The following is a 144,179-nucleotide window of genomic DNA, read 5'->3' on the forward strand; positions in this document are numbered from 1 at the left end:
GCGACAATAGTCATGAACATGCATTAAAATTAATCAACACCGAATGCAAGCATGAGTAGGATATAATCCACCATGAACATAAATATCGTGAAGGCTATGTTGATTTTGTTTCAACTACATGTGTGAACATGCGCAATGTCAAGTCACTTAAATCATTCAAAGGAGGATACCACCCTATCATACCACATCATAACTATCTCAATAGCATGTTGGCACGCAAGGTAAACCATTATAACTCATAGCTAATCAAGCATGGCACAAGAAACTATGATCTCTAATTTTCATTGCAAACATGTTTATTCCTAATAGGCTGAATCAGGAACGATGAACTAATCATATTTACAAAAAACAAAAGAGGTCGAGTTCATACCAACTTTTCTGATCTCAGCCAGTCCATCATATATCATCATAATTGCCTTTCACTTGCACGATCGAATGATGTGAATAATAATAATAGTGCATGTGCATTGGACTAAGCTGGAATCTGTAGGCATTCAATAAACAGGAGAAGACAAGGCAATATGGGCTCTTTTGTCAGATAAACAATAATGCATATAAGAGCCACTTCAACAATTTAATTATGGTCTTCTCCTATCGACCCCAAAGAAAAGAAAAGAAATAAAACTATTTACACGGGAAAGCTCCCAACAAGCAAAAGAAGAACAAGAGATATTTTTGGGTTTTCTTTTTAATTACTACTACAAGCAAGGAAAGTAAACTAACTAAAAGCTATAACTAATTTTTTTTGGTTTTTTCTTAAGGTTTATTAAACACACAAGAAGAAAGCATAGAAAAGGGAAATAAACTAGCATGGATGATACAATGAAAAAGTATGAGCACCGACATCTAGCAATGAGTGTGTGGACATAAATGTAATGTCGGTGGGAAATATGTACTCCCCCAAGCTTAGGCTTTTGGCCTAAGTTGGTCTATGGCCACGGCTGGCCTGGCGGATATCCATAATAGTAGCTGGGGTCATACTGCGATGCAGCGGCTATCGCCTGCTGCGCTGTAGCATGGAGACGAGCGGCCTCCTCTCTCCTCTCATACTCATCTGCCTCCTCTCTGTTAATAGTATATCTTCCTCTTGCCTGATAATCAAAGAAGGCAGGAGAAGGGAGAGTAATACAGACAACCCGGCGTCTATCAAAGATTAGTCGATACTGGAGAGGTGATTCGTTCCTCACGACAAACTGGTGGTGAACCATACCATTAAAATCTAGATAAGCAGGAGGTAATTCAATATCATCTTCGCGTATGGCTATACCAAGAAAATTATCTATGCGGGTTGCATAAATTCCTCCAAAGAAATCTCCATTAAATCTATTAAGATGCAACCTACGTGCAACAATGGCTCCCAAATTATAGGATTTATCTCCTAACACAGCACTCCTAAGAATATGAGGTCAGGGACACACATGTGACATGCCTCATCTTTACCATTAATGCATCTACCTATGAAGAGAGCAAAGTAAAGTATAGCAGGAAAGTGAATGCTCCCTATGGTAGCTTGTGTAATATCTCTAGATTCTCCCACAGTTATGCTAGCAAGAAAATACCTAAATTCAGATTTGCGAGGATCCCTTATACTACCCCATTGTGGAAGTTTGCAAGCAGTGGTAAAATCCTCTAAGTCCATAGTGTAAGAATTATCATAAAGATCAAACAGGACAGTTGAAGAATTACGTGAAGTTGAAAATTCAAACCTCATCACAAAGGTATTGGTGAGGTTATGATACTGGCTGCACTTCTCTTCCTCGAAGCTCACGAGATCAGCATTACGCAAATATGCGTTGAATTCTTAATTCCTGCTTGATCCATAAAGTTCTCGGAAGGGCATTCACAAGGATGCACTGGAGCGTCTCTTGGTGGCTCGTCATCAGCATCATGCATTGCAAGCCTGGGTCCTTGCTTCCTTGAAGAACCACCTTGGAACATTTTCCTAAGCATATCTCTTCCTCTGAAAAATTCTGAAATTTTTTAGTAACTCCAAAATAAAAGTAAACCAAACTCAATAATATTGATAGCGACCACTCCTACAATTGCCTATAGCCTACATCATGCATCAAAACTACTTTTGACCATATAAATTTGACATGCAAGCTCAAGAACAGGGTCACCTAAGGAGCAAAAATTTGCAATGAATAAAGCACTAGAACAAAAACTAATTGGACCAATGGAGGAGTCACATACCAAGGAACAATCTCCCCAAGCAGTTTCGTGAGAGGTGCTTTGAGCAAGGAGATCGAAAATGGCAGCAAAACGAGCTTGGACTCGGGTTTGAGCTGGTTATTCATGTTTGGGGGAGGAAGAAGGAGTGTATGGGTGAAAGGATAAGTGGATGAGGGCCACCGTGGGCCCACGAGGCAGGAGGGCACATCCAGGGGGGTAGGGCGCGCCCTCCACCCTCGTGGGTAGGTGGTTGACCCCCTGTTGTGTTCTGAGTGCCAAATATTCTCAAATATTCTAGAAAAAATCATATTTAAATTTTAGGGCATTTGGAGAACTTTTATTTCCAGGGTATTTTCATATTGCACAGACAATCAGATAACAGACAGAAAAATATTTATTTTTATTTTATTTAATATAAATAACATAAAGTAAAAGTGGGGTACAGAAGGTTGTGCCTTCTAGTTTCATCCATCTTATGATCATCAAAAGGAATCCACTAACAAGGTTGATCAAGTCTTGTTAACGAACTCATTCCGAATAACATGGAACTGGAGAAATTTTGAATAACACTATGTTACCTCAACGGGGATATGCACATCCCCAATAATAAGAATATCATATTTCTTCTTGTCAGTAGGAAGAGGAAATTCAAAACCTCCAAATATAATGGATGGAATTTTTCCAATAGAATTGTTACTGTGAACTTGTGGTTGTTTCCTCGGAAAGTGTACCGTATGCTCATTACCATTAACATGAAAAGTGACATTGCCTTTAGTGCAATCAATAACAGCCCCTGTAGTATTCAAAAAGGGTCTTCCAAGAACAATAGACATACTATCGTCCTCGGGAATATCAAGAATAACAAAGTCCTTTAAAATAGTAACGTTTGCAACTACAACAGGCACATCCTCACAAATATCGACAGGTATAGCAGTTGATTTATCAGCCATTTGCAAAGATATTTCAGTAGGTGTCAACTTATTCAAATCAAGTCTATGATATAAAGAGAGAGGCACAACACTAACACTAGCTCCAAGATCACATAAAGAAGTTTTAACATAATTTCTTTTAATAGAGGATGGTATAGTGGGTAGTCCTGGATCTCCAAGTTTCTTTTGTATTCCACCCTTAAAGTATAATTAGCAAGCATGGTGGAAATTTCAGCTTCCGGTATCTTTCTTTTATTTGTAATAATATCTTTCATGTACTTAGCATAATGATTGGTTTTGAGCATATCAGTTAATCGCATACACAAAAAGATAGGTCTAATCATTTCAGCAAAGCGCTCAAAATCCTCATCATCCTTTTTCTTGGATGGTTTGGGAGGAAAAGGCATGGGTTTCTGAACCCATGGTTCTCTTTCTTTACCATGTTTCCTAGCAACAAAGTCTTTCTTATCATAACGTTGATTCTTTGATTGTGGGCTATCAAGATCAACAACAGGTTCAATTTCTATGTCATTATCATTACTAGGTTGAGCATCATCATGAACATTATTATTAACATCATCACTAGTTTCAGGTTAATTACCAGATTGAGTTTCAGCATCAGAAATAGAAATATCATTTGGATTCTTAGGTGTTTCAGTAATAGGATCACTAGAACCATGCAAAGTCCTATCATTTTTCTTTCTCTTCTTTTTATAAGAATTAGGTACATCTATATTATTTCACTGAGAATCTTGCTCAATTCTCTTAGGATGGCCTTCAGGATACAAAGGTTCCTGAGTCATTCTACCAGTTCTAGTAGCCACTCTAAAAGCATTATCATTATCTTTACTATTCAATTCATTGAGCAAATCATTTTGAGCTTTAAGTACTTGTTCTACTTGAGTGGTAACCATAAAAGCATGTTTACTAATAAGTTTATGTTCACCTTCAACGTTAGCCATGTAATCACCCAAGTGTTCAAGCATATTTGAATTGTATTTCAATTGTCTACCAAAATAAGCATTAAAGTCTTCTTGCTTAGCCATAAATTTATCAAACTCATCTAAGCATGGGCTAGCAAATATAGTAAATGGGATTTCAGCTTTATCATATCTGTAGAGAGAATTTACCTTTACTACCTGTGTCAGGTTATCAAGACCATGAGTTTCTTAAATAGATAATGGATTAAGATTATATGTTTCTTCAACAGGCGGTAAATTAAGACCACATATTTCTTCAATAGGAGGTAAATTCTTAACATCTTTAGCTTTAATACCTTTTTCTTTCATAGATTTCTTTGCCTCTTGCATATCTTCAGGACTAAGAAATAGAATACCCCTCTTCTTCGGAGTTGGTTTAGGAATAGGCTCAGGAATTGGCTCCGGAGGTGTCCAATTATTTTCATTTGTCAACATATTATTCAATAGAATTTCAGCTTCATCCGGTGTTCTTTCCCTGAAAACAGAACCAACACAACTATCCAGGTCATCTCTGGAGGCATCTGTTAGTCCATTATAAAAGGTATCAAGTATTTCATTTTTCTTAAGAGGATGATCAGGCAAACCATTAAGTAATTGGAGAAGCCTCCCCCAAGCTTGTGGGAGACTCTCTTCTTCAATTTGCACAAAATTATATATATATATATATATCCCTTAAAGCAGCTTTTTCTTATGAGCAGGGAAATATTTAGCAGAGAAGTAATAAATCATATCCTGGGGACTACGCACACAACCAGGATCAAGAGAATTAAACCATGTCTTAGCATCAGTGCATCACCCTTTAATGAGAACAGAAATATTTTAAGGACATAAAAGTAGGGAGTTCTCTCATCTTTGGTGAACATGGTGGCTATATAATTCAATTTAGTAAGATGTGCCACAACAGTTTCAGATTCATAACCATGAAAAGGATCAGATTCAACCAAAGTAATTATATCAGGATCAACAGATAATTCATAATCCTTATCAGTAACAAAGATAGGTGAAGTAGCAAAAGCAAGGTCAGGTTTCATTCTAGCATTTAGAGATTGCTCACTCCATTTAGCTAATAACCTTTTGAGTTCATTTCTATTTTTGCAAGCTAAAATAGCTAAAGAAGCATCTTGATGAAAAACATAACCCTTAGGAATAACAAGTGATTCTTCATCATCACTTTCATCAGTATCATCAGATTCAATATTTTCAATCTAACTAGCTCTAGCAAGTTGTTCATCAAGAAATTTACCAAGTGGCACAGTAGTATCAAACATAGAAGTAGTTTCATCATAAGTATCATGCATAGCAGAAGTGGCATCATCAATAACATGCAACATATCAGAATGAATAGCAAAAGCAGGTGTAGATGTTGCAAGCTTACTCAAAACAGAAGGTGAATCAAGTGCAGAGCTAGATGGCAGTTCCTTACCTCCCCTCGTAGTTGAGGGATAGATCTTTGTTTTTGGATCTCTCAAGTTCTTCATAATGATAATTAGATATATATCCCAAGTGACTCAAAGAATAGAGCTATGCTCCCCGGCAACGGCGCCAGAAAATAGTCTTGATAACCCACAAGTATAGGGGATCACAACAGTTTTCGAGGGTAAAGTATTCAACCCAAATTTATTGATTCGACATAAGGGGAGCCAAAGAATACACTCAAGTATTAGCAGCTGAGTTGTCAATTCAACCACACCTGGAAACTTAATATCAGCACCAAAGTATTTAGTAGCAAAGTAATATGCTAGTAGTGGTAATGGTAGCAAAAGGTAACAGTAGTAAAAGTAAAGCTTTTTGTATTTTGTAGTGATGATAGCAATAGAAACGGGAAAGTAAATAAGCGAAGAACAATATATGGAAAGCTCGTAGGCAATGGATCAGTGATGGAGAATTATGCCGGATGCGGTTCAGCATGTAACAATCATAACCTAGGGTGACACAGAACTAGCTCCAGTCCGTCAATGTAATGTAGGCATGTATTCCGAATATAGTCATACGTGCTTATGGAAAAGAACTTGCATGACATCTTTTGTCCTACCCTCCCGTGGCAGCGGGGTCCTTACGGAAACTAAGGGATATTAAGGCCTCCTTTCAATAGAGTACCGGAACAAAGCATTAAAACATAGTGAATACATGAACTCCTCAAACTATGGTCATCACCGGTAAGTATCCCGATTATTGTCACTTCGAGGATAACGGATCATAACACATAATAGGTTACTATAGACTTGCAAGATAGGATCAAGAACACTCATATATTGATGAAAACATAATAGGTTCAGATCTGAAATCATGGCACTCGGGCCCTAGTGACAAGCATTAAGCATAGCAAAGTCATAGCAACATCCATCTCAGAATATAGTGAACACTAGGGATCAAACCCTAACAAAACTAACTCGATTACATGATAGATCCCATCCAACCCATCACCGTCCAGCAAGCCTACAATGGAATTACTCACGCACGGTGGTGAGCATCATGAAATTGGTGATGGAGGATGGTTGGTGATGACGATGGCGACGGATTCCCCTCTTCGGATCCCCGAATAGACTCCAGATCAGCCCTCCCGAGAGGTTTTAGGGCTTGGCGGCAGCTCCGTATCGTAAAACGCGATGATTTCTTCTCTCTGATTTTGTTCTCCCCGAAACTCAATATATGGAGTTGGAGTTGGAGTCGGAGAGGCAATAGGGGGCCCATGAGGTAGGGGGCGCCCTAGGGGGCAGGCGCGCCCCCACCCTCGTGGAGAGGTGGTGGGCCCCCTGGCCTTCATCTTTTGCAGGTATTTTTCATATTTTTTGAAAAGTCGCTCTGTGAAGTTTCAGGTCATTTCGAGAACGTTTGTTCCTGCACTTAAATAACACCATGGTAATTCTACTGAAAACAGCGTCAGTCCAGGTTAGTTCCATTCAAATCATGCAAGTTAGAGTCCAAAACAAGGGCAAAGGTGTTTGGAAAAGTAGATACGTTGGAGACGTATCATCCATCGAGAGGTACTAGATACTTTACTGGAAGCTCTGTAAAGTGCTTCCATTGTTGAGGAACACCGTATCCTCATGGGTACGGTGGTTTTGAGGGTTCAGTCCGCTAAGAGCGGACTGACCGAAGCCTGCACCAACCTTCTAACAGGCTTTGAGGTATGCGATGTAATTATGCAAAAAGCATGTCATAGTATAGACAGTAGCCACTGAGACTCTGTCCGGTGCTCGAAAAGAGAAGCTGGACAAAGGATCAAATAATTTTTGCAGGAGACTAACCATACATGTTTATGTGAATAAGCAGGCGTCGATGCTGGCTGTGACCTCCCATTCTGCTAAAGTCTCCAAACTGAAGCAAAGTTTGGAGCGGGCCGAGGAAGAGCTCGGCCATGTGAAAAAACAACTAGAGGACAAGCAAGGTATGCAATGGCCTATTCAGATCTAGAAAGATATGAATTGTTTGTGTTGATCATGTTATCATGATATTTCATAGGAGCTGCGACCGAGGTGGAGACCCTCAAGATTGCGCTAGCCGAGGGCCAGAAGAGAGCGGCAAAGGAACAAGCCACCCACGAAAAACATGAGGCAAGGGTCGGGGAGGTCCAACAGGAGCACCAGGATGCCGTAAAGAAATGCGAGTCCTTGGAGCACAAGATTGCGGTCCAAGAGTCCGAACTTGCTAAGGCCCACCAAAGTGCACAAGAGGCCCGGGTTGAAGCCCAAGGCGCCCTCCAGGAAATCCAGGAGGCTAGGAAAATCACGGGAGGTAAGGCCTTTATTATGCAGAGCAAATATGTGAAGAAAAGGTACCTCTTACTGACCCGGATTTGGTGTTCTCCAGGAGCATTTGCGGATCTGCCGCATAGTGTTACTGATGCTGCAGAGTTCTTCTGAGCCGAAGAGGGGAGCTCAACGGAGAAGCTATTCTGGTCGCAATACCTTGCGCCAGAGCATCCGGTGCCCTTTAGCGATAAGCTAAAACAGCTGACCGAACTGCATAGGGTGGCCGAATCGGCCATGAAGGATTTGATAATCCGTCCGTGGCCTGCCGAAGCCATACCCAGCAGCTATTTCGGGCTCATGAAGTGGCTAGTCGATGCCTGCCCTCGGCTTGAGGCCATCAAGTGGTCGGTCTGCATCGAAGGTGTGCAGATGGCCTTCGCCCATGTCAAGGTGTAGTTGGCGAAGATGGACGCCGTCAAGCTCGCGACCGAGGGACCGCTTGCGGGAAAGGAGCACTGCACGCCCGAGCGGTATTTTAATGATGTCCTGAAGGGACCCCGCATTGTAGAGGGCTAGTGTCCAAAATATATTATCTTTGAATGAAGACATTCATGTTATCTCTTCTTGTATTATGAAACAAAGCTGATATGTAATATAATGCTTGGTGTTTGTTTAAAATTTTGCCTCCTGTGCGGCCGTTTTATTAAATCTGAGAGTTGGCCAGTCATCGGCTTCAGCCCCACATAGGTATTACGGGGGTGTTCGGGTTGGAACCTAAACACTCTTGATCCAAGAGATTGGTCCTTGAAGGAGGTGTTTAGCGCAACGAACCAGGCAATTAGACTATGTGGCTTTATCACCCTCACTTAGCCATAGGATTTTGATAATAGAAATGTAGGTGCAACCCCTAGATGGTATTTGTGAATCCGGACTAGGGTGCTGTAGACACATGATTGGGTGGGGGCCGATCCGTCGCATAATGCAGGAAAAAATCACAAGAGATTTTAACCTCCGAATAGTTGACCAGCTCTTACCGCATCATGATAGTCAGTTTTCGGCTTTCTCTACTGAGGTGTTTACCCGGATGAACCAGAAACCCAATCGCAGTGGTTATCCCTTTACTACCCTAGCCGATAGGACGGAACGTAAGGTAGTAAGCACAGGAGCTGGGAAACCCAACTATTTACCAAAGACATGATTCGGAGCCGATGCATATAATGCTAATTCGGGGTGCTGAACTATAATGTAGAAAGTGTTCGGACTTTGTTGCCGTAGTATGGCGTGCAATGAAGCCCTTGGTGAATTAAAGCGTACCAAAGTGTACAGGTGCAATCGATAAGAAGAGCGAAATAAAATGAAGTAGTAAGCCAGTGGCACATAAGTTGGGCCGCAAACTATTTCCATTATAATTTCATTAATACATCGAAGCGTATTTGTACAAATAGTGCGAAAAGCAACAGGGCTATTTAACATGCCGAGACCAAGGGGGAGCTGCGTGCGGGTCCTGAAGACAGGTAGAGTGATCGTCAAGAAGACCACCTATGGATTCCCCCACCCGTCTATGCTTCTTGCCGCCTTGGTATATCCATCCTTTGAAAGAATCGATGATCAGGCCGTCGTGAGGGGCTTGTGGAAAAGAAAAGGAAAAAAAGAGAAGGGAAAGTATGTGTGTCGAGGGAAGGTCTAGCCATATTATGGACCATAATCGATTTATGCCTCCGTCTATTCCCATGGTATTTTGAGTGCGTAGTTATGTATGCGCGTTATGTACATCGCCATTTGGTCGGGACTGAGATGGAGGCCAAATTGCTAGTCGTACTCCTGACAAGCTGGACTGTCAAGCTGCGGAGTAGTCCGGACTCGTTTGATAGTGTCCTAGAGCTTGGCCGCTGAATTAAAATTCTGCTTGATAAGGCCGCTCTGTACTTCCGCTGCCAGGGCCGCGGTGTGCTCCTCGATACGGAGGGAGCGTTCAGTGTTTCCATTGACTGTTATGACACCACGTGGTCCGGGCATCTTGAGTTTGAGATAAGCATAGTGTGGCACCACATTGAATCAAGCAAATGCAGTTCGTCCGAGCAGTGCATGATAGCCACTACGAAAGGGGATGATATCAAAGATCAAGTCTTCTCTTCGGAAGTTGTCCGGGGATCCGAAGACAACTTCCAATGTGATTGAGCCCGTGCAGCGGGCCTGTACACCTGGTATTACTCGTTTAAAGGTAGTTTTTGTGGGCTTGATCCTTGATGGATCGATGCCCATCTTGCGGACTGTATCCTGATAGAGTAGTTTGAGGCTGCTACCGTCGTCCATGAGGACTCGTGTGAGGTGGAATCGATCAATGATTGGGTCGAGGACCAGTGCGGTTGAGCCGCCATGATGGATACATGTCGGATGGTCCCTACGATCCAAGGTGATCGGGCAGGACAACCATCGGTTGAATTTTTGGGCGACTGGCACTATCGAGTAGACGTCCCTGAGTGCGCGTTTGCGCTCCTTCTTGGGGATATGGGTAACGTATATCATGCTCACCGTTTTAACCTGGGGGGGACTTCTTCTGTCCCCCTATGTTCGGCGGACGGGGCTCCTCATCGTCGTCCTCACTTTGCGACCCCTTTTCCTTGTTCTCGGTATTTAACTTACCGGCCTATTTTAAGACCCAACAGCTTCTGTTGGTATGATTGGCTAGTTTATCGGGGGTGTCGTGGATCTGACATGGACGATCGAGTATGCGGTCCAAGCTGGATGAGTCGGGATTGCTTCTTTTAAATGGCTTCTTCCGCTGGCCGGACTTGGAGCCACTGAATCCGGCGTTGACCGCTGTGTCATCGGCATTGTCACCATTGTTTCGGCGCTTGTGTCTGTTGCGTTGGGGCTTGCCGTTGCTATTTCTGGCTTCGGAGGTGCCAGGTTCGCTTGGTTATTATTGCTATGGGCTAGCCAGCTATCTTCGCCCGCGCAAAAGCGGGTCATAAGTGCTGTGAGGGCTGCCATGGACTTTGGTTTTTCTTGGCCAAGGTGTCGGGTGAGCCATTCGTCGCGGATGCTATGCTTAAAGATCGCTAAGGCTTCGGCATCCGGACAGTCGAAGATCTGGTTCTTTTTAGTTAGGAACCTAGTCCAGAATTTCTTGGCTGACTCTCCGGGCTGTTGAACTATGTGACTTAAGTCATCGGCATCTGGAGGTCAAACGTATGTACCTTGGAAGTTGTTGCGGAAGGCGTCTTCCAAGTCCTCCCAGCTGCCAATGGAGTTTTCTAGCAGGATGTTTAAGCAGTGCCGAGCTGGTCCCTTGAGTTTTAGCGGGAGGTATTTGATGGCATGAAGATCATCGCCGTGGGCCATATCAATATGGAGAATAAAGTCCTCAATCCATACTGCGGGATCTGTTGTTCCATCATATGATTCGATATTCACGGGTTTAAACCCTTCTGGGAATTCATGATCGATTACTTCATCAGTGAAGCAGAGGGGGTGTGCGGTGCCTCTATATCGGGCCAAGTCATGACGTAGCTCGGATGGAGTCCATTTGCGGTTTTCAACCCGGATGTGGTTATGCTTGTCACGTCCGGCTAGATAGCCATCAACGCTCGTCAGGGCATGCCCCCGTGATCCGTAGATCGATCTGGTCTGTCCTGCTCTATTTTCTAGGTCCTGCCACAAGTCATATGTATATCCCCGGGCTGTTGTGTCCCTACCTTTACGGCGAGGTAGTATAGGCTGGTATTCGGCTTGAGTTGTCATTTTGTCCCGGCCACGTGGTGATCGGTCAGCCACGGTATGCGCTGATGGTACGAGCCCAAGTGCCTCGTCGTCGAATTGAGGTAGAAGTTTGCGCTTCGGGTAACTTTTGATTGGGCGCTCGAGGCCGTATTCTTCGGCTGCCAGGACATTAGTCCACCTGTCATTGAGTAGGTCTTGATCAGCTTGAAGCTGCTGCCGCTAGTTTTTTAGGCTCCTTGAAGTGGCAATTAGCCAGCGCTTATAGCGCTCCTGCTCGAGGGGTTCCTCAGGCACGATAAAGTCTTCGTCGCCGAGGCTCACCTTATCCTCGGGGAGTGGAAGATAATTACTGTCCTCCGAGTCTTTGTTTACGGCCTGTTCATCAGGGCTAACTTGCCCATCTTCCCGATCGTCCTGTTCAGAGGTTGACTTGACGGGGTCTTCTTGGTCTTCGGCGTCGTCCGGAATATTGTTGTCTCTCGTGCCGGTATCGCTGTCTTTTCCACGACATGATTTATAGCGGCGCCGCTGACATCAGCGCTTTGGCTGTATCTCTGGAGGTTTTATCCTCAACTGGATCTTTATCGTTATCGCCATTACCCTCCTTGGTTGTATCCTCCATGTACACATCATACGAAGAGGTACCCGTCCAGCGTCCGGTAAACGACGGGTTTTGGGTCTGCTCTTCTCCGCATCTTCGTCCATATTGTCGATGTCTTTGGAGCCGTAATCAAGCATGTCAGTTAAGTCCTTGACAGTGGGTATGAAGTGGGTGGTGGGTGGGACGTAAAATTCCCCGCTCTCAGCCCCTAGTCCGGGTTGGGCATAGTTCGGACGTTGCTCCTCTATAATGATGAGGGATCGCATCAAGTACAGAGCCTCGCTTAAAGGCGAGGTTTGGCCGGGCAGAAGAGAGTTCGTGGAGTACAGCAGGAAGGAGACTCCTTGGCCGAGCTCACACGATGCTGCCTCCGAGGGTTCGGAGCTAGTGTCTGGAGAAGAGTCCGGCTTCATGATGGTTGCCAGCGACACTACTTCCTCCAGCACTGCCGTACCAGACTTAGTGGCCGCAGATAGTCCGGCGGGCTCAAGAATCCCATCTTCGGACCTGGAGATGCACTCCGGATCTAAGGCCAAAGCGGAGGTTGGGGTCGTGAACCCTTGAAAGATCAAGTCTCCTCGGATATCAGCGACATAGTCCAGATTTCCAAAACTAATCTGGTGACCTGGGGCATAGCTGTCAATCTACTCTAGATGGCCAAACGAGTTGGCCCGCAGTGCGAAGCTGCCGAAGACGAAGATCTGGCCGGGGAGAAAAACCTCCCCCAGGGCGGCATGGTTGTAGATGACTAATGGAGCAATCGAACCTTCCGATGACAACACAGCGGAACACTCAATGCAAGCACCAATGTCGGTGTCAAAACCGGCGGACCTCGGGTAGGGGGTCCCAAACTGTGCATCTAAGGTCGATGGTAACATGAGACGGGGGACACGATATTTACCCAGGTTCGGGCCCTCTTGATGGAGGTAATACCCTACTTCCTGCTTGATTGATCTTGATGAATATGATGATTACAAGAGTTGATCTACCACGAGATCGTAAAGGTTAAACCCTAGATGTCTAGCCTGTATGATTGTGATTGCCTCTACGGACTAAACCCTCCGGTTTATATAGACATCGGAGGGGCCTAGGATTGTACAGAGTCGATTTACAGAGGAAGGAATATTCATATACGAAGGCCAAGCTTGCCTTCCGCGCAAAGGAGAGTCACATCCGGACATGGGAGGAAGTCTTCTGTCTTGTATCTTCATGGCCCATCTATCCAGCCCACGTCACATAGCTCGGACGCCCGAGGACCCCTTAATCCAGGACTCCCTCAGCTGTGGCGCGGGAGGACATCTTTGCTGCATTCGAGGTGCGGCGGGACATCTCTTATGCTTCCGCAGCGCAGCCGGACCAGTCTGCTGCATCGACGGCGCGACGGGACCTTTGTGCTTCTTCGGCGGTGCGGCGGGACCTCTCTGCTTCTATGGCCGTGCGTGGGGACATATTGGCTACTTTCGCAGTGAGGCGGGACATGTCTCGTGCTTCCGCTTCTAGGCTCGCATCTCCCTGGTGGCAATCTCTCGACCCAGAATTCATGCTAATCATGGCGGACTCAAGGGAACGATGATGAATTACTTGTTTGTTTTTGTGGATGAGGAGTTGAGGTGGAATTTGTAGTCATCTTGGAGTACTAGTATTTATAACCAAGTAGTAAGATTCTCCTAAGTGGGAAACCGTTTAGGTTTTGATCGGTGTGAACAGGTTTGCAATTTGGAATGTGACAGGACGCGGCCTCCCAATTCTTCTAAAAAAATTGTGATGGGATGCATGCTCAAAATTTACTGACGGTTATAAGTACGGCAGTATTCCTAGAAGGCGTAACGTGGACACGTATGCCTTCTCGGCTGCGTACGGTCGCATATGTGGCGTTTGCACCATAGGGTGCACCGCAATAGGTAATGTCAGCACACGTCTTGTTCCAACAATTGTGTGTGCTCGTTATTACCATCGCGCACACTTCTTTTATTTAGAATGTGTGTGCCTGTCTAGCGCACACACGCTGATTTATCTAACTGTTTTAGTTTGTTGTGGCTAATCACAAACGGTTCATCCATGTGAGGTGTATGCCATCAATCGCAGACACTTTGATCTGGCTAACCCGTTTCTGTTCTATTTCCTAATCGCAAACATTTAATCCTTCTAAAGCGTATGCACTCAATCACACACACCTTGATCTAGCTGACCGTTTCTTTTCTATTTCCTAATCACAAACAGTTCATCCGAGTGAACCGTATCCTCTATATCGCACATGCCTTCATTAGGCTGCCCGTTTCTTTTGTTCCACCTCATCGCAAATAGTTCATTGGACTGAACCGTATGCCCTGGATCGCACACACAACTTAAATCTGATCCATGTTTGATGGCTCCCCCATCGCAAATGTTTTGCACCTTTTTTGATAGTTCTTTTACACCAGTGTTTGCGATTATTGCATCGCACACAGTTTTGTCGAAGGGTCTTTGATCATAGTGTCGCGTTAGCATCATCCTGCAGTAGTGAGTGTGTGGGTTCGTGAGTGTTTTTTGGGGGGGGGGTCAATCAAAAAAATGTAACATATGTAATGTGTGTGAAATAGAGTCCTGGATATATCATATATATAGAGGGGGCGATCCACGAGAAGAGAGTGGAGGTATCATCGGCTTGAGGTATCCATAGAATCGAAGAGAGGGATGATGGTGCGTGTGTGTGTGTGCGCACGCAACCGATAAAGAGTGCCATCGAATTTGTGTGTGCCCACGTCAAAGATATAGAGTGGCTGGCCTACTGGAACATGAGAGGGGACATATGCAGTTTGTTTCTGTGGCATGGATACCTACCTACAGTGCTCGACTGTTGGTGTGTGGTGGGGGGAGACATAATTAACTATAGAGGTTCAATGGCAGGTATATGTGTGGAGGAGGACAGAGGCCTACCTTATGTATTAAGGGAGATCAATCGGGATCCATCCATATGTGTAGGAGAGGAATAAGGTTGGGAGAGAGAGAAATCTAGAGTGTTGGAGGGGGTGGTAGTGGAGTTGCTTCTAACAAATGGTGGGAGAAGCTTGCTAGACAAACGGAGGGCACACCTGCAATATCAATAAGAGAGGGGATGGTTGCCTGTCTGTGCACGTGCGTGTGAGAGACGGTTCAGGAGGCATGCACGAATGATAAGGGGGGCGATATGGCTGGGGTAAGCATACGTAACTACATAGGAAGATCAATCGTCCTTTGTCAGAGAAACGAGAGACATAACTTGTGAGGTACGTTGATCGATGGGTGGGGGGTAAATAGTTAAAGTCGACCTAGGTATATGTAGGGAGATCGATCGGTATACATGCATGTATGTGTCAGAAGCAAATAAGGCCTCGGGAGAAGGATAGAGAGAGAGAGGGATGCATCTAGGAGGTGGTGCGAGAGGCATACTATATCGAGGGGGAAGGAGCGGGTGAGTACGAGATCGATGAAAAGAGTGGTGGGAGTGAGGCATGGACTATGATAAGAGAAGAGGGGAAGCTTGTGTTTGTGGTAGGCACACCTGGCTAGAGAGGCATATCGATCGATGTGTGCCGTCAAGAAGGAGCTGGGGGGGGCTAAACACAGTGGGTGAACGACCTAAAGTGAAAAGACGAATTTGCGCGATGGAGCTAGAGAATGCTGAGGGAAGGTGAGAGATGCCTAGAACGACTCTGACACTGTATCTGATGACTCCAGCTCTAATCGCTCTGCTTTGGCCTTGCTGATTGTCGAAGATCTCATCTCTGACCAAGCTGTTCTACCTGCTGCCAGTGAGATGCTGATGGTCACTGTAGAGGTTCATAATCAGGGTATGAGCTTTGGTCTGTCAAATCACGGTAATCATCTCGTGAACCTCCTTCTTACTGATCCCAACCCCAGAGGAAGTATGGGCAAGGGAAATACAACTCAGGAGCTCAGCAGAAACCCCGTCTCACCCCGAACCCAAGAGAATTTACCCATAACCATGGATTCCATAACCATAATGGGGGAATTCCGCGTAACCACAATGGCCCTAGGAATGGAAATGGGAATGGAGCATGCAGCAATCAGAACCTCTCTAATCAAGCAATGCCCGCCAAGAAGGACTTGAGTCACATTACTTGTTTCAAGTGCGGGAAGATTGGACACTACGCCACCGAGTGTTCTGAAGCAAAGAATGGGAATGGCAATGGAAACTCTGGGAAGAAGCCCAACCCATTCAACAAGGGACAAGTGAACCACGTGAACATGGAGGAGGTTGAAGAGCATCCTGATGCAGTTATCGGTAAGTTTTTGGTTAAATCATTTACTGCAATAGTTCTTTTTGATACTGGTGCATCGCATTCATACATTTCAAGGGGATTCGTGGATAAATATAAGTTGCCCACCAAGGTACTTAGGACACCCATGTTAGTAAGCTCACCACGAGCGGAGTATATGGCTAGTCAGGGATGTCTTTTGATGCCATTAACCATAGGTAGGCATGTTTTCCCCTCAGATTTGATAATTTTGGAATCCCAAGGATTGGATGTGATACTTGGTATGGATTGGCTATTGATGTATGGAGGAAACATCGATTGCTCCAGTAAGTCAATTTTACTCACCACCCCAGAGGGAAAAGGATCAAGTATGTATCCGGGCATACTCCTAAGAGTACCAACGTAATTCTCTCATGGGAATTGCTCAAGAAGAAGTGCCTGTAGTGAAGATCGAGACATTGAGTTTATGATAGAGTTATTGCCAGGCACCGGACCGATATCGAAGAGACCATACCGGATGCCCGCAAATGATCTGGAGGAGATTAAGAAGCAGATCAAGGAGTTGTTGCAGAAAGGTTACGTTCGACGAAGTTGATCACCATGGGGAGCCCCAGTGCTCTTGGTTGAGAAGAAGTATAAGTCTCTGAGAATGGTTGTTGATTATCGGGCATTGAATGAACTAACAATCAAGAACAAGTACCCACTATCGATGATCAATGATTTGTTTGACCAGCTGCAAGGAGCTAAAGTGTTTTCAAAGATCGACCTATGACTAGGATTCCACCAGCTGAAAATTTGAGAAAAGGATATACCTAAGACAGCTTTCACCACAAGGTATGGGCTATATGAGTATACAGTTATGTCATTTGGATTGACTAACTCCCCTGCCTATTTCATGAGTATGATGAATAAGGTGTTCATGGAATTCATGGATAAGTTTGTTGTGGTGTTCATTGATGATATCTTGGTATACTCGAACGATGAAGAGGAACACAAGGAGCATTTGCGTTTGGTTCTTGAGAAGCTCAGGGAACATCAATTATATGCCAAGTTTAGCAAATGTGAGTTTTGGTTGAAGGAAGTTGGATTTCTTGGACATGTTATGTCAGGAAGGTATAGCAGTGGATCCTACCAAGGTTCAATCAGTCACTGAGTGGTTGGCACCCACCTCAGTTGGAGAGATCCGTAGTTTTCTTGGACTCACGGGATACTATCGGAGATTCATTGCGAATTTTTCCAAGATTGTGAAGCCCATGACGGCCTTGCTAAAGAAGGACACCAAGTTCCATTGGACTGAAGAATGTGAAGCAAGTTTCCAGGAGTTGAAGAAACGGTTGACTACGGCCCCAGTGCTGATTCTGCCGGATATACGCAAGGATTTCCAAGTGTATTACGACGCCTCTCGCTTAGGACTTGGAGGAGTACTTATGCAAGACGAAAGAGTTGTTTCATATGCCTCACGACAACTTCGACCGCATGAGTTAAATTATGCCACACACGATTTGGAGTTAGCAGTGGTAGTGCATGCACTCAAGACCTGGAGACATTTTCTTATTGAGAACCATTGTGATGTGTACACGAATCATAAGAGTTTGAAGTACATTTTCACATAGAAGGAGTTGAATCTCAGGCAAAGGAGATGGTTCGAGCTTATCACGGATTATGATATGAAATTGCATTATCATCCAGGAAAGGCCAATGTCATAGCAGACGCTTTGAGCCAGAAGAGTTATGCCAATACCTTCTTAAGTAAAGGATTGCCAAAGGAGTTAGCAGAAGATCTCAGGGAGCTTCGTTTGGAGATTGTTCGTAGAGGTTTTGTTACAACCATGGATGTTCAGTCGACATTGTTGGGAAAGATTCAGGAAGCTCAGAAGGATGACAAAGAAATGGCCGAGATAAAGGAGAAGATGGCTGAAGGCAAAGCCAAAGGTTTTCGTGAGGATGAGCACGACACCCTGTGGTTTGAGGACCGTATATCTGTGCCCAACAATGCAGAGATCAGGAAGTTGATATTACATGAAGCTCATGACTCACTATATTCGATACACCCCAGAAACACCAAGATGTATTTGGATTTGAAGGAGCATTTCTGGTGGACTGGAATGAAGAAGGATATTGCCGAGTATGTAGCCGTATGTGATGTATGTCAGAGAGTCAAGGCAGAACATCAGAAGCCAACAGGATTACTGCAGCCTATGCCGATACCCGAATGGAAGTGGGATAAGCTTGGCATGGATTTTATCACCGGATTACCAAGGACATGATCGGGATATGATTCTATCTGGGTAGTAGTGGATCGTTTGACCAAAGTCGCTCACTTTATCCCCGTGAAGACCACCTATACAAGCACGAAGTTGGCCAAGATATATATGACTAGGATTGTATGTCTGCATGGAGTTCCAAGGACCATAGTATCAGATAGAGGGACGAAGTTAACCTCAAAATTTTGGCACCAGCTGTACCAGACTTTGGGAACCAGGGTAGAGTTTAGTACAACATTTCATTCGCAGACAGATGGACAGACTGAGAGAGTAAATCAGATTCTGGAGGACATGTTGAGAGCTTGTGCGCTAGACTATGGGTCTAGTTGGGATGACAACTTTCCCTACGCGGAGTTCTCATACAACAATAGCTACCAGGCCAGTTTGAAGATGGCACCGTTCGAAGCCCATTATGGACGAAGGTGCAGAACACTGTTAATGTGGGATGAAGTTGGAGACCGTCAGTTGTTTGGACCAGATTTGATTAAGGAGTCCGAAGAGAAGGTTAAACTGATACGAGATAGACTGAAGGCAGCACAGTCCCGGCAGAAGAGTTATGCAGATTCAAAATGCAAGGAGGTAGTCTTTGAAATCGGAGACACAGCATATCTGCGAGTATCACCTCTATGAGGAGTTAATCGTTTTGGAGTTAAGGGAAAGTTAGCCCCGAGATTTGTAGGACCGTACCGTGTCTTGGAACGCATGGGAGAGGTTGCCTGCAAGTTGGAATTACCCGAAGGATTGTCAGGAGTTCATGATGTGTTTCACATTTCCCAGTTGAAGAAGTGCCATGCAGAGATGGACAATATCCCTCTGAGAGATACGGTGCCCCTGTAAGCAATTCAGTTGGATGGTGATTTCACATATGAGGACAAACCTGTAAAGATTCTTGACTTTGCCAACCGAGTTACTCGCAGCAAGGTTATCAAGTTTTGCAAAGTTCAGTGGAGTCACCATACCAAGGATGAAGCCACCTGGGAACGAGAGGATGATCTACGCAAGGACAACCCACACCTATTTTCTAGCCAACCCGAATCTCGAGGACGAGATTCATCTTAAGGGGGGGTAGGTTTGTAACATCCCAAATTTTCAATTTGGAATGTTATACATAGGTCATTCATGCATATCATATTTTTTGAATTTTTGCTTTGCGATCCTGAAAATTCTAAGCAACTCAAGGACCCACGGAGAGAGTTGGGAATTTCGTTATTTTCATATTTGAGTTTTCTCAAATTTTGAAAAGAGGATCATTTGGTTTTAATTATTTTTCCGCAAAAATATTTCATATTAAAAAAAATATAAGAGGAGATGATATGACTTCTCCAAAATAAATGAAATATTAGAGGAAAAATATTAAAATCAAATAAGTTATTTTATTTGAGTTTTATAGCAATTTTATTAGAATAAGGAAAATTACGTGTTTTTCAAAATTGCATTAGAGGTCTAAAAAATGTTCACTTTGTCCGCAATATTATTAGAGGATCGTGAAAATTTATTTTAGGAATTTTGGATTCCATTAGTATTTGTTTTATTTGTTTTTCTGCGTTAGGATTTTTTTTATTTTTTTAAGGTAAGCGACCTACCGGGTTGTGTCCGGCCTGAACACTTGAACCGGCCCGCCTTATAAGCCACGCCCCCGCGACCCCGAGGCCCAGCAAGCCACGCCCCTGCCCTAACCCTAAGCCGCCTTGTCGCCGCGCCTTCCTGCCTCCGCCGCGTCGCCGCGTCGCCGTTTCGCCATCCCGCCGCCTCCGCACCCCGCCGACCTCGCCGAGGTAGCCGCCGCCATCAGTTTTCGCAAGAAAATCGTTCAGTTTTTTCGAAACCCTAGTTTGTTTTTTTAGATCGGTTTCTTTTCGGTTTCTCTCGGTTTAGTTAAATCTTGGACTTTCGTCCATACGTTCGTTTTAACGAACGTTGTTCATCCGTTAGTTGCAGACAGCGAACGTTCGTTCGTTAGCCTGTTTGTAAGTTTTCATTTTTTTCCAGGGTTTTTCTGCGCTTATTTTCGATCGCAATTTCTGCCCTAATCTTCTTTCTAGTATATCTTTTCGCTCGTTTATCTGAATCAGGTGAAACAAGCTCCTAGATCTTCGTCTTGAAGCCCTCTTTCCATTTAACCAACTTGAACAAGATTTTGGTACTGTAAAATTTGACTTTAGTCCAGATTAGTAATTGGATCTTGTTTCTTTTGTTGTTTGAGTTTCGTTGCTCCGTTTGATTTGATTCTTTTTGCAAACCGGAGTTCTTCAGTTGAACTTTCTGGTTAGATATTCTTATTTGAGTTTTACCCATGCATATTTGCTTGATTGCTTATGTATGTTATTGTTTGTTTGCGATAGAACACCCGGAGTGCGAAGCGTGCTACTACGAGTCTTTAGGATTTGCAGATCGTCAGCAACGCAAGTAACACTTTGATCATACCCCTTTATCACCCAGTTTTTATGCATTAGTTTCAACCCTCACACATTGCATGAGTAGGACATTTTAACATGTGGGTCTGGGAAGTAGACGATGAGGTAGAACCTATTACCTGTTTTATTATCAAACCCTGGGAGTAACTTCTACATTATGCTTATATTGGCATGCTATGCTTGTAGACGTGGTTTGGGTTTGAGTTTATCCATGACATATGTGAGTTGTTAATTAATGGTTCAACTTAAGGTGGCAACTTTAATACACATCTGGGTGGATTGTTTGTGGGCACCTGGAGAATCCAGTGTTCTCCAATGATATCCCGGAGTACCCGTGTGATCATCCTACGGTCCCCACCCAGGCTCAAAGGGATCATAAGAATATTCATGCTAGAAACTTCCCTGTGCAGCCACAAGCCATTATGGGCTCTGGCATAGTTGAGTATGTTGTGTGACCTCTTTCAGTGGTGGGCTAGCAGATGTAGGGGAAAGTAGGTGTAACGGTCCACCCAGAGTAAAGAGTTAATGCTTCTAAAAGACCGTGTCTCTGTCATCCGTTTCTCAACCACCCTGTAGTGCGAGAAATCCAACGGAGGAGATCGAGTCTTGTGGGGAAAAGTGCGCAAACCTCTGCAGAGTGTATAAACTAATCATGGTTAGCCATGTGCCCTGTTATGGACATCTTGAGTATCTGGTACTTGAATTATTGATTTGATCTCTTCACTCTAAACTAATTTGTTGGAATGCTAATGACTACTTTAATTGGGATTGAGTTGGAGGAACCTTCTCAATGGTGTTTCAACTACCATGATAGTTACATAAAACCATAGAGCCTCCACCAGCCATATATGTAACACCCCGGATGTAACTTTCCCAATTTGTACTCCAACTCTTGCCGTTTCTGGCGTTAAGTTATTTTATTTTCTCGGGTTCGGGTTTTTGTCTCCGTGTGTTGTTATCGTTGTCATGCATCTCATATCATGTCATCATGTGCATTGCATTTGCATACGTGTTCATCTCATGCATTCGAGCTTTTTCCCCGTTGTCCGTTTTGCATTCCGGCATTTCGTTCTCCTCCGGTGGTCATTTCTACCTTTATTTCGTGTGTGGGGATTAAACATTTCCGGATTGGACCGAGACTTGCCAAGCGGCCTTGGTTTACTACCGGTAGACCGCCTGTCAAGTTTCGTATCATTTGGACTTCGTTTGATACTCCAACGGTTAACCGAGGGGCCGTAAAGGCCTCTGTGTGTTGCAGCCCAACACCCCTCCAATTTGGCCCAAAACCCACCTAAACCTGCTCCATCATCTAGAGCGTTCGATCACGATCGTGTGGCCGAAAACCGCACCTCATTTGGACTCTCCTAGCTCCCTCTAGGCCTATATAAAGGTCTCTCCCCGAAATTTCGGATCCCCTCCCCGAAACCCTAAAGATCGTCTCCGCGCGGCCGGACATTGTCCGCACCACGCTAGACACCGCCGCCAGCCATTCGCCGCCTGCCACGTCACCGCCACCAAACCCACCGCCGCCGAAGCCCGCCGCGGCCCGCGGAGGGCCCGCCCGAGCCGCCTACCGGGCCGCACGCCCCGCGCCCCTCCTCCGCAGACCCGCCGGCGCCGCCCAGCCGTCCGCCGCCGCCGTCCCGATTCACCGGCGCCGCCCCGCTGCCGCACCGGGCGCCACCGCAGCACCGCCGTCCGGGCCCGCGCCCCTCGGCGCCCTCGGTTCCCGTGCCTGGCCGCGCCTCCCCGGTTCTCCAAGTCCGGCCACCATGTCCGTCCACTCCGGCGAAGATCCGGCCACCATCCTCGCCATCTCCGGCGAGCAGCGCGGCCACCTCGGATTGCGTGCCGCGATCCAGATCTGGCCGTGAACAGTAAACCCTAGGTCAAATTTCTTCTATGTCCCCAAAATCCCAGATCGATGTGCCCATGTTCTTAGCCTCGTAACTTTGCATCCGTAGCTTCGATTCATGCATATAGCATATCAAAAATTTCATCTCAGAGAGTACATCATTTCATTCCATTGCATCATTTTGATTTGAGTTCATCTTGATGCCCGAAATGCTGTTAGAAGAGGGCTACTTGAGTTAATTGTCAGATCTGCTAATCCATTTAGCTTTTTGTCATTTTTGCCATGATTATGGTGTGCATTATATGCCCTGATGCTCTACATATGTTTTGTTAAGGGTTTTGCCATCTCTCCAGAGGTGCAACCCATGTATTTCTGTGATGTGTGTGGTGACTAGTGCAAGCTTGCCAAGTGAGGCACTTGGTAATTCTGATTTCAGGGACTTAGCAATTCCACAAAGTCCTTGAGCTGTTTATCTCATGTTGTCATATGTTCATGTTGTTTCCTAGTGATCCGTGCCTCTTTTGAGGATGATCAGTAAGGATGTTTTGTTAATCCTGTAGTGCTCTATCCATCCATGTCTTTGTTTGCAATTATGAAGCACCCTAGCTTGAGTCAATCGAGCTCTACTTTTGCTACTTTGTGAATCTGGGCAGATTGTCAACTTGTTTGCAATTTTGCCGATGATGTTGTAGTTGATCCGTGCATGCTATGCTTTTGTTCTTGCCATGTATGTCTTGAATTTTGTGTATTCTTGATGGGTGTATGCTTAGCTTATCATGACTAGCTTCGTAGTGAGTGCATCGAGCTTGTAAACATGCCTACTTGAGTTATGTTTCAGCATGTGTCAGTTTTCACTAAGTCTGAAAACTGATTATGTTTTTTGCTATGTTCACATGCTTGCAATTGTATTTTGTGATCCCTTTTGGCTCAAGGTCACTAAAGGACTTTTGTTAAGCTCTTTGAGTACCTCCATGCCATGCTTTACTTTGCCATGTTCAGGTCTTGTAGCATGTAGTTTTGTTGCCCCGAAGAGTGCTACCTGATCTGAAATTTCAGACAAGTGTTAATTTCACTAAGTCTGAGATCTGTTTACCATATGCATTTTTGCCATGCTTGTTTGAACCTGTTAATGGATGAATTGGCCATAGCTCAGTGCTAGAATTTTGTTAAGAATCTTGAGTGCATCCCTTCCATGTATTTTGTTGTCATGTTTGGGTGTTTTAGCATGTTCATCTCTTTGCATTTAGATGGCTACTCGCTATATATCGCAGACCGGTGTCATATTTGATTTGCTTGCCATTTCCAAACCGTAACTCCGATTCCGGCGTTCTTTATATCGTTTTCAAACGATTTCATCTCATCTTTCCAGTGGCACATTTGGATTTCCAAGTTGAGGCCAGGTTCATGCATTTCCTGTCAAATCTTTCATATGCATCCCGCATCGCATCCCGCGTAGCATATCATCATTGCATCATATTGTTTGATCCTTGCACGTGGTTGATTGTGCCCTTGTTGCTTGTTTGTCTTGTTTGGGTAGATCCGGGAGATGAGTTCGCTAACGAGGAGCCCGTTAAGTTTGCTTTCGAGGATCCAGTCAACTCTGACAACTTTGCAGGCAAGATGATCATACCCTCGAAATCACTACTATCTTTGCTATGCTAGATTGCTCGCTCTTTTGCTATGCCAATGCTACGATGGCTACCATTTGCTTTCAAGCCTCCCAAATTTCTATGTCAAACCTCTAACCCACCATGTCCTAGCAAACCGTTGATTGGCTATGTTACCGCTTTGCTCAGCCCCTCTTATAGCGTTGCTAGTTGCAGGTGAAGATTGGAGACTGTTCCTTGTTGGAACATTTATTTACTTGTTGGGATATAATTATATTATCTTGTTACCTTAATGCATCTATATACTTGGTAAAGGGTGGAAGGCTCGGCCTCTCGCCTAGTGTTTTGTTCCACTCTTGCCGCCTTAGTTTCCGTCATATCGGTGTTATGTTCCCGGTTTTTGCGTTCCTTACGCGGTTGGGTTATAATGGGAACCCCTTGAATGTTCGCCTTGATTAAAGCTTTTCCAGCAATGTCCAACCTTGGTTTTACCATTTGCCACCTAGCCCCTTTTCCCCTTGGGTTTCCGGAGCCCAAGGGTCATCTTATTTTAAACCCTCCCGGGCCAGTGCTCCTCTGAGTGTTGGTCCAACCTAGAGCCCCTTCCAGCGCCACCTCGGGGAAACTCGAGGGCTGGTTTTAGTTGTACGGATTGCTTATCTGAGTGTGCCCTGAGAACGAGATATGTGCAGCTCCTATCGGGATTTGTCGGCACATTCGGGCGGTGTTGCTAGTCTTGTTTTAACCCGTCGAAGTGTCTTGAAGAACCGAGGTACTGAGTCTGATCGGAACGTCTCGGGAGGAGGTCTATTCCTTCGTTGACCGTGAGAGCTTGTCATGGGCTAAGTTGGGACTCCCCTGCAGGGATTTGAACTATCGAAAGCCGTGCCCGCGGTTATGGGCAGATGGGAATTTGTTAATGTCCGGTTGTAGATATCTTGAACCTTAACTTAATTAAAATGAATCAACCGTGTGTGTTACCGTGATGGCCTCTTCTCGGCAGAGTCCGGGAAGTGGACACGGTGTTGGAGTAATGTTTGCGCAGGTTGTCCTCTAGTTTCTCGCTCACGCTTTGCCTCCTCTTCTCGCTCTCTTTTGTGAATAAGTTAGCCACCATATGTGCTAGTCGCTTGCTGCAGCTCCACATATATTTTTTACCTTGCCTTACCTATAAGCTTAAATAGTCTTGACCGCGAGGGTGTGAGATTGCTGAGTCCCTGTGGCTCACAGATTACTATTACACCAGATGCAGGGCCTGATGATTCCGCTCCAGGTGACGCGCTCGAGCTCAAGTGGGAGTTCGACGAGGACTCTCAACGTTACTATGTTTCCTTTCCTGATGATCAGTAGTGGTGCCCAGTTGGGGGTGGTCGGGACTGTGTCGCATGTTGGGTTATCTTTTATTTTGGCGCCGTAGTCGGGCCATGAGTGTTTGGATGATGTATGTTATTTATGTACTTGATTGACATGGCGAGTGTAAGCCAACTATGTTATCCCTTTTTTTATTATCTATATTACATGGGATGTTTGTGATGATTGCCTGACTTGCGACATATGCCTTCAATGCCATTATGCCTCTAAGTCGTGCCTCGACACGTGGGAGATATAGTCGCGTCGAGGGTGTTACAATATAAGCATGTAGTGATAGCATTTATCTGTTCATTGTTCTCTTATGTTACTTTGCCAGCATATTTCATGTGCTGACCCGTTTTCAGGCTGCAACGTATCATGTTGCAGACTTTTCAGACGACAAGTAAGATGCCCTACGTCGTTTGTCATGCACTCAGCGATGCCGTTGGAGTTGATGGACTCACTTTATCTTCCACGCCTTCCGCTGTTATCGTAATTAGATGGCCTTAGGCCATACTTATTATAGTAAGTTCTCTTTTGATACATTCGATGTAATAAGTGTGTGATTGCTACTCTGTTATAAATCCTTCGAAGTACTGTGTGTGTCAGCATTACCGATCCAGGGATGACATTGAAGCACAAAGACTTGACCATTTGAGGTCGGGTCGCTACAGAATGTGAGCAGGTGATGGCAGTATCAAGCGGAGTAAAAACACGGTCTTCAAAAAAAGAGTGCTACCTCTTGGTGGAGATAGCACCCCGGTTGTACATGCACGAGTACCAGCCCTACCACACATAACCAAGACTCTCGCAGACTTTACCCCTATTGCAATGGACAGAGAACCAGCTTCACCCAATCTAACCCCAACCACAGCAGATAGTAACCCAGTTCCTGTTGACACAACACCATCTCAACAACGGAGCTCCCAAACAAGAGAAGTTAGTAAGGCGGTTGCAGTGCCCAAAGCGCCAGTACTACCACGGCAAACCCCAACTCCACCAGTTAGTACACCTATAGTACACCTATTCCTGTGGAGGAAGCACAACCAACATCTATTGCATTTGATGTTGTTAAATCCTATGTGCGTATCTTCCCATCTTGGAAATATTATACTGAAGACGAAGGAAAATGCCAATTGCAGGTGTTTGTCCAGGAGTTATGTGTAAGTAATGTTATTCATGGCAATTACTTTGCTTTGTGCCATACATTCTACCTCCATGATGGTTATAATACAGCAAATTTTCCCACTTTACTCTATAGAGAAGGACCGATTTGGAAACTCAGGATGAGGTAACCTATGCCAATACCTCTGCTATCTTCAAGAATGCTTGGTGGCAGTATCAGAATTACCTGAAGAAAAGATACTTCACTAGCAAAGAAGCTCATCAAATTCCCTTACATTCTCCTAAGACACATTTACTGGACGATGACTGGGAACGCCTTGTTCTGTACTGGTCCGGAACAAAGAATGTGGTAAGGTCTATGAACTCATTTTATTTTAGGTACTATAAGCCTGCGTCTTACTATACTCTGTTCATGTAGAACAAGTGCTTTAACCTGAAGAACAATTGTTCTCATTTAAGATTTCATTGCTATCGTGCATACTACTTTGCTCTTGTATCACTATACTTACTCATACAAACTTATTTTTAAATTGAATGATCCAATCGAAACTCCAATGGCACAACAGGTATGTTTATGCATGTTCCTTTAACAGGTTTGCTCTTATAAATAGCTCTGTTGATTTCAATTTTAATTGTGTATACAGTTGACTTCTCATATCATGCACATTACTAGCATCACAACAGGGCCAATAGTGTTGTTGTACATGTAGACCCGTGGTACCCATCTAAAATCTTGTTGTGCCATGTAGTTTCCCATGCTTTGTATTCTTTCAGTGCTGCTTTCTCTTGAACTGATATGATTTCAACTGTGTCTCTATTTTGATTTGGCAAGACAATGCAGTGACCATAGGACATAGATATATGTTTGTTTCATGCTTTTATAATGTACTACTCCCTCCGTCCCAAAATAAGTGACTCAACTTTATACTAGCTTTATACAAAGTTAGTATAAACTTAAGTCACTTATTTTGGGACGGAAGGGGTACTTGGCAATAGAAGACTTGGTAGTTTAATCTTGTCCACCTTACTAATGAACTAGTTCACCGAAATGAGTTTCATATACTAGTACATGCTAAACCTGTTATGTGTTTTGTTGTTTCTTCTTTTAGAATGTTGACAGAATATTGGGGAACATTGCCTTATTAAGCAACGGTAGAGGAAGTAATGCAGATAAGGTTTAGGATAGTGAGACATCCTTGTTGGTCTCCAACAAAGCTGATAAAATAGCTAAGGAAAACAATCTTGAAGACAGTGATACAACCCCAAAGTCTTGTCTTGGTTTAGTGTTCGAGTTACTGGCCACTAGCACTCGCACATGCTATTCAAACTCACTGTCTGAATCAATTCGGTTTCTTGAGTCTCAACTACAAGATGAAAGACATCGATCAGCTGTGCTACGACAAGAAGCGGAAGGACTGCGGAAGTCCCTGGAGCATTCAGATGCAAACTTTCTGGTGCAACAGCAAGCGTTGGAGGATTTTAGCTCCAAACAAAACAAAGCTAATAAGCTTGCTAAGCTTATTGCCAACATGGTGGATACCAAGGATAACGTTTCTTGAACTCTTCTGAAGTTGTTTCAGTTATGGACTTGTTTTTCTGCCGCGTTTATTTGCACCGGTGGCCAATTTTGATGGCCAGTATATGTAATACGCTGCTTTGTTCCCTATATTTGCACTGGTGGCGAACTTTGATGCCCAGTGGATGTAATATGTGTAATAGCTGTAATAGGCTAGCGTTAGTTGCTTGCTTATTTATTTACTTATTGTCTTGTTTAGTTGCTTGCTTGTAGTCATTGCAGTTCTTTTTCCATGATTTTCTAGTGGCCACATTAACCTATTTTTGGTAACTAGGCCACAATAATCATGGCAACACACGGACTGTTGTAACCATGGGCCTCCTGTGGGACGTAGGATCCATGGGCCTTCTATGGGCCATACGATCCATGGGCCTTGTACGGGGTGTATGATCCATGGGCCTTCTACGGGCTGTATGATCTATGGGCTTTCTACGGGCCATAGGATCCGTGGGCCTTGTATGGGCCGTAGGATCCATGGGCCTTCTACGGGGCGTATAATCATTTCGACAAACATGTGCCTTACTATCCGTGGACCATAACGGGCCGTTAATAGGCCGTATTTGATAATGCTATGCAAACACCCCAATGTGTTAACGGGCCCCAAATGGCACGAATGTAACCACGCGCTGAATTTGGCCCACGAACGGAACATGCCAATAACGGACCGTAACTAACCGAATTCTAGAAATGAGTCCAAGAATAAATGGCCCTTAGAAGGCCAAAAGTTAACACGGGCTGGAAACGGCCGACAGAATAATGGGCCGTTAATGGGTATAAAGTGATACACTGTTCATTATGGGCCAGTTTCATCTTGGGCCTTTAATGGGCCCAGAGTTACAAAGGGCCTCATATGGGCCGAAATACCTCATGGGCCATACATGGGCCGGAAGTTACAACAGGCTGGAATCATATTGGACGGCCTAGATGTAGCTACTGGGCTTAATTCCGATAGGCCGTAATGGGCTGGGAGTTATCGGGCCATAAATGGGCTATATTCGAACATGCCGTTAATAGGCTTTCCATGGTCCGGCCCGTTACCTTTTGACCAAGTCAAATGGGCCGGCCTTTTTACCGGAATGGGCCTCTGTTGGGCCGTGCCACGTGTCGACATATCATAGGCGCCTCATCTCCAATGAGTGGATGACATCTATCCCAACGGTGAGGCAACACCTGTTTCCTCCGGCCAATGAGAATTTTACACGTGGAAAATCCCATCGGTCCGGGCTGTTAACGGGTTATCGGAACCAAAACCAGACCCGATAGTTTAACGGTGACCCGTTACGGTGGATGCCATGTGTCGGTCACCGTTGATGAAAACACTTCCATGACTCGCCATTTATCGTCATGGAAGTGGACACTTCCGTGATGATAATTTTGGTAATGTCATGGAACACTTCAACGACAGCACAAGTACGACTATCTTAATTCTATCATAAAATCATCATGGATGTACATACATGACAGAAAACGTGACCTACTGTGACAAACACGTATCATCACAGAAGTGTCTTTTTTTGTAGTGTCATCCTCATTGGTGCCTCTTTGTCAGTGCAACAAACCCTGGGTCCGTTGCCCAGACTGTGCACCGGCACGGGAGCAAGTTTACAGCACCAAGGACAGGCCAAAGTATAGGAAATCAAGATTCTCAGAAGGTCGACATGCAGATCAAGAGGACCAAGACCAAGCTAGAGAAGCAAGAAACCACCAGGAGAAAAGTCTCCCTTGCTGGGCAGGCGAGCCCGGCAAGGACGGTGTCGTGGTTTTGTCACGGCAGATGTCCTTGTAAAAGGACTTAGTCATGGAGCCATCGCTACGGGTTAGCTTAAAGGGGTTAAACCGGACAAGGGACACGAGAGTTTTATACTAGTTCGTCCTCTTACGATGAAGGTAAAAGCCTACATCTAGTTGTGATGGAATTGTTGGGGTTTCGATGACCAGGGAGCGAATCCACTTTGTCTGGCTCTCGAGTTGTTGTTGTGTGTTGTCCCTAAACCGCCGCCGGGTCGCCCCTTTATATACATAGGTCGACACCCGTCGGTTTACAGAGTCCCGAGGCCGGATCGTTAACGTATCCAACTCGGTCTCTATCCTTCCTATCTTACAATGCAAGTTACATGAGAAAGTCGGTTTACATCTACAGGCCTTAACCCGCCTTTGGGCCTCGGGCCTTCATAAAGCGCCACCATCCTCACATCTTCATGGGCTTCTAATCTTCATGGAGTTAGCCCGGCTACTCCTGGCCGGTTTACATCCAGTAGTAATATCCCCAACATTAGGCCCCAGATTGATTTGAACTTGTTCATGTCAATCTTCAACACTTAGAAGAATTCCTCCTTTGCATCTTCACCTTGATATTGTAAACTGCCGTGACGTCATCCTCCAGGATCATGATAAATCGCCAGGACGTCACTTGTTATATAAAAATTATACATCTCACCTTCTGTTAATGAGCGTCCGACAATCGAGGCGACCGCTCCGTTATATATCCAATTTTTGGCTCCTTGATTGTCGCGCCTATCACGTCTCCATTTAACTTATAAATAGGGCCAATAGTTATTTTCTTTTCCTCCCTTCGTATCCTCGCTTCTTCTTCCTCCTCACGACGTCCCTGCACCCGAGCACCGCTGCCGTCGTCGAGCTTCGCCTCTGCATCAAACTTGGCCGATGCATCGACCTGGTTGCATCAGAAAGACGCGGCACACCTCCGCTACCTCAACAGCTGTTGTAAGCCTTTCCTTCTTTCCTCTATAGATCCATTAGGGTTCATGCGGGTTCATGTCGCTCTTCACGTGTTCTTCGTCAACCCATAGATAACAGAGCTTGATCTTGATGTGTTCCGCACAGTAGCTATGGTACTCCTTGTCTTGGCCATTTAAACCAAACCTTAAAGACCTAATAACCTGATCTGGACCTTTTGTGAACTGCTTCGGTACCAAACATTTTTAAGTCTCAATATTTTCCCTTTTCCTGACTTACGGTAGATCCAAAATTTCAATGCAATCTTTCGAAACCTGTTTTACCTTACGTACTCATTCTTGCCTTAGATCTGTATCTTCCTTATCCGCATATGCGGTTTATCCTTGTAGAAAGTAATCTATCATATACCGTTAGTCCCCTTGTAAACCACCAATCCCTTTATCTCCGTTGTCATACTCCGGTTTAATAATATGTGTATACCTATGTTTCTGCTTATCGCTTTATCATTCATAATTGCATCAGCCTCCGGTTTACCAATTTCACATACTTGGATTCCTTTTCCCTGTTGTACCTTATGCATCACCATGAATGAATCGTAAACCAGCATTATTTTCTTCCCAGCTTTTCACTTGCAATGGCCAAGCAGTTTTATTCCTGCAACTAGGTCCCTTCCTAGATTACTGAGGAGCAACTGAATGGAATGGTTAAGATCGGTACCTTACCACAGAAAAATGAAATCCGATGGCGAGTTCCTGGGCCGAAAAATCCTCCTACCCCCAAAAACAGAATGAAGTGGTGGTGATTGTTGATCATATAGGTCGTGACTTTAAGCTGCCCGGATCAAAGTTTTTTCGAGATGTACTTGCTAGCTTTCAGCTACATCCTCAAGATATTGGACCCAACTCGGTATCCAATGATGAGGACATCAATACCATTGTTACACCCACAGCCCCTACTGTTACATATACTGGACCAATTATCAGGGCTCGCGCACGCCAATTAAATTACCAGGTACTTTCGTTTCTTGGTAATGATTCTAATGTTCATGAGATTATGATGCTGCCTAAATTGGATACATTTGTTTTGCTTACAAATGAAGGGCCTAGCTTGGAGAAGGATGAACATTGGAGCAAGAACACGCATGGAGTTGATGGCATGCGCAAGGGATCAAGAACGGAGTTACAAGTGATGATTTCAGGACTTTGAAGCCGCCATAAGGAGTGCATGAAGCCTTGGACGAAATATACAAGATGCCACTTCATAATATTCGTCCATAGGCTATTCTAGGTGCTGCGTCACCTTATTAATGGGCCAGGCCCATGTAATTTCGAAATACTTAAGTATAGGCTATTTTTAGAGTCCGGATGTGTAGGGAAACAAGAGTTAGGGTTGGGTTCGGACCCCACCCTCAAGGGCCACGAAATTCCCCCCTCTTCCTCCATATATACAGCCCTTAGGGCATCGTTTAGACTTTGGGTTTTGTTTAGATTAAAAGTTCGCCATAGCTGCAACTTCACGTACCTCGTTTGTGTCCAACGACCAGACCAAGACGTCACAGAACCCCACCTTGATCAATAAAGCTTTCATCTTATATTCGCAATATCCCGATTGCAATCTCAGTTTCTTGCTTGTTCTTCGTTTGTTCGCAGGAAACAGACCCTCGTGGTCAGGTTGATCGTGCTCCGGCGTGGTCAATAACCCTCAGAAGTTGGTTTAGCGATTGCTAAGGCGCGACGTCTCGCACGTTCGTAGTCGGATCGTCAAGGTCGACTCCCACAGAAAATGATAGCCACTATCTCATTGAAACATCGGGACACCTTAGCCTCTATCATCCAATATATGCAACTTTCATGTCGTTTGTGAAGCGTACCTTCAAGAAGAACCAACTGTTGAGCTGTTCCGTGATTTCTTCCATTTAAACCGTCACACTGAGTTTTTAGACGGACCCAATACGGAACTTGGGGGCGTCTCAATTCAGAAAAGGAAAGAGGTTGAATTTCCTCATGCGAAACTTCACAGTCACCCAAAAGAGTGGAATCAAACATGGTTCTACTACAGAGACACCTCTGCTGAAGATGAAAACCCTCTGCCAGGTTATCGTGCTCACCGGCTTGCTAATACTCATCTACTTCCGCAACGACCAAGTGCCCAGGAACGGGCCTCGTACGCACCTCAACTCGCCAAGCTGAGAGCCTTCCTGGCCAACGGTTTAACAGGCGTGGACTTCGTCCGTTGCTGGATATCCTGGAGCATTTTGCCGTTAAGTCGCCGCTCCGGCTTAATGTGTGAGTATACTGCTGACGTTCAAGACTCTCAACGTCATATCAATATACAGTTTTTCATAGATTAGATCGAGTCTGTTCTTCATACCTACAGTCCACGAAAAAGCCACAAAAAAATTAGGGTTAGTTCATCATATCCGAACCAATCTGAGCCTTTGCATAATCTTTTTAGGGTTTTTGCTTTGTTGAATTTGCGGTTGCATCGTCGTGTCAAGTTGCTGGTCTTAGAGTCTAGTCTTTTAGAGTTTCGAGTTCTGGTCATAAGTTGTCACGCCGCCGCCGCACCATCATCATCGCCCATCTACCACTTTTGCTTATCCGCCACCGCTGTGAATCCATATCCATATACCACCACCAATCTGTATCCATATACCACCACCAATCTCTATCCATATACCACCACCACTACCATATACCACCACCGCTGCCATATACCACAACCATATATCCACCACCAATCCGAGTTCTTCTCATATTAGGTTTGTTCTTGAGATCAATCTAAATTCCGATTCGTGTTTCCTTGCCTGCGTAGGTCAAGGAAAAAAAAGAGTCTGGAGACCCCCGAGCAGTTTTTAGGCCAAAATTTTCACGGGCAAATTTTTTTCCCTATCCTATTTTTAGGCTTTTCTGAGTCTTTTGAGCCACGTGCCATCATAGTGATTTTTAGTCGCACTTTTTCGTCGTCGCTTCGCTGATTTCCAAAAAAAAAGTGAAAAAAAAAATTTCGTGCCCATCCTATCAGTTTGACGAGAGAAGAGTTTTGAGACACTCGCCATTATAGTGATTTTTCGCAAAAAAAAAGAGGAGCGCAAAAAAAGGAGCGCAAAAAAAATAAAGAGCGAAAAAAAAGAGAGTTCCAGAGTGTGCTTTTCCCTTATTTACGTGCAGCGCCGTGATTTTGTTAGTGTTCTAGGCTCGCGTCTCTAGCACGGTCTAGCCTAGGACTAGCACAGTACCGTCGTTGAGCGTTTATTGAACTTTGCATCTCTGAATTGATTATTGCTGACCCTTTTTGCTACCATACTATAAGCCTTCCTAGCTCCACATACATCTACATCATGTGTTTGACTCTCCCTGGCAATCGCTCTATCCAAGCTTTTGAGAGTTTTGACTACAACGGTTGCCAATCACCGCCTACTGCTGGGTAAGAACTGGTAAGAATTTGAGATTTGCTTGACGGATTTGTGACACCTGCCACCACCACCACTTGTTAGTAGTCTGTAGGATCATATTCTTGTGTGTTTCTATTGCTGCTAACCATGCCAGGATCACAAGCCGACGAGACTGACTGGGAGAACTTGACGAACAACGAGCTTCATGATACGTTTCAGCAAATGATGAGTGGACAGGTGCAAGATGTGATAAACAGATTTGAAGAGGCCATGGAGAAGATAGATGGCATGGAGAAGACGTTTGAAACAAAGCTCGATAACAAGTTTGCCGAATTGCTTTCGCGTTTTCCACCACCACCACCGGCTGCTCCTGCCGCACCTCTACAACAAAAGCAACAACACCGACTACCTCCACGTCGGGAAACAGCCCTCCGCTGAGCGAGCCGTGTCCCTCTTCAGTCGGGCCAAACTGCTGGTGCTGCTGTTGATACTTCTGTGGCTCCTACTGCTGATCTGGAGGAGGATGATTATGTGGGAGATTATGAGGATGAGGTTGATCAAAATCAGAACTACGTGCCACCACCAGCACAGCAACCACCAGGTCGTCCACATGCAAATAATGGCAATGGTAGGGCTCACCCTCAGGTACGAGATCATGACCATCTCCCTAAACTAAAATTGAATATTCCACCATTTGAGGGTAGATATGTTCCTGATATATATCTTACTTGGGAGTTAGAAACTGAACAACAATTTACATGTTTACAATATCCCGAGGAGAGACGTGTTCCTGCTGCTGTTTGTGCTTTCACTAGTTTTGCATGTGTTTGGTGGTCTGAGCATTGTAGATTATATCCTATTCCGGCTACTTGGGCTGCTTTGAAAACTGCTATGCGTACTCGTTGGGTTCCACCATATTATCAACGTGAATTACTTCAAAAATTGCAGGGCTTAAGACAGGAAAAAAATTCTGTAGAAGAATATTATCAGGAATTACAAACTGGCATGATTAGATGTGGTATTTTTGAGGAGAATGAAGCTATGCTTGCACGTTTTATGGGTGGATTAAATAGAGAGATTCAGACGATTCTAGAGTATAAGGAGTATACTAATATCACTCGTTTATTCCATCTTGCTTGTAAAGCTGAATGTGAAGTGCAGGATCGACAGGCATTGGCGCGGACTAACTTTTCTGCAGGTCGACCTTCATCATGGACACCACGTGCATCATCTACTTCCACACGTTCTGCTACACCGGCGCCTCCGTCGGCTACCACCTCCAACCGTGATACAATAAAGCAGGCACAATCAACACTATCTGCCAAGAGCACACCTTCTGGGCCTGCAAAGAGCTCTTCTTCATCCATGGCATCAACAGGGCAAACACATGATATTATTTGTCAACGTTGCAAGGGTGGAGGTCATTATGCGAGAGAATGCCCATCTAAGCGTGTGATGATTGTTACTGAGGATGGTGGATATGAGTCCGCTAGTGACTATGATGAGGAGACTTTGGCTCTTATTACACGTGACGAACACGGTGGAGACGATTCTGATCATGAGACGCAATACATGGCTCCTGAAGATGCTGAAAAGTATGAATGTTTAGTTGCTCAACGTGTTTTGAGTGTGCAGGTTAGACAAGCTGAGAAAAATCAGAGGCATACTTTGTTCCATACAAAGGGAGTTGTGAAGGAACGTTCTGTTCGCGTGATAATAGATGGAGGGAGCTGCAATAACTTGGCTAGCATGGAGATGGTGGAGAAGCTATCTCTCACCACAAGACCACATCCACATCCTTACTACATCCAATGGTTCAACAACAGCGGCAAGATTAAGGTAACACGTACTGTACGTGTGCATTTTAGTATCTCTACATATGCTGATTATGTTGATTGTGATGTGGTACCTATGCAAGCATGTTCCTTATTACTTGGTAGACCATGGCAATTTGATAAAAATTCTGTACACCATGGTAGAAACAATCAGTATACTCTTGTTCATAACGATAAAAATATTACTTTGCTTCCTATGACTCCTGATTCCATTTTGAAATATGATATTAATAGAGATAATCAAGCAAAACGGGAGACAAATAAGAGTGAAAATCAGATTGTGGCAAAAGAATTTGAGCACCAAATGAAGCATAATAATAAATCATCTACTGTTGTTTCTGAAATTAAATTGAAAAGTGCATGTTTACTTGCCACCAAATCTAATATTGATGAGCTAGATTTTAGCAAATCTGTTTGCTATGCTTTTGTGTGCAAAGAGGCATTATTTTCATTCGAGGACGTGTCTTCCTCTTTGCCCCCTGCTGTCACTAACATTTTGCAGGAGTTCGCTGACGTCTTTCCACAAGACGTGCCACCGGGATTACCACCTATTCGAGGGATTGAGCATCAAATTGACTTAATTCCCGGTGCTTCGCTACCCATCCATGCACCATACCGTACCAATCCAGAGGAGACGAAGGAGATTATGCGTCAAGTACAAGAACTGCTCGACAAAGGTTATATATGCGAATCCCTTAGTCCTTGTGCTGTTCCTATCATTTTAGTGCCGAAAAAGGATGGTACGTCACGCATGTGCATTGATTGTAGAGGCATTAATAATATTACTATTCGTTATCGTCATCCTATTCCTAGGTTAGATGATATGCTTGATGAATTGAGTGGCTCTACAATATTCTCCAAAGTTGATTTGCGTAGTGGATACCATCAAATTCGTATGAAATTGGGAGATGAATGGAAAACAGCATTTAAAAGTAAGTTTGGATTATATGAGTGGTTAGTCATGCCTTTTGGGTTAACTAATGCACCTAGTACTTTCATGAGGTTAATGAACGAAGTTTTACGTGCTTTCATTGGACGATTTGTGGTAGTTTACTTTGATGACATATTGATTTATAGCAAATCTTTGGAGGAACATTTGGAACATTTACGTGCTGTTTTTATTGCTCTACGTGATGCACGTTTGTTTGGAAACCTTGGAAAGTGCACCTTTTGCACCGACCGAGTATCTTTTCTTGGCTATGTTGTTACTCCACGGGGAATTGAAGTTGATAAAGCCAAGATTGAAGCTATTGAGAGTTGGCCGCAGCCCAAAACGGTCAGACAAGTGAGGAGTTTCCTTGGCCTTGCTGGTTTCTATAGGCGTTTTGTGAGAGATTTCAGCACCATTGCTGCACCTCTCAACGAGCTTACAAAGAAGGATGTGCCTTTTGTTTGGGGTACCGCACAAGAAGAAGCCTTCATGGTATTGAAAGATAAGTTGACACATGCTCCTTTACTCCAACTTCCTAATTTCAATAAGACTTTTGAGCTTGAATGTGATGCTAGTGGAATTGGATTAGGAGGTGTGTTATTACAAGATGGAAAACCTGTTGCATACTTTTCTGAAAAATTGAGTGGGCCTAGTCTGAACTATTCTACTTATGATAAAGAATTATATGCTCTTGTTCAGACCTTTGAAACATGGCAACATTATTTATGGCCCAAGGAATTTGTTATACATTCTGATCATGAATCTTTGAAACACATTAAAAGTCAAGCAAAACTGAACCGTAGACATGCTAAATGGGTTGAATTCATTGAGACTTTCCCTCATGTCATTAAACACAAGAAGGGTAAAGAAAATGTTATTGCTGATGCCTTGTCTCGTCGTTATACTATGCTTTCACAACTTGACTTTAAAATATTTGGTTTGGAGACCATCAAAGATCAATATGTTTATGATGCTGAATTTAAAGATGTATTGCAGAATTGTAAGCAAGGGAGAACTTGGAACAAGTTCGTTCTTAACGATGGATTTGTGTTTCGTGCTAACAAGCCATGCATTCCAGCTAGCTCCGTTCGTCTTTTGTTGTTGCAGGAGGCGCATGGAGGAGGATTAATGGGACACTTTGGCGTCAAGAAGATGGAGGATATACTTGCTACACATTTCTTTTGGCCAAAGATGAGACGGGATGTTGAGCGTTTTGTTGCTCGCTGCACTACATGTCAAAGAGCTAAGTCACGACTCAATCCACATGGTTTATATATGCCTTTGCCTGTACCTAGTGTTCCTTGGGAGGATATATCTATGGACTTTCTTTTAGGTTTACCTCGAACAAAGAAGGGGAGGGATTGCATATTTGTTGTCATGGATAGGTTCTCGAAAATGGCACACTTTATATCATGTCATAAAAGCGATGATGCTGTTAATGTTGCTGATTTGTTCTTTCGTGAAATTATTCGCTTACATGGTGTGCCAAATACTATTGTTTCAGATCGTGATACTAAATTTCTTAGCCACTTTTGGAGATGTTTATGGGCTAAGTTGGGGACTAAGCTGCTTTTTAGTACTACTTGTCACCCCCAAACTGATGGACAAACTGAAGTAGTCAATAGAACATTGTCTACTATGCTTAGGGCTGTTTTGAAGAATAACAAGAAAATGTGGGAAGAATGCTTGCCTCATATTGAATTTGCTTATAATCGTTCATTGCATTCTACTACTAAGATGTGCCCTTTTGAAATTGTGTATGGTTTCCTACCTCGTGCACCTATTGATTTGTTGCCTCTTCCATCTTCAGAGAAGGTTAATTTTGATGCTAAAGAACGTTCTGAATTGATTTTAAAAATGCATGAGTTAACTAAGGAAAACATTGAGCGTATGAATGCTAAACATAAACTTGCTGGAGATAAGGGTAGAAAACATGTTGTGTTTGCGCCTGGAGATCTTGTTTGGTTACATTTGCGTAAAGATAGATTTCCTAATCTGCGCAAATCAAAGCTAATGCCACGTGCTGATGGTCCTTTTAAGGTGTTAGAGAAAATAAATGATAATGCATATAAACTTGAGCTACCTGTAGATTTTGGGGTTAGTCCCACTTTTAACATTGCAGATTTGAAGCCTTATTTGGGTGAGGAAGATGCGCTTCCGTCAAGGACGACTTCATTTCAAGAAGGGGAGGATGATGAGGACATTAATACCATTGTTAGACCCACAACCCCTACTGTTACATATACTGGACCAATTACTAGAGCTCGCGCACGCCAATTAAATTACCAGGTACTTTCGTTTCTTGGTAATGATTCTAATGTTCTTGAGATTATGATGCTGCCTAAATTGGATACATTTGTTTTGCTTACAAATGAAGGGCCTAGCTTGGAGAAGGATAAACATTGGAGCAAGAACACGCATGGAGTTGATGGCATGCGCAAGGGGATCAAGAACGGAGTTACAAGTGATGATTTCAGGACTTTGAAGCCGCCATAAGGAGTGCATGAAGCCTTGGACGAAATATACAAGATGCCACTTCATAATATTCGTCCATAGGCTATTCTAGGTGCTGCGTCACCTTATTAATGGGCCAGGCCCATGTAATTTCGAAATACTTAAGTATAGTCTACTTTTAGAGTCCGTATGTGTGGGGAAACAAGAGTTAGGGTTGGTTTCGGACCCCACCCTCAAGGGCCACGAAATTCCCCCCTCTTCCTCCATATATACAGCCCTTAGGGCATCGTTTAGACTTTGGGTTTTGTTTAGATTAAAAGTTCGCCATAGCTGCAACTTCGCGTACTTCGTTTGTGTCCAACGACCAGACCAAGACGTCACAGAACCCCACCTTGATCAATAAAGCTTTCATCTTATATTCGCAATATCCCGATTGCAATCTCAGTTTCTTGCTTGTTCTTCATTTGTTCGCAGGAAACAGACCCTCGTGGTCAGGTTGATCGTGCTCCGGCATGGTCAATAACCCTCGGAAGTTGGTTTAGCGATTGCTAAGGCGTGACGTCTCGCACGTTCGTAGTCGGATCGTCAAGGTGGACTCCCACAAAAAACGATAGCCACCATCTCATCGAAACATCGGGACACCTTAGCCTCTATCATCCAATATATGCAACTTTCAAGTCTTTTGTGAAGCGTACCTTCAAGAAGAACCAACTGTTGAGCTGTTCCGTGATTTCTTCCATTTAAACCGTCACACTGAGTTTTTAGACGGACCCAATACGGAACTTGGCGGCGTCTCAATTCAGAAAAGTAAAGAGGTTGAGTTTCCTCATGCGAAACTTCACAGTCACCCAAAAGAGTGGAATCAAACTTGGTTCTACTACAGAGACACCTCTGCTGAAGATGAAAACCCTCTGCCGGGTTATCGTGCTCACCGGCTTGCTAATACTCATCTACTTCCGCAACGACTAAGTGCCCAAGAACGGGCCTCGTACGCACCTCAACTCGCCAAGCTGAGAGCCTTCCTGGCCAACGGTTTAACAGGCGTGGACTTCGTCCGTTGCTGGATATCCTGGAGCATTTTGCCGTTAAGTCGCCGCTCCGGCTTAATGTGTGAGTATACTGGTGACGTTCAAGACTCTCAACGTCATATCAATATTCAGCTAACAGATGAAGAAGTCGCTGAGTCTGTGAAGAAAATGTTGAATGAACCGGAAGCTGTCTGCAGCAAGACCGGATTAAGTCCCTTTTATACGCAGAACAAACCGCCCGCTGTAAGTATTATCTGTGCTTCCGCTTTACACCTGATATTTTTAGACTGTGCAATCTTTGAATTCCCTCTGTCCATATTTAAACAGGGCGATGATCCGTTCTGGAAAAATAAACCTCAAGAGAAAGCGGCAAAGCCTTCCCGTCCTAAAAGAAAAGCCGTCAAGAAAACCACAGAGAGGAAGGCACCTGAACCCATCGGTTTAGAGCTTGATGATGACCCGGATGAAATGGAAGCAGAGGTAGAACTTGATTCACTTGGTTCACTTTTCATGCATCTCATTGACAATGATATTTATCAGGAGGACGTTGAGGGCAGCCAAGCTGATGATGCAGAGGTAATTATCCTTCCCTCCGATTCAGACTCTCTGCCAACACAAAAAATCCGTCAAGCAGTCCTGAAAGTAAGATTTTCTCACCCTCTTGCTCACTTGGATCCAACATTTATTTTGAAGAAGCAGCAGCACGAGGCTCGCCGCACAACCCGGCACAACGGTCAAACGGTCACTTCGACTGGTTTACCGAATACCCCGGTCCAGAAATGCCGAACTGAGGTCTCACCCACTTCTGACACTTCTTATCCCAAGGCTGGCTATTACCGACAACCTCTTAATCCGTATGATTCGAATTATCAGGTGACACCTCCTTCATCCTCTGGCGAGTCAACAGCAACACAACTCCCTCCCCTTAAGACCATTGCTGGGTAAGTTTTAACTGAATCTGTTGATGCTTTGTATTTGCATGTTGTTTTCATCCTTGCATCTTTTCCTTTTCAGAGCCAAGGCTAGACCCAGCAAGAAAACTCGGGTGAATAAACCGTCTGAAGAATTGGTTTTTGAACCGGAGCAAACAACTGAACCAGAAGGTCCTCATGTAGACACTGTTGTTCATGAACCACTCCCTCCGAATCATGATTTGAATGAGCAAACAGAAGTTGATACCGCTGTGCCAGATGATAAACTAGCCAGTCCAATTCGGGCTGATGACGGATCTTCTAGTCCAGTGAAGGCGATTGATACTCCATCAACTCCAGAAAAGGCTGTTGGAAATAAAGAAGATGAGGTTATTATTACTGGTACTAGCCACACCTCTCCTGGACAACCTGTTGTATTGGCGAAACATAGTGCCAAAGAAGAACGTGCTGCCATGGAGAAAGGCAAGTGGAGCACCGATTTATCAAGGTATGCCCACATCAGTTCTCAAGAACTCCACTCTGGCTTTCTAAACCGTCTGCTCACAAACCGTGATTATGAAGCAGATTTGGTGAATCTGATGAAGGAGCGCTATGAGGTAATGACATAACTTTTCTTTTCTTAAGTCCAATTGCAAATACCAACTCTAGTAGCCCCCAAGGGCTGGTTTATGATAGCAATCAAAAATCGGGACTTTGTAATATCTAAACCCTTGCATACTTATCCTCCATATGTCAGGTGATCCTTTGAAATAAACTAGTACGTTATCGTTGTATTCCTGTAGTTTTCATCTGTGTAGTCCCCAAGGGCCGGTTTATCTTTCCAAGATAAACCGGGTCTTTAATCAATGATTCACCTTTGGACAGATGTACATTAGCCCCCAAGTGTCAAGAATAATGTGTGCCTTGTACTAGGGACTTGCAAAAATTTCTGATGATAGAGCCAATAGGCATTAGCCCCCAAGTACAAAGTGCATAACTTGTTATACGCTTGGTACTTCAAATATACAAATCCCATTGATGATTTATCTTGCCCTTGTAGGCCGAGCTGAGTAAGAAGGACGCTCAAATCGCTGACCTTCAGGAAAACATTAAATCTCAGCAAGCAGAGGCTTCCAAGGCCAAGGAAGAACTAACGAATGCCTTAGCAGCCATGGAGAAGCTGAAGGAAACCTTTAATAAAGAGTGTGCAGACTGGGAGACAGAGAAGGCTGGTTTAACAAAGAAAGCCGAAGACGTAGAAGCAGCCCTGAAGCCGGTGGTGGAAGAACTGACCGGCCTAAAACGGCAGATTAATGCCATGACCTCTGCTGTATTTGGTGAGTATTCTCATATGAAGTTATTCTGATTCATAATATCTTATGAATAGCCGGTTTACTGATGCTTTACCATGACAGGGACCCACATCACTCATCTGGGTGCCGACATGTGGATGAAGCTTAAAGCGGCCTATACTTTGATAGAACAACTATATTCTGGATCCCAGCGAGCCATTTGCACTGCAGCTTATAACAAGCCTCCTCCAATGCTGATAAAAGAAACCATCGAAAAGCTGGCCATGCTGCCTGCCCGGTTGGATGAACTGAAGAGATCAGCCGCAAGGTCAGGTGCACTGACCACGCTAATCTGGGCCAAGGCATGGATTCCGGATCTTAATCCAGCAGATATCAGCAAAGGTTATCCTAGTGTGAAGGAAGACGGTTCAGATTTCAACAATGACGATCTCCGAAGGCTGACAAAGGAAATGCGGCCTATAGCAAGCAAATTGGCGGATGACACAGATCTATCCCATTATCAACCGGTTTACGATGTTGAGGGGAAAAGACAGCCCGCGCCGATTCATAATGTAGAAGGTTTTGTTCCACCAATCTGTAAGCACACTTATGCTCCTGACATTGACCCTTCCAACCTTATTCATGAAGAAGCCGTTTTTCAAGCCTTAACTGGAATTGATTGGTCAACGATTGATTTCTAGCGACTGGGTAGGGATGAGGAGAATGCACCCGCTCAAGATGACCCTCAATCTTCAAGCCGTCCGGATGAAGAATCTTAATTCGGAAGTCGGTTTAATCATTTGCCAAAATTGTTGAAACAATTATCCTGTGTGGGCACTAAAGCGCCTTGTAATAGTCTAGTTCAAATACTTATCTGTTTATGCCATCGAGCATACTCATTTTGCTTGTCATTGATAACTGGCCATGCTTTTGGGATCTATTTTATGCATAATCCACAGTGGCTTTATTTGGCTTATTCCTGCAAAAAAATTGAAAGTGTCCTAGCGGTTTACCGCTGGACGGGTCATGGTGCCCAAACATATATATAACCTGGATACCGAACCAAGGTTGTAATATGTAGATATAAAATAGATGATACCTGTGGTGTATCTCGTTTGGCTTACCAACTGTTGTTATAACAAAAGGTGATAACACTAATCTGGAGTGTTGATGACTCCTTGCCTCCTTGCCGGTTCATACCGAAATCCTTCCGGGTGATGGTAAACACCGGTTTATGCATATAATTGTGGTGACCTGTAGTCAAACCAGTCCGGAGCAATATTATTGCCGGATTAAAACTGACCATGTACTGACAACTTAGCGTTGAAAGCCATGCCGGGTTGTAATAAACACCGGTATATCAGAAAATATTCATAAATCCCTTAGCAGAAAGATGTTTAAAATAGCAAATACAAAAGAAATATGCAAGGCTTTTCATGGGCTGCCAGGCCCTAAATCGAGGCTTTTCATTGGCTGCCAGGCCGCTGAGTTAAACCATTTTTCAAAGCCTTTTAAGATGGACCTCAATCTTTAACCAATCATCGTTTTAACTTTGACAAGTTCAGGGTGTATGAGATTGACTTGTCAAATGTTCGATGGGTCATACCAGGTTTACCTGGACGGAGTGGCTTACTTAAAAAGGCAGGATAACTCAGGGTTTTAGGTGAATACACCTAGCTTCCAAGCCTGGCTTGATAGCCTATTACATGGGTTCAAGCTCGTTGTTCTTTGAGAAGCAAGGAGCCCCCAAGTAATATTTGAGCTATGTTTAGTGGTTACCTATGTTTGAGTTGTGCTTGATGCAACAGACTCTCTTTGCTTCCACATAATTTCCTTTTGGCTTTAAGCCTATCAAGAGGTGTAGCTATGGTGTAAACCAAGCCCCTTAGTGATTTCCCTTTCTGGTCTTAAGCCGATCAAGAGGCGTAGCTATGGTTCGAGTATGACCAAGCCCCCTAGTGATTTCCTTTATATTTGTGTGGCTTTATAGGCCTGGTTAATAGAACTCCGCTTTGTAAGTAGAAGCCCCCATGTAACCACACATGATGTAAAAAAAGAACAGAGACCCCGCTTTAGCTGAGGCTCCGGTTTATTATATAATATATATACATTGTCATAAGTATGTACATAAGAAGAGCCTGTGGCTCAAGTATAGTAAGGCCGAAGAACAGCTATATTCCATGGCCGCTGGGTCTCCTCCTCTGATTTGCGTGAGTCTTTGTGCTCTCGAACATCGATAAGGTAGTATGACCCGTTGTGCAGATTTTTGCTGACCACAAAAGGTCCTTCCCAAGGTGGGCATAACTTGTGCATATCAGTTTGATCCTGGATGAGCCGGAGCACCAGATCGCCCTCTTGAAAAGTTCTGGTCTTAACCCGGTGGCTGTGATAACGTCGGAGATCTTGTTGATAAATCGCCGACCGCGCCGCTGCGAGATCACGCGTACAATCTAACAGGTCTAGTGAGTCCTGACGTGCCTTCTCATTTTCAGCTTCAACGTAAGCCGCCACACGGGGCGAGTCATGACGGATGTCACTAGGGAGAACCGCCTCTGCTCCGTAAACCATGAAGAAAGGCGTGTAACCCGTAGATCTGTCTGGTGTGGTGTTGATACTCCATAATACGGAAGGCAACTCCTCCACCCAACAACCCGATGTCCGCTTTAAAGGAACCATAAGCCGGTGTTTAATACCTCTCAAAATTTCTTGATTTGCCCTCTCTTCTTGACCATTAGATTGGGGGTGAGCTACTGACGACACATCAAGCCGGATGTGCTCACGTTGACAAAATTCTTCCATAGCACCCTTGGACAGATTAGTACCATTATCAGTTATAATGTTGTGTGGAAAACCAAACTGGAATACCACCTTTTTGATGAATTGAACCGCCGTGGCTGCATCACACTTACTGACTGGCTCTGCCTCTACCCACTTGGTAAACTTGTCAACCACCACCAACAGGTGGGTCTTTTTGTCCTTGGATCTCTTAAAGGGTCCAACCATATCCATCCCCCATGTTGCAAACGGCCAAGTGATTGGAATCATTATCAACTCCTGAGCCGGAACATGAGTGCGGCGTGCAAATTTCTGACAACCGTCACACCTTTTTACTAAATCCTCAGCATCAGCATGAGCTGTCAACCAATAGAAACCGTGACGAAAAGCCTTAGCCTCCAAGGACTTTGAACCGGCGTGGTGACCACAATCTCCTTCATGGATATCTCGCAAAATCTCACAACCTTCTTAAGGAGAAACACAATGCTGAATCGCCCCTGTCACGCTGTAACGATGTAACTCCCCATTGATAATGGTCATTGACTTGGATCGCCGGATTATCTGCCGGGCCAAGGTTTCATCGCCTGGTAACTCGCCCTGGTTCATATAGGCTAGGTATGGGACTGTCCAATCCATTATAACATGAAGTGCTGCAACCAACTGGGCCTCCGGGTCAGGAATAGCCAATTCCTCCTCTGTGGGAATCTTGACCGACGGATTATGAAGTACGTCGAGGAAGACATTAGGTGGCACCGGTTTATGCTGAGAGCCTAGACGACTTAAAGTGTCCGCCGCTTCATTCTTTCGCCGGTCTATATGGTTAACTTGATAACCCTTGAAATGACCAGCCACTATGTCCACCTCTCGTCGATATGCAGCCATGAGTGGATCCTTAGAATCCCAAGTGCCAGATACCTGCTGAGCCACTAGGTCCGAGTCACCGAAGCACTTAACTTAGCTTAAATTCATCTCTTTAGCCATCCGAAGGCCATGGAGTAAGGCCTCATATTCAGCTGCATTGTTAGTACAAGGGAACATTAAGCGGAGAACATAACAAAACTTACCACCTCGTGGGAAGTTAATATGACTCCAGCCCTCGAGCCCTCCAACTGTCTAGACCCATCAAAGTGAACGGTCCAATATGTGTTATCTGGCTTTTCCTCCGATGCCTGCAATTCTGTCCAATCATTGATCAAGTCCACAAGTGCTTGGGATTTTATTGCTGTGCGAGGCATATATTTTATCTCGTGAGGTCCAAGCTCAATAGCCCATTTAGCAATCCGGCTAGTTGCTTCTCTGTTTTGAATGATATCTCCCTGAGGGGCTGAACTGACCACTATGATAAGATGACCCTAAAAATAATGCTTGAGCTTTCGGCTTGCCATGAAAACCCCATACACCAGCTTCTGCCAATGCGGATACCTCTGCTTTGACTCGATAAGCACCTCACTGATATAATAAACCGGCCGTTGAACCGGATACTCCTTTCCAGCCTCCTTGCGCTCCACAACAATAGCCACACTAATAGCCAGAGCATTAGCAGCCACATATAGTAATAAGGGATCTTTATCGACCGGAGCCGCAAGGACTGGCGGTTCAGCTAACTGTCTCTTCAAATCCTCAAAGGCTTTATCAGCCGCGTCGCTCCAGACAAAGTCATCTGTTTTCTTTAGCATCTGATATAAAGGGATGGACTTCTCCCCAAGACGACTGATAAAACGGATCAAAGCCACAATCTGGCCTGCTAAACATTGAACGTCATTGATACATGCCGGTTTAGCTAGAGAGGTGATAGCTGTGATATTCTCCGGATTAGCCTCAATGCCCCTGTTGGACACCAGAAAACCCAAGAGCTTGCCTGCCAGAACACCAAAGACACATTTGGCCGGATTAAGCATCATCTTGTAAAACCGGAGGTTATCAAAGGTTTCCTTCAAGTCATCTATCAATGTTTCCTCCTTCCTAGATTTCAGCACAATGTCATCCACATAAGCATGAACATTGCGCCCAATCTGTTTATGAAGACAATTCTGAACACAGCGCTGATAAGTTGCCTGTGCACTCTTGAACCAAGGAATGGATAGATAGCAGAAGGCTCCAAAGGGAGTTATGAAGGTTGTCTTCTCCTGGTCCTTAACTGCCATTTTGATCTGATGATAACCAGAATAAGCATCCAGAAAACACAAATGGCCACAACCCGCCGTAGCATCAATAATCTGATTAATGCGCAGGAGAGCAAAGGGATCAGCTGGACATGCCTTGTTCAAGTCTGTGTAATCCACACACATATGCCAAGTGTCGTTTTTCTTAAGTACCAGCACCGGATTAGCTAGCCACTCAGGCTGAAAAACCTCCATGATAAACCCTGCTGCCAAAAGCCGGGCTACCTCCTCACCAATAGCCTTACGCCTCTCTTCGTTGAAGCGGCGGAGAAACTGCCTGCCCGGTTTAAACTTAGGATCTATGTTAAGGGTGTGCTCAGCGAGTTCCCTCGGTACAACTGGCATGTCAGAAGGCTTCCATGCAAAGATGTCCTGGTTCTCACGGATGAACTCGATGAGCACGCTTTCCTATTTGGGATCCAGGTTAGCGCTAATGTTGAACTGCTGAGATGAATCAACAGGAACAAAATCAACCGTTTATTGTCTGCAGGAGATTTAAATTTCAGCGCTGGATCATGCTCTGTAGTTGGCTTCTTCAGAGAAGTCATATCTGCCGGATCAACATTGTCCTTATAAAACTTCAGCTCCTCTGTGGCACAAACCAACTCAGCATAAGCCGCATCACCCTCTTCACATTCCAAAGCAATCTTCCTGCTCCCATGTACTGTGATGGTCCCCTTATGACCCGACATCTTAAGCTGCAGATAAACATAACACGACCTCGCCATGAACTTGGCATAAGCCGGTCGTCCGAACAGGGCATGATACGGACTCTTGATTTTCACCACCTCAAAAGTCAACGTTTCTGACCTTGAATCATGATCATCTCCAAAAGCCACCTCTAGGGCAATCTTGCCAACTGGATACACCGATTTGCCAAGCACCACACCATGAAAGATGGTGTTCGACGGTTTAAGACTCTTATCTATTAGTCCCATATGGTGGAAGGTATAATAGTAAAGAATATTGATACTGCTTCCCCCATCCATAAGCACCTTGGTGAAATTATACCCCCCCCCAACTTGAGGTGCCACCACTAAGGCCATATGACCCGGATTATCAACCCGGGGTGGGTGATCCTCTTGACTCCATAAAATTGGTTGTTCAGACCATCGCAAATACTGAGGCACTACCGGTTCAACAGAGTTCACGACCCTTTTATGAAGCTTCTAATCACGCTTACACAAGCTAGTAGTAAAGACATGATACTACCCACTATTCAACTGCTTCGGATTGCTCTGATAACCCGACTGCTGCTGCTCCTGATTCCCCTGATGGTTATAACCTCCCTGATTGCCCTGATTACCTTGATTGCCATGTCTGGTCTGATGGCCTTGGAATCCTGAACTGGAGCTGCCGCCTCCATAACCCGGCCCATAAAAACCGCTTCCTGAACCGCCGGGCGTGCCATTGTCGTACTGGAACATATTGGAACTTTTAAACTCTCGCATGATGAAGCAATCCTTCCAAAGATGTGAAGCTGGCTTCTCCTTCGATCCATGCTTCGGACAAGGTTGATTTAACAGGCGCTCCAGATTGGGGCCTGACCCTCCGCCCCTCTGGGGCGGTTTTCCCTTACGATGCTAACCGTTATCCTGAGCATTGGTGTTAGGCACAAAGTCCAAACTATTGTTTGCCTTGCGCTCACCATTGTTCCCATGACCTGCCAGATTGTCCTGCTGCCCCTTGGCATTGCCATTCTTTTTCCCCTTCCCCGATTTGTCATCCTCAGACTCAGGGTCTTTGGTACTATCTGAATCGGCATATTTCACCAAAGCAGCCATAAGGGTTGACATGTCATTGCAGTGACGTTTGAGCCTCCCTAACTTCAGTTTTAATGGCATAAACCGGCAATTTCCCTCCAACGTCAAAACTATTGTATCCGCCTTGATGCGGTCTGACGAATGCAGAATAGCTGAGACTCACTTCACCTGATGGGTTGTAGACTCCCCATCCTCTTGAACACAAGCGACTAGGTCCACAATCGACATAGGCTGCTTACACGTATCCTTAAAATTCTAAATAAACCGGTTTTCTAACTCGGCCCATGACCCAACGGAGTTAGCCGATAAGCTCTTTAACCAAGTACGAGTTGTCCCCTCCAACATCATGGTGAAATACTTAGCACACACCACTTCATCCACATCCAGCATCTCCATCGCCATCTCATAACTCTCAACCCATGACTCAGGGGGTAAATCGGTAGTGTAATTCGGCACCTTACGAGGGCCTTTAAAATCCTTGGGTAGTCGCACGTTACGCAAAGCGGGGGTGAGGCACGGTACCCCCAAAGAACGGAAGACCACACCTAGTTCCACTAAGGTGGTTGGCCGAACCGGAGTAGGCTGACGAGCTGCGTGCTGAGCTGCTAATTCGGCCTCTCGATGTGCTCGGCCATGATCCAGCACATCTTGTGGATTAGCACCACCACCCGTCGGGTTATGCCTTCGCGGTTAGTTACGGTGGCGTGCACTGCTTGACACAGCTGGTTCATCAATGTGCCTGCTGTAGCTCTGACTTGGACGGGGGGTGGAGTGAATCCTCTCGCTACTATGCGAATAAGCCTGCTGCTGGGTTAAAGCTGTCTGAAGGAGCTCTCTGGCCCGTCGTGTCTCAATCGCCACCGGTGACTCGCCGTTGATTGGGAGAGCGGTCAATCATGAAGTGGCGGCCATGATATTATCCAATGGGTTGGAGTAATGACCCGGGGGTGTTGGGACATGTTGTGACAAGATGTTGTTATGATGAGGCCGGTCCATCATGCGTGGCTGAACCGGCGCTCCTGTTACCATTGCCTCAGTCCGGTTTACCACTCGCTGGTTATTGGTTCCTACTCCTGGCGTGTTGAAGAGATTTCTTGGCTCATAACCCGGCGGGAGGTAAGACCGGTATCTCCAATGACATCATCTGAGGCACTCTGATCCAGCCTAAGCCGGTAGGCCTGACTTCTAACTTGGCCCGTTCTGTAGCCATCCTGGCGTTCTCTGCTGCCAGGTCCGCTTTAGCTTGAGTTATCTGATCCCTCACCTTCGCAATCTCCGCATTGTGTTGATCCCGGTTTGCCGCATCCACCGCCACTGCTAGTAATGTTGCCAAAGTGTCGAATAGGTCGGACAAAACCTGAGGCGGAGGCGGTACAGAGCCCCTGCTCCCACTGGTGTTGCTGTTGCTGAACCGGAGATCATTGCCGCGGCGGTGGAAGAGTGTTGCACTGGTTGTGTACCGGCCATGAAGACCGCGACCCGGCTTGGCAGATCGACAGGGTCCGGAATACTGTTGCCATCGGAACCTCCGCTAATCCGGCCGTCCTACAGCTGATACAGCGACTCGGTCTCTCCGGTTGAAGACTCATCGTCAGAACAGACAATGGTTTCTCCATCAGATGCTGGTCCATCCTCATATTCCGCTCCATGGATGACACCTATGAAGACATGCATTACGACGGGCTGAACCGGGGCAGACCTTGCACGCTGAGCCGTCTCGATGGTGTTAGTGCAGATGTCTAGCTCAGGGCCCGGTTCACCGATCTTGCCGATGAAGACGTAAATTCCACCAAAGGGGACCCGGTACCCGTATTCAATTGAGCCGGCCTCGGGACCCCATCCTGCGTCGTCAATGTAGAGCTTACCGCGATGAATTTTAGTCATCCGGCCCACAGCGTATCCCTTGAGTCCTTCGAAGCTGCCCTTCAAGAACTCGAAACCATCGTGCGATAGCCCCACGGTGGGCACTAACTGTCGTGGTCTTGTCACGGAAGATGTCCTTGTAAAAGGACTTAGTCATGGAGCAATCGCTAAGGGTTAGCTTATAGGGGTTAAACCGGACAAGGGACACGAGAGTTTTATACTAGTTCGGCCCCTTACGATGAAGGTAAAAGCCTATATCTAGTTGTGATGGAATTGCTGGGGTTTCGATGACTAGGGAGCGAATCCGCTTTGCCTGGCTCTCGAGTTGTTGTTGTGTGTTGTCCCTAAACCGCCGCCGGGTCGTCCCTTTATATACATAGGTCGACGCCCGTCAGTTTACAGAGTCCCGAGGCCGGATCGTTAACGTATCCAACTCGGTCTCTATCCTTCCTATCTTACAACGCAAGTTACATGAGAAAGTCAGTTTACATCTACAGGCCTTAACCCGCCTTTGGGCCTTGGGCCTTCATAAAGCGCCACGATACACACATCTTCATGGGCTTCTAATCTTCATGGAGTTAACCCGGCTACTCCTGGCCGGTTTATGTCCAGTAGTAATATCCCCAACAGACGGGGTTACCCCCGAAAGAAGAACCCCAAGACGCCACCGCAGGGCCTGCCGGGCTCATGGAGACGCCGCCACCTCACTAAACCACTTCACCACGACGCATGTCGTCGATGAGTGCAATGTCAAGCCACAAAGTGACTAAGTGGGAGTCATCTGCCACATGGAGGCCTCCTTCTAGAAGAAATACCTACAGACGACACCCGTCCTACGACGTGTCAAGCAAGAAGGTGGGAAGCTGACAAAACTGCCCAGCAAGGCTTGCCGGGAAAGCGATGTTGTGACGTCAAGTGGCACATTTAATGTGTTCTGTCGGCCTACAGCGTTAGGTATGATAGCACTGTTCTCTATCTTATCAGTGCATATTGACTGATTTGCAACTATGGCGACCCCTTAAACTATAAAAGGAGACCCGAGGTAACCTTAGAAAGGGTTGGACACTTGATTAGTAAATCCACCCCTCATCTTTCATACGGACTAGCCGTTTAGCCCTGGGGCGACTCTGCCAGGCAGACGAGCTCCGTCCACCACTATTTTTCCACCATCAATCCACCTAAGCAGGAGTAGGGTTTTAGGCCTCACGGCGGCCCGATCCTGGGTAAAAACTGCCTGTGTGATCCCTGCCGTGCTGCCTCACGCTCCTCTACTCTTTGTGCAATGTGCCATCCCCCCGTCGAACCAGCAAGGGGCCTTTGGTCCCATAGGTGACCATGGTTTCCCACGACATCTTTGGCCGGCCAGGTAGGGTGATCACTTGCGCGAACCCGAAAGCGTGATCAGCGCGTCATCTTCATCTTTGGCGGCTCAATCGACGATGGCGCTCAAGAAGAAATCCGGTGCTTCAGCTCACCCTCAACCTCGAAGGCTCCGCCGCCCACATCCACCAATGCTACGAGTAATGCAGAGGCGCACGAGGAGGGGAGCGCTGCTAGGGATGTGCTCGGAGCAAGCGGCGCCGTCACCACCTCCATTGTAGCCGGAGCGGGAGACACCAGAGGAGAGCAGCATCAGCAACATCCCGGTGGCCACGCTCCATGAGGTACGGGCAAAGGAGTTATTACATCCGCGCCCCTTCCTATCGCCGACAGGCACAACCACAACGATGGCGCTCGGTCCGGGGCAAATCGTCGCCCCCACCATGGGAGCAATCGTAGCGCGTGCACCTCCCCCGGGGCGAGTCGACCAGATCGTTGTGCCCAATGGAGCCGCTGGCCCTCAAGCGCCTTCACCTTGTCACCATGCAATACAAATCGCCGCCTGGCAACGGCAAGCATGTGGTGCTATCGTCGTCGGAACCATCAGAAGCCGAGCGACAATGCGGTCCACTTCATCATCACCTATGCCAAGCACCGCTACGGAAGCCATGGCGCGAGCCGAGCTGCTACTGAGTTTTCCACCGGAAGCCGAGAAGATGATCGAGTGGCGTGCAACCATCCAGAGTCTGCTCTACTTTGCCGAGGCTAGGGGCTCGCGGCGAGCTGGCCCACCACGGCCTCCCCACGAGACAACGACGGCTCGCGCTGCTGGTCATACGGAAGGGGACACCCCCACAATACAGTTCCCGCCGCGACAACTGGTGAGAGCGCGGCAGAACCAAGAACCTGACGACATCTCAATGGCCTCCTCTGACCCTTGAGGACACCCAGGCCAACAACAAGCTCCGGAGGATACGCGAAGGGGAGACGTGCGCGTTGTCATCAAGCAACGCCGCGACGACCCCCGTTGGGCCAATGGGTGCAATGGACCCGATGTTGACGAGCCCGCGCTTGAGGTTGGAGGGTGCCTACCTTTCGAGGTTGGGTGCCGTGCCTTTACTCATGAGTTGTGGCAAGTTCATTGGTCGTCCTTCCGCATGTTCAAGCCAGAGGTACCCGAGAAGTATGATGGGAGGCTGAACCCGGCAGAGTTCCTGAGCATCTACACCATTGTTGTTCAAGCTTCCAGGGGAATAAGATGAAAAGGTGTTCGCCAAATACTTCCCTTTGGCACTCAATCCAATGTGAGGTCTTGGCTAATGCACCTGCCATAGAACTCCATTTCCTCATGGGCTGACCTATGCCATGATTTCATTGGCGCCTTCACTGGTGGCCAGCAAGAACCAGGGCGGCCCAATGACTTCCAGCTCCTCCAGCCGAAAGAAGGAGAGACTCTCCGGAAGTACTTGCAGAGATTTAGTAGAGTCCACAGGAACATCCCAAATATCCATCCAGTAACTGTGATAGCTGCATTTCAGTCCAATGTGCGCAACCGCAAGATTCGTTCCAAGATGAATATGCGGTTTCCCAAGACTATGAAGGAGCTTTACACCTTGGTGGACAAGTGTGCTCGGATGGAGGAGGGTAGGAAACTCCTTGGAGAAGAGGATTGCATCAACGTCGACTTGGAAGATGACAACAAATCCACCATTCAGAAGAAGAGCAAGAAGCACAGTAAGAGGCGCAAGGATAAGGTGGTAATGACTGTCGAAGGTTCAGGAACTCTCAGTACCGGCAAGAAGGCCAGGGCCGAAGCCCCCAGCAAGGAAGCTGCCATGTGCGCTGACTGCTCGGAGGCTGCGGCTGTAGAGACGACTGGGAAAGGTGATGGGCCATACTGTCAGATTCATCGTACCAAGGGCCATGATCTTGAAGAGTGTCTTCAGGTTGAGCAGCTTGTCAAGAGGCAGAGAGCAGAGTATGAGAAGCATGATAATGAAAAATGTCAGAATGCCACTGGCGGTAAGGGCCGAGGCGGTGAAGCAAACCATCCTGGCAAACCCTTCTGGAACCAAGGAAAACCCGTCAAGGGTCGAGAGAAGGAAATTTGCAATGATGAGAGTGATGGAGTGGATGAAGAGGAAACCAGTGAGCAAGAGTTCCAGAAGGCCACTGACGTCCTATGCATTGATGGGTGTGCATCCCTGCACTCCTCTCACCGGCAACTCAAAAAGTGGGTGCGTGAGGTCTATGCCATGGAGCCAACAACAGAGGCTCAGAAGCCGCTCAAATGGTCATGCATGCCCATCATCTTCGACAAAGAGGACCATCCTGATCGTACCACTGCGGTAGGATGTTTGACATTGTTGGTATCTCCAATGATTCGCATCCTCAAAGTCATGAAGATGTTGGTTGATGGCGGGGCCAAGTTAAATCTGATTTCTCCAAAGGTCATCAGCAAACTTCAGATAGCAGAGGAAGAATTGAAGGACACAGACATGTTTCAAGGAGTTAATCCCGGCAGGAGTCATCCTAAGGGAAAGATCACGTTGCCCGTGTAATTTGGGGGAGAGCTGAACTACCGGAATGAGAAGATTATGTTTGATGTGGTCAACCTCCCCCTGCCATACAATGGGATCCTTGGACACCCAGCCCTGGCTAAATTCATGGCGGCATCTCACTAAGCCTAAAACACCTTGAAGATGCCTGGGCCAGTAGGAGTCATTTCCATCACATCAGATGAGAAGGACACAATTATTTGCGAGGGTAAGATGTACCGGGACACAATCACGGCAGAAGTAGTTCCCGCCAAGGAGAACAAAGGAAAGAAGAATGATATCAGGGACGCCATCAAGGAATCTGGGAAGCGTGCCTCTTTGGAGTGCGCCGAGCCTGTTGATGACTTGCCGGAGAGTTCCAACAGCAAGAGATCCAAGGTTGCTGCACCACAGGTGAAGAAGGTCCCAGCAGGGCAGGCTGGCGTTGATGGTACTTTCACTATCAGAGCCACCCTTGACGACAAATAAGAAACCACGCTCATTGCCTTCCTGCGGGTGAATATCGATGTGTTTGCTTGGCAACCATCTGATATCCACCTTGTTGTTTTCCCACATGCCCGACCTGTCAAGCAAAAAGTTCGGAAGCAGGCCTTGGAGAGGCATCAGTTCATTGCAGAAGAGATTAAGAAGCTTGAGGCAGCTGGTTTGGTCAGAGGAGTGCTACATCCAACATGGTTGGAAAATCCGGCGGTCGTTCGCAAAGCTAACGGGAAATGGAGGCCCTGCATAGATTTCAGAAATCTCAATAAGGCTTGCCCGAAGGATCCATTTCCCTTGACGTGCATTGATCAGATTGTGTTTTCCACTTCAGGATGCGATTTGCTCTCCTTTTTGGATGCATATTCTAGATATCACCAAATTTTCATGTCCAAAGAAGATGAAGAGAAGACTTCATTCATCACCCCATGTGGTATGTACTGCTTTGTCCGCATGCCATTCAGATTAAAGAGTGTCGGGTTTACTTTTGCAAGGGTGGTCCAGATTGGTTTTGAGCCACAGCTGCACAGAAACATTGAGGCGTATAGGGATGATACTATGGTCAAGACCAAGGACAGAGCAACCGTCATCCAATATTTGGAGGAGACATTTGCTAATTTACGCAAGATCAACTTGAAGATCAACCCGGAGAAGCACCTGTTTGGCGTTCCCTCCGGCAAGCTACTTGGGTTCTTTGTGTCCCATCGAGGGATCGAAGCTAACCCCGACAAGATCAAAGCCATCGAGCAAATCCAGGTGCCTCGGAAAGTTAAGGATGTGAGGCGTCTGATAGGGTGCATTCCCATGCTAAGTAGATTGATTTCCAAGTTTGCCAAGCATGGCCTACCGTTCTTCAAAATCCTAGAAAAGGCAGGGCCCATGAAGTGGACCCTAGAAGAAGATGTGGCTTCGCAAGAGTTGAAGGTCTGCTTGTCCTTTGTACCTACCTTGGTTTCCTGATGCCACAAGTTCCGTTGCTGCTATACTTGGCAGCAGCCAATCAAGTGGTTAGTGCAGGCTTGGTGGCATAGTGGGAAGTGGAAGAAGAAGAAAGTGAGCAAGGCCTGGCAAAGCTAGATAAGGATCGGGACAGAAGGAAGCACGGCAGTGAGGGCGACCCCAAGGAAACGACAAGGAAGAAAGTGATGTAACGCCTAGTGTACTTCATCAGTTCCTTCCTACAAGGAGCTAGATCGAGGTACTCTGGTGTGCAAAAGTTGATCTTTGGTCTCGTCACGGCCTCAAGGAAACTGCGCCACTACTTCCAAGCCCATGAGATCGCGGTTGTCACTCGCTTCCTGTTGCAAAGGATACTCTGAAACCCTGAGGCTACCGGCAGAATAGTGGAGTGGGCTTTAGAGTTATCCAATTTTGGCCCGAAGTTTGAGAGAACGTCTACAATTCAGAGCAGGGCATTGGCAGAGTTTATTGAAAAATGGGCGCCAACCCCTGATGAGGAAATACCAGAAACAATTATCCCCAGCAAGGAGCGCCCAAAGAATGGACCATGTATTTTGATGGTGCCTTTTCACTACAAGGTGCAGGAGCTGGCATGCTTCTTGTGGCCCCCTACAGGGAGCACCTGAAGTACGTCGTCCAGATGCACTTTTCCCGGGAAGAGGTGACCAACAATATAGCAGAACCTGAAGGGCTTCTTGTCAAGGTCATCATTGCTGCAGAATTGGGAATCAAGAAGCGGATCATTCGAGGAGATTCACAACTTGTGGTGAGACAAGTCAACAAGGAATACCAAAGTCCATTGATGGAGGCATACGTTGAGGAAGTGAGAACATTGGAGGAGCAGTTTGACGGATTGCAAATAGAGCACGTACCCCGTGCAGAAAACAACATAGCTGATCATGTGTCAAAGTGTGTTGCGCAGATGCTTCCTCTGGAACAAGGAACTTTTGTTCTCCATCTTACTGAGCCCTCCGTATCCCTAGCAACAATGGCCCGGAAAAGGAGAAATATGGACTCCGGTAAGCCTCTCTCGATAAAGCCCCCCGGGGCTCCTAATATGGACCCTGCCGAAAACAACTCCTCATCACTTGCCGGAACACACCCTCCAGCCGGGCCTATGGTCCCCGCGAACGAGCAACGTGCCCTCGTAGTTGAGGAGGTGCCACTAGTCCTTATTGCCGAGCCCTGGGCTCCAACTTGGGCGAGGCACTGATGACCAAGATGAGGCTGAAAGAGTAGCCCGGAGGGCTAGTATGTATTAGTTTGTCGATGACACTCTATATAGAAGGAGGCCCAACAGTGTGAAATTGAAGTGCATCCGTCGGGAAGAAGGAAAGGAACTGCTGGCTAAGATACACAAGGCATGTGCGGCTCCCACATTGGATCAAGGGCATTAGTTGGGAAAGTATCCCAGCAAGGATTCTATTGTCCCACAACCCTTCAAGATGCGGTTTAGCTAGTCACCAAGTGTGAAGCCTGCCAGTTCCATTACAAAAACATCCACCTGCATGCACAAGTTCTTCACACAATCCCTTTGTCATGGCCATTTTCAATCTGGGGGCTCGATATCCTTGGCCCTTTCCCTGAGCTACCGGGGGCTTTGAATTCTTGTTCGTTGCTATCGACAAGTTTACAAAGTGGTCGGGATTAGCTGCCGTGAGAAAGGTGACTACTCAGTCAGCTATCAAGTTCTTAAGGGAATTGGTGTGTCGTTTTGGAGTCTCGGCTAGGATCTTTACCGACAAAGGCTCCCAGTTCACGAGTCACGCCTTCATGCAATATGTTCATGCCCTCGAAAGAAAGATCTCATTCGCCTCTGCCGCACATCCCATAAGCAATGGACAAGCTGAGAGGGCGAACGCTGAAGTCCTACGAGGACTCAAAACAAGAACCTTTGATACGCTGTAGAAGCACGGCAGATAGTGGATCGACGAGCTGCCAGTAGTTCTCTGGTCCCTCAGAACGACACGAAACCGAGCTACCGGCAGACTCCGTTCTCCCTAGTCTCTGGGGCGGAAGCAGTTATCCCCATGAAACTCATTTATGGGTCCCCTTGAGTGCTTGCCTACCATGAAGTAGCGCAAGATCAGCACGAGCGTGACGACCCTATGCTACTCGAGGAGAACCGTCTCTGGGCCGCCACGCGTGCTGCATGCAATCAGCAAGCCATGCCTCGTTATCACATTTAGAGGCTTCATGCCAGGTGTTTTGAGGAAGGCGAGCTTATCCTTAGGCGCGTTTAGTCTGCCAAGGGTACAAACAAGTTGATGTCGAAGTGGGAAGGCCCTTACCCGGTAGTTCGAGTCACCAGACCTGACGCAGACCATCTGGAGACTGGAGATGGCATTCAATTGCAAAACTCATGGAATATTGAGCATCTCCGCAAGTTCTACCCGTAAGGCGAGACTATCGGGCCCTGCTCGGCAGCCACCCTTTTGTACAGGCATTGCCTCAATTGCATGTAACCCCTTGTACGAAGCGCTGGGGGCCCTCGACAACTTGCATGCATGCATGAGGATTTGCATATGCATATAAATAAGGTAACATCTTACATCATTCCCATCCGATGAGGCTTCAGGTTCCAACCGTGACCTTGGCCTCTACCGGGAGTTGGGAAGATGAACCAGCACTGCGGTCTCCGGCAAGCCAAACAGATAAGTTCTACCTCCTGACCCTAAGTGTTCTGTAAGCTAAAACTTGTGCATAAGGAAACCTCACCGCTCTTTGAAACTTAGGTGCTCCCATCCTTGGACTCGAATGTTGCTTCAGCCAGGATGGTCGCAGTGGCCTTTGGTGAAAAGAGATTGGCTGGGGGGCTGGTCCCTTTATTTGTGCCCGGTAGGCTTAGTCCTCCAGCAACAAAATAAAAGGGTACCGGCAGGATAGCCTGCCGGGGAAAACTCGTTTATTCAAATAAAGAGGCATTCCACCTCTACGTGGACATATACATGCACAACTTCCCAACAAGGTTCATCTTTTTCATTAATATGTTGATTATACAAGTACAAAATTTATGGAACATAGGAATGGACTCGAGAGATTACATTATTTGAACTAAAACTTGGCTAGTGCCTACAGATTTAAGATTGAAAAAAGATAAGTACCCCATGATGCCTTTGCCCTTGTCCATCTCCTTTACGAAGGGATCAAGGACGCCGAAGGCGGACCCGACTGGGATTCGGTGCCTCCCTAGGATAAGGATGGTGCCGCTTCTCGGCAAGGAGGAAGAAAACGGAAGGCAGGCATGGATGGTTACACTGCTGGAGGATCGGGCAGGAGGCATGGACTCACCGGCAAACACGACTCATCAGAACGGTCGTCCCCTTTCTTGACACGTCGTGGGTTGCCGCCACCGTCCACATGACTGTCACCCGAAGACGTCAGCACGACAGCTGCGCCGGGCATGATGCTCTTCATGTTATCCCACAAAGAGCATGGTCGTCCCCAACGACCCTGACATCAGAAACCACCGCACGTTCCAAAGACGTGTATGCGAGAAAAAAGCCCTCCTGCACGGCAAGAATATGATATCCAGGAAGAGTTAGGTTTGCCTTTGTCGGCGGTGAAGCCTTCCCGTGGCCCCTCCCGAGAACCATGAAGGAAAGAAGAATGGGGAGCGACCGACTACCACGCCCCGTACCTACTACAGGCCTCGGCATGGTGTTGTTCACGTCCCCTCTCACTAGAATCAACACCACGAGCGACCCGGCGACGAGCAAACTGAATTCGCCACCTCCGGTGTTATCACCGCGCCGCCCAAGTGCCCCTCTTGGGACCTTGCTAAGCTCTAAACCAGGCCCCGGGCTCTTCTCTTCAACATAACTAGCTGGAAGCAGAAGATGGAGGAGAAGAATTGCAAACATGGATGACTGCACTCTCTCCTCGCCCCTATTTATAGGCGAGCCGAGCAGAGGAGCCACTCCCTCAACAAGCGACCGCCGCCCTCCTGCACCAATCCGTGAAGACCGGGCCCCCGTCTTGATGCTCTCCCGCACCACGCGCCTCCGTTATCTACCCCACATGATGCATGCCACATATGTGGCTGAGGATAAGGACGTGGTGGGAAGAGTAAATTGGTAGTTTCCACCCCGTGCGTTAAAGTCATTCACGGGCCCTTGCTAGAGTGGCCCTACCACGATTGGCCTTACACGACGTGTGGGGAAACAGGAAACAGGCCCGATCTCAAGATTAATGAAGAAGCAAAGAAGACCTCAAGAGGCCAGCCTCTTCCGCACGTCTACCTGTGCACTTATTAGGACCTACCCCAATGACACTCGATAGCATGTTCGTGGCAGGCACGGGGGCTTCTGTTGGTGCAACAAACCTTGGGTCCGTTGCCTAGACTGTGCATAGGCACATGAGCAAGTTTACAGCACCAAGGACAGGGCAAAGTACAAGAAATCAAGATTCTCAGGAGGCCAACATGCAGATCAAGAGGACCAATACCAAGCTAGAGAAGCAAGAAACCACCAGGAGAAAAGCCTCCCTTGCCGGGCAGGAGAGCCCAGCAGGGCCTGGCGGGCTCACGGAGACGCGGCCACCTCGCTAAACCACTTCACCACAACGCACGTCGTCGATCAGTGCGGTGTCGAGCCGCAAAGTGACTAAGTGGCCGTCATCTGCCACATGGCATCCTCCTTCTACAGGAAATACCTACAGATGACACCCGTCATCCGACGTGTCAAGCAATTAGGCGCGAAGCAAGCAAAATTGCCCGGCAAGGCTTGTTGGGCAAGCGACAATGTGACATCGAGCGACGCATTTAATGTGCTCTGTCATCCTATAGAGTTAGTTATGATAGCACTATTTGCTATCTTATCAGTGCATAATGACTGATTTGCCACTTTGGTGACCCCTTAACCTATAAAAGGAGGCCCGAAGCAACCTTACAAAGGGTTGGACACTAGATTAGCAAATCCACCCCCTCATCTTGCATACGCATGTAGCAGTTTAGCCCTGAGGTGACCCTTCCGGGCAGACGAGCTCCGTCCACCACCATTTTTCCACCATCAATCCACCAAAGCAGGAGTAGGGTTTTACGCCTCACGGCGGCCTGAACCTGGGTAAAAACTACCTGTGTGATCCCGGCCTTGCTGCCTCATGCTCCTGTGTTGTTTGTGCAATGTGCGATCCCCCCGCCGAACCAGCAAGGGGCCTTTGGTCCTATATGTGGTCGTGGTTTCCCGCGACACTCTGCAATGATGTGTGAGTAGTTCATTGTAGACCTTCGGCTCCGTAGTTTGTAGCTAGATGGCTTCCTCTCTCTCTTTTGATTCTCAATACAATGGTATCTCTTTTGATTCTCAATACAATGAACTTTGAGTTTATGATCAGATCTATTTTATCCATGAAAGTTATTTGAGTTTTGATCTCTTATATGCATGATTGCTTATAGTGTCGCATTTCTTTTTCGAATCTTTGGTTTAGGCCAAACAGATCAATTTTTCTTGCCATGGGAAGAGGTGCTTTGTGATGGGTTCGAAATTACAGTGCTCAATACCAGTGACAGAAGGGGACATGACATGTATGTATCGTTTCTATTAACGATAACAAGATGGGGTCTATTCCTACATGAATAGATCTTATCTACATCATGTCATCGTTCTTATTGCATTACTCCATTTCTCGATGAACTTAATACACTAGATGCATGATGGATAGCGGTCGATTAGTGGAGTAATAGTAGTAGATGCAGGAAGGAGTTGGTCTACTAATCTTGGGTTTGATGCCTATGTAATGATCATTTCCAGGGTATAGTCATAATTGTTTGAAGTTCTATCAATTGCCCAACAGTAGTTTGTTTACCCGATGTATGCTATTTTTCTCGAGAGAAGCCACTAGTGAAATCTACGGCCCACGACTCTATTCCTTATCATATTTGCCTTTGAGATCTATTTTTATTCGCTTTTATTTTCAGATCTATTAATCCAAAACCCAAAATACCTTGCTGCACTTTTTTGTTATTTATTTTATTTCGCGTTTCTGTGAGATCTATTTATCCAATCTACTACAAATTTGTCTATCTTTTTACCCAGGAGGGATTGACAATCCCTCTTACACGTCGGGTTGCAAGTATTTGTTCTTTGTGTGCAGGTACCTTTTACATAGTGTTGCGTGGTTATCCTACTGGTTCGATAACCTTGGTATCATCACTAAGGGAAATACATACCAAAGCTATGTTGCATCATCCGTTACTCTTTGGGGAAATACTGACGTAGTTCAATCCGCATAAAAGGGTCATGTTCAACCCCCATCCGGATGGGCTGTGGCGGCCTCCTCAGGGTCCTATTCATCCAACCCCCTCTGGGTACTGTTCATCCACAACCAACCGGCTCGATCGATCGATGCATCTCGACTCTTGTCTATGTGTATGGTGCATGAGGCAGGAATAGTCACTATTTATCAAGAGGCAACCCAACCGGCTACATCTCGCATGTACAGGTGCTTTGGCCTTCAGTAAGCAGCGAGAAGGACCGATCAGTTTCAGTTAAGCAGCAAAGGAATCGCACGGGTTCTGTTAGGCAGTGAAGGATCAATCGGCTTTAGTGGTGCGAGTGAGAGATGAAAGTGCTAGTTATCGACTAGAGGGGGTGAATAGGCGATTTTTATGAAAGTCTTCAAAGCACGGTGGCTTTGAAACCAAATAGTAGAAATGAAGTCAAAGCACGAAGATTATCAGCAGCTAGGTAGAATGGATCATGATGGAAGATAGTATGAAGCCAAACAACAACAGTCTTCACAAAGTGAAGTCAAGCAGATCATGCAAGCAGGTAATGACTTCATGAAGACAACAGTAAGTAAAGAGAGGTAAAGGATAGAACCAATTGCTTGGTGAGTACAAGGATTTGTTGGACCAGTTCCAGTTGTTGTGACAACTATACGTCTGGTTAGGGAGGCTAAGATTCAACTCAGAAGACCGCGTCTTCACCTTATTCCCCTTGAACTAAGGACACATAGTCCTCGCCCAATCACTCTAGTAAGTCTTCAAGGTAGACTACCAAACCTTCACAGACTTCATTCACCAATGATCCACAATGACTCTTGGATGCTCAGAAAGTGACGCCTAACCGGCTGGAGGATTCACAGTCCTCAAGTGTAAAAAGTCTTTAGATCACACAGACAGAAAGACTTCAGTGGTGCCTAACACTCTTTGGCTCTGGATGTTTAGGGCTTTGTCCTCGCAAGGATTTCTCTCCCAAGCGCTTTGGAGGTAGGTTGCTCTGAAATGACAAAAGCCATGCACTAACTCTGTGCAGCCACCAATTTATGGTGTAGGGGGTGGGCTATGTATAGCCAGGAGGCAACCCGGCCTAATTTGTCCGAAATGACCCTGGGTCACTAGGGAACTGACACATGTCCAATAGTCAGATTTCAAACACACGCGACAGCTTGACTTGGGCTACAAGTAAAGCTGACTGATCCAGCACTAGATAAGATTTGCTCTCATTGTCTTTACCTGAAGACATAGGATTTGGTTGAGCATCACTTCAGTCACACTGACTTTGTTCACTTGGACCCCACTTAACAGTACAGTGGTTCCTATGACTCAACAAGGAAGAAAAGGAAACTACAAAACAACTATGTCTTTGCAATCCATAGTCTTCATGTGATGTCTTCTCATGTCATAGTCTTCAATGTGAATCTCTTCATAGACCACCATTGTCTTCAATGTCTTTACATATTTTTAGGGGTCATCTCTGGTAGGTAAACTGAATCAATGAGGGACTACTACCTGCTTATTCTACAATTCTCACAAACACAGTAGTCCCTCAACCAGGTTTGTCGTCAATACTCCAAAACCACTAGGGGTGGCACTAGATGCACTTACAATCTCGCCCTTTTTGGTGATTGATGACAAACTGGTTGAAGTTTTCAACGGGTATAAAAGTATGTGAAAGTTTAGAGATTTAAGGCATTGTCTTCATAAGGAGCAAAAGGCTCCCCCTGAAGATGTGCATATAAGTAGTTTTCTCTTTAATGCAAATGCACATGGCAGGTTTTACTTGTGGAGATCCTCTTCAACCTATAAAGATAATTCATTATGCATATAAAGATGTAACAAAGATAATGACATCCATAATGAAAAATGGACGTCTGCGGAATCACTTAATGCGGAATTTATCATCACATAACAAAGTGGCAGACAAAGTAGCAGACGACCATCAAGTTTAAGTGTTACAACCCAAAGAACCAAATGTATCAAAAACGAGAGTTGTAACCACTTAGAAAAAAAATAGCAACCACCCATATGGACCCGCTTGAAGACTATCAACTCATATGCTTCTGCCCCTTTTGTTAGTAAGGACCAAAAAGATTTGAAGACATAGAGCATCTACTCGTTCCCATCAGGAGTAGATGAAGGTGTAGTGTCGAGACGCAGTGAAGCCATGCCTGGTGAAGTGGCATCGTCTTCTTCTTCAATGACTCTCGCAACAACAGTTGCAGCCGAAGATGAATACTCAGAATCTTCAATGGGTGGAGTTCGACGCCAGCATGCATTGCGAGGAGGAGTGGAGTCAAATTTGAAACCCTCAGTGAAGCCATTTTCGCGAAGATCTTCTTCAGGGCATAGAAGTGTGAGACTCTTCCAGGACCTCCTATAGGCTTCATGGGCAACAAATGAGTTCTTGGGGGCCAAGTTTCTAATGTGATTGATGTCCACCAAGGTGCTCTGCATCTGACGCTTTAGCCAGTTATGGTGCCTATCTTGTTTCTGATGCAAGGCCACAAGAAGCTCTCGGTCATTGAGCACACGAGATCAGTTCTAAGGCCTTTGAGCAATGGTGCTTTCAGTGGCTTCAGTAGTTGCACGATGAGGTGCATGTGTATTGCCAGCCAGAGGATAGACACGAGTTTCAGCAAGAACTCCGTCAATTGGTTGCGAGAAGCTTTAGTGATCAACATTATAAAGATACATTGGGTCCTTGGCAGGCTCAGGGTAGATGGCTTCGACAGACATATCAACCTCAGGCAAGAAGATAAGATGGTTGCGCAGAGGGCTGATAGTTGACGGAAGTGTGAAGCTTGATTAAGCGCATCACCCATGGAGCACAAAACTTCATGCCAAATAGATAAATTCCATATGCAGCAAGTTGCCTGGTGAAGAAATCTTGATTAAGCACATCACCCATGGAGCCTCTAACCTTTTTCCACCATCCTAGCAAACTGTTGTTTGGCTATGTTGCGGCTTTGCTCAGCCCCTCTTATAGCATTGCTAGTTGCAGGTGCAGTTGTAGGTTGTTCCATGTTGGGACATGGATATCATGGGATATCACAATATCTCTTATTTAATCAATGCATCTATATACTTGGTAAAGGGTGGAAGGCTCGGCCTTATGCCTTGTCTTTTGTGCCACTCTTGCCGCCCTAGTTTCCGTCATACCGGTGTTATGTTCCTTGATTTTGCGTCCCTAACACGATGAGGGTCTATGGGCCTCTCTTGACAGTTCGCTTTGAATAAAACTCTTCTAGCAAGGCCCAACATTGGTTTTAACATTTGGCATAATAATACTTGAACCTAATAATTAATTGGCATAGGGCGTCATGAACCCGAGGATTTCTACATACAGGGGGGCCCAATGCTGATGGTGTTGGTCCCAAATAGAGCACTGCGCGGGACCGCCCCTAGGTAACTTGGGTATTTGGATCCTATACGCTTCGCTCATCCGGTGTACCCTGAGAATGAGATCGCGCAACTCCTATCAAGCTAGGTCAATGCATCGGGAGGCCTTGCTGGACTTGTTTTTACCATTGTCGAAATGTCATGTGCACCGGGATTCCGAGTCTGATCGGAGGGTCCTACGATGGAGGATCGTGAGCTTGTCATGGGATAAGTTGGGACACCCCTGCAGGGTTTAAACTTTCGATAGCCGTGCTCGCGGTTATGTGGCAGATGGGAATTTGTTGATATCTGGTTGTAGTGGAACAAAACACCAGGCATAAGTTCGAGCCTTCCGCCCTTTACCAAGTATATAGATGCATTAAAGTAAACAAGATATAATAATGATATCCCAACAATAACCCATGTTCCAACAAGGAACAAACTTCATCTTCACCTGCAACAAGCAACGCTATAAGAGGGGCTGAGCAAAGCGGTAACATGGCCAAACAACGGTTTGCTAGGAAAGGTGGGTTAGAGGCTTGACATGGCAATATGTGAGGCATGATATAGAAAGTGGTAGGTATCGCAGCATACAATAGAGCGAGCAACTAGCAAGCAAAGATAGAAGTGATTTCGAGGGTATGGTCATCTTGTCTGAAATCCCGCAAGGAAGAAGAACGAGTCCATGAAGAAGACAAACAAACGTAGTTGAACGGATCCTCACAACTCCGGAATGAAACCGAAGCTAACAAGAGAAGCAACCCGGAAAGAAGCAAGCAACATAGTAAACAACCATTACATAAACATGGCATGATGCACAACCAAGTATGATGCATGTCCAGTTTAATGCTTCATGGCATGGCAAAGTGCACAAAAAATACTACAAGTTAAGTGGAGCTCAATATGCAACGAGTTGCATATTGACGGAACACCACATCAATTATTTAGTTCACTCTCGTTTATGTACCCAAAAATATTAAATGTTATTAAGCATGGCAAGAGGTGAGGCATATGAAAACTACCTATCTAAGCAATTTAAATTGGACCGGAACCATCAACCAACAATTCCGGTAAATCCCCATATGCATTAGCAATTTAATGCAACAAAAATTTAAACATATTAAATGTTATTATCATGATGCGGATGACATGTGCAAGTTTATGAAAATGTAAACATGAGCATATTATGAAGCATTTCTCACCGTGGCGGAAACGAAAGGGGTGTCACGGCAACGACAACGGAAATGGTGACACGGAAACATTCCGGTTCCGGTAACTCGATTGATATGCCGGTGCAAAAGGAAGTGTGACAGGAGCGTTTCATGCAAGATGATGGGGTGATCCCGGTTACTGGGTTCCCATGGGTGGACGGCATGGCACCGAGGAGGACCATGCAAGCGACAGTTTCAGACATAGTGCAAACACGGGGTTCATCTCATTCAACACACATGCATTCAGTCCACGGGCAGTCGTCTCGATGGTATACCTTTGAAGCATGCATTATCGGAACGGATCAAGTTCATAGAGGGAAGTAGGCGTTCTCGCCACGTTCGTAATGGTAGTAGTTGTACTCATGTCATAGTGGAAGTAGTGGTTCACGTCAATGGTAGTGGTACATAGAAATCATGGACGAACTTGGAGGGTCATCGGGAGTCGTTCACGGGTCTTCGGCGATGGTTGTGGTACACATTCTGTAGAAGTTCGGGCGGCAGTAGTGGTACATAGTGTCGAAGAGGAACTTGACGAATCCGAGTCCTTCGGGGTCGACGGTAGTGGTACTCGTGACGGTAGTGGAACTTGTCGGTTCCGTTACATGGTTCTTCAGAGAAGGTAGTAGTACAAGGTCGTTACGAAGAGGTACTTGGCGTTTTTGCAGCCCGGATCTTCAGCGACGATAGTTGTTCACTTGACGGCGATAGACGAATTTGGCGGTCCAGAGTACTTGGCGTCCATGTAGTCGATCTTGCCGGTTTTGGTGGTCCAAAACTAAGAAACATAAGGGGCCTCGGGTGACAAGTGACGAAGAACAAAAGCCCACGGAGAAGCCGGGGTGCAGAGGTGTTCCTAGTTCGGTGGTCAATCATGTTCTTGGCAGCAAAACAGAGGCGATGTCCAAATGGCCGAAAGAAACCAACCGCAAACGAAGGCAACAGGGTTGCGGACCTGGAGCTTCGGGTGCTCATCATTGCGGAAGGAGGTACGAAGGCGCGGCGACGACCTGCTGCAAGGTCGCGGACGCGAGCTTCCAAGGCGTCGGGCTATGGGGCGACGAGGAGGAAGCGGGTCGATGCGTAGGTGTAAAGGAGAGGCAGAGGCACGAGGGCGCAGGAGGATGGCCGGGGTGCATGGAGTGGCGACGGTCGCCGGAGGCAAGGACGCGGGGTCGAGGCAGAGGCGACTGGCGGGGCAGGAGCAGAGTAGCAACCGCGGGGGGACTTGCGCCTCAATGAAGAGTAGCAGCAGCGAGCGGCTCCAGGAGAAGGCGTAGAGAAGGAGCTCCGGTGCGGTTCCCGTTCGTCTTGGTCGCCGGTCGGCACCACGTGGAGGAGCAGGGAAGTGGCAGTTAGGGACGGGGCAACAGCGCGGGGAGCTCCTCTCCCTGTGCGAAGCATGCGGCGGCGCTAGGAGAACGAGAGGGAGAGGGAGAGGGAAAGGCAGGAGAGACGGGGGAGATCGATGAGATGGGGGTCGAGCGTGGGGGCTTCTGGCGGCGCGAGGGAAGACGTGGGAGAGAGGAGAGATGCACTAGGGTTAGGAAGGGCTGGGCTGGGCCGGGAAGTAGATGGGCCGACGCGCGAGTTGGGAGGCCCAGCTGGGCTCTCTTCTTTGTCTAGAGAAAAAAAATAAAAAAACAGGGATAGGAAGAAAAGAAAGTGAGGTTGGGGGTGGAGCTTGTGCAAGAGGGTATTTTCTCGGTGTCACAAAAATGAGTTTGACCCAAGAAAATTAGTAGTGGCATAAACGAAAGGTATAAATTCAAACTCATTTGAATTTAATTCAAATGGGTTTGAACTCAGAGTTGGTAAAAGGAGGGTCCAAAAAATGTTTTGATTTTTAGAGGAGCCTCGATAAAAGAGATAAAGAATTGTTGCCAAGGTTTGGAGGTGAAACTTGAAGTAGAAAAGGCATGGGGTAATTTTTGCAAGTGTGTTGTGATAAATTCCAAATTAAAGGAATATTTGATATAGCTCCCTAATATTGGGAGGGTATGTTGTAAAGAGAATCACCATGTGACTTCCCTCGGTTTAAATGGACCAAAGATCCATGCAATTTATTTAGTTAAGTTTTAAACCGGGTTGCATGATGACATGATGCAATGCACATGATGCAATGACGAATGCAACAAGCAAATACAAATCACACAATGAATCTCGGAAACCCTGGAAGGCATCTGAAGCTCCGGTCTTGGGGCGTCACACAACAGTTGCAGGTACAGGTAATGCGATGATCATGACATGAGAGCGACATCTGCTTGTGTTGGAGTTCTTCTTCTGCTTCTTCTTCGTTCAGGGGATAGGTTCCTAGTCGGCAGCCTAGGCTAGCAGGGTGGATATTGTTTGAGCTTCTGTTTGTGTTTCATCCATAGTCGGATGTTGTTCTATGTATGATGTAATGATGTATTCTTGTGGCATTGTATGCCTTTTGTATGTATCACAAATATTATGTAATGGTATGATGTAATGATATCCACCTTGCAAAAGCGTGTCAATATGCGGTTCTATCCTTGGTGGGACCTTCGAGTCCCTTTAGGATAGTGTGGCATATTGGGCGTGACATTTCACCTAACTACCTACCTGCTCGATAGCTAATCGACAAGTGACAATCTGATTGATGAGGTGGATCAGTGGCAAGGTGTGGGATTCTTGCCAGGCTGAGCGCCTGTTGGGCTTGAGTCTTGGCGGCTTAGCAAAGCAAGGATCTTGTCGGGCTCTACAGCCATATCTTCAGCATTTCGGACCTCCATCTTCTGAGATCTTCATTGCTTCTTTATTAATCTGGTCTTGCATTTGTCTTTGTTTATCCTCTATCAAGCCTTGACATCGAGAAGGCTACTGCTTCCTATGCATAAGTCTGGGGTATCAAGGACCCCATTCTTAATTCACTGACACCTCATGGCACCTCTTGACCTAATTCTAGGTCTAAAATTTCCCAAATATTTCCAATACATCAGGGGCCACCCAAAATACTTTTTCCACTTCCACAAGTTTTTGTTCTTCGGAGATCCTATCTGGAGACATTTCTCGATACTCTATCGGAGGGCGAATCAATCATGGAGGGCCTCTACATCAAACTTGCTTTCCTGCCAATGATGTGGGAGTAGTTTACCATAGACCTACGGGTCCATAGCCAGTAACTAGATGGCATCTTCTCTCTCTTTGCCCTACAATACAATGTTCTCCTCGATGTTCTTGGAGATCTATTTGATGTAATCCTTTTTTATGGTGTGCTTGCTAGGATCCGATGAACTGTGTGTTTATGATCAGGTTATCCATGAATATTGTTTGAGTCTTGTCTGAACTCTTTTAGGCATGATTTTTATAGTTTTATATTTCTCTCCAATCTATCCATTTGGTTTGGCCAACTAGATTGATTTATCTTGCAGTTGGAGAGGTGCTTCGTGATGGGTTCTATCTTGCGTTTCTCAATCCCAGTGACAGAAAGGGACATGGCACGTACTTGTATCTTTGCCATTAAGGATAAAAAAGATGGTATTTATTCATATTAATTGGGTTTACTTTGTCCGCATCATGTCATCTTGCTTAAGGGTTACTCCGTTCTTTATGGAGTTAATACAATAAATGCATCCTGGATAGCGATCGCTGTGTGGAGTAATAGTAGTAGATGCAGGAAGGAGTCGGTCTACTTGTGATGCCTATATAGATGATCGTTGCCTTGGATTTTGTCATAACTATGCGCTTTTCTATCAATTTCCCAACAATAATTTGTTTACCCACTGGATGATATGTTCAAGAGAGAAGCCTCTATTGAAAACTATGACCCCCGGGTCTATCTTTATCATATATCACAATCCAAAAATACTTTGCAGCAATTTAGTTACTTTTATTTTATTTTGTGTTTTTGTTTATCTATCTATCACTACGAGATTTTATCCTTGCAATTAACCGCCAAGGGATTGACAACCTCTTGTTTGAGTTGGGTGCAAGTATTTGTTATTTTGTGTGTAGGTGTTGTTCATGATGTATTGTGTGGTTCTCCTAATTGATTAATAACCTTAGTTCTTAACTAAGGGAAATACTCATCTTCCACTGTATTGCATTATCCTCTTCTATTCGAGGAAATCCCAACGCAGCTCACAAGTAGCAACGACAATCTTGTCGCCAAACGAGGATGTGGTGATAATCAGCCCCCAGCATAGCCCAAGCGTGAGGTTGTCACCGGATGCGGACATGGTGATAATCAGCCCCCAGCATCTCCTTTCCTTTGGCAAGCACTAGCGTTGACGTTTCCATTGCTGACATCATCAAGGTAGCAGGGGAAAAGTGCCACAGAGAAGTGGAATGCCCGAAGGCAGATCTTGTCATGACACTGCCATCGACCACTGCTGTGGAACCTAACTCTCCTGCAAAGACCGCCACCGATGAGCCTATCCACATTGATGATGTGCCGGCAAGTGGGTCTGTCGGCAACCAGGTGACAACAACCTCGGTTGTCAGAGGGAAAGTTGTTACTCCTTGGCAAACTCAGTCTAGTAAGTCATTTCTGTCAAGTAGTCTGATTCCCCAATGATTTTTGTTTTCTTGAACTTGACCTGAATTTGATTCCTCCCCTTCTTCTCAGATCCGCCCTCAACTCATGACATGGACATAGAAACCACCATTGAGGGGATCGCGAAGGACACTGCTAACGAAGCTAGCAAAATTGCCGATGATGAGGCTACCAAAGCTGCTGACGAGGGAGACACCAAGGACACCACTAAGGATGGCAGCAACAAGAGTGTCGAGGCCACTGGCGCCATTTCTGCTCCAAGAGCACCAAGCACTGACTTGGCCATGAGGGCACTCACTGTCGGCAACGCAGTTGTTGACGACCACCCTTCGACATCTGAAGTGCCTATATCAAGCAGGTACTTGAAGGTTGGCGACAACCTTTTCGTCAGCATGCCCTGGACGTCAAGCGCTGATGCGCCCACTAAAGGGGAAGTTTTTTATGACGAGGTCATCACTACTACCGAGCTCGAAGTTGTCAATGAGCCGCGTGCTAGCAGCACTGGATCCAACGAGTACCAACTACTCATGACCATGAGGAAGAACCTCCAGAAGCTTCGAGCACACTACCGTAGCCGAACAAAGAACATGGACTCCAAAGTACTTGTTATCGGCAACGCAGAAGAAGAGCTCCAGAAGTGCGTGGAGGAGACACAAATCTGTTATGCTGAAAGCCTCCAAGAGCTGAAGGACCGCCAAAGGCAGCACACCATCGAGTGGGACATGCTCATCTTGGAGAAGGCCGAGGCCAACAAGGCACAAGAGGAAGCCTTGCAAAGTATAGTGGCAGAAGATGCCAAGCTAAAAGAGTGCAAGATTGGTTCCGACGCTCATGAAGATGAGCTTGCCGCTCATGAGGACGGTCTTGCTGCCAAACTCCATGGCGAGGATGAAGAGGTCCAAGCCCTCCTTGCGCAGAAGTCCTAGGAGCTCGAGCGGAAGCCCAAAGAGGCAATCAAAGTTCAAGCTGTATACCATTCTGGCAAGATCCAAGAAACCGTCAATGCTGCTGAAGTCCTCAATGCTACCGAAGCCGCTGAGGCCGCTAAGAATGAACTGGAGGGAAAGTTAAGGAAACTGGAGGAAGAGCATGATGCCACTAACAAGGAGATCCTAACGTTCAAATAGAATAGAGAAAAGATAGCACATGCCTTGGCGGAGCTGCAAACCTCAATATCCGGCAAGAACCAAGAGCTCACTAAGGCCAATGGCATCATTGATGACTATAAGCTGAGGCTGACCAACTTAGAAAAATCTCTTGAAGGTGCCAAGGAGCGTTAGAAGGTCTTGTCGATGGTTCTCTGTTGTGGGAAACCACGGCCAGCTATGGGACCAAGAGCCCCTTTTGGTTCGGTGGGGGGATGGGCACATTGCACAAAGAGTGGAGAAGCATAACCCAGCACGACAGATATCACGCGGGCAGTTTTACCCAGGTTCAGGACACCGCGAGGCATAAAAACCTACTCCCTCTTTGGTGGATTGATGGTGGAGAAGCGCATCGCTCTTGACCGACAAGGTTGCCTTTGGGCGAGAGGAGCTATGTGCGTATGAGTGTGAGGGGGTCCAAATCATTTCAACGGTTGCCATGGGCCTCCTTTTATAGATAAAGGGGTGACCACAGGGGAAAATAAGTCTTTACATACTGATTAGATAGCAAAAAATGCTATCATACCTAACTCTGCAGGCTGACAGATCGCATTAAATGCACCGCTCAATGTCACATGACGGCTCACCCTGCAGGCCCTGCCGGGCTATTTTGCCAGCTTCGCTCCTACTTGCTTGACACGTCTCAGGACGGGTGTTGCTTAGAGGTATTTCCATAGGAAGTGGCTTCCATGTGGCAAACAACAGCCACTTAGTCACTTTGCAGCTTGACACTGCACTGATCGATGACTTGTGTCGCTCGTGAGGTGGAGCGGTTGAGCAGTTTGTCCCCGTAAGCCCTGGCAGGCCTGCGGGATGATTTGGGTGCTTGCTTCCTGGGGTAATCACATCCTCACCACGCTCGGCTGCCCGGCAAGGGAGGTTCTTCTCATAGTTGTATCTTGCCTCTTTGGCTAGTCTTGGTCTTCTGGATCTACACTTTGATCCTTCAAAGAACTAAGTTCTCGTGCTCTGATCCTATCTTGGTGCTGAAATGTTGTTCTTGCGCCTATGCATAGTCTGGGCAATGGACCTTGGGTTTGTTGCACCTAATGCACTTTCGTGCGTCATCGGAGTAGGCCCTAACCAGTGCATAGGCAGGGGCATAGAAGTGGCTAGCCCCTTGAGATCTTCTTTGCTTCTTCCTTAACTTGAGCCCGGGCTAGTTTCGGGTTTCCCGCGCACGGTGCTGAGCGTTAAGAGAAAATCCAGATCGTGGCCCGTAGATCGCCCACGCCCCACGATCACGGGGCAAAAACTGTCACCCCACCTGCCTCCCGCTCCAGGTGCATCTACCATGTGTACTCCATGCATTGGGTAGGGTAGGTAGTGGATGCGGAGGGCGCGGGGACGGGCGCCATGGCAGAAATCCAAGCATCGTGCGTTGGTGTAGAGGGTCGGCCCTGATTCGCTGAGCTGTTGATGGTGCAAGGAGGCCATATTGGGGGAGTGGGGCGGTTGCTTCCTGAGTGAGAGGTCGTCCCCTGCCCCATTCCTCTATAAAAAGGGGGCAAGAGGGGTGTGTTTGCTCACACACTTTCCTTCAACCCTTCTTCAAACTTCCTTCACTCGCCATGGTGAGAGGACGATGACGCGATGGTGCTCCAGTGGCGGCGATGAGAGCTTCTGCTCGACAGCGTATCCCCCCTCCTCCAGAAAACGCGGGGAGGGACCCGCTGCGAGTGGAGGAGGGAGGGGATGGGGTCGTTGTTGTCATGGCGCCCGAGGGGAAGGAAGACGGGGAGGTGCCCCGATTGTGCCCCCATCAGATGCTCCTCCTCTGTTGGATTTGGAGGCCAGCCTCGGGAGTTCTTTATCAGGCTATACAAGCCTCCGCATGGTCGTCTCCGCCTCCCTAGTCCATTCACAAGGGTGATGGAGCTCGAACAACCACGAGCGTTGAGCTTGCACATGAGGGGTTGTGGGAATGGCAGCATACGGGTAGACGTAGACTTCCCCACCCCTCACGTCATGTACTTTTGTCGGGGCTGGAAGACCTTTGCTCGTGCACATAGCTTGTCGGAAGGGCACGTCCTCCATTTTAAGTTAATGGAGGACAGTTTCCTTTCCTCGATTAATGAAGAAAGCTCCTCTTCAAGTGATAGCGACGAGGAGGATAGTGACAACGATGATGACGGCACCGATTGGGAGGGCGATGACTGTGACTCTTGCTGATAATCGTCACCATTGGGCCGTGGCAGCACCATCTGCATCTGCATCTCCTCTCTGGCAAGGTGATTTGCCGGGGAGTTGGGAGCAGTGGAGGAGGTGGTGCCTGATATGTCTCCAACGTATCTATAAGTTTTGATTGTTCCATGCTATTATATTATCCATGTTGGATGTTTTATATGCATTTATATGCTATTTTATATGATTTTTGGGACTAACCTATTAACCTAGAGCCTAGTGCCAGTTTTTGTTTCTTCCTTGTTTTTGAGTTTCGGAGAAAAGGGATATCAAACGGAGTCCAATTGACCTAGAAAAAAATTTGGAGATTATATTGGTAAAATATAAAAAATACTGGAACGAAAAGATACTGGAGAAGTGTCTCGAGGTAATTTAGGAAAGTATAAAAGATACTGGAACGAAAAGATACTGTTGAGGAGTCTCGAGGCCACCACAAGGGTGGAGGGCGCGCCCCCCGTCCTTGTCGTCGCATCATGGGCCCCCTGACTTTTTCTCGATGCCAACACCTCTTATAAATCCCCAAACCTACAAAACATAACCTAGATCGGGAGTTCCGCCACCGCAAGCCTCTATAGCCACGAAAAACAAATCGGGAGCCTGTTCCGACACCCTGCCGGAGGGGGAAACCATCACCGGTGGCCATCTTCATCATCCCGGGGCTCTCCATGACGAGAAGCGATTAGTTCACCCTCGGGGATGAGGGTATGTACCAGTAGCTATGTGTTTGATCTCTCTCTCTCTCTCGTGTTCTCGATTTGGCATGATCATGATGTACCATGAGCTTTGCTATAATAGTTGGATCTTATGATGTTTCTCCCCCTCTACCTTCTTGTAATGGATCGAGCTTTCCCTTTGAAGTTATCTTATCAGATTGAGTCTTTAAGTATTTGAGACCACTTGATGTATGTCTTGCATGTGCTTATCTGTGGTGACAATGGGATATTCACGTGATCTACATGATGTATGTTTTGGTGATCAACTTGCGGGTTTTGTGACCTTGTGAACTTATCCATAGTGGTTGGCACATGTTTTCGTCTTGACTCTCTGGTAGAAAAGTTGGGCACTCTTTGAAGTTCTTTTTGTTGGTTTGGATAGATGAATCTGAGATTGTGTGATGCATATTGTATAAACAAACCCGCAGATACTTGTGGCGGCATTGGAATATCTAGGTGACATTTGGGTTTTGGTTGATGAGTATCGTAAGGTGTAATTTTAGTACGAACTCTAGGGATGTTTGTGACACTTATAGGAATAGCCCAATAGATCGATCAGAAAGAATAACTTTGAGGTGGTTTCGTACCCTACAATAATCTCTTTGTTTATTCTCCGCTATAAGTGACTTTGGAGTGACTCTTTGTTGCATGTTGGGGGATTGTTATATGATCCAATTATGTTATGATTGTTGAAAGAACTTGCACTAGTAAAAGTATGAACCCTAGACCTTGTTTCCAAGCATTGCAATACCATTTTCGCTCACTTTTACCACCTGCTACCTTTCTATTTTTATATTTTCATATTACGAAACCTATATCTACCATCCATATTGCACTTGTATCACCATCACTTCACCGTACTAGTGCACCTATAAAATTTACCATTGTATTGGGTGTGTTGGGTACACAAGAGACTCTTTGTTATTTGGTTGTAGGGTTGTTTGAGAGAGACCATCTTCATCCTATGCCTCCCACGGATTGAAAAACCTTAGGTCATCCACTTGAGGGAAATTTTCTACTGTCCTACAATACTCTGCGCTCGGAGGCCCAACACAAGTCTACAAGAAGAAGGTTGCGTAGTAGACATCAGTGCCTCCGACTCCTCCAGCAGCCTTCCAGCTGGACCCCGGCAGGCTTCCTCGCGAGCTGCAGCTTCGTTAGCCCTGTCGCGTCCTGCTGGCCCTGGTGGTGGCGGTTGATGGGTGGCCCCTACCGGTTTCTTCAACATCGCTGCCCTCCTGCTCCTGTTGGGCTACCTCTCCTGGAGCTCGACAGGGTCAGCTGGCCTCCTGTCCACGTGCTCCTTTTGCCCTCTTCAACTCCTGCCGCAGTGCCTAGTAGGAAAGAGACAAGAAAGGGCATCACAATGCACTTATCTTTTTTCAATCTTAAATCTGTAGGCACTTGCCAAATTTTAGTTCAAATAATGTAATCTCTTGAATCCATGTTTGTGCCCTGTAAGGTGTATACTTATTCGATCAGCATGTTAATGAAAAAGATAAAACTTGATGGGGACTCATGCATGTATATGTCCATGTAGAGGTGGGATGCATCTATATTTTAAATAAGCGAGTTTCTCCCGGCAGGCTATCCTGCTGGTACCATCTGTTTTGCTGCCGGGGAGTTAGGCCTACCAGGCACAAATCGCAAAGAGGGACCAACCCCCCGCCAACATTTTTTCACCAAAGGCTACTATGACCATATGGACCGAAGCAACATTCGAGTCAAGGTATGGGAGCACCTAAGTTTCAAAAAGCGACAAGGTTTTCTTATGCACAAGTCTTTGCTTACAAAACACGTATGGATAAGAGAAAGAACTTATCTATTTTGCTTGTCGGAGATCGCGGTGTAGGCTTCATCTTTCCATCCCCTCTTGGAGGCCAAGTCTTTGGCAGGAGCCTGTATTTTACGCACATGAAAATGATGCCAGATGCAATCTTATCTACATGAACATGCGATGCTCATGAAGTGCTTATGCATGCACGCAACTTGTCGGGGCCCCCCAGTGCTTCATTTATTTTTCTATTGGTCAGGTTCTGCGTCTGGCTTTGTACAAGGGGTTACATGCAACCGAGGCAAGGCCTGTACAAAAAGGTGGCTGCTGGGCAGGGCCCGATAGCCGTGCCTTATGGGTAGAACTTACGAGATGCTCAATATTCCATGAGTTTTGCAATTGAATGCCACCTCTGGTATCCAGATGGACTGCACCAGGTCTAGTGACTCGTACTACCCGGTAAGGGCCTTCCCACTTTGGCATCAACTTTTTCGCACCCTTGGCAGACTGAACGCGCCTAAGGACAAGGTCGCCTTTCTCACATCACCGGACATGAACCCTGCGCCTATGATAGCCACGCAGGGCTTGCTGGTAGAATGCAACACGTGTAGCAGCCCGAAGATGGTTCTCCTCAAGAAGCACGGCGTCTTCATGCTAGTGCTGATCCCGCGCTACTTCATCGTAGACAAGCACTTGAGGAGACCCGTAAATGAGTTTCGTGGGGATAATTTCTTCTGCCCCATAGACAAGGGATAAGGGAGTCTGCCCAGTGGCTCGATTTGGTGTCGTTCTGACAGACCAGAGAACCACCAGCAGCTCGTCGATCCATCGCCTGCCGCACTTCTGTAGCTTATCAAATGTTCTTGTCTTGAGTCCTCGCAAAACTTCATTGTTCGCCCTCTCAACTTGTCCATTGCTTCTGGGATGTGCAACAGAGGAAAATGAGATATTGCTTCGGAGGGCATGAACATATTGCATGAAGGCGCGGCTCGTGAACTGGGTGTCGTTGTTGGTGATGATCCGGCTGGGTCCGCGAAGCAGCACAACAATCCTTTCAAGAACTTGACAGCTGACTAAGCAGTCACCTTTCTCATGGCATCTACTTCCGGCCACTTTGTTAACTTGTCGATGCAAATGAACAACAATTCAAAGCCCTCGACAACTCAGGGGAAAGGTGGAGGATATCGAGCCCCCAGACTAAAATGACCATGACAAAGGGATTGTCTGTAGAGCTTGGGCAGGCATATGGATGTTCTTGGAATGGAACTGGTAGGCTTCAAATTTGGTGACTAGCTCGACCGCATCTTGGAGGGCTGTGGGCCAATAGAATCCTTGTTGGAATGCTTTCCCAACTAACGCCCTTGGTCCAATGTGGGAGCCGCACATGCTAATGTGTATTTCTGCCAGGAGTTCCCTTCCTTCATCCCGACAAATGCACTTAAATTTCACACCATTGGGTCGTCTTATGTATAGTGTGTCATCGACAAACTGATACATACTGGCCCTCCGGGCTACACTTTCAGCTTCTTCTTGCTCTTCGGGAAGTTCTCCATTTTGGAGGAAGTGGACTATGTTCCTTGCCCAAGTTGGAGCCTGGGCTCAGCAACAAGGACTAACGGCACCTCCCCGTTCGCGGGGGCACGTTCCTTGACCGCGTGGACCAGTGGCCCGGCAGGAGGGTGCAGCCCGGCAAGTGATGGGGAGTTGTTTCCGGCAGGGTCCCTGCCAGGAGCCCCGGAAGGCTCTACCAGGAGAGGCTTACCGGAGTCCAATTTCCTCCTCTTTCGGGCCATTGATGCTAGGGATACGGAGGGCTGATTAAGATGGAGAACAAAAGTTCCTGGTTCCACAGGAAGTTTTTGCGTAGCACACTTTGACAAATGATCAGCAATGTTGTTTTCCCAACGGGGTACATGCTCTGTTTGCAATCCGTCAAAGTGCTCCTCCTATCTTCTCCCTTCCTCACCGCAAGAACCCTGTCTCCGTGGTTCCCCTCCCTGCCGCCAGCGCCGAACTTACCCCAAGAGTGGATGTAGGGGCGCGAGCACCGCTGGAGCCCGGAGGCATGGGTGCTGAGGTGTCGGCACTGCCTGAGGCTCCCGAGGTGCCACCCCCGGGAGCCCGTGAGACTTGCCCTGGGGTGACAGCTAAGGGGGAGACGCAATCCGCTGCTCCTGAGGCCGAAGCCTCTGAGGTCTCAGCAGGTCATCATGAGGCAAAGCCACTGGGATCCCCTCAGCCCAGCACTACCGTGGTCGTCTCCTCAGGTGCCTCACCAGCCGCGCCCTGCGCTGGTGGCCGCGTCCAAGGCTTCGGCGGGCTCCGTCTGGACTTTGATGCGCTCTGCAAGAGGAAACGATCTCCAAGCGGTAGTAGTGATGCCTTCCGGCTGTTGAAGCGCAGGAAGTATATCGCCATAGACGAGTGAGTACCTTATCTTTCTAATTTCTCGAGTGCTGCTTCTCCTCCTGACTATGGCTCCTCAGGGTCCCTTCTGCTAAGGCGGCGAAGACTCTCGGGAAGCAACCTTCTTCTGCCTCGAATCCCCAACTGGCCTTGAGCGCCCCAGCCAGCATGCCGCACCCAGCGCGAGGTCGGCCGGAGAGGCAAACACGCTAGCCTAGCGCCTTGAGCCCATGCCTTTGTCGTCTCTCCTTCATGGCCTCGCCTGGGGTGCGGTAAGTGTGCCAAGGGCTCTTCCTCCGGTTGTGGACGGCAGCTGGATGACTTCGATCCTGGCTTCTTCTTTGAGCAACGAGCATCAACCCATCCGGGCCCCTGCCGAAGCCCGGTCGGTGACTCGGGAGGCGCCAGCCCCCAGCCCCCTGCCGAAAGGGGGTGAGCCGCTTCGGATCCCGTCGGCAACCCCCGCTGTGGGGGACGGACCCGGTTGCGTGCTTAAGTTTGTACACGAGCGGAGTGTCATCTGCCACGAGCTCCTTCAGGAGGAAATGGGCGCGATGAGCCGGCTCGGCGGAGAACTTGTGGACGTCGACACTCGCCTTGAAGCCGAAGGCCTTTAAATGGTGGAGGAGTGGCATCACCTGAAGGTGGCTATCAACCTCGGGCGCCTCCAGCGCGAGCACGCCAATGCGAAGGCCAAGGCATCACTAGCAGCCTCGCGAGAAGCCAGCGCCTGGGCCTTGGGGGAGGCCAGGGAGGCGAACAATCGCTGCACGGTCGCCGAGGAGCGCAGGCGGGAGCTCCAGGCCTTGAACGCCTCCCTGGAGCAGCAGGTGGAGGCGCACAGAGTTGCCCTAGCGTCGATGAAAGGCGCTACGTCCGACGAGGAGAAGATCTTTAGGCGCGAGGAAGCACTGTTGCTGGAGGCCACGGAGCGCAGCCTTGAGCTTGAGCGGTTGGAGACGAGGGAGCGCCAACTCGCCCAAGCAGAGGATGTTGTCGGCGCGCATTAGCCAGGGCTAGGAGGAGGTCGACCGCAGGGTGGCCGAGGCTCGCGCAGATCTTGCTGGCAGGTACGACCTGAAGCTAAAGCTCGTGGAAGCCGAAGGTATGGGCAGGACCACTGCCCTCAGGTCAGGGCTGGCTGATGCGGAACAGCATGAGAAAGCCGCCGCAGCCGCCCTGATCTTGGTGCAGGCCGGGCTAGCCTCCATCCGTGCCGAACTGCTCTCTCTTCAGCAGTGGGTTGCCAGCGCCGAGTCCTTCGCAGAGCAAAACAGGGAGGAGGCACTTTGCCGGCAGACGCTACTGCGCGAGCACGCTCGCATGCTTCGGGACCTCAGGACGAAGGCAAACCAGGCGCTTGGTACCATCTGCGATGAGCATGCCCCTCATCCCCACACTGAGGATTATGCTAGCGATCTTCGCTTCTTCACTGATGTTGTGACGCGCCTGGAGAGCCGTGCTGAGAGGGCTCACAAGCTTGTGGACGAAAAGAGCCGAGGCCTTCTTGGGTGCGCATTCTCCCACGTCTTCAGCCATCTCCTGAACACCAATCCTGACTTTGATTTTGCCGCTGCCATTGCCCCAGTGCCCGAGGTCATCCGGGGAAACCTCGTGCACTGGGTGGACGACAATGTGGACGCTCTGGTTAGGGCATTTGCTACTGATGACGACGCGGTGGTGGTCGCGGCAGATGAGGGCGACGTGGTTGATGGCTGTGTTGCCGATGGCGGTGAAGACAGCGACAACAACGGTGCCAGCAGCCTGTCCGGAAGTGATTCGGGGGACGAGGCGAGCGATATGTCCGGCTGAGCCCTTGCTTCTTTATTTTGAACCTGCACGCAGAAGCTTGGGTATGGCCCCTCACGATGTAAGAGCATTTTGGAGAGGGAAAGCCCCTCATGTAAATATACTACCACTTTATTTCTTAGGCTAGGCTTAAAGCATGCTTTTGGGTGCTCGCGACTCCCCTTACGGGCTTGATGCCGTAACTTACTTTGGTTTAGCCGGGCTTCAAACTGATTTGACAGTTGTGGATGTGCATTCCTTCTAAGAGGAGCCCCTCACGAGCTCGCGAAGTTTTGGTTTCCTAAGAGGTCCGCTGGTCCACCCGAGAGGGTCTTGCCAGAAGTGAGCGCCAGCAACGGCAAGGTGTGCGTGTAGCGTGCGTACGCCGTTGCCAGCCCCCGCTCACGAGGTGCTCGGAAGGGGTTAGGTAGCGGACATGAACCTCAATCAAAACACAAATCTAGAAACTCACGAAATTAACACGAATGAGAAAGGATGCCCCCACGATTGCCAATGGAAATGCAACTTCAAATTCAAGATCAAAAGCTACGAGTCTGAGCTACAGAAAAGAGGTCAAAAGAAAATGGCCATGCCCGACACCTAGCTAGTCTTCTTGAGTTCGAGTCTTGTCAGCAGCGCGGAGCTAAGTGCTTTCATAGGCCGTGAGCATAGTCATTGGGGGACAGTGTCGACGGCCAGCGCGGAGCATGGTGCTTCCACTAGGACGTGGGTGGGAGCCCCCAAGGCCCGAGGGTGGCACTCTGGAGACTCCGGGGCGTGTACAACCCCACTCATTATTACGTGAGATTGTCACAAGTGGAGACCTTCATAGGCGGGAGCCTTGCTTCATATTACCAGGCGAGGACCCCGCCTTGCGCCTCCCTCAACCACCGTTGGGGCGTCCGGAAACCAGGACGATGCCAAGGGGCAAAGAGGATGCTAGCGGTGCCCTCGGTGACCACAGGCCCTCTACCGGGGGGAAGGCTCGCCAGTGCCTCCCCGGCAGAGGACCTACCTCCGGGCGACGCTATAACGCCCTCGATGTGGCTATATCTCCCACGTGTCGAGGCATGACTTAGAGGCATAACCGCATTGAAAGCAATGTTGCAAGTTAGGCAATCTTCACAACATCCCATGTAATATATATATATAATAAAAGGGGACATACATAGTTGGCTTACACTCGCCACGCCAAACAAAGTACATAAATAGCATTACATCAATCAAACACTCATGGACCAACTATGGTGCCAAAATAAAAGATAAACCCAACATGCGACACGGTCCCGATCGCCCCAACTGGGCACCACTACTGATCATCAAGGAAAGACACATAGTAACGGCGTGAGTCCTCGTCGAACTCCAACTTGAGCTCAAGCGCGTCACCTGGAACGGAGTCATCAGGCCCTGCATCTAGTTTGGAAGTAATCTGTGAGCCACAGGGAATCAGCAATCTCGCACCCTCGCGATCAAGACTATTTAAACTTATAGGTAAGGCAAGGTAAATAAGTGGAGCTGCAGCAAGCGACTAGCATGTATGGTGGCTAACCTCTTCGCAAAAGAGAGCGAGAAGAGAAGGCAAAGAGCGAACGAATAACTAGAGAACAACATGCGGCAAGCATTACTCCAACACCGTGTTCACTTCCCGGACTCTGCTGGGAAGAGACCATCACAGTAACTCACACAGTTATCCATTTTAGTTAAGTTAAGGTTCAAGTTATCTACAACCGGACATTAACAAATTCCCATCTTCCCATAACCGCGGGCACAGCTTTCGAAAGTTCAAATCCCTGCAGGGGAGTCCCAACTTAGCCCATGACAAGCTCTCACGGTCAACAAAGGAATAGACCTTCTTCCGAGACATTCCGATCAGACTCGGTATCCCGGTTCTACAAGACACTTCGACAAGTTAAAACAGATCCAGCAACACCGCCCGAATTTGCCGACAAATCCTGATAGGAGCTGCACATATATCGTTCTCAGGGCACACTCAGATGACCGCTCCATACAACTAAAACCAAACCTCGAGTTTCCCCGAGGGGGCGCTGCATAGGACTCTAGTTTGGACCAACACTCAGAGGAGCACTGGCCCGGGGGGGTTTAAAAAAGATGACCCTCTGGCTCCGGAAACCCAAGGGAAAAAGAGGCTAGGTGGCAAATGGTAAAACCAAGGTTGGGCATTGCTGGAAAAGCTTTAATCAAGGCGAACTATCAAGGGTTCCCATTATCACCCAACCGCGTAAGGAACACAAAATCCGGGAACATAACACTGATATGACGGAAATTAGGGCGGCAAGAGTGGAACAGAACACTAGGCGAGAGGCCGAGCCTTCCACCCATTACCAAGTATATAGATGCATTAAGATAACAAGATAATATAATGATATCCCAACAAGTAAATAATGTTCCAACAAGGAACGGTCTCCAATCTTCACCTGCAACTAGCAATGCTATAAGAGGGGCTGAGCAGAGCGGTAACATAGCCAATCAATGGTTTGCTAGGACATGGTGGATTAGAGGTTTGACATGGCAATTTGGGAGGCATGATAAGCAAGTGGTAGGCATCGTAGCATAGGCATAGCAAAAGAGCGAGCATCTAGCAAAGCAAAGATAGTAGTGATTTCGAGGGTATGATCATCTTGCCTGCAAAGTTGTCAGAGTTGACTGGATCCTCGAAAGCAAACTCAACGGGCTCCTCGTTAGCGAACTCGTCTTCCGGCTCTACCCAAACAAGACAGACAAGCAACAAGGACAAAATCAACCACGTGCAAAACTCAAACAACATGATGCAAACATGGTATGCTATGCGGGATGCGACATGTGATGCATATGCAAGATTTTACAAGGAATGAATGAACCTGGCCTCAACATGGAAATCCAAGTGTTCCACTGGAAAGGTGAGATGAAATCACTTGAAAACGATATAAAGAACGCCGGAATCAGGTCACGGTTTGGAAATGGCAAGCAATTCAAATATGGCACCGGTCTGCGATATACAGCAAGTAGCCATCTAAATGCAACAAGATGAACATGCTACGGCACTCAAACATGGAAATAAAATACATGGCAGGGATCCATTCATGAAGCTTAACAAAAGATGAACACTAAGCTACGGCCAAATCATCCATTAACAGGTTCAAACAAGCATGGCAAAAATGCATTTGACAAACATATTTCAGACTTAGTGAAATTAATACTTGTCTGGAATTTCAGATCAGGTAGCACACTTTGGAGCATGAAAACTATATGCTACAGGACCTGAACATGGCAAAGTAAAGCATGGCATGGAGCTACTCAAAGAGCTTAACAAAAGTCCCTTAGTGACCTTGAGCCAAAAGGGATCAGAAAATACAATTGCAAGAATGTGAACATGGCAAAAACATAATCAGTTCTCAGACTTAGTGAAAAACTGGAGCATGCAAAATCAGATATCAAGTAGGCATGTTTACGAGCTCGATGCACTCACTACAGAGCAAGTCATGACAATCTAAGCATACACCCATCAAGAATACACATTATACAAGATATACATGGAAAGAACAATAGCATAGCATGCACAGATCAACTACAACATCCTAGGCAAAATTGCTAACAAGTAGACAATCTGCCTAGATTCACGAAATGACAAAAGTAGAGCTCGATTGACTCAAGCTAGGGTGCTCCATAATTGCAAACAAAGACATGGATGGATAGAGAACTACAAGATTAACAAAACATCCTCACTGACCATCCTCAAAAGAGGCACGGATCACTAGGAAATAACATGAACATATGGCATATTAAGACAAACTGATCAAGGACTTAGTGGAATTGCTAAGTCCCTGAAATCAGCATTAACGAATCCTCCACCTTGCAAGCTTGTGCTAGTCACCACACACATCACAAAAATACATGGGTTGCACCTCTGGATAGATGGCAAAACATATAGCAAAACACATGTACAGCTCAGGAGCATATCGTGCACACAATAATCATGGCAAAAATGACAAATTGCTAATTGGAGCAGCAGATCTGACAATTATCCCAAATAGCACTCTCCCAACAGCATTTCGGGCATCAAGATGAACTCAAATGAAAATGATGCAATGAGATCAAATGATGTGCTCTCTGAGATGAACATTTTGATATGCTATATGCCCAAAACGGAGCTACGGATGCGGAGATGTAGCTGGTCAAAGTATGCAAAATAATCTGGGAACTTAGTGAAAAAAAGGTCAACCCCTAGGGTCTTTCAGATCTGGATCGGATCTCGCTGGAGCACGCCAAACGAGGTTTGTCGGAGGGGACTTGGAGGACGCCGGAGCTCGAAGGAGGCACGCCGGCCGGACTAACCGGTCTTGGGGGCGTCGCGGACGACGGCGGGCGGCGCTCGGCGACCGGGTGGCGGCGAGCTTGGCGGAAGGGCCCTGCCGGAGCGCGGCGCCGAGCCTCGCCGGGGTACGGGCGGTGCGGCGGAGGCGCGGCCGGCGAGGTGGCCAGCCTCGGGGAAGAGGCGGCGCGCCGCGAGGTGGAGGCGGCGGGGCGAAGCGGGCCAGGCGGGCCCGCGGCGCGGGAGGCGGCAATGTGGTCACGGGGCTGCCACATGACTACTGCTCGTTGGACAGCGTTGGACGGCGGGCGCATCCGGCACCGTCCGGACGTGTCCGGTGGCGGCGGAGACGAATGGATCTAGGGTTAGGGGAGAGTGGAACCGCGAATTTCGGAGGGGTGGTCTTTATATAGAGGTAGAGGGAGCTAGGAGTGTCCAAATGAGGTGCGGTTTTCGGCCACGCGATCGTGATCGAACACTCTAGATGATGGAGAGGGTTTTGGTGGGTTTTGGCCCATATTGAAGGGGTGTTGGGCTGCAACACACACGAGGCCTTTTCGGTCCCTCGGTTAACCGTTGGAGTATCAAGCGAAGTCCAAATGGCACGAAACTTGACAGGCGGTCTACCGGTAGTAAACCAAGGCCGCTTGGAAAGTCTCGGTCCAATCCGGAAATGTTTAACCCCCACACATGAAAGAAAGGTAGAAAGGACCACCGGAGGAGATAGGAGCGCCGGAATGCAAAACGGACAACGGGGAAAATGCTCGGATGCATGAGACGAACGTGAATGCAAATGCAATGCACATGATGACATGATATGCAATGCATGACACGCAAGCAATGACAATGCAACAACAGCGAATAACTGGAGGACACCTGGCACATCGGTCTCAGGGTGTTACAGACGCCTTGCTCCATATGATGCGAGGAGGGGCCTTGCTCTCTGCTCCTCCCCCGCAGCCCCCAATGCGCTTCCCCTGGTGGAAGGGGGGCTGCCGTGCTGGGGCCGTCGTCCACCGCTGCGACCTGATTCACTTGCGACCCATGGTTAGCGTAAGCCTTCTCCTGAGAGATTAGTGGTACCCTGTAGCTGTTGTCACCGGCGTGGTCGGCGAGGCTCCTAGGTGGCTCCTGGAAGGCCTCAGCTTCCAGCATCTCCTCTTCCCAACCCCGCTCGAGGAACGAACCGGGGTCATCTTCTAGTGTGTACTCCTGGTCCATCATGTGGGGCACATAGGCCTCCGGAGCCGTCGCCCCGGAAACCTCGCTGAGGTGCCCCACACTCCATGTCGCTTGGCTCGGCGTGCCAGGATGGTAGGGCGGCATCGTGCCGGGACCGCGGATGGCGAAGCTTATGCCTGTGCCCATTGGGGGAGGCACAGGTGTGGTTGGGTGTCCGGCACCGCTGGTTGCACCGATGCCGACGAAACCTCTTGGTGCGGCCGGGGGCACGCGGGCGCGACGAGGCCCACCGTGCGATCCGGCCGCAGCCTGAGGCATAAGGAAGGAGCAGAAAGGTGGCGTACCCCTAGCTGCGACGTCCAACAGCTCGGCAACACGCTGCAGCAATGCATCCCGGCCGCTCTCCATCAGTCGGCATTGGAGCAGCTCCCGCGCCACTGTGAGCGCGGCCCTCATGTTCGCTTCTTCCCGTCGGGAGTGCGGCGCCGTCTCCGTGGCGTAGCTTGAGGGCCTTGCGGCAACCCCCGCGCGCGCGGGTTAAGGGTGAAAGGCGTCGGACGAGGCCGCCCGTGCCTCGCGGCGTTTGGCGGTGGGCGTCCCGCCTGGAGCGCGGAGTTGAGGTCTTTTCGGGCGGACGACACCGCCCAGGCTGGCCAGGCTGCCCAGTGGTTGGCATCGGCCCTCGGGTCGCCGGACATCGGAGCTGCAGAGCGTTGGCGGGTCTGCTGATGGAGCAGAGGTTTCGGCGCACCCCTACCTGATGCGCCAAATGTCGGATTTCGGGTTCCGGCAAAACCCTTGAGGTTCGAACACTGGGGTGCGCACAAAGATCTCTCCTCCCTCTAGTTCACGCCCTCACTGCGATCTCAAGACTCAATGCATCGTAGAACAAAGGGACACAAGGTTTATACTAGTTCAGGCCATTGATGTGGTGTAATACCCTACTCCAGTATGGTGTGGTGGATTGCCTCTTGGGGTGAGGATGGACAGTTACAAGGGAAGAACAGCCTCCTGTGGAGAGGTGCTCTTGTGCTTGGTGAGTTTGTGTGGTGGCCTTCGTGGAATAGATCCGGTCCAAGATGATATGCCTCCCTACGGTGGTGGCTAGTCTTATATATAGAGGCCCGTGTCCTCTTCCCAAATATTAGGCGAGAAGGGATCCCACAACGGCCAATTTGAAGGGGGACAACTAGTACAAGCTATCCTGACAAAAGATGGTCTTCGCCTGCCAAGGGCTCTGGTGGTGACGCCACCCTGGGCTCCAAGGTGACCACAATCCTGTCGTCCTGCTGGTCTTGGTCTTGTTGCCCCGATATGGAAACCATTGCCTGATGCCTCAGGACTCCTCACCTGTGCTTGCCTCTTTAGCACCAGAGAGGAAACGAGGACACTGCGCGCTAGCGCCCGCCTGGTGCCCGCCTAGCCTTGGTCATCATGGCTTGCATCATAGGAACCTCGCGAGGTGCCCCTTGCCTTGATCTCTCCGCCCCTCACGAGCCAGCCTGGTGAGGCTGCCCCCGAGGAGGTCTTGCGTCATCTGCCCCGCGAGGCTTGGCCCCTCACGAGGGTCTTGAGTGTTTGCTAGTGATGATGGGCCGTATGGGGCCGCTGACGGAGCCACGCCGTGGGCCGCAGGCAAACAAGTCTGGGGACACCCATTCCCAGGAGGCCGACAATGGGCTGCCCGAAGTGGACCATAAGTGAACAACCATGGGGGTCCTCGGCCTGATTCAGCTGGTCGGGAGATGACATGGTGAGTACCCCCTAGTCTAGGACACCATCACTCATTATTGGGGCATGAATATAACATTGACTTAAGCCTCCCCCAAGCTAGAGCGATACTTTATCCTTCATGAGGCCAAAAATTATATATGTGATTCCGATCACGATGAACTAGATGCATGGGATAATTTTTTTGGTGAAATTCCAATTTCAATTGATTCCAATTCCAAGATCCAATATCATCGCATAGCCTATACCATGCCAATGATTTTCCCTTCAATGATAAAGGGAAAACCTTCTTCTTAACTTCATCTCTGAGTAAGCCTGCAAGCTTAAACAATCCACAAATTTGTTCCACATATATTAAGTGCATATCAGGATGTTCGGTTCCATCTCCTACATAAGGATTAGCTAGCGGTTGTTCTATCATACCTGAAGGAATTTCATATTCAATATTTTCAGTAGGTGTAGTAGGTTGAGGGGTAGCTAATTGTGGTTCCGGTTGAGGTGAAGATACCCCGAACAAACCCCTCAAAGGATTTTTTTCTGTAGTAACAAGTGACAATAAATTTCAACACACTATATAAATGTTTTCTTACCAATTTCCACTTACCAAAGGCGCTTCACTCCCCGGCAACAGTGCCAAAAAATATCCTTGATGACCCACAAGTATAGGGGATCAATTGTAGCTCTTTTCAATAAGTACGAGTGTCGAACCCAATGAGGAGCAGAAGGAAATGACAAGTGGTTCTCAGCAAGGTAATGTCTGCAAGTGCTGAAATTGTAAGTAACAGAGTAGTTTGATAGCAAGATATTTTGTAACGAGCAAGTAATGATAATAGTAACAAAATTACAACAAGGTAGCCCAATCCTTTTGAGGAAAATGATAGGCCAAAACAGTCTGTTATAATAAGCAAAGCTTTCTTGAGGGTACACAGGAATTTCATCTAGTCACTTTCATCATGTTGATTTAATTCGTATTCGCCACTTTGACAATTTGATATGTGGGTGGACAGGCGCTTACATGTTCTTCTTACTTGAACAAAACTCCTACTTATGATTAACCCCCTCACAAGCATCCGCAACTACGAGAAAAGTATTAAGGGTAAATCCTAACCATACCATTAAACTTTCGGATACAATCGGTCCCTTACGGAATAGCGCATAAACTAGGGTTTAAGCTTCTATCACTCTCACAACCCATCATCTAATAACTACTCCACAACGCATTCCCTTGGGCCCAAATATGGTGAACTTTCATGTAGTCGACGTTCACTTGACACCACTAAGGGAATCTAAACATACATACTATCAAAATATCGAACACATATCAAGTTCACATGATTACTTGCAACATGATTTCTCCGGTAAACTCAAGAACAAAAGTAACTACTCACAAGTGATAAACATGCTCAATATCAGAGGGGTATTAAATAGCATAATGGATCTGAACATATAATCTTCCACCAAATAAACCATTTAATTAGTAATCAACTACAAGATGTAATCGACACTACTAGTCGCCCACAAGCACCAATCTATAGTTCCGGTACAAAGATTGAACACGAGAGATGAACTAGGGTTCGAGATGACATGGTATTTTTGAAGATGTTGATGGAGTTTGCCCTCCCCAAGATGGGAGAGTTGTTGGTGATGACGATGACGATGATTTCCCCCTCCGGGAGGGAAGTTCCCCTGGAGGAATCGCTCCGTCCGAGGGCAAAAGTGCTCCTGCCCAAGTTTCGCCTTGAGACGGCGGCACTCCCTCCTGAAAGTTCTCTCCTCATTTTTTCTACACTACAAGGGAAAACCATATACATATAACCTTAGAAGTTGTGAGGGTTAAAACAACACGCTAGTGGTAATTAGCAATAGCGTGGGTCCAAAAAAGGCGCTACTGCTACAGATATAGCAGTGGCGTGGTAAGGACAAACTGCGCTACTACTAATATTGCCACACTGTTGCCACCAGGCAAAGTGTGGTAGTAGCGTGTTCCCCTACAATGGCGCTGCTTCTAGGTAGTTTAGCAGTAGCTCTTTCACTTCGAATGCGCTACTGCTAAACCCATCCCATCATCTCCACCAGCCGCCCCTCACTCTCCCCTCTCCACTCCCACTCTCACTCTCCCCTCACCGTTCCACCGCCGCCGACGTTCAGACCTCCCCCGCCTCCGCCATCGCTCGTCCTTCCTAGGTATGCGGCACTCCTCCCTCCTCCTGCCCCCTCCTGTCGCGCCCTCCTCCCTTCTCATCCGGCCACGCCCTCCTCCCTCCTCTGGTCGCGCGCTCCTCCATCGTCCTCCCTCCTCCTCCTCCGACCGCCCCCTCCTCCCTCCTCCTCTCTCCTTCCTCCTCCTCCAGCCTCCCCCTCCTTCCACCGCCCTCCTCCCTCCCTCGTCTCTCCTCCCTCCCCCACCCCTGCTCCCTCCTCCCTCCCTCATCTCTCCTCACTTTGTTCTTCCATAGAGTAGATTTTTTAGTAAATTAGTAAAAATTCAAACTAGCTAGGTTAACTAGGTTGGCTAGCTAGGTTAACTAGTTTAATTTGGTTAACTAGCTAGGTTAACTAGCTAGGTTAACTAGCTAGGTGAACTAACTAGGTTTTTATAGTAAGTGCTTAATAGAACTAGTTTATTTATAGAAAGTTCTTAATAGAACTAGTTTATTTATAGTTAGTGCTTAATAGAATTAGTTTATTTATAGTAAGTGCTTAATAGAATTAGTTTATTTATAGTAAGTGGTTAATATATTTTGTTTATGGAGAAATCAAGTTTGCCCCTGCCTCATCCCCGCAGTCCTCCCCATCGTCGACCCCTTAAGACCTCTAGGTGAGAATAACCAAATGGTACTGCTATATAGTTGACATGTCATTGATGTTGATGATGATGCATTCTGAATATAGAGGATGTCTTGGTGTTCTTGTTTGCAATGTGCCTCCGAGTGGCCTATGTTTTGCCGGAATGTTGATTCGTTTCCAACCCGGCAAATTTCAGGCGCTCGACATGTCCTGTCTTTAGCAAAGGTCATGCCGAATTTTTTCATGAATTTTAGCATGACTTGTGGTACAATGTAGGGCATATCGAGTGCTTGTGATTTGCCAGAACGGGAATTCAATGATATTTCAAAAAAACATAGGGCATTTTTTCTATGTCATTTTTTCTAGGTCAGTTTCGGCTCCTTGTGTGTCTTTCAGTGAGGGATAGTGCCCACCATATATATGAGAGAGGGAATGCCAGCTGTTGTCGTGGGGGTCGCTTCTCCTTCTTTTCCTTGTGCTAGATATAATACACGGTCACCGACGGTTGCAATATCATAGAGGGAGTGCCCACCATATATGTGATATGATATTTTACGAAGGAAGACTCGACGGACCTAAAGTCAACATGTTGCATATTGAGTAATAGTGATCTGTGTGTTGAGTTTGCTGGTAGTTGCCTTCGATAGATTTTCAATTAATGTTTCAACTATGAACACAGGAAATGTCTAACGATGAAAAGGAATTCGTGATGTGCGAATACTGCAAAGACAAGCTCGGCCTGTGTGACAGGCCTCACCTAGTTGGTGGTAGAAGCTTGAGCATCAAGCTGGACGAGTCCTTCGAAGTGGATACAATAAGTCACAACGACAAGTCTTCTTTCGTAATTAAGCATGACTTTTGCTTCTTTTGCTTCAACTTATAATTTTAATTTTTTACTATTCTGCTAGCATATCCACTGCCATGCAAGAATTTATGTCTTGGATAAGATTGGTTTCAGTACCATGGAATGTATGGAGGTAAAGAGAGTTCACTTGAGGACCGAGCATGTTTATACTTTTGCCATAAAATTATACAATGCAGACACCTACACCTACTTTGAATGCAAAAATTGGAGAGCACTATGCAAGGCTTATGCATTTGAGCCTGATATGCTTATCACCTTTGATATTCGTCCGGAAGATGATATTGAAGGTAACATCGACACCTGGGTCGATGTGCAAACACCTCCAGTTCTACCATTATGTGAGTCAGCACCTACTACTTTCCCGGGGCTAAACTAAACTATGAGGAGATAGGTCATTATATTTCATGGCTTGAGGATCTTGATACTGTCAAGACAGGTTATTTTCCTGGACTTCGAGATATTAGTCCTGAAAACATGCAACCACTAGTGTGCGTATTGAACTACGGTCACATCTATTTAGGAAAGATGGTAAGATTTTTTACTATTTCTCCTCAGTGCATCTTTTGCATAAATTATTTTTAAGCTAAACTGCATTGCTAAGTATGTTACTAGGGACTCCCGATGATAGTTGTGCCTCATTGGATCGAGGCTAATGGTCAGATGAAAATGCTTAGCTTACGACCACGTCATCCTACATTGCACATGAGGGAATTCAAGATTTCTCGAAACGAGCAAGTCTTAGTAGTCAAGGACTAGAGGAAAATTGTGAAGAATCGCATCAGAGAAGTACTAGGGGGCAACAATCAGAAGCGCGGCCCACAATTAGGACACAGGTTCATCCGCATGCTCCAATATGATGAAGCAGGAGTGATACACATGTTCTATGCTATTTTACTTGAGAGAGAGCAGCAGGAGTGATACACATGTTCTATGCTATTTTACTTGAGAGAGAGCAGCAGGAGTGATTAGCTAGCTAGAATGAGTTTGAAGATGATGATGTGCTACACTATGACTATGATGATTGAATAGATAATGTTGGTGGTAATGACTATGATGATTATTATTAGCTAGTGCTGGTGGTGATTAGATAGCTACACTATGACTATGATGATTAAATAGTGTTGGTGGTAATCACTATGATGATTATTAGCTAGTGTTGTCAACGATGTTATGATGCAAGAGTTTTTATATTAATATGATGTTATGATGCAACATGTTGATCATGATTATCATGATGATTTATTATTATGATCATGATCAGTTATTATATCATAGGTGGAAGGAATGCAAATTAGATTCATGTGGATGGATCAAAAGTGACCAAAAGTTGAATTAGTAGGACCATCGTCCTAATTCAACTATTGATTCATCAAAATGAATCTAATCCATGTTTCTTCGTCACAATTATATTCTAGTTCATCATGGACATAATGATATAACAACCTCTTAATTTGTATTGTATCAAAATTTGTAGAACGACATATAAATACACTAAAAAACAGAATAGTGGTAGCGCGGGGCACGAAAAACGCTACTACTAGTTAGATTAGCAGCAGCGCTTGTATGAACGGCGCTACTACTAAGTAGCTATAACAGTAGCATGGGTAGGAACGCACTATTGTTAAGTGTTCGGTGTAGTGCCGTATCAGTAGCGCGATAGCCCGCTCTACTGATAGCCCTCAAACCCGCGCTACTACTAGGATTTTCCCTAGTAGTGCTAGGTCAAAATGACTTATATACCAGAAGATGGGCACCGGAGGTGGGCCTGGGTGAGCACAACTAACCATGGCGCTCCCAACTGGGTTGTGCCCACCTGGGGGCACCCTCTGGTACTTATTGGCTCCAATATTCCTCATATAGTTCATTAAAAATCTCCATAAAGTTTCAGCTTGTTTGGAGTTGTGCAGAATAGGTCGCCTAACGTAGCTTTTCCAGGTCCAGATTTCCATCTGCTGGAATTCTCCCTCTTTGTGTCTACCTTGCATATTATGAGAGAAAAGGCATTAGAATTACTCCAAAAAGCATTGTTATGCATAACAACCTCATAAATAACAGTACGAAAACATGATGCAAAATGGACATATCACACTTCTCATATTCAGCCCTCTGCTTCTTGACGAGCTGCTCAACCTAATGACATTCCTGGAGATCGTGGCCCTTGGTCCGATGAATCATGAAACATGGTCCATCACCTTTACCACCCTTCTCGGTAGCCACAGCCTCCTTGCAGTCAGCGCACACGGCAACTTCCTTGTAGGGGGTTTCGGCCTTAGCCTTCTTGCCGGTACTAGGCGTGCCCGATCCCTCAACTGCCAGCACTACTTTATCCTTGCGCTTCTTGTTGCGCTTCTAGTTCATCTTCTTCTGACTGATGGACTCATCGTCATCCTCTGAGTCGATGTCGACGCAATCTTCCTGCCCAGGAAGTTTCCTCCCTTCCTCCACCCGAGCACACTTGCCCACCAAGGTGTAAAGATCCTTCACAGTCTTGGGAAACCAAACATTCATCTTGGAACGTATCCCGCGATTGCGCACATTGGATTAGAAGGCAGCTATCACGGCTGCCGGGTGGATATCTGGGATATTTCTGTGGACTTGGTTGAATCTCTGCAAGTACTTTCATATAGTCACTCCTGCCTTCTATTTGGAAGCTGCAAATCGCTGGGCCGCCCTGGTTCTGGATGGCGACCCGTGAATGCGCCAATGAACTCATCGCACAGGTCAGCCCAGGTCGAAATGGAGTTCTCTGGTAGGTGCATTGCTACCTCTTGAGCACTGCGTGGGTTTTCCCTTGAAGAGGAAAGGGTGATGCAACAGAGCAGCATAAGTATTTCCCTCAGTTTTTGAGAACCAAGGTTTCAATCCAGTAGGAGGCCACACACGAGTCCCTCGCACCTACACAAACAAATAAACTCCTCGCAACCAACGCGATAAAGGGGTTGTCAATCCCTTCACGGTCACCTACACAAACAAATAAACTCCTCGCAACCATAGATATGATAAGATAATATTTTTGGTATTTTTATGATAAAGAGAAATAAAGATGCAACTAAAATAAATGGCAAAGGAAATAACTAAGTATTGGAAGATTAATATGATGGAAAATAGACCCGGGGGCCATAGGTTTCACTAGAGGATTCTCTCGAGAGCATAAGTATTACGGTGGGTGAACACATTACTGTTGAGCAATTGATAGAATTGAGCATAGTTATGAGAATATCTAGGTATGATCATGTATATAGGCATCATGTCCCAGACAAGTAGACCGACTCCTGCCTGCATCTACTACTATTAATCCACACATCAACTAGTATCCAGCATGCATCTAGAGTATTAAGTTCAAGAAAACAGAGTAATGCTTTAAGCAAGATGACATGATGTAGAGGGATACACTCATGAAATATGATATAAACCCCATCTTGTTATTGAAGGAAATATGCCCTATAGGCAATAATAAAGTTATTATTTTATTTCCTTATATCATGATAAATGTTTATTATTCATGCTAGAATTATATTATCCGGAAACATAATACTTGTGTGAATACATAGACAAACTAAACGTCACTAGTATGCCTCTACTTGACTAGCTTGTTAATCAAAGATGGTTATGTTTCCTAACCATAGACATGTGTTGTCATTTGATTAACGGGATCACATTATTAGGAGAATGATGTGATTGACATGACCCATTCCATTAGCTTAGCACCCGATCGTTTAGTATGTTGCTATTGCTTTCTTCATGACTTATACATGTTCCTATGACTATGAGATTATGCAACTCCCGTTTTGCCGGAGGAACACTTTGTGTTCTACCAAACGTCACAAAGTAACCGGGTGATTATAAAGGAGGTCTACAGGTGTCTCCAAAGGTACATGTTGGGTTGGCGTATTTCGAGATTAGGATTTGTCACTCCGATTGTTGGAGAGGTATCTCTGGGCCCTCTCGGTAATGCACATCACATAAGCCTTTCAAGCATTGAAACTAATGAGTTAGTTGTGATATGATGTATTACGAAACGTGTAAAGAGACTTGCCGGTAATGATATTGAACTAGGTATTGAGATACCAACCATCGAATCTCGGGCAAGTAACATACCGATGACAAAGGGAACAAAGTATGTTGTTATGCGGTCTGACCGATAAAAGATCTTCGTAGAATATGTGGGAGCCAATATGAGCATCCAGGTTCCGCTATTGGTTATTGACCGGAGACATGTCTCGGTCATGTATACATTGTTCTCGAACACGTAGGGCCCGCACGCTTAACGTTACGATGACAGTTTCATTATGAGTTTATATATTTTGATGTACCGAAGTTAGTTCGGAATCCCGGATGTGATCACAGACATGACGAGGAGTCTCGAAATGGTCGAGACATAAAGATTGATATATTGGAAGCCTATGTTTGGACATCGGAAGTGTTCCGGGTGAAATCGGCATTTTACTAGGGTACCGGGAGGTTACCGGGACCCCCCGGTAACCTAATGGGCCTTAATGGGCCTAGTGGAGGAAGAGGAGAGGAGGCCTAGGGGCTGCCGCGCGCCCCTCCCCCAAGTTCGAATTGGACAAGGTGGGGGGGGCAGCGCCCCCCTTTCCTTTCTTCCCTCTCTTCCTTCTTCCCCAAGTCCTAATCCAACTAGCGAAAGGGGGGGAGTCCTACTCCCGGTAGGAGTAGGACTCCTCCTGCGTGCCTCCTCCTAGGACCGGCCGCACCCCCCCCTTGGCTCCTTTATATACAGGGGCAGGGGCACCCCTAGACACACAAGTTGATCTCTAAGATCGTTCTCTTAGCCGTGTGCGGTGCCCCCTTCCACCATAGTCCTCGATAATATTGTAGTGGTGCTTAGGCGAAGCCCTGCGACAGTAGAACATCAAGATCGTCACCATGCCGTCGTGCTGACGGAACTCTTCCCCGACACTTTGCTGGATCGGAGTCCGGGGATCGTCATCGAGCCGAACGTGTGCTAGAACTCGGAGGTGCCATAGTTTCGGTGCTTGATCGGTCGGGCCGTGAAGACGTACGACTACATCAACCGCGTTGTCATTAGGCTTCCGCTGTCAGTCTACGAGGGTACGTAGATCACACTCTCTCCTCTTGTTGCTATGCATCACCATGATCTTGCGTGTGCATAGGAAAATTTTGAAATTACTACGTTCCCCAACAGTGGCATCCGAGCCTAGGTTTTATGCGTTAATGTTATATGCACGAGTAGAACACAAGTGAGTTGTGGGCGATATAAGTCATACTGCTTACCAGCATGTCATACTTTGGTTCGGCGGTATTGTTGGACGAAGCGGCCCGGACCGACATTACGCGTACGCTTACGCGAGACCGGTTCTCCCGACGTGCTTTGCACAAAGGTGGCTAGCGGGTGTCAGTTTGTCCAACTTTAGTTGAACCAAGTGTGGCTACGCCCGGTCCTTGCGAAGGTTAAAACAGCACCAACTTGACAAACTATCACTGTGGTTTTGATGCATAGGTAAGAACGGTTCTTGCTAAGCCCGTAGCAGCCACGTAAAACTTGCAACAACAAAGTAGAGGACGTCTAACTTGTTTTTGCAGGGTATGTTGTGATGTGATATGGTCAAGACATGATGCTAAATTTTATTGTATGAGATGATCATGTTTTGTAACTGAGTTATCGGCAACTGGCAGGAGCCATATGGTTCTTGCTTTATTGTATGCAATGCAATTGCGCTGTAATACTTTACTTTATCACTAAGCGGTAGTGATAGACGTGGAAGCATAAGATTGGCAAGACGACAACGATGCTATGATGATGATCAAGGTGTCGCGCCGCTGACGATGGTGATCATGACGATGCTTCGAAGATGGAGATCACAAGCACAAGATGATGATGGCCATATCATATCACTTATATTGGTTGCATGTGATGTTTATCTTTTATACATATTATCTTACTTTTATTGACGGTAGCATTTTAAGATGATCTCTCACTAATTATCAAGAAGTGTTCTCCCTGAGTATGCACCGTGGCGAAAGTTTTTTCTTGCTGAGACACCACGTGATGATCGGGTGTGATAGGCTCTACGTTCAAATACAACAGGTGCAAAACAGTTGCACACGCGGAATACTCAGGTTATACTTGACGAGCCAAGCATATACAGATATGGCCACGGAACACGGAGACCGAAAGGTCGAGCGTGAATCATATGGTAGATATGATCAACATAGTGATGTTCACCAATGAAACTACTGCATCTCACGTGATGATCGGACATGGTTTAGTTGATTTGGATCACGTGATCACTTAGAGGATTAGAGGGATGTCTATCTAAGTGGGAGTTCTTTAGTAATATGATTAATTGAACTTAAATTTATCATGAACTTAGTACCTGATAGTATCTTGCTTGTTTATGTTTGATTGTAGATAGATGGCCCGTGCTGTTGTTCCGTTGAATTTTAATGCGTTCCTTGAGAAAGCAAAGTTGAAAGATGATGGTAGCAATTACACGGACTGGGTCCGTAACTTGAGGATTATCCTCATTGCTGCACAAAAGAATTATGTCCTGGAAGCACCACTGGGTGCCAGGCCTGCTGCTGGAGCAACACTAGATGTTAGGAACGTCTGGCAGAGCAAAGCTGATGACTACTTGATAGTTCAGTGTGCCATGCTTTACGGCTTAGAATCGGGACTTCAACGACGTTTTGAACGTCATGGAGCATATGAGATGTTCCAGGAGTTGAAGTTAATATTTCAAGCAAATGCCTGGATTGAGAGATATGAAGTCTCCAATAAGTTCTATAGCTGCAAGATGGAGGAGAATAGTTCTGTCAGTGAGCATATACTCAAATGTTTAGGTATAATAATCACTTGATTCAATTGGGAGTTAATCTTCCAGATGATTGCGTCATTGACAGAATTCTCCAATCACTACCACCTAGCTACAAGAGCTTCGTGATGAACTATAATATGCAAGGGATGAATAAGACTATTCCCAAGCTCTTCGCAATGCTGAAAGTTGCGGACGTAGAAATCAAGAAGGAGCATCTAGTGTTGATGGTCAACAAGACCACTAGTTTCAAGAAAAAGGGCAAAGGGAAGAAGAAGGGGAACTTCAAAAAGAACAGCAAGCAAGTTGCTGCTGAAGAGAAGAAACCCAAATCTGGACCTAAGCCTGAAACTGAGTGCTTCTACTGCAAGCAGACTGGTCACTAGAAGCGGAACTGCCCCAAGTATTTGGCGGATAAAAAGGATGGCAAGGTGAACAAAGGTATATGCGATATACATGTTATTGATGTGTACCTTACTAATGCTCGCAGTAGCACCTGGGTATTTGATACTGGTTCTGTTGCTAACATTTGCAACTCGAAACAGGGACTACGGATTAAGCGAAGATTGGCTAAGGACGAGGTGACGATGCGCGTGGGAAATGGTTCCAAAGTCGATGTGATCACGGTCGGCACGCTACCTCTACATCTACCTTCGGGATTAGTATTAGACCTAAATAATTGTTATTTGGTGCCAGCGTTGAGCATGAACATTATATCTGGATCTTGTTTGATGCGAGACGGTTATTCATTTAAATCAGAGAATAATGGTTGTTCTATTTATATGAGTAAAATCTTTTATGGTCATGCACCCATGAAGAATGGTCTATTCTTATTAAATCTCGATAGTAGTGACACACACATTCATAATGTTGAAGCCAAAAGATGCAGAGTTGATAATGATAGGGCAACTTATTTGTGGCACTGCCGTTTAGGTCATATCGGTGTAAAGCGCATGAAGAAACTCCATATTGATGGACTTTTGGAACCACTTGATTATGAATCACTTGGTACTTGCGAACCGTGCCTTATGGGTAAGATGACAAAAACACCGTTCTCCGGTACTATGGAGAGAGCAACAAATTTGTTGGAAATCATACATACAGATGTATGTGGTCCAATGAATGTTGAGGATCGTGGGGGATATCATTATTTTCTCACCTTCACAGATGACATAAGCAGATATGGGTATATCTACTTAATGAAACATAAGTCTGAAACATTTGAAAAGTTCAAAGAATTTCTGAGTGAAGTTGAAAATCATCGTAACAAGAAAATAAAATTCCTATGATCTGATCGTGGAGGAGAGTATTTGAGTTACGAGTTTGGTGTACATTTGAAACAACGCAGAATAGTTTCGCAACTCACGCCACCCAGAACACCACAGCGTAATGGTGTGTCCGAATGTCGTAATCGTACTTTACTTGATATGGTGCGATCTATGATGTCTCTTACTGATTTACCGCTATCGTTTTGGGGTTATGCTTTAGAGATGGCCACATTCACGTTAAATAGGGCACCATCAAAATCCGTTGAGACAACGCCTTATGAACTATGGTTTGGCAAGAAACCAAAGTTCTCGTTTCTGAAAGTTTGGGGCTGCGATGCTTATGTGAAAAAACTTCAACCTGATAAGCTCAAACCCAAATCGAAGAAATGTGTCTTCATAGGATATCCAAAGGAAACTATTGGATACAACTTCTATCACAGATCCGAAGGCAAGACTTTTGTTGCTAAATTTGGAAACTTTCTAGAGAAGGAGTTTCTCTCGAAAGAAGTGAGTGAGAGGAAAGTAGAACTTGATGAGGTAACTGTACCTGCTCCCTTATTGGAAAGTAGTACATCCCAGAAACCGATTTCTGTGACACCTACATCGATTAGTGAGGAAGCTAATGATGATGATCATGAAACTTCAGAACAAGATACTACTGAACCTCGTAGATCAACCAGAGTAAGATCCGCACCAGAGTGGTACGGTAATCATGTTCTGGGAGTCATGCTACTAGATCATGATGAACCTACGAACTATGGAGAAGCGATGGTGAGCCCAGATTCCACAAAATGGCTTGAAGCCATGAAATCTGAGATGGGATCCATGTATGGGAACAAAGTGTGGACTTTGGTTGACTTGCCAAAAGATCGGCAAGAAATTGAGAATAAATGGATCTTCAAGAAGAAGACTGATGCTGACGGTAATGTTACTGTCTACAAAGCTCGACTTGTCACAAAAGGTTTTCGACAAGTTCAAGGGATTGACTACGATGAGACCTTCTCACCCGTAGCGATGCTTAAGTCTGTCCGAATCATGTTAGCAATTGACGCATTTTATGATTATGAAATTTGGCAGATGGATGTCAAAACTGCATTCCTGAATGGATTTCTGGAAGAAGAGTTGTATATGATGCAGCTGGAAGGTTTTGTCGATCTAAAGGGAGCTAACAAAGTGTGCAAGCTCCAGCGATCCATTTATGGACTGGTGCAAGCCTCTCGGAGTTGGAATAAACGCTTTGATAGTGTGATCAAAGCATTTGGTTTTGTACAGACTTTTGGAGAAGCCTGTATTTACAAGAAAGTGAGTGGGAGCTCTGTAGCATTTCTGATATTATATGTAGATGACATATTACTAATCGGAAATGATATAGAATTTCTGGATAGCATAAAGGGATACTTGAATAAGAGTTCTTCAATGAAAGACCTCGGTGAAGCTGCTTACATATTGGGCATTAAGATCTATAGAGATAGATCAAGACGCTTAATTGGACTTTCACAAAGCACATACCTTGACAAAGTTTTGAAGAAGTTCAAAATGGATCAAGCAAAGAAAGATTCTTGCCTGTGTTACAAGGTGTGAAATTGAGTAAGACTCAATGCCCGACCAATGTAGAAGATAGAGAGAAAATGATAGATGTTCCCTATGCTTCAGCCATAGGCTCTATCATGTATGCAATGCTGTGTACCAGACCTGATGTGTGTCTTGCTATAAGTCTAGCAGGAAGGTACCAAAGTAATCTAGGAGTGGATCACTGGACAGCGGTCAAGAACATCCTGAAATACCTGAAAAGGACTAAGGATATGTTTCTCATATATGGAGGTGACAAAGAGCTCATCGTAAATGGTTACGTTGATGCAAGCTTTGACACTGATCCGGATGATTCTAAATCGCAAACCGGATACATGTGAAGCGGAGTACATAGCTGCTTCGGAAGCAGCAAACGAAGGAGTCTGGATGAAGGAGTTCATATCCGATCTAGGTGTCATACCTAGTGCATCGGGTCCAATGAAAATCTTTTGTGACAATACTGGTGCAATTGCCTTGGCAAAGGAATCCAGATTTCACAAGAGAACCAAGCACATCAAGAGACGCGTCAATTCCATCCGGGATCTAGTCCAGGTGGGAGACATAGAGATTTGCAAGATACAGACGGATCTGAATGTAGCAGACCCATTGACTAAGCCTCTTCCACGAGCAAAACATGATCAGCACCAATGCTCCATGGGTGTTCGAATCATTACTGTGTAATCTAGATTATTGACTCTAGTGCAAGTGGGAGACTGAAGGAAATATGCCCTAGAGGCAATAATAAAGTTATTATTTTATTTCCTTATATCATGATAAATGTTTATTGTTCATGCTAGAATTCTATTATCCGGAAACATAATACTTGTGTGAATACATAGACAAACTAAACGTCACTAGTATGCCTCTACTTGACTAGCTCGTTAATCAAAGATGGTTATGTTTCCTAACCATAGACATGTGTTGTCATTTGATTAACGGGATCACATTATTATGAGAATGATGTGATTGACATGACCCATTCCATTAGCTTAGCACCCGATCGTTTAGTATGTTGCTATTGCTTTCTTCATGACTTATACATGTTCCTATGACTATGAGATTATGCAACTCCCGTTTGCTGGAGGAACATTTTGTGTGCTGCCAAACGTCACAACGTAACTGGGTGATTATAAACGAGCTCTACAGGTGTCTCCAAAGGTACATGTTGGGTTGGCGTATTTCGAGATTAGGATTTGTCACTCCGATTGTCGGAGAGGTATCTCTGGACCCTCTCGGTAATGCACATCACATAAGCCTTGCAAGCATTGCAACTAATGAGTTAGTTGTGAGATGATGTATTACGAAACGAGTAAAGAGACTTGCCAGTAACGAGATTGAACTAGGTATTGAGATACCGATGACCGAATCTCGGGCAAGTAACATACCGATGACAAAGGGAACAAAGTATGTTGTTATGCGGTCTGACCAATACAAGATCTTCGTTGAATATGTGGGAGCCAATATGAGCATCCAGGTTCTTCTATTGGTTATTGACCGGAGACATGTCTCGGTCATGTCTACATTGTTCTCGAACCCGTAGGGTCCGCACGCTTAACGTTACGATGACAGTTTCATTATGAGTTTATATATTTTGATGTACCGAAGTTAGTTTCGAGTCCCGGATGTGATCACGGACATGACTAGGAGGCTCGAAATGGTCGAAACATAAAGATTGATATGTTGGAAGCCTATGTTTGGATATCGGAAGTGTTCCGGGTGAAATCGGCATTTTACTGGAGTACCGGGAGGTTACCGGAACCCCCCGGTAACCTAATGGGCCTTAATGGGCCTAGTGGAGGAAGAGGAGAGGAGGCCTAGGGCCTGCCGTGCGCCCGTCCCCCCAAGTCCGAATTGGACAAGGAGGGGGGGGTGGTGCCCCCCCTTTCCTTTCTTTCCTCTCTTCCTTCTTCCCCAAGTCCTAATCTAACTAGGGAAAGGGGGGAGTCCTACTCCCGGTAGGAGTAGGACTCCTCCTGCGCGCCTCCTCCTAGGGCCGGTCGCACCCCCCCTTGGCTCCTTTATATATGGGGGTAGGGGGCACCCCTAGACACACAAGTTGATCTCTAAGATCGTTCTCTTAGCCATGTCCGGTGCCCCCTTCCACCATAGTCCTCGATAATATTGTAGTGGTGCTTAGGCGAAGCCCTGCGACAGTAGAACATCAAGATCTTCACCATGCCGTCGTGCTGACGGAACTCTTCCCCGACACTTTGCTGGATCAGAGTCCGGAGATCGTCATTGAGCTGAACGTGTGCTAGAACTCGGAGGTGCCATAGTTTCTATGCTTGATCGGTCGGGCCGTGTAGTCGTACAACTACATCAACCGCGTTGTCATAATGCTTCCGCTGTCGGTCTACGAGGGTACGTAGATCATACTCTCCCCTCTCGTTGCTATGCATCACCATGATCTTGCGTGTGCGTAGGAAAATTTTGAAATTACTACATTCCCCAACAGTTATCCTCGATGGCAACAATACAATACGTGCCTTCCTGCCCCTACTATAACTCGGAAAGGACAACGCAAGATTGAACCCAAAGCTAAGCACTTCTCCCATTGCAAGAAAGATCAATCTAGTAGGCCAAACCAAACTGATAATTCAAAGAGACTTGCAAAGATAACTAATCATACATAAAAGAATTCAGAGAAGATTAAAATATTGTTCATAGATAAAATTTATCATAAAACCCACAATTCATCGGTCTCAACAAACACACCGCAAAAGAGGATTACATCGAATAGATCTCCACAAGAGAGGGGGAGAACTTTGTATTGTAATCCAAAAAGAGAGAAGAAGCCATCTAGCTAATAACTATGGACTTGTAGGTATGAAGTAAACTACTCACACTTCATCGGAGAGGCTATGGTGTTGATGTAGAAGCCGTCCGTGATCGATACCCCCTCCGGCGGAGCTCCGGAGAAGGCCCCAAGATGGGATCTCGTGGATACAGAAAGTTATGATAGTGGAATTAGGGTTTTGGCTCCGTATCTGGTAGTTTGGGGGTATGTAGGTATATATAGGAGGAAGGAGTACGTCGGTGGAGTAACGTGGGCCCCATGAGGGTGGACGACGTGCCAGGGGGGTAGGCGCGCCCCCTACCTCATGCCTTCCTGGTTGATTGCTTGACGTAGGGTCCTAGTCCGCTGGATCATGTTCGTTCCAAAAATCACGTTCCCGAAGGGTTCATTCCGTTTGGACTCCGTTTGATATTCTTTTTCTGCGAAATCTGAAATAGGCAAAAAATAGAAATTCTGGGTTGGGCCTCCGGTTAATAGGTTAGTCCCAAAAATAATATAAAAGTGTATAATAAATCCCAATAAGGTCCAAAACAGGATATAATATAGCATGGAACAATAAAAAAATTATAGATACGTTGGAAACGTATCAAGCATCCCCAAGCTTAATTCCTACTCGTCCTTGAGTAGGTAAATGATAAAAACAGAATTTTTTATGTGGAGTGCTACTTGGCATAATTTCAATGTAATTTTATTAATTGTGTTATGAATATTCAGATCCGAAAGATTGAAGACAAAAGTTAAATATTGACATAGAAATAATAATACTTCAAGCATACTAACTAAGCAATTATGTCTCTTCAAAATAACATGGCCAAAGAAAGTTATCCCTACAAAATCATATATTCTGGCTATGCTCCATCTTCACCACACAAAGTATTTAAATCATGCACAACCCCGATGACAAGCCAAGCAATTGTTTCATACTTTTAGTGTTCTGAAACTTTTTCAATCTTCACGCAATACATGAGCGTGAGCCATGGACATAGCACTATAGGTGGAATAGAATGGTGGTTGTGGAGAAGACAAAAAGAGGAAGATAGTCTCACATCAACTAGGAGTATCAACGGGCTATGGAGATGCCCAGTAATAGATATCAATGTGAGTGAGTAGGGATTGCCATGCAATGGATGCACTAGAGTTATAAGTATATGAAAGCTCAACAAAAAGAACTAAGTGGGTGTGCATCCAACTCGCTTGCTCACGAAGACCTAGGGCATTTTAAGGAAGCCCATCATTGGAATATACAAGCCAAATTCTATAATGAAAAATTCCAACTAGTATATGAAAGTGATAACATAGGAGACTCTCTATGACGATCTTGGTGCTACTTTCAAGCACAAGTGTGGTAAAAGGATAGTAGCATTTTCCTTTCTCTCATTTTTAATGTTCTCAAACTTTTTCAATCTTCACGCAATACATGAGCGTGAGCCATGGACATAGCACTATAGGTGGAATATAATGGTGGTTGTGGAGAAGACAAAAAGTGGAAGATAGTCTCACATCAACTAGGCGTATCAACGGGCTATGGAGATGCCCATTAATAGATATCAATGTGAGTGAGTAGGGATTGCCATGCAACGGCTGCACTAGAGCTATAAGTATATGAAAGCTCAACAAAAGAACAAAGTGGGTGTGCGTCGAACTCGCTTGCTCACGAAGACCTAGGGCATTTTAAAGAAGCCCATCACTGGAATATACAAGACAAGTTCTATAATGAAAAATTCCCACTAGTATATGAAAGTGATAACATAGGAGACTCTCTATGACGATCTAGGTGCTACTTTGAAGCACAAGTGTGGTAAAAGGATAGTAGCATTGTCCCTTCTCTCTTTTCATCTCTCTTTTTTTATTTGGGCCTTTTCTCTCATCTTTATATGGCCTCTTTTTTTTAATTTAGTCCGGAGTCTCATCCCGACTTATGGGGGAATCATAGTCTCCATCATCCTTTCCTCACATGGGAAAGCGCTCTAAAATGATGATCATCACACTTTTTTATTTACTTAAAACTCAACAATTACAACTCAATACTTAGAACAAAATATGACTCTATGTGAATGCCTCCAGCGGTGTACCGGGATATGCAATGAATCAAGAGTGACATGTATGAAAGCATTATGAACGTTGGCTTTGCCACGAATACAATGTCAACTACATGATCACGCAAAGCAATATGACAATGATGGAGCGTGTCATAGTAAACGGAACGGTGGTAAGTTGCATGGCAATATATCCCGGAATGGCTATGGAAATGCCATGATAGGTAGGTATGGTGGCTGTTTTGAGAAAGGTATATGGTGGGTGTATGATACCGGCAAAAGGTGCGCGGTATTAGAGAGGCTAGCAATGGTGGAAGGGTGAGAGTGCGTATGATCCATGGACTCAACATTAGTCATAAAGAACTCATATACTTATTGCAAAAATCTACAAGTTATCAAAGCAAAGTATTACGTGCATCCTCCTATAGATTGGTAGGAAAAGACCATCGCTTGTCCCCGACCGCCACTCATAAGGAAGACAATCAATAAATAAATCATGCTCTGACTTCATCACATAAGGGTTCACATACGTGCATGCTATGGGAATCACAAACTTTAACACAAGTATTTCTCAAATTCACAACTACTCAACTAGCATGACTCTAATATCACCATCTCCATATCTCAAAACAATTATCAAGTATCAACCTTCTCATAGTATTCAACGCACTCATAAGAAAATTTTGTTACTAATCTTGAATTCCTAACAAAATTAAAGCAAATTACCATGCTGTTTTGTAGGACTCTCAAAATAATCTAAGTGAAGCATGAGAGAACAATGGTTTCTATAAAACAAATCTACCAACGTGCTCTAAAAGATATAAGTGAAGCACATAGAGTATTCTAACAATTTCAGAATCATGAGTGTCTCTCTCAAAAAGATGTGTGCAGAAAGGATGATTGTGGAAAACTAACGAATAAAGACTCAAATAATACAAGACGCTCCAAGCAAAACACATATCATGTGGTAAATAAAAATATAGCTCCAAGTAAAGTTACCGATGGAAGTAGACGAAAGAGGGATTCCTTCCGGGGCATCCCCAAGTATCAAAGATTAGTCTCTTGCCACTCCTTGTTCCATAATCCATCAAATCTTTACCCAAAACTTGAAAACTTCACAACACAAAACTTAAAGTAGAAAATCTCGTGAGCTCTGTTAGCGAAAGAAAACAAAAAACCACTTCAAGTTACTGTAATGAACTCATTATTTATTTATATTGGTGTTAAACCTAATGTATTCCAACTTCTCTATGCTTTATAAACTATTTTACTAGCCATAGATTCATCAAAATAAGCAAACAACACACGAAAAACAGAATCTGTCAAAAATAGAACAGTCTGTAGTAATCTGTAGCTAACGCAAGATCTGGAACCCCAAAAATTCTAAAATAAATTTCTGAACGTAGGTATTTATCTATTAATAATCTGAAAAAATAATTAACTAAATAGAACTTTCCAAATAAAAATGGCAGCAGTTCTCGTGAGCGCTAAAGTTTCCGTTTTTTACAGCAAGATTAAAAAGACTTTCCCCATGTCTTCCCAACGGTTCTACTTGGCACAAACACTAATTAAACACAAAAAACACAACTAAAATAGAGGCTAGATAAATTATTTATTACTAAATAGGAGCGAAAAAGCAAGGAATAAAAATAAAATTGGGTTGCCTCCCAACAAGCGCTATCGTTTAACGCCCTTAGCTAGGCATAAAAGCGAAGATAGATCTAGGTATTGCCATCTTTGGTAGGCAATCCATAAGTGGCTTTCATAATAGATTCATATGGTAATTTAATTTTCTTTCTAGGGAAGTGTTACATGCCTTTCCTTAATGGAAATTGGAATCTAATATTCCCTTCCTTCATATCAATAATTGCACCAATCGTTCTAAGGAAAGGTCTACCAAGAATAATAGGACATGAAGGGTTGCAATCTATGTCAAGAACAATAAAATTCACAGGCACATAATTCCTATTTGCAACAATAAGAACATCATTAATTCTTCCCATAGGTTTCTTAATAGTGGAACCCGCAAGGTGCAAGTTTAAAGAGCAATCATGAAAATCAAGGAAACCTAGCAAATCACACAAAGTGTTTGGAATCGTGGAAACACTAGCACCCAAATCACACAAAGCATAGAATTCATGATCTTTAATCTTAATTTTAATAGTAGGTTCCCACTCATCATAAAGTTTTCTAGGGGTAGAAACTTCCAACTCAAGTTTTTCTTCATAAGATCGCATCAAAGCATCAACGATATGTTTGGTAAAGGCTTTATTTTGACTATAAGCATGAGGAGAATTTAGCACGGAGTGCAACAAGGAAATATAATCTATCAAAGAGCAATTATCATAATTAAATTCCTTGAAATCCAAAATAATGGGTTCATTAATATTTAAAGTTTTGACTTCTTCAATCCCACTTTTAACAATTTTAGCATCAAGATCTAAAGACTCCGAATTTTGGAACGCCTTCTAGGTAAAGGTGGATCATATTCAGTCCCATCATTATCAAGATTCATATTACAAAACAAAGATTTAATAGGGGACACATCAATAACTTTTAGATCTTCATATTTATTATCATGGAAAGTAGAAGAACACACTTTTATAAAGCAATCTTTCTTAGCACGCATCCTAGCGGTTCTATCTTTGCACTCATCAATGGAAATTCTCATGGCTTTGAGAGACTCATTGATATCATGCTTGGTAGGAATAGATCTAAGTTTCAAATAATCAACATCAAGAGAAATTCTATCAACGTTCCTAGCCAACTCATCAAACTTAAGCAATTTTTCTTCAATCAAAGCATTTAAATTCTTTTGCGAGGTAATAAATTCTTTAATATTAGATTCAAAATCAAAGGTTATCTTATTAAAATTTCCATAATAATTTTTGTAGGAATTACCATAATTATTAGAGGAATTACTAGGATACGGCCTAGGATTAAAGTTTCCTCTATACGCGTTGTTACCAAAATTATTCCTACCAACAAAATTCACATCCAAAGTTTCATTATTATTCTCAATCAAAGTAGACAAAAGCATATCATTAGGATCAGAAGAAACACTTTTATTAGCAAAAGTTCATCCATCTTACCACTCAAAACATTAATTTCTTCTATCGCATGCACTTCCTTATTAGTAGATCTTTCAGTGTGCCTGTCGGTGTCAAAATCGGCGGATCTCGGGTAGGGGGTCCCGAACTATGCGTCTAAGGCGGATGGTAACACGAGGCAGGGGACACGATGTTTTACCTAGGTTCGGGCCCTCTTGATGGAGGTAAAACCCTACATCCTCCTTGATTATTCTTGATAATATGAGTAGTACAAGAGTTGATCTACCACGAGATCGGAGAGGCTAAACCCTAGAAGCTAGCCTATGGTATGATTGTATGTTGTCCTATGGACTAAAACCCTCCGGTTTATATAGACACCGGAGGGGGCTAGGGTTACACAAGGTCGGGTACAAAGGAGGAGATATACATATCCGTATTGCCTAGCTTGCCTTCCACGCCAAGTAGAGTCCCATCTGGACACGGGATGAAGTCTTCAATCTTGTGTCTTCATAGTCCAACAGTCCGGCCAAAGGATATAGTCTGGCTGTCCGGAGACCCCCTAATCCAGGACTCCCTCAGTAGCCCATGAACCAGGCTTCAATGACGATGAGTCTGGCGCGCAGTGTTGTCTTCGGCATTGCAAGGCGGGTTCCTCCTCCGAATACACCACAGAAGAGTTTGAGTACAAGGATAGTGTCCGATCTTGCAAAATAAGTTCCACATACCACCATAGAGAGAATAATATTTCCACAAATCTAATCTGCTAACACGTTTTGGCAGCATGACATCATGCCATGGCCCGGTAATTATTCGAACTGTGTTTCTTTAACCAGCCCCGCACATAACGCGAGGCCATTTCTTGACACGTCTTGTCAAAGCAGAGATCGTGTTCCCCTTATTACGGGATTCTCATCAATACGGACATGGGTATCCCAAGAGCGCCATCAATTATGGCGCTTGGGGGATAAGCGAGTTTTACCAGGCTACTGGGGGCTCATAGTTTAATCCGCGCTTATAAAGGGATAAGATCTCACCTTTTTCTTCCCATGCCTTCTTCCTCCTTGCTCATCCATTCTCACGCACTCGAGCTCCAACGCCCAAGTCCACATCCTTCTCCTCAACTCTCTCCAAACATGTTTGGAGTGGGAGGCAAGTGGATGGCCTCGTCCGTCACGGAGGGACACATCAAAAAGCTACGTGGAGCTGGATACTTAGCCGCGGATATCGCGCACCGGCTGCCAGCCGCGGGGCAGGTCATCCCTACCCCAGAACCTCACGAAAGGGTGGTTTTCCTCCCCCACTTCGTCTGCGAACTAGGGTTTCCCCTCCATCCATTTGTTCGCGGCCTCATGTTCTATTATGGGCTGGACTTTCATGATCTCGCCCCGAACTTCATCCTCAACATCTCGGCGTTCATCGTCGTGTGCGAGGCCTTCCTCCTGTGGCTGAAGACCTTCAATATCAAGCCGAAGTTGGTGGGCGGCCAACAAGCGGAATGCGGCGGAGCCATGGTGGGCAAGATGCCCAACGTTATATGGCTCGAGGGGTCCTTCATGGAGACCATAAAGGGGTGGCAATTTGGGTGGTTCTACATCACTGAGCCGCGCGACACCAACTGGGTGGCGGCCCCCGAGTTTCGATCCAGAATCCCCACGCAGCTCACTTCCTGGAAGGAGACGGGCCTGTCCTGGGGTTCATCGGTGGAGCTGGACGGAATCCATAAGTGTATCCAGAACATGAAAAGCAAGAAACTTAAGCTTGTCAACATAGTCCAGGTCATGCTCTTCCGTCGGATCCTCCTGTGTCAACAACAGGACTTCAACTTATGGGAGTTCGACCCGGCCCAGCACCAGACTCTCAGCGAGCTCTTCGACACGACGCATAAAGACGTCTGGAGGGTGCTGTTCAAGGGAGTCGAGGTCCCTCCTTCTCTTACCGAGGACTGCGGGCTAAGCGCGAAGCGCCATGCGAATCCGGTAAGTTCTGTATATCTGGCAGGGTATTTAATTCCCATAGCTTAATCATGTGCGGGGTCTGAGCTCCCATGCCTTTGACAGGACTGGGTGGAGACATCAGAGTAGATCAACTGTCTGTCCCCTCTGCCCGAAGACCCTGCGGACGCTCTCGTGACGGAGATGCAGACTCCGGCTCCTTATGAGGTGCCGGACAAGACCAAGATGAAGGCCAAGGGAACCCGAAAGAGTTCCCGGCGCCAGGTGGTATCGGACTCATCATCCGATAACACCGAGACACCCTCCTCCCGTGAAAACGAGGAGAAGGATGATGAAGATTCTCCCCCTCCAGCCAGGGGAGACAAGAAAAGGAAGGCCGCCCCAACCGGGGAGGCCGAAGGGTCCAAGAAGGGAAGGACCCTCCTTCCGGACTGCTCCACCACCGCCGCCGACGGCGAAGATGAGTGGCTGCTCAGGGCCAAGCCCCTGGCGAAGTCGTAAGTATTCGGATACTAGAGTAACTCATAGTATACCTTTGTCGCACTGCTTCTCCTAACGTCGAATATGATTATGCAGTCCGCCCAAGCCCGTATCGATGTATCATCGTCGAACGGTTCCTTGGACTCGTCGGACATGAATAGTGATACACTTCCAACCGCCTCCTCCCCTTGCCCTACGGACAATGCCGAGGTATTGTCTCAAGGGGCACCGAGCCAGGAGGAGACAGTCCCGGAGGCGCCTCAAGGCGACCTTCCGGACTACAGGATAAAGGGAGCAAGGCTCCTGGGGGCTCCCAGTTCGGCCCTCAGTCGAACACCGCGCTGGAACATCCAGTGGTTCCGGCCTCGGGCAGGCGGCCCCCTTCCAAAAGGGGCAAGATGCCCGTGGCGGTGACCTCTGTCCATCCAGAGGCACCGGACAACCTGTTGGGAGCGCTTCGCGGCGCTTCCATCAACGAAGAGCACCGCACTATTATGAGTGCGGTGATCAAGAAGGTTCAGTCCGCCAAGAGCGGACTGACTGAAGCCTCTGCCAGCCTTCTAACAGGCTTTGAGGTAAGTATTCAAAATATAGGAAAAATATTACCGCATAGACAGTAGCCCCTGATGCTCTGTTTGGTGTTCACAAAGAAAAGCGAAATAGAGGATCAATAATATCTGCAGGAGTCTAATATAAGTATGTCTGTATGCGTACGCAGGCTTCGCTGCTGACCTCTGCAACACTGACTGCAGAGGTCGCCGCACTGAAGCAGGACCTCGAGGGGTCCGAGAAAGAGCTCGGCCTTGCCAAGAGGCAGCTCGAGGAGAACAAAGGTAAGTAATACCTTGTCTATATATAAAAGAAAATGTGGTTGCGAAATGACAGGATCATCATGAATGTGCCAAGGGCCATGACCGAAGTGGCGACCCTGAAGCAGGCACTGTCCGAGGCCGAAGACAAAGCGGCCAAGGAGCGCACCGAGTGGGAAAGGCAAGAGGCACGGGTGGGCGAGATGCAGCAAGAGCTCCAGGCTCTCGTGAATAAGCACGAGGCTTTGGAGCTTGACTCAAAAACGCGAGAGTCCGAGCTTGCCACGGCCCTCGAGAGCACAAAGCATGCCAAGGCTGAAGCCCAAGAGGCCCTCCAGAAAATTGAGGCAATGAGGAAGATAGCAGCCGATAAGGCATTTAATATGGAAAGCAAGCATGTGAAAGTGAATTACTTGTTACTTACCCGAGTCCGGAGCTCTCCAGGAGCATTCGCAGATTTGGCCCATAGCGTGTCGAATGCCGCGAAGTATTACCAGGCCAAGGAGGGAAGCTCAACGGAGAAGTTGTTGTGCTCTCAGTATACTAGGACCGAACACCCGATGCCTATGAGCGACCAGGTGAAGCAACTGGTCGAGCTGCACAAGGCGGCCGAACAGGCCATGAAGGGCTTTATAGTCCGGATGTGGCCTGGCGACTCCCTTACCAACAGCTACTTCGGCCTAGTGAGGCGGCTTGTGGATGCCTGCCCATGGCTGGAAGTCATCAAGCGATCCGTCTGTATCGAAGGTGCCCGCCGGGCTTTTGCCCGTGCAAAGGTGCACTGAGCCAAGATGGACGCCGAGAAGCTGGTGAAGGAGGGGCCACCGCAGGGCAAGGAGCATCGCCACCCCGAGATGTATTATGAGGGTGTCCTGAAGGGTGCCTGTCTTGTAGCGGACGAGTGTGCGAAAGATGTAATATTTGAATGAACTTGCTCGTGTGATCCTGTATTATGAAAACTTGTTCATATGCGCTATGCAACACTTGTTTGAATTTAAAATATTACCTTCTGTTCGGCTGTGTATCAAATCTGAGAGATGGCTAGTCGTCGGCTTCAGCCCCCATGCCACGAGTGCTGGGGTGTTCGGGATAAACCTGAGCACTCTTTTTCCCATTTTTGGGTCCTTCGAGGGAGGTGCTTAGCACAACGAACAAGGCAATCAGACTATAATGTTTTATCACTCTCACTTAGCCATAGAACTCTATAATTTAAAATTTTGGCGATGCCCCTAGTATTCGGAAGGCCGCATATGGGGCGCTATACACGCCTTAAGCCGGACAAAGCCGACTCCTCGCTCTAAGCGACATAAGTCTTTAGGGACTCGAAACCTCTCGAACAGTGACCAACTCTCGCCTTATCTTGACAGTCAGTTTTAGCTTTCTCTACTAAGGTGCTTAGCCCAGCTAAACCGGGGCACAATCGCAGTAGTTCTCTCAGTGCTACCTTAGCCGATATAGCGGAACGTAAGGTACCAAAACATGGGAGCCGGGCAAACCCAACTATTGACCCAAGACATGATTGGGAGCTGATGCATATAATGCTATAAGTTCGGAGTGCCGCACTGTCGAAAGTGCTCGGACTTCTCACGCCGTATTATGGGGTATGCTTAAGCCCCTAGCGTACTGGCCGTACCAGAGTGTACGGGTGCTGGATGTCATGAATGAACATATATATATAGAAAAAGAAGAATAGAGACTGCGATAATAGTCTAATGCTATGCATTGTTTATTCAAAAAGGTGCGTTAAAGCAGAATGATACAAGTAGTGCGATAAGGAGAAAGTAGGACTATTTGACATGTCCCCTTCAAGGGCAAGCTGAGGAAAGGTATTTAAAGCAAGTATTTCACTCGTTATCGGAATCCACCTGGGAGTTCTGTGGTGCGACGTAGCTTTCTGCCTCCTTGGTTCCTGCATCATGTGTCCGGCAATCATACTGCCGGACAGCATTTCCAAACATTAAAGTCCTGAAAGAGAGAAAAATAACAAAGCGGGAAGCCCCTAGTGTAGTTGAGCCGCGTCTTGGGGCGTGTCGTAGTCGTGCCCCCCTCCCCACCTGTGCACATGGTATTTTCAATGCGTAATTGTGTATGCGTGGCACGGATTTCGCTGTTTGGCTGGGGCTGGGGCGGGGGCCGCATTGCTATGCGATCTCGGAACGTGCCAGGCGGTCTTATTGCCGATTACTCCGGGCGCGCTTGAAGGTGTCCGGGTCTTTAATCGCCGAACTGGTGGATTGCCTTAAGAGGCTGCTTTGCGCTTCTGCTGCGAGAGTCGTAGTGTGCTCCTCCGTGCGGAGAGAGCGCTCTGTGTTTCCATTGACTGTGATGACCCCCCAAGGTCCTGGCATCTTGAGCTTGAGGTATGCATAATGCGGTATCGCATTAAATCTCGCAAATGCGGTTCGCCCGAGAAGTGCATGGTAGCCACTGCGGAACGGGACTATATCGAAGATTAACTCCTCGCTTCGGAAGTTATCCGGGGATCCGAAGACCACTTCCAGTGTGACTGAGCCTGTGCAATGGGCCTCTACACCTGGTATGACACCTTTGAAGGTCGTTTTTCTAGGTTTGATCCTTGAGGGGTCTATACCCATTTTGCGCACTGTGTCCTGATAAAGAAGGTTCAGGCTGCTGTCGCCATCCATAAGGACTCGAGTGAGGTGAAATCCATCAATGATTGGGTCTAGGACCAGTGCGGCGAATCCTCCATGACGGATACTAGTGGGGTGGTCCCTGCGATCGAAGGTGATCGGACAAGAGGACCATGGGTTGAACTTTGGGGCGACTGGCTCCAATGCATATACGTCCCTTAGCGCACGCTTCCGCTCCCTCTTGGGGATGTGGGTTGCGTATATCGTGTTCACCGTCCGCACTTGTGGGGGGAACCTCTTCTGTCCTCCGGTGTTCGGCTGCCGGGGCTCCTCCTCGTCATCGCTATGTGACCCCTTACCTTTGTTTTCGGCGTTTAACTTGCCAGCCTGCTTGAACACCCAACAATCCCTGTTGGTCTGGTTGGCTGGCTTGTTGGGGGTGTCGTGTATTTGACATGAGCGGTCGAGTATACGGTCCAAACTAGACGGGCCCGGAGTGCTTCTTTTAAATGGCTTTTTCCGCTGATGGGGTTTAGAGCCTTTGAATCCGGCATTGACTGTCGTGTCCTTGGTATTGTCGTTGTTGATGCGGTGCTTGTGTTTGTTGGGACGTGACCTGCCATTGCCATCCTTGGTATCTGAAGTACCATGGTTCTTTGATATGTTATTACTGCGAGCCAGCCAGCTGTCTTCTCCCGCGCAGAAGCGGGCATGAGTGTCGTGAGGGCTGCCATAGATTTCGGCTTTTCCTAGCAAAGGTGTAGGGTGAGCCACTCGTCGCGGACATTGTGCTTAAAAGGTGCTAGGGCCTCTGCATCCGGACAGTCGATGATTTGATTTTTCTTTGTTAGGAACCGTGTCTAGAATTGCCTGGTCGATTCCTCTGGCTGTTGGATTATGTAGCTCAAGTCATCGGCATCTGGTGGTCGCACATAAGTGCCCTGGATGTTGTCGAGGAATGCGGCTTCCAGATCTTCCCAACAGCCAATGGATTCTGCTGGCAGGCTGTTGAGCCAATGCCGAGTTGGTCCTTTGAGTTTGAGTGGGAGGCATTTGATGGCGTGTAGATCGTCACCGCGGGCCATGTGGATGTGCAGGAGGAAGTCCTCGATCCATACCGCATGATTTGTTGTGCCGTCGTATGATTCGATATTTACGGGTTTGAAACCCTCTGGGATTTGGTGATCCATTACTTCATCTGTGAAGCATAGGGGGTGTGTAGCACCTCTGTACGAGGCTATATCGCGACGCAGCTCAAATGAGTCTTGTCCACTGTGTTCGGCCCGGCCGGACTTACTTTTACTGTAACCAGCGTGACGGTTATCGTCTCGCATAGTGGCGCGCCCTCGCGATCCGTAGATCGATCTTGCGTGGTTTGCTTTGTCCTCCAGTACGTTGCGTAAGTCTGGCGTATTTCCACATGTCCTGACATTTTTATTTGCGTGACGTCGGGGTGCGGGTTGAGCTTTTGGCTGAAATGCCTCTCTGTCGCGGCCACGAGGTGGCCGATCAGCCGCGTCATACATTGGAGATGTAGGGTTTGGTGCTTCCTCCTCCAGTCGGGGTAGCAACCTGCGCTTTGGGTAACACTTGGAGGGGCGTTCGAGTTTATATTTCTCGGCCGCAAGGACTTCGGTCCATCTGTTGGCTAGCAAATCTTGATCAGCTTGAAGCTATTGTTGCTTTTTCTTAAGGGTATTTGCCATGTCTATAAGCCGGCGCTTGAAGCTCTCTTGTTCGACGGGATCCTCAGGCACGACGAATTCGTCATCGTCGAGGCTTGCCTCGTCTTCGGAGGGAGGCATGTAATTATCATCCTCCGCCTCTCCATCTGCCGCTCTCTCAGGAGGGCTGGCTTCTCCACCCTCCTGCTCTAAATCTTGCTGGAGGGGATTGTTGTCGTCTTCGGCACTGTCCGGAGTGCTATTATGTCCTGTGCCGGTGTCACCGCTTTCGCTTTGGGGAGACTTAGAGTGGCACCGCTGACAACGGCGCTTGGGTTGCTTCTTGGAGGGCTCATCCTCCGCTGTGTCGTCGCCATTGCCTTCTTTGGGTGTGTCCACCATGTATATATCATATGATGAGGTGGTTGTCCAGTGCCCTGTGGGCAGTGGTTCCTCTTCGTCTCCCGCATCATCGCCCATACCGTCCATGTCTTCGGAGTCGAAGTCGAGCATGTCGGTTAAGTCGTCGAAAGTGGTTACTAAGTGGGTGGTGGGTGGGCGGCGAATTTCTTCGTCATCCGCATCCCAATCCTGCCGGACATAGTTTGGCCAGGACTCTCCTGACAAGGAGAGAGACCTTAATGAGTTCAGTATGTCACCGAAGGGAGAGTGCTGAAAAATATCCGTGGAGGTAAACTCCATGATCGGCGCCCAGTCGGATTCGATAGGCACAGGCGCAGGCGGTTCGGAGTCCATGGCCGGGGAGGAATCCGGTAGTTCAGCGTCACGGCTCCCATGAAGGGTAAGGTCGATACTCGACTCGATCGCTGATGAGAGTGCTGCCTCCGTGGCGGGTTCTATCCACCCGTCCATGCATGGTGAACTGGCTCCGAATTGAGGGTCGGAGTGGTTGCCGGCACGATCTCCTAGACACTATCCGATGGCAGAGCTAAATCATGCTCATTGTGACCGTCTGGCGCACTAAGCAGGGGCTTGAATCCATCGAAGATCAAGTCTCCGCGGATATCGGCCGTGTAGTTTAAGCTTTGAAACTTGACCTGGTGGCCAGGGGCGTAACTCTCGATCTGCTCCAGATGGCCAAGCGAGTTGGCCCGCAGTGTGAAGCCGTCGAACACAAGGATCTGTCCGGGGAGAAAAGTCTCACCCTGAACTGCATCGCTATTAATGATTGAAGGAGCCATCAAGCCTAATGATGACGACACAGAGGAACTCTCAATGAAAGCACCAATGTCGGTGTCAAAACCGGAAGATCTCGGGTAGGGGGTCCCGAACTGTGCGTCTAAGGCGGATGGTAACAGGAGGCAGGGGACACGATGTTTTACCCAGGTTCGGGCCCTCTTGATGGAGGTAAAACCCTACGTCCTTCTTGATTATTCTTGATAATATGAGTAGTACAAGAGTTGATCTACCAGGAGATCGGAGAGGCTAAACCCTAGAAGCTAGCCTATGGTATGATTGTATGTTGTCCTACGGACTAAAATCCTATGGTTTATATAGACATCGGAGGGGGCTAGGGTTACACAAGGTAGGTTACAAAGGAGGAGATATACATATCCGTATTGCCTAGCTTGCCTTCCACGCCAAGAGAGTCCCATCCGGACACGGGACGAAGTCTTCAATCTTGTGTCTTCATAGTCCAACAGTCCGGCCAAAGGATATAGTCCGTCTGTCCGGAGACCCCCTAATCTAGGACTCCCTCAGTGCCATTGAGAATAATTGACCATAATATTATCTAGGAGTTTAGTAGCTTCTCCTAAAGTGATCATTAATTCCGTCCTCTCCCAAGCTTGTGGATCATGTTCATGATCAAGTTGCTTAAAATTCATAATATCGTTTCTAAGAGAGATGATCTTAGCGGGAGGAAAATACCTAGAGATAAAAGCATCTTTGCACTTATTCCACGAATCAATACTATTTTTAAGCAGAGATGAAAACCAAGCTTTAGCATGATCTCTAAGCGAAAAAGGAAATAGCTTCAATTTAACAATATCATTGTCCACATCTTTCTTCTTTTGCATATCACACAAATCAACGAAGTTGTTTAGATGGGTAGCGTCATCTTCACTGGGAAGGCCGGAAAACGGATCTTTCATGACAAGATTCAGCAAAGCAATATTAATTTCACAAGATTCAACATTGGTAAGAGGAGCAATCAGAGTGCTAATAAAATCATTGTTGTTGGTATTGGTAAAGTCACACAATTTGGTATTATCTTGAGCCATCGTGACAAACAAGCAATCCGACACACAAGCAAACAAGAAACGAGCAAAAAGAGGCGAATAGAGAAAGAGAGGGAGGATGGAGAGAGAGAGAGGGTGAATAAAACGGCAAGGGTGAAGTGGGGGAGAGGAAAACGAGAGGAAAATGACAAATAATGTAATGCGGGAGATAAGGGTTTGTGATGGGTACTTGGTATGTTGACTTTTGCGTAGACTCCCCGGCAACGGCGCCAGCAATCCTTCTTGCTACCTCTTGAGCACTGCGTTGGTTTTCCCTCGAAGAGGAAAGGGTGATGCAGCAGAGCAGCGTAAGTATTTCCCTCAGTTTTTTAGAACCAAGGTATCAATCCACTAGGAGGCCATGCACGAGTCCCTCGCACCTACACAAACAAATAAACTCCTCACAACCAACATGATAAAGGGGTTGTCAATCCCTTCACGGTCACCTACGAGAGTGAGATCTGATATATATGATAAGATAATATTTTTGGTATTTTTATGATAAAGAGAAATAAAGATGCATGTAAAAAAATGGCAAAGGAAATAACTAAGTATTGTTAGATTAATATGATGGAAAATAGACCCGGGGTCCATAGGTTTCACTAGAGGCTTCTCTCAAGAGCATAAGTATTATGGTGGGTGAACAAATTACTGTTGAGCAATTGATAGAATTGAGCATAGTTATGAGAATATCTAGGTATGATCATGTATATAGGCATCACGTCCGAGACAACTAGACCGACTCCTGCCCGCATCTACTACTATTACTCCACACATCAACCGCTATCTAGCATGCATCTAGAGTATTAAGTTCAAGAGAATAGAGTAACGCTTTAAGCAAGATGACATGAAGTAAAGGGATAAACTCATGCAATATGATATAAACCCCATCTTGTTATCCTCGATGGCAACAATACAATACGTGCCTTGCTTCCCCTACTGTCACTGGGAAATGACATCGCAATATTGAACCCAAAGCTAAGCACTTCTCCCATTGCAAGAAAGATCAATCTAGTAGGCCAAACGAAACTGATAATTCGAAGAGACTTGCAAAGATAACCAATCATACATAAAAGAATTCAGAGAAGATTCAAATATTGTTCATAGATAAACTTGACAATAAACCCACAATCCATCGGTCTCAACAAACACACCGCAAAAGAAGATTACATCGAATAGATCTCCACAAGAGAGGGGGAGAACTTTGTATTGAGATCCAAAAAGAGAGAAGAAGCCATCTAGGTAATAACTATGGACCCGTAGGTATGAAGTAAACTACTCACACTTCATCGGAGAGGCTATGGTGTTGATGTAGAAGTGCTCCGTGATCGATACCCCCTCCAGCAGAGCTTTGGAAAAGGCCCCAAGATGGGATCTCGTGGATACAAAAAGTTACGGTGGTGGAATTAGGGTTTTGGATCCGTATCTGGTAGTTTGGGGGTACATAGGTATATATAGGAGGAAGTAGTATGTCGGTGGAGAAACATGGGCCCCACGAGGGTGGAGGGCGCGCCTGGGGGGTAGGTGCGCCCCCTACCTCATGCCTTCCTGGTTCATTGCTTGACGTAGGGTCCAAGTCCTCTGGATCATGTTCGTTCCGAAAATTAGGTTCCCGAAGGGTTCATTCTGTTTGGACTCCGTTTTCTATTCTTTTTCTGCGGAACTCTGAAATAGGCAAAAAATAGCAATTCTGGGATGGGCCGCCGGTTAATAGGTTAGTCCCAAAAATAATATAAAAGTGTATAATAAAGCCCAATAAGGTCCAAAACAGGATAGAATATAGCATGGAACAATCAGAAATTATAGATACGTTGGAGACGTATCATGCATCAGCCAAGACCTCATGTTTGGCTTGAGCGTCAAAGAGAAGTAGTTGGCAAACACCTTCTCATCTCTTCCCCCGGCAGCTTGAACAGCGATGGTGTAGATGTTCAAGAACTCTGCCAGGTTCAGTCTCCCATCATACTTCTCGGGTATCTCTGGCTTGAATGTGCGAGCAGATGGCCAACAGATTTGCTGTAGCTCACGAGTGAAGGCAGGGCACCCAACCTCGAAAGGAAGGCACCCGCCATCTTTGAGCGCGGGCTCGTTGACGTCGGGACCACATCCATTGGTCCAACCGCGGTTGTCACGGTGCCGCGCGATGGCTACGTGCGCACCTTCCCTCCGCCTGTCCTCTGGGGCTCACCATTGGCCTTGATGTGCTCAAGGGTCGGAAGAGGCCATCCAGACATCACCGGGTTCTTGATTTCGCGGATCCTGTGCTGATTGCCCTGGAGGGGACTGCACCGTGAGGGTGTCCCCTTCCACATGGCTAGTAGTAGGAGCCGCTGTAGTCGTCTGGAGAGGCCGTGGCAGGCTAGCTCGCAGTGAGCCCCGAGCCTCGTCAAAGTGATACGTCACCAACATATCTATAATTTTTGATTGTTCCATGCTATTATATTATCTGTTTTGGATGTTTTATATGCATTAATATGCTATTTTATATTATTTTTGGGACTGGCCTATTAACCTAAGGCCAGTATCAGTTCCTGTTTTTCCTTGTTTTTGAGTTTCGCAGAATAGGAATACCAAACTGAGTCCAAACAGAATAAAACCTTCGTGGTGAGTTTTCTTGGACCAGAAGACAACCAGGAGACTTGGAGATGAAGTCGGAGGAGCCACGAGGCGGCCACAAGGACGGAGGGCGCCCCTAGGGGGTAGGGCGTGCCCCCACCCTTTTGTCCCCCCGTGACCCTCCTGACCTAATTCTTTCGCCTATATATTCCCAAATATCCCTAAACCAGCAGAGGCATCCACGAAAACACTATTCCACTGCCGCAACCATCTGTACCCGTGAGATCCCATCTAGGGACCTTTTCCGGCACCCTCCCAGAGGGGGATTCGATCACGGAGGGCTTCTACATCAACTCTATTGGCCTTCCAATGAAGCGTGAGTAGTTTACCACAGACCTAGGGGTCCACAGCTAGTAGCTAGATGGATTCTTCTCTCTCTTTGATTCTCAATACCATGTTCTCCTCGATGTTCTTGGAGATCTATTCGATGTAATACTTTTTTGCGGTGTGTTTGCCGAGATCCGATGAATTGTGGATTTATGAACAACTTATCTATGAATATTATTTGAATCTTCTTTGAATTCTTTTATGCATGATTTGATATCTTTGTAATTCTCTTCGAACTATCAGTTAGGTTTGGCCAACTAGATTGGTTTTTCTTGCAATGGGAGAAGTGGTTAGCCTTGGTTTCAATCTTGTGGTGTCCTTTCCTAGTGATAGTAGGGGCAGCAAGGCACGTATTGTATTGTTGCCATTGACAATAAAAAGATGGGTTGTTCATCATATTGCTTGAGTTAATTCCTCTACATCATGTCATCTTACTTAATGTGTTACTCTGTTCTTCATGAACTTAATACTCTAGATGCAGGCAGGAGTCGGTCGATGTGTGGAGTAATAGTAGTAGACGTAGAATCGTTTTGGTCTACTTGACACGGACATGATGCCTATACTCATAATCATTGCCTTAGATATCATCATAACTTTGCGCTCTTCTATCAATTGCTCGGCAATAATTTGTTGACCCACCATATTGTTTGCTATCTTGAGAGAAGCCTCTAGTGAAACCTATGGCCCCCGGGTCTATTTTCCAGCATATAAGTTTCTATTTTCCATCATATTAGTTTCTGATCTACAATATTAGTTTCCAATTTACTATTTTTGCAATTTTTACTTTCTGATCTATAAACCAAAAATACTAAAAATATTTACATTACCGTTTATCTATCTCTATCAGATCTCACCTTTGCAAATAACCTTGAATGGTGACAACCCCTTTATCATGTTGGGTGCAAGTTGTTTGATTGTTTCTGCAGGTATTCAGTGATTTGTGCGTGGTCTCCTACTGGATTGATACCTTGGTTCTCAAACTGAGGGAAATACTTATCTCTACTTTGCTGCATCACCCTTTCCTCTTCAAGGGAAAAACCAACGCAAGCTCAAGAAGTAGCAGGAAGAATTTTTGGCGCTGTTGCTAGGGAGATCTATGCCAAGTCAAGACATACCAAGTGCCCATCATAAACTGTCATCTCTTGCATTACATTATTCATGATTCGCCTCTTGTTTTCTTCTCCCCCACTTCTAAAATGATTTTCGAAAAGATTTGCCTTTTCTTCGCCCCTCGTTCCGTATGCCTTTTTGCTCGTTTGCTATCTTTGCTTGTGTTTCCATCTTCCTTCTATTTGCTTGCATCTTATCTTGCTAAAAATCTATTGATATGGATCCTCATCCACTTGCTAATCTTTTTAAAAGATCCAATTATGATGAACCAATTGCTAGTGAGTTGAGTGCACTAGATTATTTTTATGAGGTTTTGCTCGAAATTCGTGAATCTGAAAATTGTGATGAAGTGTTGAAAGAAGAAATTTATTAAGTGATTCACGATAGCTCCTTGAATGAAAAGCATGAATGCAATGATATTAGTATAAATTTTATTAATGACAGTTGTGTTAATGATATGCAAAACCCTAAGCTTGGGGATGTTAGTTTTGCTATGTCCATTACTTGTTGCAATGATTATGATTGGGGTGTGATGTAGGGTAGAACCCTAATCGGCCGATCTTTCACGAAAGGAGCGGAATCCCGCGAAGAACACGAGGAACACAAAGGGGAAAACGAGAGAAACACAAGGGGAAACAAAGAGGAACAATCAGACCAACATGAATAAGTCACACATGTGCTAGATCCTTGGGTACATAAAGTAAGATACATGATCCACGATCAACTAGGGACGATACACGGTAACCGATCTTCTCTATGAGGAGGTCTTGATGTTCTTCCCTAAAGAGGGGTCTTGAATCCGCTTGGGGGATCTTCTCCGGTGGAGGACCGAAGCTCTGTGGAGAAGGTATCCAAGTGGATGAGAAAATCTCTCACACAAATATGAGCTAATCCTTTGCTATCCCTAGAAAGTTGGGCGAGGTGGAGTATATATAGTCTAGGGGGGAGAAGGGATACACGGGCCTCGTGCCTTCACTGTGCGCAGACAGGGGAGGCCGGATGTCCGGGCTGGTCAGGCCGGATGTCCGGGCTTTCAGGCGACGCCGGATGTCCGGGCTAGGGAGGCCGGATGTTCGGGCTGGAATGGTGGCATTTGTTGTTGTCGGGTTCGGAGGGGCCGGATTTCCGGGCCGGCGGACGGATGTCCGGGGGCTCGGGAGAGGCCGGATGTCCGGGCTGTCGCGGCCGGATGTCCGGGCTTGTAGCTTCTGGCGGCTGTGCTGCTGTAGTGGACGACGCTCCAGGGGCCGGATGTCCGGGGTCATGGCCGGATGTCCGGGGCCTGGGAGATGTTCTTGGCTCCTTCCGTTGGTTCTCCTCATCCGTGGACTTGGGGACTTGTACATCTTCATGCGCATCTTCGGGAGGGCCCTCTTGGTGCCTAATCATGCGCATCACCTCGGACTTAGGTAGTAGCCATGTCTCATGCAAATAAAGTGGAAGTTCGGAGAGGACTCGACTTGTCGATGTTGGTAGTACAAGGCTTTGTAGTCGGCTTTGTTGGAGAAACTGTAGGACTTGGATGAGAACTTGTCATACTTGAAATCATCTTGCACTTGGCGTTCCGCTTTGGTAGCATGGTGCACTAGCTCGATGAGATTTGATTATGGTTGGAAGTCGGCGATCATCTTGATGGGATGATTGAGTCCATTCAAGAAACGTGCGATAGTTTTCTCATCATCTTCCATGACATTGGCTCATATCATTGCAATCTCCATCTCCTTGTAGTACTCTTCAATGCTCTTGGTTCCTTGCTTGAGTTGTTGGAGTTTCTTGAAGAGGTCACGGTTGTAGTAGGTAGGTACGAAGCGTGCTCTCATGACATCCTTCATTTGTGCCCAAGTAGTGATGGGTGTTTCACCTCTTGCCTCTCGGCGCTCGATAACTTGTTCCCACGAAATGAGCACATAGTCTTGGAACTCAAGGGATGCCATGGCGATCTTATTCTCTTCTTCATAACTGTGCAAACGGAAGATCTTGTCAACTTTCAATGCCCATGAAAGGTACTCTTCGGGATCGTTGCTTCCGTTGAACTTGGGCATGGTGAACTTGAGTTGGCCATAGCGTTTCTCTTCATTATGTTGGGGTCGGGGATGATGACGCCCATGTTGTTGATGATCGTTCAACTCGTGGTGCTCTTGGCGTGGAGGGTTGTCATCCTCATGTTGCTCTTGTCATGGAGGATCTCCATTGTCTTCATGCTCTGGATTGACTTGTTGTTCTTGGCGAGCTTGTGGAGGAGCTTGTCGAGCTCGAGGAGGAACTTGACGATCCACGCGAGCTTGAAATCTTCGTTCTTGAATTTCTTCATGAAGTGCTTCCTCTTGTTCACGGGCTTGTCAGCCTCGGTCGGCTACGGCTCGACTTGAATTGTGTAGAGCTTGTTGCGCCGCAAGTGCTTGAGCATCACGGAGTTGTTGTTATTGACGTTGTGCCTCGGCATCTTGAGCATTTTGGTCTAGACGCGCTCGCTCTTCCTCTTCATGTTGTCGTTGTCATTGCCGTTCTCGTGCTAGCGCAAAGGCCTCTTGAGTTTGACGTTGTCGGCGCTCTTGAGAGTCGGTGTCGCGTAGGGGATTGAGGCTTGCTTGACGATCATTGTGCGCGGCTCGGCGAAGAGTGTTCGATGTCGGTGTACTTGAGCCGGAGAGGGTGAAGTCAGAGTGGCGGCTTGAACGGCTCCTTCTTGAAGTGGTAGAAGAGCGGTTGAGCAACAAAGCGCGAATCTCGTCCATCCTTGCGTCATTCTCTTGCTTGTGATCGTCGAGCTTGTGGTCGAAGTAGTCCCTTGTACGTTGCTCGGAAAGTCTCAAGTCGGCGGCAAGGTTGTCGATGCGTTCACTCATGGCTTGTTGCTTTTGATGCAAAGCACGTTGCGCACCAAAGAAGTGAGTCTTGGTGATGAAGGAGTTCATGTCGTCGTCTTGCTCCATGAAGAGTGGGTTGGTAGAAGTACTTGGCCTATCCATCATGCCAAGACAAATGTGAGTGGTAGAAAGAGAAGAACGAGTACCAAATGTACCTTGACCGAAGTTGAAAGTGGATCGAGGATCACTCCAATGTAGGACAAGGAAATAGCACAATTGGTACTAGCTCTTGTCGGTTTCTCAGACCTACACGAGTAAAAGCTTTTGGTGGAGCTTGGTTAGGATGGTGGCACAAAATTTGATGCAATTGTAAGTGAGCTTCAATAATGTTGGAAAAGATTCGCAAGATGCAATGTAACAAGTAGACCAAGCATATAAGGTACACGGAAACACACACGCAAAAAGATAAGTGGGGTTGTGCAACCAAGGGTGAGCCAAAATGTGGATTCCACAAAAATGCTCTTGTTGCACAACACTAGAGAAACGCTAGCACGATTGCACAATAGGCGGATACAAGAACTTGTGCACAACCTACTTAGCAAAAATGCAACGACTTCTATCCCAAGTATGCTCTACGCAAGGTGTTGCTATGATATGATCCACGGTAATCGAGTATGAAAATCTTAATGTTGTATGATTCTATGGTTCTTGCTTAAAAGCTCTTTGCTTATCTTTCCTCTTTGCTTAAAAGCTTGTTTGGCTCTTTGATGTTTGAGCTCTTTTCTCATGCAATGCTTGACGAACCTATATAGCAAGTGAGTATGCGATGAGAACTTTGTGACACAAGAAATGATACCAATATATGCAACAATGATGTATGTATGCTATGGGAAGTATGATCACTAATCTGCACAAGTCTCATTGTTGGCAATACTCAAAGGCTAGTCTCGATGGGTAAGCAACGCAAAGGAGTAAGGCTATGATGGCTATCAATGTAATGGCAAGAGTGATATGTCCAATACCAAGATGAGGCTACCGGTCTTGCTTCCGGCATGGTGTCAAAATGGTGGCATGAATACCAAGGTGTAGTCGAGGTGGTCGTTGTTGATGACGATGTAGGACGACGGTGATGATGTAGGACGGCGGTGATGATGTAGGACGGCGGTTATGATGTAGGATGGCGGTGATGATGTAGGATGTGTCCGTGGCGAAGATGAGCGGCGGTGATGTCGATGTCGAACTGTACCTAGATAGCCGAAACACAAAAGGATACGGTACTGCAACTCTAATTCTCAAACCTTGAAGTAGCAAATGTGTCGGAGAGATAAACGGTCCAAAATGGTTGGGTTATGCGGAAGTGGTGGAGGCATGCGGAAGTATATGTGGTATATGGTGGACACCGGAAACAAAATTTGGTGAAAAATGGACGGAAAACAGGGTGGTGGATGGAGATGTTGCTGCCAGGAGTCGGATGTCCGGGTGGAAGGTTGGATGTCCGGGCTTGACGTGCCGGATGTCCGGGCTCTGGATCCAGGGACGAACGGGATGAACACCGCGTGGAGAGGTCAAATCTGGGTGAAATTCGGAGGAATTTGTGGATGGAAATTGGGGGAAAATGGATGGGAAGCTAGATCCGCTCAAAACAAAGCAAATCCACGGATCCAAACCAACAAAGTCTCAACACACCAACAAATCACAAAAAAAATTGGGGGCTATTTTTGGTGGGGAATTTTCGAATTAGGATGAAAAACAAGAAAACAAGGCTAGAAACACAACGGGGAGGCTTCGAAATCGTGATCAACGTGGCTCATGATACCAAGATGATGTAGGGTAGAACCCTAATCGGCCGATCTTTCACGAAAGGAGCGGAATCCCGCGAAGAACACGAGGAACACAAAGGGGAAAATGAGAGAAACACAAGCGGAAACGAAGAGGAACACTCCAACCAACATGAATAAGTCACGCATGTGCTAGATCCTCGGGTACATAAAGTAAGATACACGATCCACGATCAACCAGGGACGATACACGATAACTGATCTTCTCCGTGAGGAGGTCTTGATGTTCTTCCCTAAAGAGGGGTCTTGAAACCGCTTGGGGGATCTTCTCCGGTGGAGGCTCGAATCTCCATGGAGAAGGTATCCAAGTGGATGAGCAAAGCTCTCACACAAATATGAGCTAATCCTTTGCTAACCCTAGAAAGTTGGGCGAGGTGGAGTATATATAGTCTAGGGGGGAGAAGGGATACACGGGCCTCGGCCCTTCACTGTGCGCAGACAAGGGAGGCCGGATGTCCGGGCTGGTCGGGCTGGACGTCCGGGCTGGGGAGGCCGGATGTCCGGGATGGAGTGGTGGCATTTGTTGCTCTCTGGTTCGGAGGGGCCGGATGTCCGGGGGGGGGGGGCTGTCGCGGCCGGATGTCCGGGCCTGTAGCTTCTGGCAGCTGTGCTTCTGTAGTGGACGATGCTCCAGGGGCCGGATGTCCAGGGTCATGGCCGAATGTCCGGGGCCTGGGAGATGTTCTTGGCTCCTTCCGTTGGTTCTCCTCATCCGTGGACTTGGGGACTTGTACATCTTCATGCGCATCTTCAGGAGGGCCCTCTTGGTGCCTAATCATGCACAACACCTCAGAGTTAGGTAGTAGCCATGTCTCAGGCTCGTGTCATTGGTCCAAGTGGTGTCATTGGAGGTGTAGGTGCGTCCATGGGGATGACCTTGGGATGCTCCGCATCAGGGTGATTCTTCTTACAATCTTGAAAATTTATTTAAGCCCCATGATGAATATGAGATTGATAATAATGTTTGCAATAATACTGAAAGTGGGTTTGGAAGAGTGTCAACTTGAGATCCCACATATTTGGATAATGTTCAATCTTATGAAGTTTTTGATAAAAGTTGGTTCGGAGAGGTCATGACTTTATTTTATGATAATCCCACTATTTCAGAAGAGTGTCAACTTTCCATGCATGTGGATCATGAAGAGAATATTTTATGTCATAGTTATATTGTTGAATTTTATTATGGTCCCACATGTAATGAGAGAGGAAAATATGGTTGTAGAAATTTTCATGTTACAAAATTACCTATCATTATGTTGAGATTGCTATTTCTTCTTTCTTCTTCTTTGCATATGCTAGTTTTCTCTTGCCTTGATAATTTGTTTGCCTACAACATGCCTATGCATAGGAAGTATGTTAGACTTAGATGTGTTTTTCACATGTTATATGATGCTCTCTTTGTGCCTCAATTCTTATCTTTCATGTGAGCATCATCGAAATTATCAATGCCTAGCTAAGGGCGTTAAAAATAGTGCTTGTTGGGAGGCAACCCAATTTTATTTTTTTTTCTTTGCTTTTTTTGCAATAAATAATTCATCTGGCCTCTGGTTAGATGTGGTTTTTGTGTTTTAGTTAGTGTTTGCGCCCAGTAAGACCGTTGGGATGGCTTACGGTGATAGTTGATTTGATCTTGCTGAAACATAGGAACTTTTGCGCACAGGAAAACAATTCTTATTTTTGATAGAAACGTGATAAAATACTGATTCTTTCTGTAGAAAATTAATAAAAAAATTCTTAGGTTGTCCAAATTTTTCATAATTTTTGGAGTTACAGAAGTACTCGAGAGTCACAGATTGCTATAGTCTGTTCTATTTTTTGATAGATTCTATTTTATATGTGTTGTTTGCTTATTTTGATGATTCTATGAGTAATATCGGGGGGTATGAACCATGGAAAAGTTGGAATAGAATAGATTTCACAACAGTACCCAAAGTGGTGATTTATTTTCTTACATTAATGAACCTTATGAGATTTTCTGTTGAGTTTTGTGTTTTGAAGTTTTCATGTTTTTGGTAAGGATTTGATGGACTATGGAATAATGACTCGCAAGAGCCTAAGCTTGGGGATACCCAAGGCACCCCAAGGTAATATTCAAGGACAACCAAGAGCTTAAGCTTGGGTATGCCTCGTAAGTCATCCCCTCTTTCCTCTTCGTCTATTGGTAACTCTACTAGAGGCTATATTTTTATTCACAACATGATATGTGCTTTGCTTGGAGCGTCTTGTATGATTTGAGTCTTTGCTTTTTAGTTTTCCACAATCATCCTTGATGTACACACCTTTTGAGAGGGACACACATGAATCTTCATTTATTAGAATACTCAATGTGCTTTACTTATATCTTTTGAGTTAGTCAATTTTGCTCTAGTGCATCACTTATATATTCACGACGGTGGTTTTATTTTATAGAAATTTTGAACTCTCATGCTTCACTTATATTATTTTGAGAGTCTTTTAAAAGCATGGTAATTTTATTTAGTTATAAAATTAGTCCTAATATGATAGGCATCCAAAAGCATAGAATAATAATTTCATATAAAGTGCATTGAATACCATGAGAAGTTTGATTCCCAATGATTGTTTTGTGATATAAAGATGGTTATATTAGAGTCATGCTAGTGAGTAATTGTGAATTTGAGAAATATTTGTGTTAAGATTGTGATTCCCGTAGCATGCACATATGGTAAACTGTTATGTGATGAAGTCAGAGCATGATTTATTTATTGATTGTCCTCCTTATGAGTGGCGGTCGGGGACGAGCAATGGTCTTTTCCTACCAATCTATCCCCCTAGGAGTATGCGTGTAGTACTTCATTTCGATAACTAATAGTTTTTTGCAATAAGTATGTGAGTTCTTTATGACTAATGTTGAGTCCATGGATTATACACACTCTCACCCTTCCACCATTGCTAGCCCCTCTAGTGCCGCACAACTTTCGCCGGTACCATACACCCAACATATACCTTCCTCAAAACAGCCACCATACCTACCTATTATGGCATTTCCATATCCATTCCGAGATATATTGCCATGCAAGTTTCCACCATTCCATTTATTATAACATGTTCCATCATTGTCATATTGCTTCGCATGATCATGTAGTTGGCATCGTATTTGTGGCAAAGCCACCTTTTATCATTCATACATGTCACTCTTGGTTCATTGTACATCCCGGTACACCACCGGATGCATTCATATAGAGTCATATTTTGTTCTAGTATCGAGTTTTAATTCTTGAGTTGTAAGTAAATAAAAGTTTGACGGCCTTCATTATTAGAGCATTGTCCCATGTGAGGAAAAGGATGATGGAGACTATGATTCTCCCACAAGTCGGTATGAGACTCCTTACGAAACAAAGAGGCCAAAAAATGAGAGAAGGCCCAAATAAAACAAAATAAAAATGAGAGAAAATAGGGAAGGGACAATGTTACAATCCTTTTAGCACACTTGTGCTTCAAAGTAGCACCATGATCTTCATGATAGAGAGTCTCCTGTGTAGCCACTTTCACATACTAACGGGAATTTTTCATTATATATTCCAATGATGGGCTTCCTCAAATTTCCCTAGGTCTTCGTGAGCAAGCGAGTTGGATGCACACCCACTTAGTTTCTTTTTGAGCTTTCATAAACTTATAGCTCTAGTGCATCCGTTGCATGGCAATCCCTACTCACTCACATTGATATCTATTGATGGGAATCTCCATAGCCCATTGATACGCCTAGTTGATGTGATACTATCTTCCTCTTTTTGTCTTCTCCACAAACACCATATTCTATTCCACCTATAGTGCTATGTCCATGGCTCATGCTCATGTATTGCGTGAAAGTTGAAAAGGTTTGAAACATCAAAAGTATGAAACAATTGCTTGGGTTGTCATCGGGGTTGTGCATGATTTGAATATTTTTTGTGATGAAGATAGAGCATAGCCAGACTATATGATTTTGTAGGGATAAGCTTTCTTTGGCCATGTTATTTTGAGAAGACATAATTGCCTTGTTAATATGCTTGAAGTGTTATTGTTTTTATGTCAATATTAAACTTTTGTTTTGAATATTATGGATCTGAACGTTCATGCCACAATAAAGAAAATTACACGAACAAATAAGTTAGGTAGCAGTCCACAACAAAAATTCTGTTTTTATCATTTACCTACTCGAGGACGAGCACGAATTAAGCTTGGGGATGCTTGATACGTCTCCAATGTATCTATCATTTTTGATTGGTCCATGCTATTATAATATCTATTTTGGATGTATTATATGCATTAATATGTTGTTCTATATTATTTTTGGGACTAAACTATTAACCTAGGGCCAAGTGCCAGTTCCTGTTTTTGCTTGTTTTTTAATTTTGCACAAAAGGAATACCAAACGGAGTCCAAACGGAATAAAAACTTCGTGATGATTTCTCTTGGACCAGAAGACAACCAGGAGACTTGGAGATTAAGTCGGAGGAGCCACGAGGCGGACACAAGGATGGAGGGTGCCCCTAGGGGGTAGGGCGCACCCCCCACCTTTGTGCCCCCCCCCCACCGTGACCCTCCTAACCTAATTCTTTCGCCTATTAATCCCCAAAAATCCTCAAACCATCAGAGGCATCCACAAAAACACTTTTCCACCATCGCAACCTTCTGTACTCATGATATCCCATCTAGGGACCTTTTTCGGCACCCTGTCGGAGGGAGATTCGATCACGGAGGACTTCTACATCAACTCTATTGCCCTTTCCGATGAAGCGTGAGTAGTTTACCACAGACCTAAGGGTCCGTAGCTAGTACCTAGATGGCTTCTTCTCTCTCTTTGGTTCACAATACCATGTTCTCCTCGATGTTCTTGGAGATCTATTCGATGTAATACTTTTTTTGTGGTGTGTTTTCCAAGATCCGATGAATCATGGATTTATGATCAGCTTATCTTCGAATATTATTTGAATCTTCTTTGAATTCTTTTATGCATTTTTGATATCTTTGTAATTCTCTTTTTACTATCGGTTCAGTTTGGCCAACTAGGTTGGTTTTTCTTGCAATGGGAGAAGTGCTTAGCTTTGGGTTCAATCTTGCGGTGTCCTTTCCCAGTGACAGTAGGCGCAGCAAGCCACGTATTGTATTGTTCCCATCGAGGATAAAAAGATGGGGTTTTCATCATATTGCTTGAGTTAATTCCTCTACATCATTTCATCTTACTTAATGCGCTACTCTGTTCTTCAGGAACTTAATACTCTAGATGAAGGTAGGTGTCAGTCAATGTGTGGAGTAATAGTAGTATATGCAGAATCATTTCGGTCTACTTGACACGGATGTGATGCCTATATTTATAACTTTGCGCTTTTCTATCAATTGCTCGGTAGTGATTTGTTCGCCCACCGTATTATTTGCTATCTTGAGAGAAGCCTCTAGTGAAACCTATGGCCCACGGGTCTATTTTTCCATCATATTAGTTTCCGATCTGCAATATTAGTTTCCAATTTACTATTTTTGCATTCTTTTACTTTCCAATCTAGAAACTAGAAATAAGAAAAATATTTTCTTTACTGTTTATCTATCTCTATCAGATCTCACCTTCGCAAATAACCGTTAAGGGATTGACAACCCCTTTATCGCGTTGGGTGAAAGTTGTTTGATTGTTTGTGCAGGTATTCCGTGATTTGTGCATGGTCTCCTATTGGATTGATACATTGGTTCTCAAACTGAGGGAAATACTTATCTCTACTTTGCAACATCACCCTTTCTAGTTAAAGGGAAAAACCAACACAAGCTCAAGAAGTAGCACAAAGCGAACCAGACTATGAATGGTGGCTCTCCACTCGTCCATCTGATCAGTGTCCGGCGGAAACCTTAGCAACAGCTAGGGTCGTGCTATAGCCTCCGAAGCGGTGCTTGGCATCTACGATGATGATTTAGACCGCAGCATCGCCCGAATCCTGATGGTGCGGGCGGTGGCTGCGTCGGGCTCCCGTCGTTGGGAACCAGTGGCTGGAATGACGTGGTGACGAGGTGATGGCACGCGCGGGCCAATGACTCCGTTTGGAGCATTGGCTAGGCCAGTTTGCTTCGGGGGCAGTGCATGTCCTACGACCGCACCCACGGCGGGGGTGGCCGTAGGGTTGCGATTTGCCTCGAAACGAACATCACCGCCACGACTATGCCCCTCGGCTAGGCCAGGAGGGATAGAAGGAATAATCTATCTACCCGTACCTCGCAGAGCGTGGTCGCCGGGATATTGTCGATGTTATACTTCTCCGGTACCTCCCGCTCCTACTTCGGCCGCGGGGGAGGCGGTGACAATGCCACCTGCGTCGACCATGTCCCCAGCAGCGCCCACGTCCTTGATACGTCCCCGCATGTTGTTTTTTGAGATATCTTATTATTGCTCGCTAGCTGATTATGTCATTGATATGAGTTAATATAATTTTTAAGAGTTATTATCGACATGGTTAGTTATAATCTTGGCTGAAAACCTGGGTGATTTTTAAGCTTATTTATGCAAACAAGAGCAAAATAGTTTGTAAAAGTTTTTCTTTTTCAATTTCAGTTTATCAACTGAATTGCTTGAGGACAAGCAAAGGTTTGAGATTGGGGGAGTTGATACGTCTCCGTCGTATCTACTTTTCCTAACGCGTTTCCTCTTGTTTTGGACTCTAATTTGCATGATTTGAATGAAACTAACTTGGACTGACGCTCTTTTCAGCAGAACCAGCATGGTGTTGTTTTTGTGCAGAAATAAAAGTTCTCGGATTGGAACGAAACTTGCGAGGATTGTTTATTCAATAAAAGATAATTTATGGAGCCAAGAACCACCAGAGGGGGGCACCTGGGTGGGCACAACCCACAAGGGCGCGCCCCCCTCCAGGCATGCCCAGGTGGGTTGTCCGCACCTGGTGGCCCCGCAGACCCTGAAACTAACACTATAAAATCACATATTTCCACACACAAAATTAGGGAGGAAGAATTATTTCGTTTCACGATACAGAGACGCCGTCACTTCCTGCTCTTCATTGGGAGGCCAGATCTCGAGTCCGTTTGGGGCTCCGCAAAGGGGAATCTTTGCTCTTCGTCATCACCAACCCTCCTCCACCACCAATTCCATGATGCTCTCCACCGGAAGTAAGTAATTCCTTCGTAGGCTCGCTGGTCGGTGAGGAGTTGGATGAGATTCAACATGTAATCGAGTTAGTTTTGTTAAGGCTTGATCCCTAGTATCCACTTTGTTCTAAGATTGATGTTGCTATGACTTTGCCATGCTTAATGCTTGTCACTTTGGGCTAGGGTGCCATGATTTCATATCTGAACCGTTTATGTTATCACCATTATATCTATGTTCTAGATCCGATCTTGCAAGTTATAGTCACCTACTACGTGTTATGATCCAGCAACCCCGGAGTGACAATAGTCGGGATACTTCCCGGTGATGACCATAGTTTGAGGAGTTCATGTATTCACCGTGTGTTAATGCTTTGTTCTATTCTCTATTAAAAGGAGGCCTTAATATCCCTTAGTTTCCAATAGGATCCCGCTGCCATGGGAGGGTAGGACAAAAGATGTCCTGCAAGTTCTTTCCATAAGCACGTATGACTATTTATGAAATACATGCCTACATTATATTTATGAACTGGAGCTAGTGTCGTATCGCCCTAGGTTATGACTGTTATATGATGAATATCATCCGACAAATCACTGATCCAATGCCTATGATTTTCCTACAAATTGATCTTGCTAAGTTACTTTTGCTGTTGTTACTATTGTCACTACTACAAAACTATTACCATCGATGTTACCGTTACTATTGCTGCTACTACTACTATCAAAACTATCATAGTACTTTGCTACTGATCACTTTGCTGTAGATAATTAATCTCCATGTGTGGTTGAATTGAAAAATCAACTGCTAATACTTGCAAATATTCTTTGTCTCCCCTTGTGTCGAATCTATAAATTTGGGTTGAATACTCCACCCTCGAAAACTATTGTGATCCCCTATACTTATGGGTTATCAAGACCTTTTTCTGGCGCCGTTGTCGGGGAGCATAGCTATATTTGTTGAGTCACTTGGCATTATTATCAAATTGTCACTATGAAGAATCTGAAGGTTGCTAAGACTAAGATATTTCCCTCTAAGACGAGGGGAGGTAAGGAGCTGCCATCTAGCTCTGCACTTGATTCGCCTTCAGTTGTAAGTAAACTTGCAACACCACCACATGCTATTAATCCTGATATGTCGCAAGCTATTGATAATGCCACTTCTACTATGAATGATATTTATGATGATGTCGGTACCTTGCTTGATGATAATTTGCCACTAGGTGAGTTTCTTGATGAACAACTTGCTAGAACTAAAGCTTTTGAGAATGCTGAAACTGATGAAGAGCTTGAAACTGAAAATCATGAAACACCTATTAGAACTAGTCCTCCTATATATGATTTGCCAAAGGTACCGGAAGGTTATGTTATGAATGAGGAGACAACTAGAGACATTCTTACTTGTAAGGATAGAGATGATCTAGAAAAATTATTATGCAAGTATAAAGAAAATGCTTTGAATGCTAAAATGAAATGTGATCCTCAGTTTGCTACTTCACCTATCTTTGTTGACGATAAGGATTATGAATTCTCTGTCGACCCAGAGTTGATTACTTTGGTTGAATCTGACCCTTTCCATGGTTATGAAACTGAAACTATTGTGGCACATCTTACTAAGTTGAATGACATAGCCACCCTTTTTCGCTTGTGATGAGAAAATTCACAATTATTATATTCTCAAATTATTTCCATTCTCATTAAAGGGTGATGCTAAAGCTTGGTACACTACTCTCGCTCCTGGTTGTGTGCGTAGTCCCCAGGACATGATTTATTACTTCTCTTAAAAATATTTCCCTGCTCATAAGAAACAAGTTGCCTTACAGGAAATATTTAACTTTGTGCAAATTGAAGAAGAGAGTCTCCCACAAGCTTGGGGAGGCTTCTCCAATTGCTTAATTCTTTGCTGGATCATCCTCTTAAGAAAAATGAAATACTTGATATCTTCTATAATGGACTAACCAATGCTTCTAGGGATTTCCTAGATAGTTGTGCTGGTTGTGTTTTTAGGGAACAAACTATTGGGCAAGATGAAGAATTATTGAATAACATATTGAAAAATTATGATGATTGGACTCTTCCTGAACCACCGCTTCAACCCACTCCGAAGAAGAGGGGTATCTTATATCTTAGTCCTGAAGATATGCAAGAGGCAAAGAAATCTATGAGAGAAAAAAAGTATTAAAGCTGAGGATGTCAAAAATTTACCTCCTATTGAAGAAATACATGGGCTTGATACACCACCACCATCTAAGGTGGTAGAGGTAAACTCTGATGAGATTCAATGAAAATGATAATTCTCACAATATGCACCCTAGCCAATGCCTTTATGAGTTTGAAAATTACATTAGAAAGCAATATCACTTCAATGCAAATGTTATGAAACAATTGAAATACAATTATGATATGATTGCTCGCTTGAGTGACTTGTTATTTTGCTTCTATGTTCAAACTCAGTTAGAACAAGTTGCTAAATCTCAAAGAGAGTTGTTAGATGAGATGAATAATAATATCAATGATCATGCTGTTAGAGTAATGCTAGAGGAGGTGGGATGTCTTAGGAACCACTTTATCTTGAGGGACACCCAAAAAGAATTGAACAAGACTCTCAAAGGGTTAACGCTGATTCACCTAGTCCTAAAAAGAAAAAGAAGAAAAAAATGATAGGACTTTGCATGCCTCTAGTGAACCTGTAGTAGAAAAACCTCCTAATAATGATAATGAAGTTTCTATCTCTGATGCTGAAACTCAATCGGGCAATGAACACTCACCCTCTGATAATAGAAAAGATAATGATGAGGTTCATGAATACACTCAAACAAATAATGAAGAGCCAGATAATATTGTTGATATAGAACCATCAGTTGATCTTGATAACCCACAACGCATGAATAAAAGATATGATAAAAGAGACTTTGTTGCTAGGAAACACGGTAAGGAAAGAGAACCACGTGTTCAAAAACCTATGCCTTGTCCACCTAAGTCAACTAAAAAGAAAGATGATGAAGAATTTGAACGCGTTGCTGAAATGTTGAGGCCGGTCTTTGTGCGTACTCGCTTGACTGATATCTTAAAAATGCCTCCTTATGCAAAGTACATGAAAGACATCATCACCAATAAGAGAAAAATACCGGAAGCTGAAATATCCACCATGCTTGCTAATTATACTTTTAAAGATGGAGTACCAAAAAAACTTGGAGATCCAGGAATACCAACTATACCTTGCTCCATCAAAAGAAACTATGTGAAAACTGCTTTATGTCTCATTTGGGAGCTGTTGTTAGTGTTATGCCTTTCTGTTTATATACAAGAATTTATTTGAATAAACTCACACCTACTGAAATATCTTTGCAAATGGCTGACAAATCAACTGCCATACTTGTCGGTATTTGTGAGGTTGTGCCCATTGTTGTTGCTAATGTTACTATTTTGACTGACTTTGTTATACTTGAGATGCCCGAGGACGACAACATGTTGATTATCCTTGGAAGACCCTTCTTGAATACTGCAGGGGCTGTTATTGATTGCAATAAAAGTAAGGTCACTTTTCATATCAATGGTATTAAGCACATGGTACACTTCCCGAAGAAACAATTCCAAGTGAATGGTATTAATGTTATTGAAAAATCGTCGACAATCACTATTGGAAGTTTTCAACTACCTCTACCTATTAACAAAACGAATAATGAAATGCTTATTGTTGGGGACATTCATATTCCCGTTGAGGTAACTTAGTGATTTACGAAAGTTCTTCGGTTTCATGCTAATCGAAAGTGGTTGTTAATAAGACTTGATCAACCTTAGTGATTTTACGAAAGTTCATAGGTTTCACGCTAATGTGCCCGTTGGGGACATTCATATCCCCGTTAATGGATCATTTTTGTCCCTACCTTTTGTTTTTTCTATTTTTATTAGTTAAATAAAATAAAATGCCATGTTTTGTCTATTTTCTGAATTTCCCGTGCAATAAAAAAGACCCAAAAATAAAAGTTCTCATAATGCTCTTAAAATTTAATACGATTTTTTTGCATATTTAATTTTTTGGTGCAAATAACATCATAGGGAGGTGCACCAGGTGGGCACAACCCACCTAGGCGCGGCAGGACACCCAGGCTCGCCCTGGTGGGTTGTGGTCCCACGTGGCCCCCTCACTTATCTATTCATCCCACATCACCACCTACCTCCAGAAAAAAATCACCATTGCTCTCTTTCTCGTGTTCTTGCTCCCAAACCCGCGGATTTCGATCTCTTTGCTCGAATCTCCGTTTCTAAAACTGTTTCGGGGGATTGTTGCTTGGTGTGTGACTCCTCCGTTGGTCCAATTAGTTTTTGCTTTACTAGTTTATATTTTGAATAATTAGCTACTCTTGGTGTTGTTGTAGATGTGCTTGCATGTTGAATTCTTAGAGTTATAACTAGTTTGAATGCTTGCTATGGCCTCTATGCATGCTTACGAGTAGTTGCTTTCAATCTTGTGAAGTTTTGTTGAGAAAAAATTGTGGACTAAAAATTCTAGAATTTTCTTCATAGGAAAAAGATGAGGATCTTTAGGAAGTTTGCTTCCAAGAAGAACTCCAAGGGAGTTATCGGGGACTCATCTGATAGTGATCTCCACACTCGGAGAATGGCGGAGGTATGGCCGTGCAAATGGCCGCATAACCCGTTCATGGAAGGGGCCAAAATCCTTCAAGAGTTTCCACAATATGTTGCTAATACCGGCTTCACCGACTTCATCGCAGCTGAATGTGAACAGTAAAATCTCCACACAAATTCCTTTGTGCAAAGTTTTCATTTCCTTCCTAGGAATAATCCCCCTAAGGTGCAGTTTAATTTATATGCTGAAAACCGTCAGATACCACTTACTGAATTTTGTGATATTTGCATGATCCCTTCTGACGGGGATTTAGTTGAGCCTAGGCCCGTGGAGTTTGATGGTTTTTCCCGCACTCTAACTGTGGGGAGAGAGAGGGGTGTCAGGTGTCACCGCCAGTAGCTTGCACTTTCCTGCTACGCATTATTTTGCTCTATTTATTGCGAGGTGTTTACTTGCTAGAGAAAAGGTAGGTGCACTCAGTACTCCAGACTTTGTTGTTTTACGTCATGCACTTTACGGCGACAACACTTACAGCTTGGGAGCTATTGTGGCACGTCGCCTCCATATTAACAGATCCAAGGGCAAAATACATGTTGGTATCTACGCTCGCTTGGCGACTCACTTTAACATTCAGATACGCCAGCAGGATTATCCCTTACCTAAGGTTTACCTAGATCGCGCAGCTATGCCACACCACCAGTTTATTGATAGCGAGAACACCACTATGGATGTTCCATATAAGTTAGTCTTCAGTGTGGACACTCATGATGTTATTCCATTGCTTGCACCTGCTTTGTTTGATCCTATTGCCAGGGGCGGATATAGGATTTTTCCTGAGGACATTGTCGCCTACCGGAACAACCTGGCTGTGGCAGAGGAGGAGCCTCAGGAGTTGGACCCTCAGGTGCCAGCTCCCCAGCACTTCAACATCTGACCCCACGATTTCTTCGAGTGGTGATTACCAAGTTAGGCCAAAACCTTAAGCTTGGGGTAGTACGTATTTCCACCGACATTACATTCATGGTCACACATTTCATCCCAGTTGTGGGTGTCCACACTCTTTCATTGTATTATCCATGCTAAATTTATTTTCTCGCTTTCTTCTTGTGTGTTTGAAAAACTTTGAGAAAATACAAAAATATTTCCTGCTTCTTTTTTATTTTTCTTTCTAGTGTAGTTAACTGTAGTATCTAAAAAGAAAACTCAAAAATATTTCCTTATTCTTCTTTTACTTGTTGGGAGCTTTCCCGTGTAAATAGTTTTTCTCGTTTTTCTTTCTTTCTTTAATTTGCTTTCTTCTAGAAAAACAAAAAGTCCAAAAAAAATTAGTGTGTTTCTCTGCGTTTCTTTTTCTTTCTATTTGAGTCATACCGAGGAGAAGACCATGATGAAAATGTTGAGTGGCTCTCATATGCATTACTGTTGATTTAACAAAGAGCCCATATTACCTTGTCTTCTCCTTTTGAATAAAATGTTTGCAGATTCCAGCTTACTCCACAGCACGATTGCACTATTATTATTTTCATACCGTTCGGTCGTGCAAGTGAAAGGCAATAATGACGATATTTGATGAACTGGCAGTGCCAGAGAGAAACGAGTATGAACTCGACTTGTTCTTTTTTTTGTAAATATGTTTAACCTAGTATCCATGATTCAGCCTATTATGATCAAACATGTTTGCAATGATAGTTAGAGATTATAGTCTCTCATGCCATGCATAAGTAGCTAGGAGTGGATAATGATTTATCTTGGACGTGAAAATGATTGTGATGTAGTATGATGATATGGTATCCTCCTCTGAATGTTCAAGTGGCTTGACTTGGCACATGTTCATGCATGTAGTTGAATCAAAACCAACATAGCCTCTATGATATTTATATTCATGGTGTTCATATCCTACTCATACTAGTATCCAATGTTACTTATGCATAATGCATGTTCATGAACGTTGTTGCTCTCTAGCTGGCCGCTTCCCATCCTAATTGCCAGCCTTCGCCTATACTAAGCGGAGATACTGCGTGTGCATCAAAATCCTGAAACCCAAGTTATTCCAGATAACTCCACCATACCTACCTACATGCAGTATTACCCTGCCGTCCTAAGTAAATTTGCATGTGCCACCTCTAAAAACTTAAAATAAATATCCTTTTTGTTTGCCTGGATTGTTCTTAAAGCGACATGAGGTAGTCAGTATCTTCCATGCTAAGCGGGTTAATCTGATGATGAGTGTTTATTCACTTGTCCTTGCACGAGAGGGGCGGTAATAGGGATTCCCAGTCCCAAACTGCAAAAAGAAAAGAGCTTACAAATAATCAAACAAAAACTCCTATGGAGTCATAACCTTTACTTTTATCGCTTGGGAACAGCCACTTATGTGTTTGGCATGGACGATATTGATAACTGATGGTCGCGAAGTAGATAAGAAAGGTGCATTTCTCAAAATTTCATTTACCTCTGTTTTAAAAACTTGAGCTCTGGCACCGCAACAAATCACTGCTTCCCTCTGCGAAGGGACTATCTATTTACTTTTATGTTGTGTCATCACCTTCTCAAATAAGCGCCAGAACCTGAGAGCACTATTGTCATGCTCATGCATTATGTGTAGCTAATGTTGGGTGCATCATGACTGGATCTTTTCGACCATGAATTACAATGTTTAGTCGCGGGTTGAACATTGGAGGTGCTCTATCATTTATGTTTTGTGGTCTTAGAAAGGGCTAGTGATATACCACTATTATCATATTATATCATGGTTGTTTTGACAACGTGTTGTTGTTTGAGATATCTTATTATTGGTTGCTAGCTGATTATGTCATTGATATGAGTTAATATAAATTTTAAGAGTTATTATCGACATGGTTAGTTATAATCTTGGCTAAAATCCTAGGTGCCATTTAAGCTTATGTATGCAAACAAGAGCAAAAGAGTTCGTAAAAGTTTTTTTTTTGTTTTTCACTTTCAGTTTATCTACTAGATTGCTTGACGACAAGCAAAGGTTTAAGCTTGGGGGAGTTGATACGCCTCCGTCGTATCTACTTTTCCTAACGTTTTTCCTCTTGTTTTGGACTCTAATTTGCATGATTTGAATGAAACTATCCTGGACGGATGCTATTTTCAGTATAACTACCATGGTGTTGTTTTTGTGCAGAAATAAAAGTTTTCGGATTGGAACGAAACTTTGCGAGGATTTTTTATTCAATAAAAGATAATTTCTGGAGCCAAGAACCACCAGAGGGAGGCACATGGGTGGGCACAACACACCAGGGCGCCCCCTCCAGGCGCGCCCAGGTGGGTTGTCCCCACCTAGTGGCCCCGCAAACCCTGAAACCGATGCTATAAAATCAGTTATTTCCAGAAAAAATCAGGGAGGAAGAATTATCTCGTTTCACGATATGAAGCTAT

The sequence above is a fragment of the Triticum urartu genome, chromosome 4A, assembly GCF_056163025.1.
Source record: "Triticum urartu cultivar PI428250 chromosome 4A, HENAU_Tu73, whole genome shotgun sequence".
NCBI lineage: Eukaryota > Viridiplantae > Streptophyta > Magnoliopsida > Poales > Poaceae > Triticum > Triticum urartu.